Source organism: Scyliorhinus canicula, chromosome 21, assembly GCF_902713615.1.
Source record: "Scyliorhinus canicula chromosome 21, sScyCan1.1, whole genome shotgun sequence".
In the NCBI taxonomy this organism is placed as follows: domain Eukaryota; kingdom Metazoa; phylum Chordata; class Chondrichthyes; order Carcharhiniformes; family Scyliorhinidae; genus Scyliorhinus; species Scyliorhinus canicula.
The window spans coordinates 19,762,255-19,906,433 of NC_052166.1; the positions used below are offsets into that span (position 1 = coordinate 19,762,255).

General features: G+C 46.3%; 1 protein-coding gene and 1 pseudogene across 3 annotated transcripts; one reads left to right on the forward strand and one right to left on the reverse strand.

Moving 5' to 3' along the window:
* Positions 1–11,006: 11,006 nt before the first annotated feature.
* slc31a1 (solute carrier family 31 member 1) lies at positions 11,007–107,367 on the reverse strand. Of its 3 annotated transcripts, none has more exons than XM_038781484.1 (5): positions 107,248–107,367; positions 49,708–49,860; positions 30,054–30,126; positions 15,890–16,058; positions 11,007–15,127 (listed from the first exon to the last, which is right to left on the reverse strand). In XM_038781484.1, the coding sequence occupies exons 2-5, from the start codon at positions 49,822–49,824 to the stop codon at positions 14,926–14,928; spliced, it is 561 nt and encodes a 186-aa protein (XP_038637412.1). In that variant the 5' UTR covers positions 49,825–49,860; positions 107,248–107,367; the 3' UTR covers positions 11,007–14,925. The 3 variants fall into 3 exon arrangements, with proteins under 3 accessions (XP_038637412.1, XP_038637413.1, XP_038637411.1); XM_038781485.1 differs by lacking the exon at positions 107,248–107,367 and adding an exon at positions 95,318–95,514; XM_038781483.1 differs by lacking the exon at positions 107,248–107,367 and adding an exon at positions 66,129–66,206.
* LOC119955405 lies at positions 56,386–57,486 on the forward strand (annotated as a pseudogene).
* Positions 107,368–144,179: the final 36,812 nt, after the last annotated feature.

A 144,179-nucleotide genomic window follows, 5' to 3' on the forward strand; every position in this document is an offset into this window, starting at 1 on the left:
TCTGAGGATCGGGGGTCTGCCCGATGGGGTGGAAGGACCGAGGCCAACGGAGTATTTTGCCACGATATTGGCGAAGCTATTGGGGGAGGGGGACAATCCCTTTCGATATGAACTGGACCGGGCTCATCGGTCGTGGAGGCCTATAGAAAGACAGGTGAGCCACCAAGAGTAGTAACTGTGTTTCCGTAGGTATAGCGTGAAGGAGAAGGCCCTGTGCTGGACAAAGCAGAAGCAGGTGGTGCAGTGGGCTGTAGCTGGTATACGCATATACCAGGACTTCATGGTGGAGCTGGCCGCATATACCAGGACTTTACAGTGAAGCTGGCGAGGAGGCGGGCTGCCTTCAGCCGGGGTGAAGAAGGCACTGTACATCAGCAAGGTGCAGTGCGGCATAATATATCCAGCTAAGTTGAGGGTGATTGACAAATCTACGGACTTTTATTTTGGGACGGTGAAAGCGGCGGAGGAGTTTGCGAAGGCAGAAGGACTGTGGCAGAATTGAGAAATGGGATTGAGGCTACCGTGTAGCCTCATGTAACTTTATTTTTTCACTGTGTTGGTGTATGTACTAAATGAGTTGATGCTGTATATATTTGGACAAGGGAAGAGACTTTCATTTGCAATGAGGGTTCTTTGGAGCTTGGGTGCGTATATTGGGGTTGTGTGCTAAAGGGAATTTCTTGGATTTCCTGGGACTGGGCAAGGGGGAAGGAGATTCGGGCGGGGGCCTCCATGCTGGCCGGTTTAAGCCGGCCAGTGAAGGTGGGGGGGGGAGGGGCTGCGGCTATCGGAGCCTGGTAGAACAGGTTTCGGAGAGTCTAGCCGGGGTGAAAAGTTGGGGGAAGGAACAGAGGTTGGGGGGAAGAGTTTACAAGAGGAAGTGGAGGGGAGGAGTCTGGGAGGAGGGGGGGGGGGGGGGGGGGGGTGTCGTTCACGGTACTCTTTCGGGGATTGGATGGCGTTGACTTTTAGAGGGGGGGGTGGACTATACATGTCAATGGTGACCATAGGAGATTCATGATTCCATTTTCTTTTTTCCTCAGGAGGTTTGTCTTATTTGATGCTTATATTGTCATGTGGGCTGTGGTTTGGGGGATGGGATCGTTGGTAGGGGGATTGACATTGTATTTGTTACCGTTTACTGTTTGTTGGTGGGGTGTAAATTCTGAAGAAAATGTGAAAATGGAGAATAAAAATATTTTTAAAAACTCCATCTGCCACTTCCGGTAACGGCGGGCGGGAGGCAGCCGCGCAACGGAGGGCTCCCGTTTGGGAATGGCATTTTCGGGGCTCTTAAACCCGGTCCCAGGGTCCACGGAGGCGTCAAAGGCAGGGAGAAGGCACAGCAGAAGATGTCCAGAATCAGCAAGAAAACGGCCGTTAAAAAAACCGGCTGAGGTTGAGGGCCCCAAACGGTGCTGTTTCTACACATCCTAGTGGGGGAAGGTGCCTGGAAGAACTTGCCCCACATTATCTGGTGAAAAAGGCTGCAGAAACGCCCAAAAAAAAACGGGGGAAGAAAAACAAAATGGCGGCCGGCGCAACACCCGAGGACTGGTGGAAGTGGGCGCAGGAGCAACAGGCCTCGCTCCTACGTTGTTTTGCTGAGCTGAAGGCTGAGCTGCTGGACTCCATGAATGCAACTACGACCAAGCTGCTTGGGACCCAGGCGGCACAGGAGGAGTCTATTCGGGAGTTGCAGCGGCAGGCCGTTGAAAGAGAGGAGGAGGCCGTGGTCCTCGTTGGGAAAGTGGAGTTGCACGAGGCACTTCATAAAAAGTGGCAGGACCGCTTGGAGGAGCTGGACGTTCGCACGAGGCGAAAGAATCTGAGGATCCTGGGCCTGGCGGAGGGGCTGGAGGGGTCGGATCTCCCGGCGTATGTGACCACGTTGTTGAGCTCGTTGATGGGGGCAGGGTCCTTCCATTTGCCCCTGGAGCTCGAGGGAGCGCACAGAGTGATGGCCAGGAGGCCCAAGGCAGATGAGCCCCCGAGGGCGGTGCTGGTGCGGTTCCACCGATTCAGTGACCGGGAGTGTGTGCTGCGCTGGGCCAAGAAAGAGAGGAGCAGTAAATGGGAGAATTCGGTAGTGAGGATCTACCAGGACTGGAGTGCGGAAGTGGCTAAGCGGCGGGCCGGGTTCAACCGGACGAAGGCGGTGCTTCATGCTAAGCAGGTCAGGTTTGGAATGCTGCAGCCTGCGCGCCTGTGGGTGACATACAAGGACCGGCACCATTACTTCGAGTTCCCGGAGGAGGTTTGGGCCTTTGTACAGGCGGAGAAGCTGGACTTGAACTAGGGCCTGGGAACATACTATGGCCGGTGTTGTTTCCGCTGTGGCTGTTTTGTTCCAACTGTTTCAACTTCGACATGTGTGTTATGTATGCTGGTTTTCTTTTTGCTCTGTTTACGGGTGGGTTTGTCTGTTGGGTATGGTTGTGGGGTAGGTGGGGAGTGTTGGGGGTTTGTGTTCTATATGTTCTCTTCTGTACGGGGCTGGGGATTGAGGGGAAACTGGATTTTGGGGAACTGCGTCAGAAGGATGGGGTGTGGCATTGTGAAAGCGCGGGCTTTCCTCTGGTTTCCCGCGCTGCGGGGCAGGGGGGTGGAGCTTGCGATGGGGGAAGGGCCTCTACGGGTATTTTTTCCCGCGCTGCAGTAATGCCAAGGAGGTGTGGCAAGAGGGGGATGACCCCAAGGGGATAGGTTTTGGCGGGAGCTGCCGGGGTCAGCAGAAGTCAGCTGACTCACGGAAGTACCATGGAGGGTGCGTCGCGGCTAGGAGGGGTCCTAGCCTGGGGGGGGGGGGGGGGGGTGGGGGGGGATACCGGGTTGCTGCTGGAACGACTAGGAAGGAGCCGATGAGGGCCGGGGGGGAAGAGGAGAGGCGCTATCGCCATGGGGAACGGGTCGAGCGGGGTATGCTGGCCTGGGGCGAACATCTGCCAAGCTATGGCTAGTCGGCAGGGGAGGGGGGGCGGGTTGCCCTCTGATCCGGCTGATTACCTGGAACGTGAGGGGGCTGAACGGGCCGGTTAAGAGAACCAGGGTGGTCTCCCATCTAAGGGGGTTGAAGGCGGACGTGGCTATGCTCCAGGAGACCCACCTGAAGGTGGCGGACCAGGTCCGTCTGAGGAAGGGGTGGGTGGGGCAGGTTTATCATTCAGGATTGGACGCAAAGAACCGGGGGGTGGCGATTCTAGTGGGGAAGAGGGTGGCGTTTGAGGCGGCTGAGGTGGTGTCGGACAAGGAGGGCAGATATATCATGGTGAGGGGTAGGCTGCAGGGAGAGAAGGTGGTGCTGGTGAACGTATATGCCCCGAATTGGGATGATGCTGGCTTCATGAGGCGCTTGTTGGGCCGCATCCCGGACCTGGAGGCAGGGGGCCTGATCATGGGGGGAGATTTTAACACAGTGCTGGATCCCACACTGGACCGGTCCAGTTCAAGGACGGGTAGGAGACCGGCGGCGGCCAAAGTGCTGAGGGGATACATGGACCAGATGGGAGGGGTGGATCCCTGGAGGTTTGGGAGACCGAGAGCGCGGGAGTATTCCTTTTTCTCTCACGTCCATAGGGTTTATTCCCGGATAGACTTTTTTGTCCTGAGCAGGGGGTTGATCCCGAGGGTGCAGGATGCCGAGTATTTGGCCACAGCGATTTCGGACCATGCCCCGCACTGGATTGATCTGGAGATGGGGGAGGCACGGGACCAGCGCCCGCTCTGGCACCTGGATGTGGGGATGCTGGCGAAGGTGTGTAAGAGGGTTTGGAGAAGCATTGAGGGGTATCTGGATACCAATGATACGGGGGAGGTCCAGGTGGGGATGGTCTGGGAGGCTCTGAAAGCAGTGATCCGGGGGGAACTGATCTCCATCCGGGCCCACAGGGAAAGGAGGGAGAGGAAGGAGAGGGAGAGACTGGTGGGAGAGCTTCTGGAGGTGGACAGGAGATATGCGGAGGCACCGGAGGAAGGGTTGCTGGGAGAACGGCGCAGGTTGCAGGCCAATTTTGACTTGTTGACCACCAGAAAGGCGGAGGCACAGTGGAGGAGGGCGCAGGGTGCGGTATATGAGTATGGAGAGAAGGCGAGCAGGATGTTGGCGCATCAGCTCCGTAGGCGAGATGCGGCTAGGGAAATTGGGGGAGTGAAGGATGGGGGTGGAAATGTAGTGCAGAAGGGGACAGAAGTAAACGGGGTCTTTAGGGACTTTTACGAGGGATTGTACCGGTCGGAACCTCCGAGGGGGAGAGAGGGGATGGAGAGCTTCATGAACAGGCTATGTTTCCCAAGGGTTCAAGAGAGGCTGGTTGAGGGGCTGGGGGCGCCGATAGAGTTGGAGGAGCTAGTCAGGGGGATCGGGCAAATGCAGTCAGGTAAGGCCCCGGGGCCGGACGGGTTCCCGGCAGAATTTTACAAAAAATATGCGGACCTGGTGGGTCCCCTGCTGGTGCGAACTTTCAATGAGGTGTGGGAGGGGGGGGCTTTGCCCCCGACGATGTCGCGGGCACTGATCTCTTTGATCCTAAAACGGGATAAGGACCGCTTGCAGTGCGGATCATATAGGCCTATTTCACTCCTTAACGTAGACGCTAAGTTGCTGGCGAAGATCCTGGCTACCAGGATAGAGGATTGTGTGCCAGAGGTAATTCATGAAGATCAGACAGGGTTTGTCAAGGGGCGGCAGCTCAACACGAATGTGCGGAGACTGCTAAATGTTATCATGATGCCGGCAGTGGAGGGGGAGGCGGAGATAGTGGTGGCGCTGGATGCAGAGAAGGCGTTTGATAGAGTTGAGTGGGGGTACCTATGGGAGGTGCTGGAGAGGTTTGGATTTGGGGAGGGATTCATCAAATGGGTGAGGCTGCTTTACGCGGCGCCGATGGCGAGTGTAGTCACAAATGGAAGGAGATCGGAGTATTTTAGGCTTTATCGTGGGACCAGGCAGGGGTGTCCCCTGTCCCCCCTGCTCTTTGCACTGGCGATTGAACCGCTGGCCATGGCGTTGAGGGAGTCAGGAAAGTGGAGGGGTCTGGTGCGGGGGGGGGCGAGGAGCACCGGGTATCGCTGTATGCGGACGACCTGCTGTTATATGTGGCGGACCCAGAGGGGGGAATACCGGGGGTGATGGAACTGTTAGCGGAATTTGGGGGCTTCTCGGGCTATAAGCTGAACTTAGGAAAGAGCGAGGTATTTGTAGTGCACCCGGGAGATCAGGAGGAGGGAATTGGGAGGCTCCCCTTCAGGAGGGCAGTGAAGAGTTTCAGGTACCTGGAGGTGCAGGTGGCCAGGAGTTGGGGGGCTCTTCATAAGCTTAACTTCACCAGACTAGTGGAACAGATGGAGGAGGAATTTAAAAGGTGGGACATGGTGCCGCTATCGCTGGCGGGCAGAGTGCAATCCGTCAAAATGACGGTTCTCCCAGGTTCTTGTTCCTCTTCCAGTGCTTGCCCATCTTTATCCCTAGGGCCTTTTTTAAAAGGGTGACCAGCAGCATCATGGGATTTGTTTGGGCGCATGGCACCCCGAGGGTGAAGAGGGTCTTCTTGGAGCGGAGTAGGGATGGGGGGGGGCTGGCGTTGCCCAACCTCTCGGGGTACTACTGGGCGGCCAACGTGTCGATGGTGCGTAAGTGGGTGATGGAGGGGGAGGGGGCAGCATGGAAACGGATGGAGAGAGCGTCCTGTGGGGATACAAGCCTGGGGGCCCTGGTAACGGCGCCGTGGCCACTCCCTCCCACGAGGTATACCACGAGTCCGGTGGTGGCGGCTACCCTCAAGATTTGGGGGCAGTGGAGGCGACATAGGGGAGAAGTGGGGGGCTCGATGGAGGCTCCGTTAAGGGGGAACCATAGGTTCGTCCCGGGGAACATGGATGGGGGATTTCGGGGATGGTATAGAGCGGGCATTAGACAGCTGAAGGACCTGTTTATCGACAGAAGGTTTGCGAGCCTGGGGGAGTTAGAAGAGAAATTTGGGCTCCCGCCGGGAAACATGTTTAGATATCTGCAGGTAAAGGCATTTGCTAGACGGCAGGTGGAGGGATTCCCTGCGCTCCCCGCGAAGGGGGTGAGTGACAGGGTGCTCTCGGGGGTCTGGGTCGGGGAGGGGAAGATATCCGATATCTACAAGCTTATGCAGGAGAAGGAAGAGGCGTCAGTAGAGGACCTGAAAACGAAGTGGGAGGGGGAACTGGGGGAACAGATCGAAGACGGGACATGGGCTGATGCCCTGGAGAGGGTAAATTCTTCCTCCTCGTGTGCGCGGCTTAGCCTCATCCAATTCAAGGTGCTGCATAGGGCCCACATGACTGGGACGAGGATGAGTAGGTTCTTTGGGGGTGAAGATAGGTGTGCCAGGTGCTCGGGGAGTCCAGCGAACCATGCCCATATGTTCTGGGCATGCCCGGCATTGGAGGAGTTCTGGAAGGGGGTGGCGAGGACAGTGTCAAGGGTGGTGGGATCCAGGGTCAAGCCAGGATGGGGACTCGCGATCTTTGGGGTTGGGGTAGAGCCGGGAGTGCAGGAGGCGAAAGAGGCCGGTGTGTACTGGCCTTTGCGTCCCTAGTAGCCCGGCGAAGGATTTTGCTACAGTGGAAGGACGCGAGGCCCCCAAGCGTGGAGACCTGGATCAATGACATGGCGGGCTTCATTAAGCTTGAGAAGGTTAAATTCGCCCTGAGAGGATCGGTGCAAGGGTTCTTTAAACGGTGGCAACCTTTCCTCGACTTTCTGGCTCAACGATAGGGTACTGGGACAGTAGCAGCAGCAACCCGGGGGGGGGGGGGGGTGGGGGGGGGACGTTGATTATGTTAGCTTATTTTATTTAAATTTGATTTATCTAATTTTAATTTATGGTTAAGTTCTCTTGTTTGGGGGGGGGGGGTGGGGGAATGTGATACATGTGATGTTACGGTATGGGGGAATTGTGGGTGTTATGGGGCTGTTAGTTGCATATTACTGCTTTTTGCTATACTTGTTGTTATATTTTTATATTTTCTGTAAAAAATTCCAATAAAAATTATTTTAAAAAAAAACAGCTGAGGGCCCATCGGGGAGTGGAGAGGTCACCACGGGGTCACCAAGGAGAAAGGAGGCTGGAGCACCAGGGGAGGCCGCATTGCCTACGGCTGAAGAAATAACCACGGTGATGGCTGCAGAATTCGAAAGAAGGTTAACAAAACACTTGGAGACGATGAGGGAGGTTTTGAGATTACTGGTGGAGAATGAGTTGATGCTGTATATATTTGGACAAGGGAAGAGACTTTCATTTGCAATGAGTGTTCTCTGGAGCTTGGGTGCGTATATTGGGGTTGTGCGCTAAAGGGAATTTCTTGGTTTTCCTGGGACCGGGCAAGGGGGAAGGATATTCGGGCAGGGGCCTCCATGCTGGCCGGTTTAAGCCGGCCAGTGAACGCGAGTTAGGTGGGGGGAGGGGCTGCGGCCATCGGAGCCTGGCAGAACAGGGTCTAGCCGGGGTGGAAAGTTGGGGGGGGGGGAGGAGGAGTTGGAGGCGGGGGGTTACAACTCTTGGGTATCATGTACGGCACTCTTTCAGAGGTTGGACGGCGTTGAGTGTGTGTGTGTGTGGGGGGGGGGGGGTGGACTCTATGGTGCCCATGGGCAGTCTCGGACTCCTTTTTCTTTTTCTCCTTTGTTTTTTGTTTCCACCGTGGGAGGGTTTGTTTTATTGGATGCATATATTGCCAGGTGGGCCGTTGTTTGGGGTGGTGGGAGGATGGGATCATTGTTATTGTTAAGGGGATTGATTTTGTATTTGTTACCGTTTACTGTTTGTGGGTGGGGTGCAAATTTGAGGAAAATGTGAAAATGGAGAATAAAAACATTTTTTAAAAAACTCCATCTGCCACATTTTGGCCCACTCTCCTAACCTATCTATACCCATTTGTAAGATTCTTTTTGTCCCACTTATTTTTGTATCATCTGCAAATTTGGCTATAGAACCTTCTATCCCTGTATCCAAGTCGTTTATATGGATTGTAAATAGCTGGGGCCCCAAATACTGAACCCTGTGGCCCTGAAATAGTTACATCTCGCCAGAAAGACCTATTTATCCACACTGTCCATCAGCCAGACTTCTATCCAAGCTAATAAATTACCCCAAACCCCATGTGATCTAACCCTGTTAATTAACCTTCTGTACGGCACCTTATCAAATGCCTTCCAGAAGTCCAGATATACTACATCTACAGGATCCCAATTATCCACTTTGCTGTTTACATCTCTGAAGAACTCTCGCAAATTAGTTAAACATGATTTGCCCTTCAAATAACCATGCTGACTCTATTCATGATGGTTAAAGTTTCGACTTTCCAAATGTCCTGATATTACTTCCTTGATAATTGATTCTAACAATTTCCCACATTCTGCCTCCCTCCCTTTTCGAATAAGGATGTTACGATAGCATTTTTCCAATCTACTGTAACCTTCCTGTGTCCAGGGAATTTTGGAATATTATCATCAATGGATCCATTATCTCCACTGCCACTTCCTTTAACACCCTAGGATGTAGGCCTTCAGGCCTGGCGGGGGGTCTTGTCTGCCCTCAATCCCAATAGTTTGTTGAATACCATTTCCTTATTGATGTTGATTGTTCCAAGTTCCTCCCTTTCTATTGGCCCTTAATTGGGAAAAAAAAATTGGGTACTTTAAATTTAAGTTCCTATAGCAATGGTACTGGTGTCCTCCATCGTGAAAACTGAGGCAAAGTATTGATTGAGCATCTTCGCAATTTGTGTTCCCCATTATTTGCTCTCCACTATCATCCAAGGGACCAACATACATTTTAGTGACTCTCTTCCCTTATGCACTTTTAGAAGATTTTGCGGTAGTTTTCTTTTTTAGAATTAGAACAGTACAGCACAGAACAGGCCCTTCGGCCCTCGATGTTGTGCCGAGCAATGATCACCCTACTCTAGCCCACGTATCCACCCTATACCAGTAACCCAACAACCCCCATTAACCTTATTTTTTAGGACACTAAGGGCAATTTAGCCTGGCCAATCCACCTAACCCGCACATCTTTGGACTGTGGGAGGAAACCGGAGCACCCGGAGGAAACCCACGCACACACGGGGAGGACGTGCAGACTCCGCACAGACAGTGACCCAGCTGGGAATCGAACCTGGGACCCTGGAGCTGTGAAGCATTGATGCTAACCACCATGCTACCGTGCTGCCCTTTGTAATTTACCTTTGCTTATTTTTTTTAAGTATCCCTTTGTTTATGTTTGAAAGTTTCCCAATCTTCTGGCCTGCCACTGGCCTTTGCAATATACCTTGGCTTTTGCCCGAATATTGACCTTGTCCTCCTTGTTTACCCATGGATGTTTTTTTTAACCCCTTTTACCATCATTCTTCGTCACTGGGATATATTTTAGTTGTGAGGAACTGAACAACTGGCACTAATCATCATCTGTCCTGCCTTTTGGCCAAATCTGTCTTATGTAATTTCCTTGGTTTAATTTCAGAACGCAAGTGTGGGACTCCACTTTCTCGCCCCCAAACTTAATTTTGAATTCTACCATCCCATCCTACTCTCGAGAGGATTCTTAACTGTGAAGTCATTAATTAACCCCTCATTACACAATACCAAATCCAGAGTAGCCGGCTCACTGGTTGGTTCCCCAACAGACTGTTCCAAGATACAATCTCAAATACACTAAATGAACTCTGCCTCCAGGCTATTTGATTTTTCTTTATTTGTTCATGGGCCGTGGGCGTCACTGGCTGGGCCAGCATTTATTGTAGAGCCACGGGAATTTTTTTTCTTTTAATTTAAAAATACCCAATTTTTTTCCAATTAAGGGCCAATTTGGTGCGGCCTATCCACCTTTTTTTCTTTATTTGTTTATGGGACGTAGGCGTTGCTGGCTGGGCCAGCATTCATTGGACATTCCTGAAGGCATTTAAGAGTCAACCACATTGCTTTGGGTCTGGAATCATACATAGGCCAGGTAAGATCTTGAGCTATCTGACCGTCTCATTGAGCCAGCTGTTTGTACAAGGGACTTGCTAAGCCATTTTGGAAGGTACCAATGTGCTGGGGTTTCCGGCAACAGCTGGCAATGGTGCCAGGGGAGCATTGAGCAGGGTTACTGGTCGGCCCCTCCCTGCAGAGACAGATGTCATGAGGAGAGGGAGAAAGCAGCAAGTATAAGTCCAGGACTTGAGTTGTAGTGTGGTGTCAGACAAGGCCACAAGTAAGGCAGCTTTAAGGCTTGGACAGTGGCTAGGAAGGACAGTCAGATTGGCAGCACCCGAGACTGAGATAGATAGAGAGAGAGAGAGAGTGCAAGGTAGCAGAAAGGAGCTGGAGCATCGGCTGTGAATAGTCACTGCTTTCCTGTGAGACTTTCTCCAGCTTTGATGCCGATGGAATAAGGAAATCCTGTTTCATACCTGTTGTGTAGATATCACATGTTACATTATGCTGGGAATAAATCACAGTATGAATCAGAGTGTAGGCTAAGCCAGGTCCTTTGTGTGCAGAACATGAGTAAACTGGTCAGGCCTGCTCCCCATTTACTCTACCAAAACCTCTCATTGGATGTAAAATAACAGATGCCCTTGTACATATCTGAAGCAGTTTATTTACACCATCTCCTCATTGAGGATATTAATGATTATTCATATTGCTCACTGACACCTGCACGTGAAATGAATGTATTTCTGAATCTCAAGATCTGACAGCTAAGAGGGTGCAAATTGTTCCTTTTTGAAACATTTGTTTTTTTAAATTCCAATTAATAGGCAATTTGGCACGGCCAATTCACATACCCTGAACATCTTTGGGTTGTGGGGATGAGACCCACGCAGACACGGGGAAATGTGCAAACTCCACATGGACAGTTACCCAGGGCTGGGATCCGGGATCCTGGGTCCTCGGTGCCATAAGGCAGCAGTGCTAACCACTGCACCACCCTGGGTGCAATTGTTCCAATGGGGTAAATGTGCAAGGTGGTTTTTCAATAAAATAAAAGGCACAGTTTAAGATCATACAAACTAAAAAGTTTATTGAAAATAAGCATGATACAATATATTATGATTTTTCCAGTAAATTGTATTGTACAGTCTCTCAGAAAGAACTGATTATGACAGCTCACCAGCAAGGTAACATTGCAACACCGATGTGCTGGAAGTCATCAACACATCTGAGGACTAAAATAAAATCAAATTACAAGATAAGGGGGTGACAGTGGTGGCCATCACACTGTTTTGAGGAGATAACCAAAGGCACTGAACTTCAAATGAAAGTGGACGAACGAATTTACCAAATTCTGAAGGGGGGATTTAAAGGAAACAGCAAGAGTGTAAAACACCTTAAACAAGACGGACTAAAGAAAAATGGCACACTGCAAACACAGGTACAGTACTTTCAGATCTTACAATTTATATTCAATATAAAACTATGCCAACTTAATTTCAGAAGGAAAATACACATTTTATCTCTGCAAAGTAAAAGGTTTTGACATTCATAGCGATGCCAACTTCCCATCAAAAGCAGTTTTGGGAGCACAGCTGTATAACACTTGTCAGCTCCTAACCCAAGAGCCAAGTGCTCAAAAGCCGAGCAGTTTGAGACTCGGGGCACATGTCGAGTCAGGAGCCAAGTTTTGTTTTTAAAATGTCTCCAGTGGTTCATTCCACTGGTTGCCTTGTGGTCTTTAAAATCTTGTGTGGAATGTTTTGTTAAAAATGACTTGCTGATTTCAGTACAGAGCAGATGCTTCCTTCAAATCACTCAGTAATATAAAAGAACCAGAGGAACATTGCGCACTGCATGCGACATGGGTCTTCCAAGTGCACATCACAGATCCAGGTGCCAGGGTTAGGTACAAATGTAAACCAGTGTTTACTGACACCACTAAGTTAGGTAATGTATTGGAGGTAATGCAGGACTTATGGCTGGACTCACAGCAAGCAAGTCTGTTTTACAGCAGCAGAGAAATACTGTAAATCTGAAATAAAAATGCTGGAAATAGGGTGGGTAGGTCAGGCAACATCTATGGAGAGAGAAACGATTAACATTTCTGATCAATTACCTTTTTTTCAGTTGAGTCTCTGTAGCATTTTCAGTCCCTTCCAATGACAGCAAAGAGGCTATTTAAACTGTCTATACAAATTACAGCAAACTGAACTCACGACTGGAAGTTCCAATAAAAGCAGTAGGTAGGGCCTGCAGAATGCATTAAGTGGAGGATAGTCACATAATACAAACTGTGTTAAATCAAACCTAGCCGCTTATAGCAGTGTTGACAGCTTGGTTCATGTGACCAGGGCTTGTAGTGTCACCACTATATGCAGCTGAACAGGCTACTCTGCCGGATCAGGAAAAGGGATTCCACACCAAACCAGCCCTCAAAACAAATTACCTTTCAATGAAATAATAGTTCAAAACATGGTGTAATTCCCACCCCAATGTACCCATTAGCAAACTTCATGTGTACTACTAGATGGTAGCATAGTTTATAAAAAGGCTTTCACACTTTATAAATAGGATATAAGAGTGTCACCTCGTGTCATTCCCCAAAATTCTATCCTGGAGCACTCTCCCTAACAAGGCTGTTGGAATTCTAATCAGCATTAAATAGGTACAGTTATTGAGCAGAAGTACCATCTCATAATTCCTTGTTAATCATGATCAATACATCATTTCTTTGGGAAATACAGGCAAGCCTAAATGATACGCAAAGACTGGTGAGTAATCCTGACATTAGTGAACAAAAATTAAAAACCTATGAATCGAGATCTTCCTCCGCAACATCATCTCATGGGCTGCTTGAATCCAACATATCATGGTCACTGAGCAGGCTGCTACACACCGCGGTGTCAGGCATGGTGCACCCCACACAAAACAGAATTGGTCATTTAAACCCACTGAAGACTTTCAAGTCATCAGAGATTTGTCGTCATTTTTGGAGTAATCTGCAGCTCTGATCGGATAGTCAATCTCAAACCTTCTAGTTCTTTTGATGGTTAGTGTGTTCTTTCTTATAAACGGCTATGTAACTAGTGGCACAATGGGTAAATGCACCATCTGCCATCTTACTGGACTATAGAGTTCACTAATCTCAGTTGGGCAAGAGTGGACTTACAGTATACAACGATGTTGGACTAAAAGGCAGGAGGGTTATGGGACTGAGCCAAGCAGCCCAGTATCCCGGTGGAAGGTGGACGTACGACACCATTCAGACTCTACTGCGATGCTCTCCCTGATTGAGCAGCCTAGAAACTCAAACTGAATAAGCCACTTGAGAAAGGAGAGTAGACCAGTTTCTTCCTGTGTAACTTCAGCACATGACAGGCACCCATTTCGATCATGATAGAACAGGAGGTTTCACATGGAAGGGTGAGCTAGTGGAAGCCAAATAGCTTCCCGTACCTAACTTTTTTTATAATCCTTATGAATATTTGCTGGAGGAAAAGAGAAAAAAAATCTTTCTAGTCTTACAAACCTTCACGGCTGCAACTGAAACATGCTAAGTAATATTAAGGGTCTGACTGATCCCCTACCTTTGCATCCCCGCCCCATCCTCTCTTATGTCCCCCAAAGCAACTAAACCCACCAGGGTTTAAAAAAAAAAATCCCCTAATTATTTGAAATAATATAATTGGCTAAACCTATAGTTGGCTCATCATTAGGTTTCTCAGGCTTAAAACCACCAGCTGATTAAAATTGAATAATTTCTAAGCATAAATTCAGAAGGACCAGTGCATTCATTCCTATTGGTCCTGAGCAAATTTGTTTTACTAGTACTGCGTCTGTGCAGGCCCAGCAGCACCCATGAAATCATTAAAAGGAGTCCCCAGTCCTCCGACTGGCATTCGTAGAAATACCCCTAAGTAATAGCGAGGAAGATTCCTTCCAAAAACACCGGACGATTGCATACATCTACCTGGAATCAATACATAATTTTCTTTTTAAATTAGAATTCCATCAGCACAAATATAAAACACTTCATGAATTAAGAATAAAAGCTTCGATCTTGGGAATCAGGGAATTGAATGATGGGATAGATTGGGTGTAGAAGCACAAGATGAAGACAATACAGATGTGTTTCTGGGTAAAATAAGAGACAAATATTCTAGATGGTAACCAAACAAATAACATTTCTTGCCATTAGATTTCTGTCAGCTGCTCAATATTTTATGATGAAAGCAAAGAGGCAAGTAAAAAAAAAAAATCTAATTATGAAATGAATATCACTAATGGTGAGGTCTTGGTCCTGATAGTATTCGACTTCTCACAACTCCTTTGGAAATTCTATTTTCAAAAAAAGTCTTAATCCTTGCAACAAAAAAAAAGCTTAACTGTTAACCTCGACTGAGGGGGCAAAGAGGAGAGACAAATCGCAGATCGAGCTCACCTCCTCACAGACCTGCCGTTTATGGCTACTTACTGATCCACCGTATCAGTACAAAATATATGGTTTTGTCAAAACTATTTCTAATTTGTACTCATGGGGATCAGCGAAAGCTGCAATCAAAACGGGAATTCAATGTAGATGGTTTGATTGATGAGAGTTTTACTGGCTGCCATCTTAGTGAAGATGACATTGTAAAGTTTTCACGAACGACTCCAGGTAAAGCAATGGCTCATCGTTTAAAGATTCCTGGCACACTTCACTGTAAACAAAGTCCAAAGTGGCCTGCTCCAGTACCAATACCCAAGATTGTGCCTCAGGCTTCAATAGGAAAGTGGAAAACTGCTCCCTTGCAGCAATTAAGGCGTGAAGCAGAAAACGATTTGAGCTCTAATCCTTGAACTGGAGTCTGAACGGAATTAAGTATGTGTGGGTGTATATATATATATCTATATGTTTTTAACTGGCTCAATGGTCTTTTCCCACTTGGCAGATCATTGTGCAGGGGAGTGCGATCCATTCCGATTGGCCACTGCTGTTGTTAATGGCAGTGTTCGGTGATGTCCACCACTACGGCTTTCTTCCAGCTGAAGAGGAAGTATCCAGCGCCTGCACCCAATGCCACGGCAATGCAGAGGTAACCGTTGTAGGTCATAAAGACCAACATGAGGAAGTAGCTGGTAACCACTTGTACGATGTGTAATACAGTCTGGATGAGGTGGGGTATGCTGAACATCTGCTGGCTGCAAACAAAGGGATCAGAGTCAGTGAAAACTCCAGCTGTGTGCGGGAGCAAGTGGACAAGCGATACTGTTTTATTAGCACCTAGCACATTTATACAACACAGCAGTCAGTCCTTCCACATTATTTAACATTGCTTTTCCTCTTAACTCAATTTTTCAGTCACTGTGAAATGAGGGCATAGAATTAATTAGGAAGCCATTGGGGTTTGCACTGCAATATTCCACCTACATTGTATTTAACAATGGTCAACTCCTTCCACATAACATCCACTACCGTTATTCTCAGTTTGAAATCCAATTTTGGGCATCTCCCTGCAGCTGCAGAAGGTATTAATCACAGTCCCAATAATACTTTGCTTCAATTTACAAACAACCAAAAGTGGATACAGTTTATATTAGAAGTATTGCCCAATAGCTATGCCCCTTGGGTTCGTTCTCTTCCCTCTGCTGAAGGCATTGGCCTATACCTGGCCTCTACTGATATCAGCAACCTCTCAACACCTCGCCACAGAAGGTAGTGCTCATATGTGCATCTAGAAAGTGAGTCACAGCTAGCATTTTGACTGCAACATGTATATCTGGTGAGCCAAAGCTTCTCCTCAATTGATGGGTCATACATGCAGTTTCCAGTAAGTGCACTGAACCAGTGTCAGTGGGTGCAGTAGCTGTGGCCAATGGTAGGGTCAACATATCTCCCACCCCAAAATATTGTGGCCTGTCTAGCTCGATACCAAATCGCACAATGTGTTTCGCCTCACTCACCCAACAGTTTTGTGCGTTTCCATCAGGATTGTCCCATTTGGTCCAGGAACAGGCATGGAGTTATAGCGAACATTGACCTGCGATTTCCGAAGTAAACATTCTCGGCTGATTTTCAGCCCCTCATAAGCCAATGCACAAAGGAAGACAACCACACAGGCACCGACCATCCCTGCAGAAGAGAAACCATCAAAGGCAGGGTTATACAAAGACTAATCTAGAAATTAATCAAGACAATTAACTTGACCTATGACTGAGAGAGGCATAGGAGAAAGAGGAAGTAGGCATGGGGGGGGAAGAAAGGTAATCAGGAGTACTTCAGATCTAATTGTGACAAAACACCGATTCTTGCCTTCAATCTCAACTGTTGCTCCAAGACACGCTAAATGCAAAATTAGGTATTTTCTGAAACGGACAGGATGACAACAATGACAATTTGGTACGGGTGAAATGTTGTGGTCTTCAAAAAATGTCTCAGTCCCAGGATACATCAGGTCCGTGCAAATTTCAGCTTGCTTACATGGAGGGGCTCCAATCAATTCCAGCTGCAGCCAACTTACCACAAAGAACATTAAAAAACATTTTTCCATGCTTCCATCTTATGGTGCTTTCTAAAGTGCTGAAACACACACTGATTATAACTCGGTGAGTGGCAATGACCTTCTCTTCTCTTACTCATGGCTACTCTGCAGGTAATTTTAAAGTCAAAGAATCAGGATACAACCACCTGGTTCATGGGTTTGACTCCTCTGCTGCGGCTCATTTGGGAGTATTCTCTCATCTCAGAATCAGAAGGTTTTTGGATCCGTGCTCCAACTCCAAATACGTATGCACATACTCCAGTGCAGGACTGAGGGAGTGCTGCATTGGTAGTACTGCTCAGATGAGGCATAAGAACCAAAGAAATGGAAGGAATAGGCTGTGTGACCCATTAAGCCTGGTCCACTGTTCATTAAAATCATGGTGAACCGTTGCATCAATTCCACTTTATCACCCTATCCCCATATTGGTGGATTCCCGTAATTTTGAAAAATCTATTGACCACAGTCTTAAAGGAATACCCATTGATAGGCCATCCACAATACTTTGGGTTAAAGAATTTCAAAGATTCCCTTCCCTTCCCAGTTCAAAGTGGCTGATCACTTATCTCGAGACTATGCCAGAGACTCTAGCCAGGGGACACAGCGTCTCAGCAACTATCCCATCAAATCCTCCCCAAATTTTATACATTTTAGTGAGATCACCGTACAATCTTCTAAATGTCATTGAATATAGAGCCACTGTACTCAAATTCTTTTGGCAATATTAATTATTTTAATCTAATTTGAACCTTAACTTCTCTAATCAGCTTTGGTTGTACCACTTTTCCAGTAAAGTTTTTATTCAGGAGATTAATAGATGAGTGAATTATAAATTATTTATTTACATGGTTGCCATTGTTTATCTACCATCATATCTTTTAATCTAATTTCCCAATCTATTTCTGCCAAGTCACCCCTCCTCATACTCTGGCTTTGTTAAAATTGAAGATCCTAGTTTAAGATTTAACCACATCACTCTCAAACCTGATACATGAATCTACTCTTCCCAGAGGATGCCTTCCTACATGATTACTAATTAACTCTCTCATTGGACAATACTGTCCTCAAATGGCCTGTTCCCCAATTGGTTTCTTGTTGTTTGATTCCACAAGATACTTTCAAATGCCTTCTGTGAACTCATCATCAAAGCTCTTTTGACAATTTGGTTTGGCTAGTTTTTTTAATGCAGATTAAAGACCCCATAACTACTGTACCACCCGAGACTTCCGGTGGCGGCAATGCGGAGCTAAGCCGCACGTTCGGCAGCTCCCGCGAATAACGGACTTTGGGGCTCTTTTCAGGGCCCCCAATGGAACTTCATCGACGATTCCCGACGTGGGAAGGGGACTGGAGCCGATCCCTACAGTCCTATGGTCCGGACCAGGAGTGGGGCAAGAAGAAAAACGGTGGAAGCACCCCTGGAAAAGCGGGGGAAGAAAAACAAAATGGCGGCCGGCGGAGGCCCGGAGGAGTGGAGGCAGTGGGCGCAGGAGCAGCAGGAGACTCTGCTGCGCTGCTTCCAGGAGCTTAAGGTGGAGCTGATGGAGACTCAGACAGCCCAGGGGGCCGCGATCCGGGAGCTGCAGAAGCAGGCCTCCGAAAGGGAGGATGAGGCCGTGGCCGTCGCGGGGAAGGTGGAGATGTACGAGGCGCTCCATAAAAGGTGGCAGGAGCGGTTCGAGGAGCTGGACAACCGGTCGAGGCGGAAGAATTTGCGGATCCTGGGCCTCACGGAGGTGCTGGAGGGGTCGGACCTGGCGGCCTATGTGGTCGTTATGCTGAACTCGCTGATGGGAGCTGGGTCCTTCCAGGGGCCCCTGGAGTTGGAGGAGGCCTACAGAATTCTGGCTAGGAGGCCCAAGCCGAACGAGCTGCCGCGGGCGGTGTTGGTGCGGTTTCATCGGTTTGTGGATCATGAGTGCGTGCTCCGGTGGGCCAAGAAGGAGCGGAGTAGCAAGTGAGAGAACACCGAGGTGCGGATCAGATGGGGGGGGGGGGGGGGGGGGGGGGTGGATCCCTGGAGGTTTGCGAGGCCAAGGGCCAGGGAGTACTCATATTTCTCCCATGTGCATAAGGCCTATTCGAGGATTGATTTTTTTGTCCTGAGCAGGGGGCTGGTTTCGAGGGTGGAGGATGTTGAATACTCTGCCATTGCCATTTCAGATCATGCCCCGCACTGGGTGGACCTCGGGCTGGGGGAAGAGAGGGACCAACGTCTGCTCTGGCGCTTGGAGGTGGGGCTGCTGGCAGATGAGGATGTGGCCGCGAGGGTTCGGGGGTGTATTGAGAGGTACCTTGAGGCCAACGACAACGGGGAGGTCCGAGTGGGGACGGTCTGGGAGGCATTGAAGGCGGTGACTAGAGGGGAGTTGATTTCCATCCGAACCCATAGGGAGAGGGGGGAGCAGAGGGAGAGGGAGAGACTGATATGGGAGATGGTGAGGGTGGATAGGAGATATGCGGAGGCTCCGGAGGACGGATTGCTGGGGGAGAGGCGTAGCCTTCAGGCCAGGTTCGACCTATTGACTACCGGAAAGGCAGAAGCATAGTGGAGGAAAGCACAGGGGGCAGTGTATGAATATGGGGAGAAGGCGAGCAGGATGCTGGCACACCAGCTCTGAAAGCGGGACGCGGCCAGGGAGATTGGCGGAGTGACGGATAGAGGAAGGTGGTGCGGAGGGGGGTAATGTTAATGGGGTCTTCATAGACTTCTATAGGGAACTGTACCGGTCTGAACCCCCGGTTGGGGGGGGGGGGGGGGGGAGGGGGGGGGGGGAGAATGGGGCGGTTCTTGGACAAGCTGCGGTTTCCGAGGGTGGAGGAGGGGCAGGTGGAGGGACTGGGGGCGCCGATCGAGCTGGAGGAGTTGGTTAATGGGATAGGGAGCATGCAGTTGGGGACGGCGCCGGGGCCGGATGGGTTTCCGGCGAAATTTTATAAAAGGTATGCGGACCTGTTGGGCCCCCTGTTGGTCCGAACCTTTAATGAGGCAAGGGAGGGGGGGGCTTTGCCCCCAACTATGTCATGGGCACTGATTTCCTTGATCCTGAAGCGGAACAAGGACCCTCTGCAGTGTGAGTCATATAGGCCGATCTCGCTGCTAAACGTAGACGCCAGGCTGCTGGCAAAGATCCTAGCCACAAGAATAGAGGATTGTGTGCCGGGGGTCATTCATGAGGACCAGACGGGACTTGTGAAGGGAAGGCAGTTGAATACAAATGTACGAAGACTCCTCAACGTTATGATGCCGGCTGTGGAAGGGGAGGCGGAGATAGTGGTGGCATTAGATGCGGAGAAGGCCTTTGATAGGGTTGAATGGGGGTATCTGTGGGAGGTGTTGGAGAGGTTTGGGGAGGGGTTTGTCCGTTGGGCGAGGTTGCTCTATGAGGCCCCGATGGCGAGTGGCGCCACGAATAGGAGGGGAGGTCGGAGTACTTTTGGCTGTACCGGGGGACGAGACAGGGGTGTCCCCTGTCCCCCTTGCTCTTTGCGTTGGCAATTGAGCCCCTGGCCATGGCATTGAGGGAGTCAGGGAACTGGAGGGGCCTGGTGCGGGGTGGGGAGGAGCATCGAGTGTTGCTTTATGCGGACAACCTGTTGCTGTATGTGGCGGACCCGGTGGGGGGGATGCCGGAGGTGATGAGGATTCTTAGTGAATTCGGGGGCTTCTCTGGGTATAAGCTGAACCTGGGCAAGGGCAAGAGCGAGTTGTTCGTGGTGCATCCGGGGGATCAGGAGGAGGGGATTGGTAGGCTCCCACTGAAGCAGACAGGGAAGAGCTTCAGGTACCTAGGAGTCCAGGTGGCTGGGAGCTGGCTGCACAAGCTCAACCTCACAAGGTTGGTGGAGCAGATGGAGGAGGAGTTCAAAAGGTGGGATATGTTACCACTGTCACTGGTGGGGAGGGTGCAGTCCGTTAAGATGACGGTGCTCCCGAGGTTTTTGTTCCTGTTTCAGTGCCTCCCCATCCTTATCCCGAAGGCCTTTTTTAGGAGGGTCAACAGGAGTATTACGGGATTTGTGTGGGCGCATGGGACTCCGAGGGTGAGAAGAGTGTTCCTGGAACGGGGCAGGGATAGGGGGGGGGGGGGGGGGGGGGCTTGCATTACCCAACCTCTGTGGGTACTATTGGGCTGCCAACGCAGCGATGGTGCGTAAGTGGGTAATGGACGGGGAAGGGGCAGCATGGAAGAGGATGGGAGGTGGCGTCCTGTGTGGGCACGAGCCTGGAGGCTCTGGTAACGGCGCTGTTGCCGCTCCCTCCAACGAGGTATACCACGAGCCCGGTGGCGGCGGCTACCCTCAAAATTTGGGGGCAATGGAGACAGCATAGGGGAGAAGTGGGGGGCTCGATGGAGGCCCCGATACGGGGGTACCATCGGTTTGTCCCAGGGAGCATTGATGGCGGATTTCTGGGCTGGCACAGGGTAGGGGTTAGGAGGTTGAGGGACCCGTTTGTGGAGGGGAGGTTCGCGAGCTTGGGGGAGTTAGAGGAGAAGTTTGGGCTCCCCCCGGGGAACATGTTTAGGTACATGCAGGTTAGTGCGTTTGCCAGGCGGCAGGTGGAGGGGTTCTCCTTGCTGCCCCCACGTGGGGTACGGGACAGGGTGCTCTCGGGGGTGTGGGTTGGAGGAGGGAGGATTTCCGCCACATACCGGGTAATGCAGGAGGTAGACGAGGCCTCGGTGGAGGAACTAAAGGGGAAATGGGAAGATGAGCTGGGTAAGGAGATTGAGGAGGGGACGTGGGCAGACGCCCTGGAGAGAGTGAATTCCTCCTCTTCCTGTGCGAGGCTTAGCCTTATACAGTTCAAGGTGCTGCACAGGGCCCACATGACTGGGACGAGGATGAGTAGGTTTTTCGGGGGAGAAGACAGGTGTGCTAGGTGTTCGGGGAGCCCAGCGAATCACGCCCATATGTTTTGGGCATGCCCAGTTCTGGGGGAGTTGTGGACAGGGGTAGCAAGGACGGTGTCGAGGGTGGTGGGATCCAGGGTCAAACCAGGCTGGGGACTCGCAATTTTTGGGGTTGCAGTGGAGCCGGGAGTGCAGGAGGCGAAAGAGGCCGGTGTTCTGGCCTTTGCGTCCCTAGTAGCCCGGCGGAGGATCTTGCTTCAATGGAAGAATGCGAGGCCCCCAAGCATGGAGGCCTGGATCAATGACATGGTGGGGTTCATTAAATTGGAGAAGGTGAAATTTGCCCTGAGGGGATCAGTACAAGGGTTCTTTAGGCAGCCTTTCCTGGACTTCCTGGCGGAACGGTAGGGAAATAGGCCGGCAGCAGTAGCAACCCGGGGGGCGGGGGGTGGGGGGGGGGTTTGGTTCGGTGGGAGGGAGAACTGTGTACATGGGTTTGTGGGATGTGGCGGGTGTTATCTCTTTCCCTTTTGTTGTTTGGGTGTTTTTGTTTGTTTGTTTTTTGTTTGCAGTTGCTTTTGTAGTTGGGTGGGTGTTGTTCTTGGGTTTTTACCACGGTTGTTTTGTTAATATTGTTTTGTTGTTTATATTTTGTGAAAATCTTAATAAAAATTATTTTAAAAAAAACAAAAACTACTGTACCACCCTTGTTGCATTCTCCTCTAATCTCCTGAATTCCCCTGTTTGACCCTACACTATGATCACTGTCAAGGGGCCTATAAACACTAGTGTTTTCTGCCTTTGTTATTTCTCCATTTTTGCCATTTATCTCTATTTCTTCCATTAATTCATCTGTCTTGTTACAAATTATATAGCGCCTTTGAATTTAACTTTTTTCCGACTTCCGGTTGCGGCTATGCGGAGCTAAGCCGCACGTTCGGCAGCTCCCGCTTTAAAAGGACTTGTGGGCTCTTTTAAGGGCCCCAAACGGCACTGATTCGACGATTCCCGGTGGATAAAGGGGTCTGGAGAAAAACCCACCGGGATTTATGGTTCGGACTCGAAGTGGGGCGAGGAGAAAAACGGCAGCAGCTCCCCCGGAAAAGCGGGGGAAGGTGGACAAAATGGCGGCCGGTGGAGCCCCTGAGGGGTGGAGGCAGTGGGCTGAGGAGCAGCAGGCGGCCCTTCTGCGCTATTTCACGGAGCTGAAAGGGGAGTCGTTGGAATCCCTTAAGGTGACGACGAGTAAGCTGCTGGAGACCCACACAACCCAGGGTGCAGCGATATTCGAGTTGCAGCAGCAGGCCTCTAAGCGCGAGGAGGTGGTTTCGGCCCTCGTGGGGAAGGTGGAGATACACGAGGCACTTCATAAAAAGTGGCAAGATCGGTTTGAGGAGATGGAGCTTCGGTCACGGAGGAAGAACCTGCGGATCCTGGGCCTCGAGGAGGGGCTGGAGGGGTCGGACCTGCCGGCCTATGTGGTCGTGATGTTGAACTCGCTGGTGGGGGCAGTATCTTTACATCTGCCCCTGGAGCTGGAGGGGCCCATAGAGTGCTGGGCAGGCGGCCTAAGGCGAATGAACCCCCGCGGGCGGTGCTGGTGCGGTTCCATCGGTTCAGCGACCGGGAGTGTGTTCACCGATGGGCCAAGAAGGTGAGGAGCAGTAAGTGGGAGAATTCGGTAGTGCATATCTACCAGGACTGGAGTGCGGAGGTGGCCAAGCGGAGAGCCGGGTTTAACCGGGCGAAGGCGGTGCTCCATGGAAAGCAGGTGAAGTTCGGCATGTTGCCGCCTGCGCGCCTGTGGGTCACCTACAAGGACCGGCATCACTACTTTGAGTCCCCGGAGGAAGCATGGGCCTTTGTGCAGGCTGAAAATTTTGACTTGAACTAGAGATTGGGGGCTGTGGGAGATTTTCTATTCTATTCATGTATCATTGTTTATGCTGTAGCGGGTTATTCTGTTTGTTTTTGTTTTTTTTCTCGCTTTCGGACCATGTGGGTTATGGTTTCGTGTTCTAAGGGGGGTACTGGGGTTTGTGGTTGATCTGTGTCTTTGTTTGTATGGAGTTGGTGGTTGGGATGGGACTGCGGTTTGGGAGCTGCGTTGGTGGGGTGGGGTAGTGTGAAAGCGCGGGCTTTTCTCTGGTTTCCCGCGCTGCGGGACGAGGGGGTGGTGCTGGTGGCGAGGGGCGTGGCTATTAGACCGGGTTTCCCGTGCTGAAGCGGTGCCCAGGAGCTGATGCGGGGGGGACCTCATATCGGGAGGGGTCGGAGTTAGAGCGGGAGCTGCCGGGGTCAGCAGAAGTCAGCTGGCTCACGGGAATACAGTGGAGGGAGAGTCGCGGCTAGGAGGGGTCCTAGCCTTGGGGGGGGTTACCGGGTTGCTGCTGGATTGGCCAGGGAGGAGTTCGGGGGGGGTCGGGGTGAGGTTCTATCGCCGTGGGAAACGGGCCGAATGGGTGATGGCCAGGGGCGAGCAGTCAATGGGTTATGGCTAGTCGACGAAGGGAGGGGGGCGGGGTGCCCCCTGATCCGGCTGATTACGTGGAACGTGAGGGGGTTGAATGGGCCGGTTAAGCGGGCCCGGGTGTTTTCGCATCTGTAGGGGTTGAAGGCGGACGTGGTCATGCTTCAGGAGACCCACCTGAAGGTGGCGGACCAGGTCCGTCTGAGGAAGGGGTGGGTGGGGCAGGTTTTCCACTCAGGGCTCGACTCGAAGAACCGGGGGGTGGCGATCCTGGTGGGGAACAGGGTGGCGTTTGAGGCGTCTGAGGTTGTGGCTGATAGTGGCAGCAGATATGTGATGGTGAGCGGTAAGCTGCAGGGGGAGAGGGTGGTGTTGGTTAATGTGTACGCCCCAAATTGGGATGATGCTGGTTTCATGAGGCGCATGTTGGGCCGCATTCCTGGCCTGGAGGAGGGGGGGGTGGGGGACTTCAATACGGTGCTGGATCCCCTACTGGATCATTCTAGTTCAAGGACAGGCAGGAGGCCAGCGGCGGTCAAGGTATTGAGGGGGTTTATGGACCAGATGGGAGGAGTGGATCCCTGGAGGTTCGGGAGGCCGAGGGCTCGGGAGTACTCCTTTTTCTCCCATGTGCACAGGGTTTATTCCCACATCGATTTCTTTGTTCTGAGCAGGGGACTGGTCCCGAGGGTGGAGGAGGCCGAATATTCGGCTATCGCGATTTCGGACCATGCTCCGCATTGGGTGGATCTGGAGATGGGGGAGGCGCGGGACCAGAGCCCGCTTTGGCGTCTGGACGTGGGGTTGTTGGCTGATGAGGTGGTGTGTAGGAGGGTTCGGGGATGTATCGAGAGGTACCTCGAGGTCAATGATGGGGAGGTCCATGTGGGGATGGTGTGGGAGGCTCTGAAGGCAGTGATTAGGGGGGAGCTGATCTCCATCCGAGCCCATAGGGAGAGGGGGGAGAGGAGGGAGAGGGAGAGACTCGTGGAGGAGCTGTTGAGTGTGGATAGGAGGTACGCGGAGGCCCCGGAGGAGGGATTGCAGGGGGAATGGCGTAGCTTGCAGGCCAAGTTTGATTTATTGACCACCAGAAAGGCGGAGACACAGTGGAGGAAGGCGCAGGGAACGGTCTACGAGTATGGAGAGAAGGCGAGCAGGATGCTGGCGCACCAGCTGCGTAAGCGGGACGCGGCTAGAGAGATTGGTGGAGTGAAGGATAGAGATGGGAATGTGGTGCGGCAGGGGGCAGAGGTCAATGAGGTCTTTAGGGACTTCTATAGGGAACTGTACCGGTCGGAGCCGCCGGCAGTGGGAGGGGGAATGGAGAATTTTTTGGACAGGCTCCGATTTGGTGCAGGAGGAGCAGGTGGAGGGACTGGGGGCGCCGATCGAGTTGGAGGAGCTGGTCAGTGGGATTGGCCACATGCAGTCGGGGAAGGCGCCGGGACCGGATAGGTTCCCGGTTGAATTTTATAAGAAATATGCGGACCTGCTGGGCCCCCTGTTGGTCAGGACCTTTAACGAGTCATGGGAGGGGGGTGTTTTGCCCCCGACGATGTCTCGGGCGCTGATTTCCCTGATCCTGAAGCGTGATAAGGACCCCTTGCAGTGCGGTGCATACAGGCCGATTTCACTGCTGAATGTAGACCCCAAGTTGCTGGCGAAGATCTTGGCCACTAGAATAGAGGACTGTGTGCCGGGGGTGATACATGAAGATCAGACGGGTTTTGTGAAGGGGAGGCAGCTGAACACTAACGTGCGATGGCTGCTAAATGTGATAATGATGCCGGCAGCAGAAGGAGAGGCGGAGACTGTGGTGGCATTGGATGCGGAGAAGGCCTTTGACAGGGTTGAGTGGGGGTACTTGTGGGAGGTGTTGGAGTGACAAATGGGAGGAGGTCCGAGTACTTCAGGCTCCACCGTGGGACGAGGCATGGATGCCCCCTGTCCCCCTTGCCTTTTGCGCTGGCAATAGAGCCTCTTGCCATGACTCTCAGGGAGTCGAGGAGGTGGAGGGGTTTGGTACGAGGGGGGGGAGGAGCACCGAGTGTCGCTGTATGCGGACGACTTGCTGTTGTATGTAGCAGACCCGGTGGGGGGAATGCCGGAGGTGACGGAGATCCTTGCTGAGTTCGGGAGTTTCTCGGGATATAAATTGAACCTGGGCAAGAGTGAGCTGTTTGTCGTGCACCCGGGAGATCAGGAGGAGGGGATTGGTAGGCTCCCGCTAAAGAGGGCAGTGAGGAGTTTTAGGTACCTGGGGGTTCAGGTGGCTAGGAGCTGGGGGACTCTGCACAAGCTCAATTTTACTAGGTTGGTGGAGCAGATGGAGGAGGAATTTAAACGGTGGGATATGCCGCTGTTGTCGTTGGCGGGTAGAGTACAGTCCGTTAAAATGACGGTGCTCCCGAGGTTTTTGTTTTTGTTTCAGTGCCTCCCCATTTTTGTTCCGAGGGCCTTTTTTAGGAGGGTGAACAGCAGCATTCTGGGATTTGTTTGGGCGCATGGGATTCCGAGGGTAAGGAGGGTCTTTTTGGAGCGGGGCAGGGATAGAGGGGGGCTGGCGCTGCCCAACCTCTCTGGGTACTATTGGGCGGCTAATGTCTCGATGGCACGCAAGTGGGTAATGGAGGGGGAGGAGGCAGCATGGAAAAGGATGGAGATGGCGTCCTGCGGAGGCACGAGCCTGAAGGCGCTGGTAACAGCTCCGTTGCCGCTCCCTCCAACAAGGTACACCACGAGCCCGGTGGTGGCGGCCACACTAAAAATTTGGGGGCAGTGGAGGCGACACAGGGGGGAAGTGGGGGGTTCGGTGCAGGCCCCGCTGCGGGGGAACCACCGGTTTGTCCCAGGGAACATGGATGGCGGGTTCCTGGGGTGGCACAGGGAGGGCATTAGGAAGTTGGGAGACCTGTTTATTGACGGGAGGTTCGCGAGCCTTGGTGAACTGGAGGAGAAGTTTGAGCTCCCCCCGGGGAATATGTTCAGGTACCTTCAGGTCAAGGCGTTTGCTAGGCGACAGGTGGAGGGGTTCCCTTTGCTGCCCCCACGGGGGGGGTAAGGGACAGGGTGCTTTCGGGGGTGTGGGTCGGGGATGGGAAGGTGTCTGACATCTATCAGATAATGCAGGAGGTGGGGGAGGCGTCGGTAGAGGAGCTGAAGGCTAAGTGGGAGGTGGAGCTGGGGGAGCAGATTGAGGAGGGGACATGGGCGGACGCCCTGGAGAGGGTGAACTCCTCCTCTTCATGTGCGAGGCTTAGTCTCATCCAGTTCAAGGTGCTGCACCGGGCCCACATGTCCGGATCTAGGATCAGTAGGTTCTTTGGGGGCGAAGACAGGTGCGTCAGGTGTTCGGGGAGTCCAGCGAACCATGCCCATATGTTCTGGGCATGCCCGGCACTGGAGGAGTTCTGGAAGGGGGTGGCGGGGACGGTGTCGAGGGTGGTGGGATCCAGGGTCAAGCCAGGTTGGGGACTCGCGATATTTGGGGTTGGGGTGGAGCCGGGAGTGCAGGAGGCGAAAGAGGCCAATGTCTTGGCCTTTGCGTCCCTAGTAGCCCGGCGGAGGATCTTGCTGCAGTGGAAAGATGCGAGACCTCCAAGTGTGGAGACCTGGATTAATGACATGGCGGGATTCATTAAGTTGGAAAGGGTCAAGTTCGCCCTGAGGGGGTCGATACAAGGGTTCTTTAGGAGGTGGCAGCCTTTCCTCGACTTTCTGGCTCAACGATAAGGTACTAGGTCAGCAGCAGCAGCAGCAACCCGGGAGGGAGGGAGGGGGGGGGGGGGGGGGGGGGTTTTAGGGGGATAGTGTTTAAGTTAATTTGCTTATTGTTAATTTATTCTGTTGTTTATTGGGGTTGGGAGGGAGTGGGGATTTGTTATATGCGTTGTTACGGGTGCCGGGGGGTGTTCATTATTATTATTGTATTGTTTTGTTGATATATATTTTTCAAACAATTTCAATAAAAATTATTTTTTTTAAAAAAAGAATTAAACTTTTTTCCTAATGTAACCCGAGTCGCCAATGTCCTATTTGTTATTTTCTGACACAATCCGTTAATTTTACTCAAATCACGACTCTTCTCTACAACCTCATCACCAATGAGTACTTTTGAAATGGAGTCAGCTGCCTAATTGCAGATGACAATGTCCTACAAGCAGCAATTTAATAAAGACCAGATATTTTGTTTAGTAATTTTGTTGAAGAATCAGTGTTGTCTAGAATTCACGAAGAAATACGGGGCCTCAGTTTAACATATCTTCTGAAAGACGAAACCTCTGACTGTGCAACAATACAGCATCAGCCTAGATTTTGTGCTCCGGAATAGGATTTGAATCCCAAACCTCTCATCAAATATCACTGAACCACATCTGGCATGATTACATAGATTAATCCGGTCGGTGGGCTCAATCTTCAGATTGCAAAAATCTGTCCCAGTTTCTGAATTATTCACCAGCTGAAGAACTCAAAGTGACAAGAGTGCAAGGTTTTTCCAGTCTCCAAGATCGGTATAGAAGGAATTTTTATTACATTATGGAACCTAGAGGCTTCGCAGCCCCTCATGAATGAATCAAGTATGAGCCTGTATCTTTATTTTAAAACGTTTTTTAAAATTTCAGCCTTCAAATTTCTCCAACAGCTTCTGTCATGTGAGAGTACCTTTAAGAAATGGGTGTTTATAAATGGGTGTGTATATCAATATCTGTAGTGAGAGTACCCTTAAGAAATTGGTATTTACTACTGCGGTGACGTCAGAGAGTGGGTGGAGCTGGGCTGTCTGTCGGCTTTTTACTTTCATTTTAGGCTGTTTGCTGCAGGGTGTGTTTTAGTTTTGTTTTCAATGTTGGAGCTGAAGCCAGACAGAGCAGGTGTACTGCTGTTCTCTCTGCCATCAAAAGACTATCTCTTGATCATTTGGTGAATTTAGAATTATAAATTTTCTCAGTAGTGAATGTGAACCTATGTGCTTCTGGTAAAAGGTGTTTTAAGTCTTATGGATGTTAAAAGGAAAGCTTAAAGGATTACTTAGTGTTGTATTCTTTGGGGGTTGTATTTGAATTGATGCTTGCTAAGATGTTCACTGTATGTTTTAAAACGGTTAACTTGAGTTTATAGAATAAACATTGTTTTGCTTTAAAAAATACTTTTCCTTTTCTGCCGTACCACTCCTGTAGAGTGGGCCGTGTGCTCCCCATACCACAATCTATTAAAAGTTGTGGGTCAGGTGAACTCCTTTATACACTTTGGGGTTCTCTAAACTCTGGCCCATAACACTTCCTCCTTCCTGATCTCTGTAATCTCCTCCGATGCTAGGTTACAAGGTCTCCATGTTCCTCCAATTCTGGCCTTTCATAGATTTCCCCATTTTAATCACTGTAACAGCGGTCTCGAGCCGTGCCTCCAGCTGGCTGGCTCCCAGGTTCTAGAAGCCTCTCCCTAAACTTCTCCAACTCTTTCATCCTTTCAGATCCTCCTTCAACCCAATATCGTTGAATGAGCTTCCAGTCAGCTGTCCGAATACCTTTTTATATGGATTGGTGTCAAACCTTGTCCGCCAATTGCTCGAAGTGCCTTGGAATATTAAAGACTCTATATAAATGCAGGGAGTGTTGATCAAGTCCCAAGTTATAACAGAAGAACACAGGAACCAGAGGCACGAGTGGGCAATTCAGCCCCTCGACCCTGCTCCACTATTCAATACGATGATGACTGTCTCTTCTCAGTCTCAACTCCGCTTTCTTGCCTGTTCTCAGAAACCCTTCAACTCACTACTAATTAAAAATCTACCTCCTCCTCAAATTTACTCAATGTCCCGGCCTCCACCGCACTCTGTAGTAGAGAATTCCACAGATTCACAACCCTTTGAGTGAAGTAATTTCACATCTTCGTTTTAAACCTGCCACCCTTATCCTAAAACTGTAACCTTGCGTTCCAGATTGGCCCACAAGAGGAAACTTCTGCTCTACCTCTACTTTGTCAATGCCTTTTATCATCTTTTCTACCTCAATTGGATCTCCTCTCATTCTTTTAAACTCGAGAGAGTATCAGCCTAAACTGCTCAATTTCTCTCCAGAAGACAAACCGCTCATCTCTGGAATCAGTCTATCCTCTAAACTGCTTCGAATGCAACTGCATCCCCTCCTCAAAGACGGGGACCGAAATTATACACACTACTCCAGGCGCGGTCTTACCAGTGCCTTGTGCAGTTGCAGCTTCAGATCATTGACCTGAGCTGCTGAGACATCACTACTCACCTCCAACTGAGTTGATCACTAGCCCGGGGAAGAGTAGCTCCACATTCTTGTACCCAAAGTAGAATGACATTTGCTGAGGAATAAAGGAATTGCAGAGCAAGACTCAGATTAGATTATGACTGCAACTCCCAGCTAAACAAACAGTCCTATTGTATTTTCTTTTCACCTTACCTTGTTTGGATATTGTGGTACAATGTTACATTCAAACACCAGATGGTGAAAGATACAACTGGAGCCAATCATTATATACCTTCATAAGCATTTATTTACAGATATATTTACAAACATGCACCTCTGAACCAACAACTAATTGGGAGGAGCACAAATGAATCCCCTGCATGCAATTAAACATAATTAATACAGTACTAGGAAATTTCCCTCTCTTTTTAAATAAAAAACAATCCAACAGTTGATGAATTTCATGCAATGATTAAATTTCTGAGATTTTCCTCTACTCCAGTGTTTCTTTCAAGCCAGCAAGGTAAATCTGTAATACTTTTCCACTCTCATGTTTTTAAAGTTTACCACAGTGAATGATTAACAATGTTTTATGGCGAGGGGAGGGGGTGATGATGCTTTGCTGACAGGAGGTATCAATTGAGGGTCGGGGGCGGCGGCTCCCTGTGGGGGCGCTTGAGGAAGCGAAGGGCGGGGGCTCGAGGTTCGCCAAGAAAGGGTGATGGCTAGGCGGGGGGGGGGGGGGGGGGGGGGGGGCTAGCCCCCCGGTCCAGGCTGATCACGTGGAATGTGAGGGGTTTGAATGGGCCATTCAAAAGAGCACGCGTGTTCGCGCATCTAAAGGGGTTAAAGGCAGACATAGCAATGCTTCAGGAGACACATTTAAAGCTCTCGCAGATCACACGAGATTGAGAAAGGGACGGGTAGGCCAGGTGTTCCATTCAGGGCTGGATTCGAAGACCGGGAGGGTAGCAATTCTGATCCGTAAAGGTGTGGCATTCGAGGCTGGGAGAATTGTGGCAGATAAGGGGGGCAGGTATATAATGGTGAGTGGAAAGTGGGAGGGGGTCCGGTGGTGTTTGTGAACATCTATGCTCCGAATTGGGATGATGTGGAATTCATGAGATGCATGCTAGGCAAAATCCCGGACTTAGAGTCACACCACCTGATCATGGGGGGAGACTTTAACACAGTCATCGACCCCGAGCTGGACCGGTCGAAGTCCAGGACAGGGAAGCGAACAGCAGTGGCTAAGGAACTGAAGGGTTTTATGGAGCAGATGGCCGGGGGGGGGGGGGGGGGGGGGGGGGGGTGGATCCCTGGAGGTTCACGCGGCCGAGAGCGCAGGAGTTCTTTTTCTCCCACGTTCATAAGGTTTATTCCCGCATAGACTTCTTTGTCCATAAGACCATAAGACATAGGAGCGGAATAAGGCCATTCGGCCCATCGAGTCCACTCCACCACTCAATCATGGTTGATTTCAACTCCATTTACCCGCTCTCTCCCCATAGCCCTTAATTCCTCGAGAAATCAAGAATTTATCAATTTCTGTCTTAAAGACACTCAACGTCCCGGCCTCCACCGCCCTCTGTGGCAATGAATTCCACAGACCTACCACTCTCTGGCTGAAGAAATTTCTCCTCATCTCTGTTCTAAAGTGACTCCCTTTTATTCTAAGGCTGTGCCCCCGCGTCCTAGTCTCCCCTGCTAATGGAAACAACTTCCCTACGTCCATCCTATCCAAGCCATTCATTATCTTGTAAGTTTCTATTAGATCTCCCCTCAACCTCCTAAACTCCAATGAATATAATCCCACGATCCTCAGACGTTCATCGTATGTTAGGCCTACCATTCCTGGGATCATCCGTGTGAATCTCCGCTGGACCCGCTCCAGTGCCAGTATGCCCTTCCTGAGGTGTGGGGTCCAAAATTGCTCACAGTATTCTAAGTGGGGCCTAACTAGTGCTTTATAAAGCCTCAGAAGTACATCCCTGCTTTTATATTCCAAGCCTCTTGAGATAAATGACAACATTATATTTGCTTTCTTAATTACGGACTCAACCTGCAAGTTTACCTTTAGAGAATCCTGGACTAGGACTCCCAAGTCCCTTTGCACTTTAGCATTATGAATTTTGTCACCGTTTAGAAAATAGTCCATGCCTCTATTCTTTTTTCCCCAAAGTGCAAGACCTCGCACTTGCCCACGTTGAATTTCATCAGCCACTTCTTGGACCATTCTCCTAAACTGTCTAAATCTTTCTGCAGCCTCCCCACCTCCTCAATACTACCTGCCCCTCCACCTATCTTTGTATCATCGGCAAACTTGGCCAGAATGCCCCCAGTCCCGTCATCTAGATCGTTAATATATAAAGAGAACAGCTGTGGCCCCAACACTGAACCCTGCGGGACACCACTTGTCACCGGTTGCCATTCCGAAAAAGAACCTTTTATCCCAACTCTCTGCCTTCTGTCTGACAGCCAATCGTCAATCCATGTTAGTACCTTGCCTTGAATACCATGGGCCCTTATTTTACTCAGCAGTCTCCCGTGGGGCACCTTGTCAAAGGCCTTTTGGAAGTCAAGATAGATAACATCCATTGGCTCTCCTTGGTCTAACCTATTTGTTATCTCTTCAAAGAACTCTAACAGGTTTGACAGGCACGACCTCCCCTTACTAAATCCATGCTGACTTGTCCTAATCCGACCCTGCACTTCCAAGAATTTAGAAATCTCAGCCTTAACAATGGATTCTAGAATTTTGCCAACAACCGAGGTTAGGCTAATTGGCCTATAATTTTCCATCTTTTTTCTTGTTCCCTTCTTGAACAGGGGGGTTACAACAGCGATTTTCCAATCCTCTGGGACTTTCCCTGATTCCAGTGACTTTTGAAAGATCATAACTAACGCCTCCACTATTTCTTCAGCTATCTCCTTTAGAACTCTAGGATGTAGCCCATCTGGGCCCGGAGATTTATCAATTTTCAGACCTTTTAGTTTCTCTAGCACTTTCTCCTTTGTGATGGCAACCATATTCAACTCTGCCCCCTGACTTTCCTGAATTGTTGGGATATTACTCATGTCTTCTACTGTGAAGACTGACGCAAAGTACTTATTAAGTTCCTCAGCTATTTCCTTGTCTCCCATCACTAGATTACCAGCGTCATTTTGGAGCGGCCCAATGTCTACTTTTGCCTCCCGTTTGTTTTTAATGTATTTAAAGAAACTTTTACTATCATTCCTAATTCTTGAGCAGGGAGTTAATCCCAAAGGTGGTGGGTACAGAATACTCAGCAATCACAGTCTCGGACTATGCCCCGCACTGGATGGACCTGCGGCTTACTGAGGAGAGAGGGCAGCGCCCACTCTGGAGACTGGATGTGGGGCTGCTGGCGGACGAAGAGGTTTTGCGGGCGGATTAGCAGGAACATTCAGGATCACCTGGAAACAAATGATATGGGTGAGGTAGCATCGGCAATGGTCTGGGAGTCTCTGAAGGTAGTTGTCAGAGAGGAACTCATCTCAATTCGATCCCATAGGGAAAAGAGAGAAAGAGCCAAGAGGGAGAGACTGGTGGAGGAGTTACTCTGAGTGGACAGGAGATACGCGGAGGCCCCCGAGGCTGGACTACTGAGGGAACGGCGGAGTCTGCAGGCGGAGTTTGAACTGCTGACCACAGGGAAAGAGGTAGCACAGCTGAGGAAGGCAAGGGGGGCAGTCTATGAGTATGGGGAGAAAGTGAGTAGAATGCTGGCACACCAACTGCGAAAGAGGGAGGCGGCCAGGGAAATCGGGGGAGTAAAGAATAAGGAGGGTAACACAGTCTTGGATCCAGACGGGGTGAACCGAATCTTTAAGGAATTCTATAGTAAACTATACGAGTCGGAGCCCCCAACGGGAGCGGAAGGGATGAGGCAATTTTTGGACCAGTTGAGGTTTCCAAAGGTGGAAGAGGACCTGGTGGAGGGGCTGGGGGCCCTGATTGAATTGGAGGAGATTGTCAAGTGTATAGAGGGCATGCAATCGGGTAAAGCCCCGGGGCCAAACGGTTACCAGGTTGAATACTATCAGAAATTTTCGGAAGTATTGAGCCCACTCCTGATGAGAACCTTCAATGAGGCTAGAGAGAAAGGAACCCTCACCCCAACAATGTCACAGGCTTTGATATCACTTACTCTTAAACAAGGGAAGGACCCAGAACATTGCGGGTCATACAGGCCGATTTTGCTTTTAAACGTGGATGCCAAATTGCTAGCTTAGATTCTGGCCACAAGAATTGAGGATTGCGTCCCAGGGGTGATAGAGGAAGAACAGACTGGGTTTGTTAAAGGCAGACAACTCAATACCAATATCCGGAGACTTTTGAATATTATTATGATGCCCTCAGAGGGAGGGGAGGTGGAGGTGGTAACAGCGATGGACGCAGAGAAAGCCTTTGACCGGGTGGAGTGGGAGTACCTCTGGGAAACGCTGGGGAGGTTCGGGTTTGGCGAGGCCTTTATTGGCTGGATGAAATTGCTGTACCAGGTGCCTGTAGCAAGTGTATGTACAAACCGGCTGAGGTCGGGGTACTTCGAGCTTCACTGGGGAACGAGGCAGGGGTGTCCCCTCTCCCAGTTACTATTTGCTCTAGCTATAGAACCACTAGCCATGGCGCTGAGAGCCTCGAGGAACTGGCGGGGACTGGTTTGGGGGGGGGGGGGGGGGGGGGGGGGGAGAAGAGAATCATCGGGGCTCGCTATACGCCGATGATTTGCTCCTGTACATTTTGGACCCTGTGGAGGGGATGGGGGAGGTTCTGCGGATCCTGAGGGATGTTGGTAGTTTTTCAGGGTACAAGCTGAACATGGGAAAGAGCGAGTTGTTTGTAATCCAGGCCAAGGGGCAGGAGGAGAGACTGAAAGAGCTGCCGCTCAGGATGGTAGAGAAAAGTTTTCGTTACCTGGGTATACAGGTGGCCAGGAAATGGGATGCCCTGCACAGGCTCAACCTGACCCGGTTGGTGGAGCAAATGGAAGGGAACTTCAACTGGCAGGGAGGGTGCAGACCATTAAAATGACTGTCCTCCCCAGATTTTTGTTTGTCTTTCAGTGCCTCCCCATCTTCGTCCCCAAGGCCTTTTTTAAGCGGGTGAGGAGGATCATTATGGGCTTTGTATGGGCGAATAAGACCCCGCGAGTAAGGAGATCGCTGTTGGAGCGCAGTCGGGGCAGGGGCGGGGGTTGGCGCTGCCGAACTTTCCCAACTACTACTGGTCGGCCAATATAGCTATGATTAGGAAGTGGGCGATTGGGGGGGGGGGGGGGGGGGGGGGGCGTGGGGGCAGCTGCAAGCGGAGTCATGTAAAGGTACTAGTCTGGGAGCTTTGATAACAGCTCCTTTGCCGTTCTCGCCGACCCGTTACTCCACAAGTCAGGTGGCGACACTGCGGATCTGGGGACAGTGGAGGAGATACAAGAGGGTGGTGGGAGCGTCGGTCTGGACCCCGATATGCAACATCACAGGTTTGTTCCGGGTAGGATGGACGGTGGGTTCCAGAGCTGGCAGAGGGACAGGCATCAGAAGGATGGGAGATCTGTTCATAGACAGAAGCTTTCCCAGTTTGAAGGCGCTAGAGGACAAATTTAATCTGCCACCAGGAAACGCCTTTAAATATCTGCAAGTATGAGCCTTCCTGAAAAAAACAGGTAGTGGCCTTTCCGACGCTGCCGCCACTGAGGATACAGGACAGGGTGGCCTCCGGCACCTGGGTGGGGGAGGGGAGGGTGTCGGATATCTACCAGGAACTACAGGAGGCGGAGGAACCCCCGTGGAGGAGTTCAAGGGCAAGTGGGAGGAGAAGCTAGGTGAGGAGTAGGAAGCGGGTCTGTGGGCAGAGGTCCTGGGCAGGGTTAATTCCTCATGTGCCAGGCTCAGTCTAATTCAATTTAAGATGGTCCACCGGGCACACATGACGGCAGCGAGAATGAGCAAGTGTTTTGGGGTAGAAGACAGTTGTATGAGGTGCAGGGGCAGCCCTGTCCACATGTTTTGGGCATGCCCGGAGCTTAGTGTGTTCTGGCAAGGGTTCGCGAGGGCAATGTCCAAGGTGCTTAACGCACGGGTGGTGCCGACTCCAGAGATAGCAATCTTTGGAGTGTCAGAAAACCCGGGAGTTCAGGGGACGAAAGAGGCCACCGTCTTGGCCTTTGCCTCTGTACTAGCCCGGAGACGGATTTTATTAACGTGGAGGGACTCGAAGCCCCCGAGTGTAGAGACTTGGGTTACCGACATGGCTGGGTTTCTCAGCCTCAAGAAAATAAAGTTTGCCTTAAGAGGGTCTACACTAGGGTTCTCTCGGATGTGGCAGCCGTTCGTCGACTTTCTCGGGGAAAATTAAATGTCAGCAGCAGCAATCCGTGGCGGGAGGGGGTGAGTGCTTCATTGGGATGGTGTGGGAAGACTGGGTCGCGTGGGGTAATGTCTATTTAATTGTTATTGTATATTCTCTTTTTGCACTATGTTAATGTTCACTCTAGTTTGTTTTGTTATTAAGGTTACTACTGTTTTATTATGAAAAATTCTGCAAAACCTTAAAAAAATACTTTAAAAAAAAACAATATTTTATGGCACATTGTATTCAGTACGCCTATTGTGCAGATTTTAAAAGCGTTTGATAAACAGAATCCTATATCCACTGCCTCCACAAGAGCCAGTGTTTCACCAGCCAGAGTACCTTTAAGAGTCTTTTTAAAAGTTTGTTAGCCTGCCTAACTAAAGGACATTTCCTATTCTCAAATTTTCTATTCTCACCCATCAGAAATATTATGAAATCAGTTGCCCTAGAATACCCATCCAGAAGATCAGGGTGTGAAACAATGCTAAAAATGACTCGAACCATCGAATCAAAGAATGATTGCAGCACAGGATGAGGCCATTCAACCCTTCATGTCTGTGCTGGCTCTGTACAAGAGGAGCTCACCAGCCATTTCCCTACAGTCTGCATTTTTTCTCTTCAGATAATTCCCTTTTCCAATGCTATGATTGAATCTGCCCTCGCCACTCTCAGGCAGTGCATTTAGCTTCTAACTACACACCGCAGAGAAATGTTTTCCCTCTTGTCGCCTTTCATTCTTTTGTCATTCACCTCATACTGGTGTCCTCTGGTTCTCAACCCTTCTGCCAGTGGAAACAGTTTCTCCCATTTACTCTGTCTAGATTCCTCAGGATTTGAGCATCTCTATCAAACTCCTCTGAAATTTCTCCAAAGGGAACAGCCCAAGTTGTTCCAATCTATCCACATAATTGAAGTTCTTCATCCCATTGTTGAGAACCTTTTCTGCACCTTCTCTATTGCTTTCACATCATAGAATCATAGAATTTGCAATGTTGAAGGAGGCCATTTGGCCCATCGAGTCTGCACCGGCCCTTGGAAAGAGCACCCTGCCCAAGCCCACACCTCCACCCTATCCCCATAACCCCACTTAATCTTTTTGGACACCAAGGACAATTTAGCATGGCCAATCCACCTAACCCGCACATCTTTGGACTGTGGGAGGAAACAGGAGTACCTGGAGGAAACCCACGCATAAACGGGGAGAACGTGCAGACAGTGAATCAAACCTAGGACCCTGGAGCTGTGAATCAACTGTGCTAACCACTATGCTACCGTGCTGCCACATCTTTCTTAAAGTGCGGTATCCAGAACTGGACACCATGCTTCGCATTCTTTGGATGGCCGAAGGATGGGAAGTTAAGTACACATTCATCAGGGATAAATCAACCATGATTAACTAACGAAGCGAAGGATAGTATTAAACTGAAAGAAAAAATATACAATATAGCAAAGGTTAATGGTAAGTCAGAGGATCGGGAAAGATTTACAAACCAACAAAAGATGACTAAAAAATAAATAAATAGGGAGAACATGATCTATGAAAACTATGAAAGTAAATTAGCCAGTAATATTAAAACAGACAGCAAGATCTTCTTTACATCTAAAAAATGAAGCGAGAGGCCAATGTGAAAATAGGCCCCTTGAGACTCGGGAAATAATAATGTAGAACCAGGAAATGAGTTAAATAAATACTTTGCATCAGTCTTCATAGTGAAAGACAGTAATAACATTCCAAAGAGGTAAAAGGGGGAGAAGTGGAAATAGCTATCACTAGAGTAAAAGTACTAGAGAAAATTAATGGGGTTAAAGACCACTAAGTCCCCATAACCTGATATTTTGCATCCTCGGATATTAAAGGATGTAGCTACAGAAATAGTGGGATGCACTGGTAGTAATCTGCAAGAATCCTTAAATTTGGGAAAAGGATCACTTCTCGGCCTTTTGGCTAAGATCAAGTCTCAGCCTTTTGGCTAAGATTGTGCGTAGATTGAGCCTTTTGGCTCAGATCTGGTATGTCTCCTTTATGGGGACCATGAATTGGATTCAATTTGAATTGTTTTTTGGAGCAGGCAAGGAGCTGGATTAGGGGTTCGCCTCTGTCCACACTCTGAGCCCTGGCTTTGTAACTAAGATAAAGTAATTTAAAAAAATAAAAAATAATAAAAAAAATTTAAAAAAATTTGGGAAAAGGCCCAGAGGATTGGAAAACTGCCAATTTAACACCTTTATTCAAAAAGGGAGGGAGACAAAAAACTGGTAACTATAGGCTAGGTCAATAAGATGTGCAGGCTGGGTGGATTGCCCATGCTAAACTGCCCCTTAATTGAAAAAGAATTAGATACACTAAATATATTTTAAACACTATAGGCTAGTTAGCTTAACATCTGTCATTGGGAAAATATTAGAGTCCATTATAAAGGATGTAATAGCAGAGCATTTAGAAACACAATATATAATCAAGAGAGTCAGCATGGCTTCATGAAGGGGAAATCATACCTGACAAATGTATTAGAATGCTTTGAAGTGGTAACAAGCAGGATAGATAAAGGGGAACCAAACCAGTGGATGCAATATACTTGGATTTTGAGATGACGTTCGACAAGGTACCGCCCAAAAGGCTACTTAATAAGAGCCCATGGTGTTGGGGTAATATATTAACATGGAGAGAAAATTGGCTAACTGATAAAAGACAGGGGGCTGGCACAAGAGGGATATTTTCAGGATGGCAACCGATAAGTAGTGGAGTACCTCATAGATCAGTGCTAGGGCCACAATTATTTACCATATTAATGACGTGGATAAGGGACGTGAATGGACTGTTGTCAAATTTGCGGATGTCAAAAAATAGGTGGGAAGGCAAGTGATGAGGATGACACAGAATCTACAGAGTGATAAAGACAGGTTAAGTGAACGGGCAAAAACTTGGTAGATGGGATACAATTTTCTTGATAACACGTGAACAGGCAGGGAATGGAAGGATACAGATCATCTGGGCAATAAGTAGTAGGTCTAAGTAAGGAACCTGGATTGGCGCAGGATTGGTGGGCCGATGGGTCTGTTGCTCTGTTGTAATGTCCTTTGCTCTGTAGGAAAATGTGAAGCTATGCACTGTGGTAGGAAGATAAAGGAGCCGAATATCATTTAATGGAGAAAGACTGCAGAAAGCTGCAGCACAGAGGGATTTGAGAGTCCTCGTGCATAAATCATAAAAAGCTAGCATGCAAATTTCAACAGGTAATAGGGAAGGCAAATGGAATGTTGGTTTTTATTTCAATGGGAACAGAGTATAAAAATAGGGAAGATCTTGCTAAAACTATACAAGGCATCAGTTCGGCCGCACCTGGAATATTGTGAGCTGTTTTGGTCCCCTTATCTAAGGAAAGATATACTGGCATTGGAGGCAGTCCAGAGAGGGTTCACTAGGTTGATTCTGGGTATGGAGGAATTTTCTTCGGAGGAAAGGACAAGTAGGTTGGGCCTGTATGAGAGGCAACCTTATTGAGACATAAAGGATTCTCAGGGGTCTTTGACAGGGTAGATGCTAAGAGGTTGTTTCCCCTTGTGGGAAGGCCTAGGGCCAGTGGGCATAATCTCAGTTACGGGTCGCCCATTTAAGACAGAGGAGGAATTTCTTCTCTCAGAGTAACAAATCTGTGGAATTCTTTACCGCAGTGAGAGTAGAGGTTGGTTTGTTAAGTATGTTTTATGCTGAGATAGACAGATTTTTTAATCATTACGGGGACCAAGGATAAGGCAAGAAAGTGGAGTTGAGGATTATATCAGATCAGCCATGAACTCATGGAATGGCAGAGTAGACTCGATGGGCCAAATGGTCTACTTCTGCTCCTGCCTCTTATGGTCTTAGTCAACATTCTCAATGTTTTAATTGGCCTTAATGCCTTCTCTACCTTAGGGTGTTTCATCATAATACTTAACCCCAAAACATGAAAACTTGCATCAGGTCTAGTCTGACTGCACAACCAGTCACGTTTCATAATTGTTCTTTCTCTTCTTTAGATATACAGTCGTGGACTCGCCAACACTAAACGCATTCAAATGGTCATTGGATAGGCATATGGACGATAAGAGAATAGCGTAGATGGGCTTTAGAGGGGTTTCACAGGTCAGCACAACATCGAGAGCCGAAGGGCCTGTACTGCGCTGTAATGTTCTATGTTCTATCTGTGATGACATAGCACAATTGGTCAAGATGGGACTAACACTCCCTAAATAGGATTGTTGATTTAGTTATTCCAGGCCTACTTTACTCAATAATTAAAACCAATATACTTAAACGCCTTACTCCCAATTTTATTTTCTACTTATTCACAACATACTTTGCAAATTCAACATGCATCATAAAGATGCCAGAGACTTTGCAAATTCAACATGCACCATAAAGATGCCAGAGACTTTTCCTTTATGATATATTTGTTCTTTTTGCTGAACAATGCCTATTTTCAACAGATCTCACTGAAAAATATCATATCCTCAACACATCATTCATTTCATAGATGCATTTGTTTAGGTGACTTAATTTAATTATCTTTCTGCATCTTCCACTTCTTTCGAGTGGTTTCAGGAATACTTCTCTCTGAAAAGTACTGTCCTGCAGAAATGCGGTTTTTATGCTAATTGACCTATGCTTTTATGAATCTGAGGCCAAAAGCGGTCAAAAGATTTTAGGATTCCTTCTCTGGCTGTGGGAAAATCCCCTCTAACATCTGTATCATGCAATCACTATTCCAATCCCTGAGCAACTAGTCTCACTTTAGCCTTCCAGTTGCAAAGGATTTTACAGTACAAATCCAACAATTTGACAAAGCTGGTTGGCCTTATCTGGTACCTTAGTAAACTCCATACTCTCTCCAACCACGGAACTGCCTTTCTCTTTGGCTCCCCTTATTACTTATCCTCAAGTTTATTAGCAGGCACCAAAACTTCATGATCAAGGCAACTTTTATTTCAAGTTCTGTTCCAAGACTGTCCTTTATTTCATCTCAACTATATGTTCTCTACCTCTACTTTAATGTTTGTCAGAACCATTATAGCAAAAATTCCCTCTTGCACTAGAGACTCTTTTTCCAGTTTATGATGTTAATATGAGAGGAGTCACTCAGACCCACTATCAGTACGTGCAATGGGCTTTCTCACTGTCCACTCTTTCGCCCCATTCTGCTTGTTCATGGACCTCAATTCTTGGATTATCCTGAACCCTGGAAAACACTGCAATCAAATTGCGAAGTACTGTTGTGCCATCGCAACGTATTATACGTGGGCGGCACGGTGGCACAGTGGTTAGCACTGCTGTCTCACAGCTCCAGGGTCGCAGGTTCAATTTCCACCTCGGATGACTGTCCGAGTGCAGTTTGCACGTTCTCCCCGGATTTGCATGGCTTTTCTCCGGGTGCTCCGGTTTCCTCCCACTGTCCAAGGATGTGCAGGTTAGGTGGATTGCCATGCTAAATTGCCCCTTCGTGTCCAAAAGGTTAGGTGGTGTTACGGGGATAGGGTGGAGTCATGGGCTTAGAGAGGGTGCTCTTTCCAAGGGCCAGTGCAGAATCCATGGGCCGAATGATCTCCTTCAGCACAGTAAATTCTATGATCCTTTCTTTTATAGTATACTAAATCTGAATAGGTCAGATAAGTGACTGAAAAGGGCTCAAGGAATGAGGGAACAGGGTGGGCACAGGGAATTAGGATAAACACCAACATGAACAGGGTGACCCATGCAGCCTGCTCCCATTTCTACTTAATTCTCTGCTGCTACCACAACAACCTATATTCTTATTGAAGCTTTAACATAATAAAATGTTCCAGGACACTCAACAGTGGAGCATTATCAAACATATTTGACAATGAGCCACATAAGGTGACATTAGAACAGATGAACAAAAGCTTAGTCAAAAGGCTGGGTTTTAAGGATGAAAAGGTTCAGAACTAAAATTCCACTTCCGGTTGTGACCATGGAGTGAATTGTCACATACAGAGCAGCTCCTGCTTAAAGTCACAGAAAACAGCTCTTTTTAAAGATCCGGGTGGAATTTTGATGAAAAGGCATAGGTGAGTGTTAGAGGGGTAGTTTACCCCTTGAATGGTATGTCTTCTGATCACCAGACCCGGCAGAAAACAGCGAGAGATTTGGTTGGAAAGTTGGAACAGTCTTGTGCTGCACAGACGGAACTAAAATTCCAGAGGTTAAGGCCTTGACAGCTGATGGAACTGCCAGAAATGGAGAAATTATTAAAATCAGGAATATGCAATAGGCCAGAATGGCAGATGTGCAGGTATCAGAGGACTGTAAGGCTGGAGGAGATTAGCAAGAGAGGTAGGGGGATGAGGCCATGTGAAAACAACAGGGTGAAAAATTCAAGAAGTTGCTTAACGTGGAGCCAATATAGCTCTGTGAGCACAGGGATGATGAGCGAATGGGGCTTGATTCAAGTTAATGTATGGGCAACAGTGATTCACTTGAACCCTAGGTTACGGAGGGTGGAATTTGGGCGGTTGACCAGGAGAACAATTGAGTAACTGTGTTTGCAAAGATCTTGGTGTTGTGAATGGCACTCTCCTCCACACATCAAAGTCATTAAGACGTGGTTGTGTTCTCCATATCTGACATCTATAGTACCAGTCTCTGCTTCAACAAAGACCAGAAGAAAATTAATAGAAACAAAATGTGTTAGAATCGCTGAAGGAGTTCACACCTGAAACTCCGTTCCCTCCCGAAGGTTTCAAGTATTTCCAGTTTCTGTCAGATATACCAGCATCTACACTTTTGACTCTTACCTCTGACTTACTGCTATTCACCTTTCATGATATTTTTGAGAACTCACCAATAAAAAGCCACCTTTTATCCTTTTAGTCTTCCTCGTTTTAAACATTTCTTTGTGAAGTGATGACAAGTAATCTGTTCCTAGATTACTCCAACCATTCCCAGAGGAGCAGGACTATTTGAGGTGGGTGGTTTTGGGATCACTTGTCCTCAAATAAGCTCCACCTGGCCACAGGGAAACCACCTCCTTATAGTCCTGGAGAAACAAGGGTACAAACTGCACAACCACCCACCTGGATAGATGTTGTGCATCTAAGAAGGGTAATTTTCAACTCACTGCTAGAAAGCTTTAATCTGGCATTGCAGGTCAGACTTCATTCTAGACATCATGCAATTTTACTTTCTTAATAGTTAATTTCTATAATGGCCACTGCCCATGGAACCAATTTGACACTTAAGAGTGCAAGTCAAAAATTACACACAAGAATTTCAATGCAAATGGGTTGAATGACTGCCCATGACCATAAACAACAGGAAAGGCCAACAATGAACAAGGATAACAAAATATAATTTGCACACAAAAAAAGGTGAAAATTTGATTTTCCTCAAAGTGTGACTTACAGCAATCTGCGGAAACGCCCGAATGTTAATGTTCAAACCTAGAAGACAAATGGTATGTTGCCCTTCATAGTGAGAGGGTTTGAGCATAGGAATAGGACTGTTTTTCTACAATTGTATAGAGCAATGGTGAGGCCACACCTGGAATATTGTGCACAGTTTTGGGGTCCTTATCTGAGGAAGGGGACCATGACATGGAGATGCCGGCGTTGGACTCGGGTGAGCACAGTAAGAAGTCTTACAACACCAGGTTAAAGTCAAACAGGTTTGTTTCAAACACTAGCTTTCGGAGCACTGCTGATTCACCTGAGCAAGGAGCAGTGCTCCGAAAGCTAGTGTTTGTAACACACCTGTTGGACTTTAACCTGGTGTTGTAAGACTTCTTACTGAGGAAGGGGAGGGAGTGCAGCAAAGATTTACCAGGCCGATTCTTGGGATGGCAGGACTGTCAAATGAGGAGAGATTAAGTCAGTTAGGATTATACTCATTGGAGTTTAGAAGGGTGAATGAGGATCTCAGAGAAGCTTCTGAAATTGTAACAGGATTAGACAGGGTAGGTTCAGAAAGAACGTTTCCAATGATGAGGCGTCCTGAACTAGGGGTCATTGTTTGAGGAGAAGGGGGCAAACCTTTAAGGACAAAGGTGTGGGGAATTTCATCACCCAGAGAGTGATGAATCTGTGGAATTCACTACCACAGAAAGTAGTTGAGGCCAAAACATTGTGCGATTGCAAGCACGTTCTGTGATTTCAAGAAGGATTTAGATATAGTCTCTTGGGTCGAAAGGGATCAAGGGATATTTGGGGGGAAGGATCAGAGTATTGAATTTGATGATCAGCCGTGATCACAATGAATGGCGAAGCAGGCTCAAAAGGACCGAATGGCCTACTCCTGCTTCTATTTTCTATGTAACTTGAGAGGAATTACTGCAGCAGTGAAGCCAGTCAGCAGTACCCAGATAGTACTCATTATGCTACACTCAGTGGCGGACTGGGTCTAAAAATATTGGTTGCTAGGAGACAAAAGGGACCCAACCACAACTACAATGCTATCATTTAATTTTCATAACAAATAAATAAAATTTTCAAAAAATTCATATGGAAAAAAGGGTCAATTAAGATTTTTGCGGGGAAAATGTGTATTTCTTAGTAATTACAGTGTACATGTACTGTACATATTACTGGCAGTAGATACCAAATGTAAATACAGAATGTTATAATTGAATTTTTTATTTATTGTTTTTAATATTAAGTAATTGGTTGATATTTTTAAATAGTTTACTGCACAATTTACACATTAACAGATAGTTCAAAAGCACAATAGAGCATTGCATGCAGTCCACTATATTAAGAGCAATCGTTTGTGTTTGCTAGATGATTGTGCGAATCTGCCAATAATTGCTTCTGCATCCAATTCATCGAACAATTCCTTTTCAATGGATAGCAACATGTATGATTCTCCTCAGACAGCGAATTTCTTAACCTTGTCTTTTTGATCTTTAGCTTTGAAAATGTCCTCTCACATTGGACTTGAGTAACTGATAGTGTGCAGATGACTTTATAAAGTTCATAAAGGTTATCATATGCCTCGTCATGAAGTCTGTTGGATGCCAGAATTATTAGTACACACAATGGGCAAGTACTGCAAATTTTACAATTGTTGCAACTGTAATCCATATTCTCACCATCATTAAGCAATAGCTTTAATACATCAAGGGTTGAAGCAAAAGAAAACAATTCCAATATTACTTGATCTTTGCTGATTTGTGGAAACAGCTTAATAATACCTTCCAATGCTTCATCTTCAAGGCCCTTCTCTGCAATAGTTTTAAACTTTGCTGGGTCCAAGCAGGATAAATCTTTATACAACTGTTTGTGTTGTACAAAGCGTGATTCTAGTGACTGGACAATGCGATCCATTATTAGGTTAAACACATTTACTCGAAAATCAGCTAGAGAATCTGAGGAATTTCTTTCATCATCAATAAGCTCATCTGCCATTCTTTTCTTCTTCCTCCGCCTCTTAACTGGCAATGCTGTTTCCAAAGCATTAATTTCCAATGTTTGATTTTCATCCATATTCATCTGTGAAATCCTGTCATTACATTTATTTACAAATTCCAAAGCCTTGCTGTGAACGTTATCAAATGTTCTTGTCTGTTCCTTCAACTTTGTTGTAGCTGAATCTACCAAACTCCATGCAGTAAACATATCTAAACCACTTGTCTGTAGATAACTTGATAACGGGGTTGTAGTTTCAAATATATACAAGTAAGTAAATGCTGTCAATATGGTTTCAAACTTTAGATGACTTTGAAGTAAAACATTTGCTTCATGTTTTGTTTTTGCATCAAACTTTTCTGAATCTTGTATCATTGATAAGCATGTCAATAGATTTACGAAAGTACTGGCAGCGGCATCATCAAAACGTCCAAATATAGTTGTTGCTGCATTGGATTTTCCTGACCATCTGGTCTTGCCAATTAGCTTTAATAGTTTCATTTTTTCTTGTCCTAGATGTTTTCCAATAACTTCTATCCATACAGCCATTCTCTTGTATGATGCTTTCACAAAAGTTGCTATATTCTGGAGCAAATTGAAAAAAGAAACTGCAGACACACAACATTTTGTTGTTTCAGTTATCACCAAATTCAAGACATGGGCATAGCACCATATATGAACATGTTGATCAGCCACATCAGCAATTTTACTTTGTAAACCATTATACTGGCCATGGTAGCTTGCAGCACCATCTGTGCTATCAGATAAACATTTTTGGGGGTCAATTTTAAGATGCTGTAATGTTTCAACAATAGATAAAAAAGTCCCTGTCCTATACCATCATTACTTGGCACAACTGAAAGTAGTCGCTCACAGATAATACCTTTAAGCACATACCGAATAATAATGCTAAACTGATCGATGGATGAATTATCTTGTGTTGAATCAACCTGAATAGAATAATATTTTGCTTGAGAAACTTCATGACTAATTCTTTCTTGTATCATATTCTTCATAATTTTGATTAACATGTTTATAGTTGTTTTACTCAGGTATGTAACAAGTCCACCACGGCCTTTACTTTGAGCCTTTCCTTGTTGCTCTAATCGTTTGATTCTTTGTTTAGACTTGTTTTGCACTGCAGAAACGTGAGCTGCCATAATGGGGTCATATTTTGCCATCAACTGCACTGTAGCTAAAACATTGCCATGATTCAGAACCTCATTATCTAGAGTGTAGGCCGATTCATTTCTGTGACCTCGAAAAGGAAGTACTTGCTTGCCTAACATCTTTATGATGTCTATAATCCTCATGACAATAGTTCTCTGCTTCAAAACTTCTTCTTTCCTTTTAATTAGTGATGCTGCAAAAAAATTTATCTAAGGTGCCATCATTAACCACACTGATATATTGCTGAGCATTTCTGACATGTGTTGTTGTCGATTCATGTAAAGGCAAGCTCTGGCTAATACGCCTGTAGTCACTAAAGCCACGTACAAAGGGTGATGGATTATAAGTGTTGGGAAACTCAAAGGCTAAGCAGTATGAACAATATAAGCATCTATTTTCTTTGTTATATGTTAGCCATTTTCTTGGGACTGAGTCATTCATAATTTTCCTCTCATACAAACGAGCATCAAATGGCAGATCATCAAGTGGCTGAAGTGGATGTTCAGCAAAAAACTGTTTTAGCTTTGCTCGTGATGGATATTGGAAGATTCCAGTAATTGATCTTTCATTTTCTTGCGTAGGTTCATTTACAGGATGTGCTTCAGAAACCAAGTCATTTATGCTTGAAGGAATATCTGATTCCCTGTCAGTAGTTGAAGCTATGTTTTCAGATGTTGCAACTACAGGCAGTACAGATACCGGAACAAGGAAGCCAGAATAAATATTGGGCCTGGGTTGATTAGTAATGGATGCACTTGTATTTGTCTCTACATTCAAAGTAGCTCTTCACTGTTCTTGTAACTCGCATGTCATTGCATCATCACCATGAGCATTATTTCTTGCTTCTTGATTATTTGTTGCAGAACTGGATATTGATGTGGATTGTGCTTGTGGTATTATCAACTCTGTAATAGGCCTACATCGCTTGGCTGATTCCTTCCTTTCTGCTTCTTTTTGTTCTTTGCGTTTTAGTGACCCAGATTTATGCTTTTTCTTTTCCATGCTGGTAGGGGTAATATTCCTGAAATAAAAACTTAATTAAAAATAGCCCACATTGGGAAAAATGAATATTGATGATTGCAAGAATAACTTGAAGGAACGCCAGATAAACCCCTACTTGATAAAAAATATAAAATAACTTACTTACACTTCAATAGGCTATGTTCATTAGTCAATACTACTGTGGCCTATGCAGCTTCAGAAGAGGAGACAATCCACTGTCCAGTGTTCACACCAGCAAGCAACTGAGACAACTGTTGAAACTTAGAAGTTTGGTCCGACTATAGTAAGACATTAAGTATGGTCCCACGACCAAAGTTAACATGTCCAGTTTGATACTAGTGTAGTGTTACAAGTCGCAACCCTTTGAGTTTACCGATCATGGCTTATCACTTCAATGTCTTTGACCTCATGATTCACGGTCAAAGGTACCACTTCTCCTTTTCGGTGACCTCACGGCCCTATGTACTGCTTGATATCCTTTCAAGTTGCCGACCATCTCAAATCACGAACTGTAACTTTATCTTTAAATTCACACACTCTTACTATGTCCGACCTGGGTGAACCAGCCCCCCCCCCCCCCCCCCTTCCTCCTCCTCCTCTCCTTTTCACATACGTTTAAAACTGCTTCGTTCCTTCATACACTGAGTGATTATTTTTTTGGTTCTTTATTGCATTTCTATTTGGTATTGCTCTTTTTAAAAACAATTATATTTTATCAAGTTAGAATACAAATCTCAGGAAAGAAGTTGGAGATTTATTTATCTAATTAAGTATAATTTTTAAGGGCCCTTCAGAGATTCACGGGCCCCTTCTTGGTTCTCCATGCCCCGGACCGATGTACCAGCTGAACCAAGACTATTGCTTGATATCCTTTGAAGTTGCCGACCCTCTCAAATCACGAATTGTAACTTTATCTTTAAATTCACACACACTTGCTAAAAACATGGAATTTCCTTAATTATGCACGACCCGGGGCCCCCTATTCCACATCCTTCCACTACCTTCCCTGCTTCGTTCCTTTTCATGCACTGCTTATTTGTGTCTTGTTCTCTTTTTTTTCTTATTCATTTTTATTACTAAAACAGTTGTCTGTGTTTGTTTCTTTATTGCATTTTTATTTGATATAGGGGGCCCACTTCATCAGGGGCCCACTTGTCATCGGGCAAGCTGACACCCTGGCCAGTCCGCCACTGGCTACTCTACTACATGGCACGCGGAATAGCTCTCCTCCTAGTCCCATTTCTTACCCTTTCCCCTTACCTTTTTGCTATATTTTTATTAGCCTGAGCAAGACAGAAAACATTTGTTCAGGTAGGGTCAGCGAGACAGGCACTTATTAGCACTTCAAACAAACTCTTAAATTTTAAAACACTTTAAGTAACTTATTCAGGTGTGGACTAAGGGATACATCAAACCATTCTGAAATTATTAAAAGCAGCCGTGAGGAGAAAAAGTGGCTACAACGGTAAGCAATCTGAATCTCGCACAAAATGCTACTTAATGGCTCACTATGTGCAGGTTTCCTGCCTTAATGGTATGGAGGATCCAACTAGAAATACATTAGTGCCTAAACTGAGCATTTGAGAGCTGCAATATTCCACACAGCTTCCCTTCCACACTCCATTATCAATCAAAATCAGTTTCCTCCATTTAGGTAGAATCGCACATGGAATTCTAAATCCCACCAACTTGGTGGTTTTATTCAAGGGGCAGATTAAGTGTAGACATTAAAATACTGGGATGAAAGAGAGCCCTTACCATCATCCCACCAGAGCTGTGGTCATGCCGTGTTTCAGATGTTGGGGAGTGGTGAGCGTGGTCATCAGGACCCATTGTCATATGGTGGTGGTTGCCGTCACCCATCGACATATTCATTGTAGCGGTGGAGAAAACGAGTCCCTCCAATAATGTCTGCAAATAGAAGCAAGCATGATTAGGTCGCTGGGGTTTGCTATAAAGCAAAGTGCTAATCCGTTCACAATAGCGGACAAGTCATTAATGCTCCAGATTGACTTCAGAGATGGACTACACCTGATGATGGTATTGAATAAAATTCACATCTTAAAAAGTTAATCATATAGATTGCGGGTTCAATATAAGCCTACAGAAATTCTGCTAGTGTTCGAAAAGGTCAGGTCACACTTTTGAGCCTGGCATATCTCTTGTTTACAATGCACAAATAAAAAATGTTCATTAGAAAGCAAATGAAAGAAAGCATCTAGCCTTTTAACAGAAAAATGGCAAGCAAATGAAAGAGGCAGAAAAAGAGCAAGAGAAAGGACACAATTGGAGAGACAGCGAGTCGATAGGGTGATAAGTTAGGGGTCCGAAAGAGAGTAGAGCAGACAAGATAGGTCACAAGTTCAGTCCTACTGGGCAGAGGGAGGGAACATCATGGGGAGAAGATTCCAGGAAGGGTTGCGGGATGGAAAGTGGGCCATGGAGGAGGAGAGAGAGAGAGAGAGAGAGAGACAATGCAACGATAACATATAAAAGGAATAAAATTTAAAATTCAAGGTAAATTTATTGGAAAGAACTGCTTACTGATGAGTGCTTCAACTTGTGGGGAAGAGCAAATGCAGAGGTCATTAATATAAAGTAATAAGGGAATTCAGAAGAACATCCTGACCTAGAGAGTGGTGGGAATGTGCAACTTGCCACAAGGAAGTTGTGGTCATGGGGAAAATAGTATAGATATGTTTATGGGGAAGCTAAGAAAGTAATATAGGGAAAAAGGAATTGAGGGTTATATAGACAGAGTTAGATCTGAAAGAATGGGAGGACACTAGGGTGGAGAATTCATAAAGTTCTATGCATTTGTTTCTCTTGTATTTTTTGTAATAAATTTAGAGTACCCAATTCATTTTTCCAATTAAGGGGCAATTTAGCGTGGCCAATCCACCTACCCTGCACATCTTTGGGTTGTGGGGGCGAAACCCACTCAAACAAGGGGAGAATGTGCAAACTCCACACGGACAGTGACCCAGAGCCGTTGATCGAACTGGGGCCTCGGCGCTGAGGCAGCAGTGCTACCCACTGTGCCACCGTGCTGCCCTTGTTTCTCTTGTATCAGGTGTGTTAAATTATTACTGATTGATTGGTTTGGGTGATGTGATGGGAAGCAGAATGCTAGAGGGGTGGGCTTTAAATGGGACCAATGGCTTTTCTGATCCCTAACTTTTGTTCAGTTTAATACACTCTGCAACACACACAAGAATGGAAAATGCAAGCAGGCTGCCATCCACGAGGGAAAAGAGTGTGTCAATGCATAAAGAAGAAGAAATATGAAAAAAAACAATAGCATTTTGTGCAGACACCATCCCGGGGTGAGAAAACGTAGCTGGCTAAGTTATGTTTTGGACCAGGTTTCTCACAACTTATTCCATACACGTTTACATTGCAGTGATATATGTGGCAATCCAATCACAAGGCTTACAACCTCAAAAGGCAGTTGATAAGCATCAAACTCTGCTCCAGAGTCTGAAAAAGATTGAACTTTGTCCCAGGTCTCATGGCTTCTGAGGATTTCAGTGCTGTTCAGTCTCATTGACCCAAACTGACATTGAAAGCAAGAACCCCTTTCACCATAGAATTTACAGTACAGAAGGAGGCCATTCAGCCCATCGAGTCTTCACCAGCCCTTGGAAAGAGCACCCTACTGTAGCCCACGCCTCCACTATATCCCCGTAAACCCAACCTAACTTTTTGGACACTCAGGGACAATTTAGCATGACCAATCCACCTAACCTGCACATCTTTGGACTGTGGGAGAAAACCAGAGCACCCGGAGGAAACCCGCACAGACACAGGGAGAAAGTCCAAACTCCACACAGTCACCGGAGGCCGGAATCGAACCCTAGTTCCTGGAGCTATGAGACAGCAGTGCTAACCATTGTGCCACCCCACCTCTCAGATAATGCGGACTCGGTTAACTTTAAAGACATAATTTCACTTAATTAGTTGTCTGTTTTGTAAACTTTTTCCATCAATTTGTATGAAATGTAAGAAAATGTACGAGTGGTAAAATTTAGAATAAAGACATCAGTGAGCTTTATTTGGAGATTCCGTAGATGATTGAATGAAAACTTGCATTTATATAGCCCATATCAACATCAAGATGTTCCAAACTGCTTTACAGCCATGGCCAATTAAGTACTTCTGAAGTGTAGTCATTGCTGGTAATATAGGAATCAAGCAGCCAGGCCAAGCATCTATCCACAACAAGCTGTCAAACCAGTAATGTGATAATGACCACATATTCCGTGCAAGTTATGTTGTTGTTGGATAACTATCCAGAGAGGCAGCTCATACCCTTCTATCTATTCCAACCTCTCCCTCCCTGGGTCCCAGGAATCCATGGGCAAACCACCATTATATGAGAGTTGCAAAATGCAATCAAACGGGCAAAAAAAAACCTGCAACCCTAGTGTTATTCCAACAGAGGGATCCAAACCTGGCGGACCTTTGCTCACATCAAGATTCCATGCACTCAATCTGCAGATCTGGGTAGAAAAAGATGAATCCAAAATCTGGATTGGGGCAAAGCAAGGCTACATATAGCACCCAGATTGTTCACAATTTACCTGATTGATGGTGGATATTCACCTCATTGAAAGAACTCTAGAAATGGGAGAAATATGATCGCGGCTGGCCTTGGGCTTCACTTTCCTGCCAGTTCCCCGTATCGAGATCAAAACCCTGACTATCCCAGTCTTGAAGGTACTCAACCTGATCAATGTACTCACAACCCATCAAAGATCAACTGTCCTCTGGTGTTAGTGTTCAATAACATCTCAGTGGAAAAAAAAATCTAATCTCAGTCGCCTCCTTGCCAAAAATAAACTGGCCACCATAAAGTTAACTAATTTACAGTTTGCGCGTGTGACTGCAGTGTCATTGTCTACTCCCTACTGTTGCTCGTTTTGGGTGAGTGTGCTTAACACTCACTTGGCTCTGTTTCTCGTTCTAAGCTCTGGAGTCGCCAGGTGCCGTAAAGACACCGTCACAAGTATCAAGGTCAAGTTCAAAGCAATAAAGCTCTACACCAATTAGTAAGTCCAAAACAATTAGAGTTTATTATAACACAATTATAATAATACTCATGCACACGCTAAAGATTAAACTTACTTCTACCACTAAACAACTAATACTTAGCTAAGAAGGAACTGCGAGGTCAGGGAACAAGGCCTTTGTTCTGGTCTGGTCTGCAGGCTTCGGGTTACTATCAGTCGGCAAGGGTGTAAGTAATGCCGGTATCAGGTAGCGGTCGTTGTTAGGCACTTACTTATTGGCGGCTGCTGCTCAACGGCTGATGTAGAAGACAGGGGTCTGGAGGCTGGAGTCGGAGGCCGGAGACAGGAGTCTGAACCATGTGTGGGACCTTTCTTTTATAGGTCCCAGGGGGTCCGCGCCCCTTTGGGCGGGCTCCCTCACCTGCTGGGGATCGATTGGGCCTCTTCCCAATCGATATGGTTTGAACCCCCCAATCCTAGGGCCGTTCCTTGATCGCTGGGGCGGTTCTTAGGACTTATTGTCCTGGGCTTCTCTGGTTCCACCATGTCTGGTCTGCTATTGAATGTATCGATTGATACTTAATTTGTGTCCATTGTACCTGGGACTGGCCCGGTATCACCTCATTAATATGCTAACGGCTTCTCATTTACAGCGCTGCCTGATCTCTGCAGCTGTCAGGAAACCGGTTTCTGCAATTGTCTCAATACATAATTGCTCTGCAAGCTGTTTGCTCTTTAACATGTCCGTTTTCCCTGCACTCTTTGCAGTCTTCCATTTTGTGTTCGTTAGTGGCCATCTTAGGTGGCTGCACTACCAAATTTTCCAGCCACTTTCGATCTCTTCCAATTCTGCACAAAACATAGAACATACAGTGCAGAAGGAGGCCATTCAGCCCATTGAGTCTGCACCGACCCCACTTAAGCCCTCATTTCCACCCTATCCCCGTAACACAATAATCCCTCCTCACGTTTTTTTTTGGTCAGGGCAATTTATCATGGCCAATCCACCTAACCTGCAGTTCTTTGGACTGTGTGAGCACCCGGAGGAAACTCACGCAGACACGGGGAGAAGGTGCAGACTCTGCACAGACAGTGACCCAGCAGGGAATCAAACTTGGGACCCTGGCACTGTGAAGCCGCAGTGCTATCACTTGTGCTACCATGCTGCCCAAAAGGACTTGGCTTGTCAAACAAGAATCAAATCAACCCACACCTGGTCAACCAAACATTCTCCCTCCCATAAATAAGAATTGAGACTCTGGAATATGTTGAGCACGTCCCATATCTCTCTCAAAAGGCTGCCATTGATGAGGAGACCCAACATTGGATCCAAAGTGCCAGTTAGCTTTCTACGAACTACTGAGAACAAAGCCCTCTGTTAGTTAACAAACGGCTTCATGTTGCCATCACCACATTCCTGTACTGCAATGCGACCTAGAGAAATCCAAAGCAATGCCTCCGCTGCATCCTTTGGATTCAATGGAAGGACTGTATATCAAATGGTAGTGTTGTTCTTGAAGCAAGACTCCTACAAAATCAACTTTGATCTACTGGCCATTAAGTCCGCGTGGTTGGAAATGATCCTTCCCCACCTGGTCTTGTTCTCTCGGCTCTCAAATGGCTAACATTCCAGGGGAGGACAAAAAAATCTCTCCAAGGTCACTCTGAAGCTCTCCTTAAAAGCACGGCAGCTTGAACATTGATGACTGGGTGGAATTTCTACTAATCACTCAGAATGGCATCAACTTGCTCATTAAGCTGCATTACATTTCCAATACCTTAAGCGCAAGGCAAAGTAGCAGGAGAGAAGAAAAATAAGCACATTTTTCACTCTGGATCCCTCATGAGACTCCTGGCCCAGTCCACCTCAGGAGGGCTCGCAAAGGCCCCCTCCCCCACCACAGTCCTGAACATCTCTGCCACATACTCTGTGCCATAATTGCCTTCAATGTCCCCCAGTAGCCAAACAATCCTCAGGTTCTGCCGCTTGATTCGGTTCTCCTAGTCATACACCTTGGCCTTCAATACCTTTTGCGCCTCTGCCAGTAACACCACCTCTGCCTCCAAAGAGGCAATTCGGTCACTGTGGTCTGTGACCGCCTCCTCCACCTCCCAAACCGTCAAGCTCCACGTGTCTAAACACTGTTCCACCCTATCCAGAGGCACTCGAATGGGTGCTACCGGAACCTCAATCGCCCTGGACAGGACCCACAACATCGCAGTCTTTGCTTCTTCAATTCTTTCTTGTGGAATTTCACTAACTTCTCCCTTGTCCATTGGGAGGGCAATGACGACACGGTGGACTCCACCATTTTCTCCTCCAATGCACCATGAGGGCTTTCTAAGTCTGATGAGGAGGCCTTTATTCTACTTCAGTCTCATATTGTATCCTCCAGACATCCCCTGCCGGAGGAAGAAACTAACAAACATAAATTACCCCACTTTTCTTCCAAAATTAACCTGGTAAAATGGGTCCAAAGCCAAGTCTCCAAAGCAACTGCTCACATCACAGTCGCCACCAGAAGTTCCCGAATGTGATTTTGTTGCTGGAGTTAAGAACACGGTATAATCTCTTAATTTGATTCAAAATAGATTTTCTATCCTCCTAAAACAGTTAATTGGCAATGATTCACCTAGACAAGAATAGCCGCTGGGCCACAATGCTCTTCCTAAAATTTTAAGGTAAATCAGGTTTCAGGAGACAGCGGAGCACAAATTAAGTTTAGGGCAATGTTATGATCAGATTTGATTGTGGCATCAGCCATTTAATGCAGTCAGAGGCTGTAAACAGGACTGTTTCCTGGAAATACAAAATTAGCAAAACAAGGAGCCAGCAAGCATCGTTTGTTTTAGCCCAAAACTGTTTGCCATCACCTGTGTGCGCAGCTCACTTGAATCACAATTTTATTCCCGACTATCAGATTTTGATGCTATTTCAGAAGAACAGCCGCTGTCCCACTTTTTACACTCCACACCAGGAGCCTGTCTTCATCATGTTACTGGGCCAACTTCATAATACAACAGGGCCCAGCTCCTCACGCTTACTTTATTGAAGTGGGTGGCCTTCACCCAATGACACATTCACAGTTCGGTACTTTTGCAGACTAATCGTCCCATCGTTTCCCTGTAGGTTTGGTTTTCTTTATAGCAATGTTGTTCAATAATACAGCTGACGAACCATAGATATAGTCATGGCAACAACAGTTTCGCCACAACACAACTGTTAGTACAAAACACCTCATAATCAATGGTGTATATTTAGTGTATACCAGTATTCAGGTAAAGTCGGCATTGTCCCAGATGACCATTGGCTGCTTTCCCCTTTGAGGGGGAGAGCTGACTGGTGGTGATTTAACCTGAGGATCACCACACTTCAGGTGAAGGTCAGGTTTGAGAAGGGAGCAGCTCGGTCAGCCGCAGCAACATGGACTCGCAGAAACTCCACGATCTTGCCGCCTTTGTGCAGCTTTGCAAAGGGAACCCGGCAGTGCTGCACATGCCCGACCTGCGTTTCTTCAGAGACTGGCTGGAAAGTATGGGAGCAACCATCCCAACGCCAGCAGAACACCCAAAATTTCCAGAGTCACCGAAGAAAGCAAACACAGAAGAGAAGACAGAGGTTCCAATTCCCGAGCCAGCCGTCGAGAGTGCAGAGAGTGAACTGGAGATTGATAATGAGGGTGTGATTGAGCCAGATACTGAAGAACCTCAGGAAATGGGAGATGAAAGCCTTGAGGTTTCTGAGGAATTGATGGATCAGGCCAATGAGAAGAAAATGGAAGCCATGAATGCATTGAGTGAAGGGAATTTTAAAATGGCAGTTGAACACTTTACAGAGGCCATTAAGTTGAATCCACACCTGGCTCTATGCAAAGCGAGCCAGCGTCTATGTGAAAATGCAGAAACTCAATGCAGCCATTCGGGATTGTGACAAAGCCATCAGCATCAACCCGGACTCGGCACAGCCTTACAAGTAGAGGGGGAAAGCACACAGGTTGCTTGGTCACTGGGAGGAAGCAGCAGTGGACCTGGTTACAGCCTGTAAACTGGATTACGATGGCGATACCAGCTCCACACTGAAGGAGGTACAACCTCGAGCTCAAAAGATTATAGAACACAGAAGAAAATATGAAAGAAACGCGAGGAGAAAGCAATCCAAGAGCGAATAGAACATGCCAAAAAAGCAAAAGAGGAACACGAGAAATCCCGCAAGGAGGAAGAGGCTCGGCGTCCAGGCGCTGCAGGATTCGGTGGTTTCCCAGGAGGTGCTGGGGGGTTTCCAGGAGGAATGCCCGGGATGGCAGGAATGCCCAGTCTGAATGATCTACTTGGTGACCCGGAGGTGCTTGCGGCTATGCAGGATCCTGAAATAATGGCAGCATTCCAGGATGTGGCCCAGCTAACATCTCCAAATACCAGAACAACCCTAAGGTGATGAACTTTGTGGGAAAACTGTCATCGAAATTTGAAGCCAAGCCATAAAGAGGCAGATCATTGAATGTTTGAAATAAAAATCCCAATTCGAGCTCCTTCCCCACCCCATGCAGTACTCTGTACCTATACCTCCCATGTTCAGAGTAGCCTGCTGCATTTTTGAATCTTTTTGTTTTCTTTAAAAAAAAATTGATTTTTCTTTTGGAATTAAACAGTAAAAATTGTTGCCCTCCCACAGAACCTCTTGATTGCTGCAGTGAGGTGGTCCGGAAATGGTTTTTTGTCACTGACACTCTCAAAAATAAGTTTTGAATTTTCACTAACAAACACTTTTTGGGCTGTTTTAGCAAACCAAGTAATGCCAAAATACCGTATATACTCGCGTATCATGCGACCCCTAAATTTTCGTCCCCAAAACATGATTTTATGCTATATCTCATGTATATTGCGAGTCACTTTTTTGGAAATTAATGCCCAAACTAAAACTTCCAAATGGTATCATTGTCTGTGGATTCTGCAGAGTGGATTCTGTTGTGAAAGCTGTTCGCGAATCGAACAGCTTTCCAACTGGCTTGACTAGCGTCGTTCAGCCACTTGACGTATCCATTCATAAAAACAGCAAGTAAAACACCCGCAAATTGTCTGTTAATTCACATGTACCTCACATTAACCTGGAATATTAGATATAGGATAGATATTGGAATCCTTGCAGCTTTATTCTCTCAGCAACTTTTGAGAAGTTCCACTTACCATTTGAAATTAAACAGGAAGAAGAATCTCCGCATGAATGTTTTCATCATACATTGACCTCACCAGCACGAGGAGAGTACACTTAGGGACATTTCACGCAGAGGCAAATACTATGCTCAGCTAAATAATATGCGGCAATGTATATCAGAGTTGAGGTCTTCTGATTATAGGCCTTTCCTGTTTTCGATACAGTGTCCTTGACTCATTGTCCATTGCAGAGTGTCAGATTCACACCTTCCACACTCCAGGAAATATACAAGGGCAGATACTTTGCTGGCGTATTGGTCATTTTAACTGTGCCATAATGCTTAATATATTCAGAGAGGGAATGTAAGACACATCCTGCTGATCAGGACGACGCGGGATCTAGCAGCTCCTCAGCAGAGCAGAGCTAGACGCGGACCTTAAAGGACAGGGCACTGGATGTTAGGTGCATCACTTAAGGATTGACAGCAGTTGCGATCTTTTCAGTCGGGGCAGGAGGAACACGCACGCCCATTGAGCCCTAACAATAATCACTGCATTTGTTTGTACGTTTTGCAAGCAGCCTTCAACTGTCCCTTTTAAGGACCATGCGATTGATCATTCAATGCTCAGCATCACACTTCATGGACAAAGTTTACATCTGACTTGATTGGCTCAAATTTCATTTTCATAATACAACTGAAGAGGAGGGAAATATATGAACCATGCATAAGGAAAGTGGGTAAATTAACCTCTTAACATCCAACCAACAAAAAAAACTAATAAGCACATATCATGGGACAACAACGCGAAGATAAGCAGTCTGCCAAATCTATCCGTTAAAGAAAGTCTTTTCCCTAGCCATCTTGATATTCATTCATAAAAACAGCAAGTAAAACACCCGCGAATTTTGTATCGGAAAATGACGGCCATGTATTGAATAAACTACCCACATGATCAGGAAGACAACCTAAACAAAGAACCAATAGTCGGTAATGATTTGGATACTACTCTACAGATTTTGACCACAGCATTCTAATGGGAAGATGTTCAGCCACTTGACGTATCCATTCATAAAAACAGCAAGTAAAACACCCGCGAATTTTGTATCTCGCGTATCATGCGACCCCCCCAAATTTAGGTTACAATTTAGGTCTTCAATAGTCGCATGATACGTGAGTATATACGGTAAATGGTTTAAAATGGCAGAGCGGAGAATTTGATGCAAATACATTGGTTTTGAAAACGGAAAAACACAAATAAAATCTGCGCATGTGCATCAGTGTTCATGTGTGTGTGTTGTTTGAGAAGGCGGGGGCCTTCATGAATAACCTCAGCTGGTTCAGGAATTGAACCCACGCTGCTGGTCTTGCTCTGCATCACAAACCAGCCGTCTAGCCAAGTGAGCTAAACCGGCCAGTAAATTTGGTCAGGTTCCGGTGGGTACGTCGGTGATTGCCAAGACCGATCTGCACTCGGAAGGTTCTGCTGCAAACAGGGCAGGATACTGCAGGTGGATGAGCGCCTGGTTCAGAATTTGCTCTCTCTACATTTTCTCTCTGCCACTGAAATGTACATGCTTGCCTTTGAAGGCGGCTACGCTGTCTTTTTATTTGGTTGTAGAAATCCTGGACAAGCTTCTCCAAGGACTCAAAAGTCAATATCAAACCTCCTAAGTGAAGTCATCAGGGTGTTTATGTTCTGTGTATGCACATGGTCCACAGTGCATGAGACAAATATTTTCACAAATTGGTCACCATGCAAAATTATTCACATGAATAAAAACAGCCCTGAAGTAACCTGTGGTGGAGTGTTTGTTCGGACACCGGATGAGAACTCCAAACAATTTTTCAATTTGTAAAACTGGGAAGAAACACCCCAGAGTGATGACTTTGACCAATAGGCACCTTTTATATTAAAACAAACTTAAATTTAAACACACAGAATTAACCACAGTAACATCAAAGAAATAGTTTTACAATTAACAGTTACACAGTTCTTTTAAAAAAGTTAAAACTTTAACCAGCCACTAATTGCCTTTAAACAACCCAATACATTTCAAATGCCACTTATAAATAAAGTTAACAAAACAGATTACTGCTTATCTAGTCAGGCCTTTGGAGAGAGAGAGAGACCCTTTTGAGAGCAGATTCAGTACGTTTGTGTCTTGTCAGACTCTTCTGCTCAACATAACAGCATTTGACAAAACTGCTGGCTCCTTCCATTAATTACATCATCTGTATCCGTGACCTCCTCAACTTGGACTAAATGCAATCCTTCAATTATCTACACTCCAGGGAATCTCCAGCAACCAAAACAATATCCCATTAGCCAGCTCTCTGTAGCAGGCAAATGGCTAAATTACCTCACCTTTAGTGATTCATTAATTATAGCTTTAGCATCCACACTGCCTATATGTATTTTAAACCATCCCGGCCCTTGATGTAAAAGATTGTACATCCTTGGACTTTCATAAGGCTTTTGATAAAGCCTGCCATGGGAGGTTAGTTCACAAAATTAAAGCACTGGGATAGGGTGTAAATATGGTCATGGATTCAGGTTTGATTAACAGGCAGAAAACAGCAAGTCGGAATTAACAGGTCATTCTCACGTTGGCAGGCTGTTACTAGTGGGGTAATGCAAAGGTCAGTACTTGGTCACCAGTAATTTACAATATATATTAATGATTTGGATGTGGGGACCAAATATAATATTTCCAAGTTCATTGATGACACAAAGATTGGTGGGAACATGTGTTGTGAGGAAGATGAAAAGTGCCTCAAGGGGATTTGAACAGACTTGAGTGGGCGATGGAGTATAATGTGGGAAATATGGGATTATCCACTGTGGTTGGAGGAACAAATGTGCAGAGTATTTCTTAAATGGAAAGTGTCGATGTACAAAAGGACCTGGGTGCCTTCATCAATAATTAATTCAAGCTAACATACAAGTTAGCATGCAACTAGGAAGACTAAGAAGACTAATGGTACGTAAGTTTTTAAAATCGCAAAAGTATTTGAATATAGGAGTAGCGAAGTCCTGCTTCAATTGTATAGAACCTTGGTCGACCATACTGGAATACTGTGTGCAGTTTTGGTCCCCATACCTCAGGATGGATATTATTGCCTAGAGGAAATGCAACAAAGGTTCACCAGACTCACTCCTGGATGGTGGGATGTTGTGTGGAGAGAGATTGGGGAAATTGGGCCTGTATTCTCTAGAGCTTTAAATGAGAGATAATCTCATTGAAATACTTGCAGGGATAGTTAGCACAGATGCAGGCAAGATGTTTCTCCTGGCTGGGGAGCCTAGAACCAGGGACACTGTTCTAAAATAAGGGTAAGCCCCTTGGTACTGAGATGATACGGAAATGCATTTTAACTCAAAGGGTTGTCAATTGGAATTATCAACCCAAAGGGCTGTGGAAACTCAGTCATTAAGTTTGTTTAAAGCAGAGATTGAGATTTCTAAATACCAATGACAAAGTGATATGGGGATAGTGTGGGGAAAAGGCATTGTAGTGGATCATCAGCTATGATTGCATTGAATGGTAGATCAGGCTCAATGGGCAGAATGGCCTCCTCCTATGTTCATTCTTAGGAGTTTGAAGAATAGTAGGGGAGTAATCCCAGGCACAGTAGCACAGTGGTTAGCACTGTTGCTTCACAGCACCTGGGTCACTGTGCAGAGTCTGCACGTTCTCCCCGTGTCTGCATGGGCTTCCTCCGGGTGCTCCGGTTTCGTCCCACAAGTCCCGAAAGGCGGGCTTGTTAGGTAAATTGGACATTTCGAATTCTCCCTCTGAACAGGTGCCAGAGTTTGGCGACTCAGGGCTTTTCACAGTAACTTCATATGAAGCCTTGTGACAATAAGCGATTTTCATTTCATTTCATTTCAATACAATGTAGAAAAGTGTACGGTTATGCATTTTGGAAGGAGGAATGGAGGCATAGACTATTTTCTAAATGGGGAAATGCTTAGGAAATCAGAAGTACAAAAGGACTTGCGAGTCCTTGTTCAACATTCTCTTAAGGTTAACGTGCAATGTGGCGCAGCAGTTGGCACTGGGATTGCAGCGCTGAGGACCCGGATTTGAATCCTGGCCCTGGGTAACTGTCTCTGTAGGGTTTGCACATTCTTCCTGTGTCTGTGTGGGTTTCACCCCCACAATCCAAAGGTGGATTGGCCACGCTAAATTGCCCCTTAATTGGAAAAAAAAATAATTAGGTACTCTTAAAAAACAAAATTTTTTTATTTTTGTTTTAATTTTTAAAAGGTTAACGTGCAGTTTCAGTCGGCAGTTAGGAAGGCAAATGCAATGTCAGCATTCATATCGAGGAGGCTGCTGTACAAAGCCAGGGATGTATTCTGAGGGAAAGCTCTCGTCAGACCCCATTTGGAGTATTGCGAGCAGTTTTGGGCCCCGTATCGAAGCAAGGATGTGCTGGCCTTGGAAAGGGTCCAGAGGAGGTTCACAAGAATAATCCCTGGTATGAAGAGCTTGTCATATGAGGAACGATGAGGAGTCTGGGTCTGTACTCGTTCGGAGTATGGAAGAATGAGGAGGGGAACCTTACTGAAATTTACAGGATACTGCGAGGCCTGGATAGAGTGGACGTGGAGAGAATGTTTCCACTTGTCGGAAAAACTAGAACCAGAGGACACAATCTCAGTATAAAGGGACGATCCTTTAAAATGGAAATGACGAGGAATTTCTTCAGCTGGAGGGTGCTGAAGCTGTGGAACTCTTTGCCGCAGAAGGCTGTGGAAGCCAAATCACCTAAGAATAGAACATTACGGGCAGCACGGTGGCCTAGTGGTTAGCACAACCGCCTCACGGCGCTGAGGTCCCAGGTTCGATCCCGGCTCTGGGTCACTGTCCGTGTGGAGTTTGCACATTCTCCCCGTGTCTGTGTGGGTTTCGCCCCCACAACCCAAAAATGTGCAGAGTAGGTTGATTGGCCATGCTAAATTACCCCTTAATAGAAAAAATAATTGGGTAATCTAAATTTATAAAAAAAAGAACATTACAGCGCAGTGCAGGCCCTCGATGCTGCGCAGACCTGTGAAACCAATCTAAAGCCCATATACACTATTCTATTATCACCCATATGATTATCCATTTCAATGCCCTTAATGTTGGCGAGTCCACGACTGTTGCAGGCAGGGCATTCCAGACCCCAACTACTGAGTAAAGAACCTACCTCTGACATCTGTCCTATATCCATCTCCCCTCAATTTAAAGCTATGTCCCCTCGTGCTAGCCATCACCATCCAAGGAAAAAGGCTCTCCCTGTCCACCCTATCTAATCCTCTGATCATCTTGTATGCCTCTATTAAGTCACCTCTTAACCATCTTCTCTCCAACAAAAACAGTCTCATGTCCCTCAGCCTCCGTCACAAGATCTTCCCTCCATACCAGGCAACATCCTGGTAAATCTCCTCTGCACCCTTTCCAATGCTTCCACATCCTTCCTATAATGCGGCGACCAGAACTGCACGCAATACTCCAAATGTGGCTGCGCTAGAGTTTTGTACAGCTGCAACATGACCTCATGGCTGCAAAACGCAATCCCTCTACCAATAAAAGCTAATACACCGTACGCCTTCTTAACAACCCTATCAACCTGCGTGGCAACTGAGTGTCTTTAATATAGAGATAGATAGATTCTTGATTAATAAGGGGATCAGGGGTTATGGGGAGAAGGCAGGAGAATGGGGATGAGAAAAATATCAGCCACGATTGAATGGCGGAGCAGATTCGATGGGTCGAGTGGCCTAATTCTGCTCCCGTGGCTTATGGAGCACATTAAGTGAGATCCAGAATGTATTTTTTGCTTCACACCAAGTTTCAATAGGAGCACATCTGAAATCCATCTGAGCCAAACCATGGAAGAATAGAACCATATAATTCCTCCAGTGCAGGAGGCCACTTGGCCCATTGAGTCTGTACTGACCCTCTGAAAGGGTATCCTACTGACGTCCACTCCCCACCCTATCCCCGTAACCCCACCAAGCCAGCCTAACCCAGACACCATGGGGCAATGTAGGATAACCAATCCAGATAGCCTGCAATTCTTTGGACTAAGGGAGGAAGTTGGAGCACCTGGAGGAAATCCACACAGAACAGGGAGAAAGTGCAAACGCCACACAGTCACCTACGGCTGTTATTGAACCTGGGTACCTGGCGCTGTGAAGCAGCAGTGTTAAAAGTGTTGCATTGGACAAATGCTGGCTGAGCTGCTCAAATCCAAAGCAGCTCAAGCATAATCTTCAAGGAAGGTGTTGCTTCACATTAGCTGTGGATATATCTTTCCATGCACACATATGCAACTGAACTTTGGAAGCGTGAAAATGAAAGTCAATCTTCGTCGTCCAAAAAGATGTTGCAAATTATCAGACTGTATCTTGGAACTATTGAAAAATAACTTTTATCCACATTTTATCTTTGTCTTTGGCAGCCAGTCTGCTTTACAGCGTCTGGTAATTCGTGTGGTTGCAGTGTCGCAACAAGAGTAATTGCTCGTGATCTCTGTAGCTGCCCAGCTTAAAAATGAATCTTAGCCACCCTGAGGCACTGTTCCAGAGGTAATCAGCAGGAAATCAGCAGGAAATTAAATTGCAGAGCTTGGTACTGGCAACCAGATGTATAAAACAGATTTGCAGTGTAGGCTTGTTTGTACTTCCACGTACACAGACAGCCTGGGGCAGTAATCAGAATGATCATAAAATTTACAGTGCAGAAGGAGGCCACTCGGCCCATCGAGTCTGCATCGGCTCTTGGAAAGAGCACCCTACCCGAGGTCAACACCTCCACCCTATCCCCATAACCCAGTAACCCCACCCAACATTATGGGCAATTTTGGACACGAAGGGCAATTTATCATGGCCAATCTACCTAACCTGCACATCTTTGGACTGTGGGAGGAAACCGGAGCATCCGGAGGAAACCCACACACACACGAGGAGGACGTGCAGACTCCGCACAGACAGTGACCCAAGCCGGAATCGAACCTGGGACCCTGGAGCTGTGAAGCAATTGTGCTATCCACAATGCTACCGTGCTGCCCTATAAAGAAATTAGTGATCAGTTTGCAACCTTCGCTGACCAGCATTTACGACAGCAGGAAGAAAACTAAATCAACCACTCTGAAAGTGATGCTGTGACTTGTATAACTTTTAGTGTGCAGAACGTGTTTACTCCCAAGCATATCTGCCCCATGGGTTATTACCCACCTTCAAGTCAACAGCAGCAAGGCTGTGGCCATCCAGTTCGATTCGCACCAATACCTCCACGCCTGCTCACTCAGGTGTGACCGGTGTTCCTGTTTAACCCTATTCAAATCCCACATCATACTCAACCAACATTTTATAACAGTAACCCCTCCCTCCCACATCCATTGGCACTCCCCACCACCTCCCTCACTCCTACTGTTGCTGACACCCTTGAAGTTTTGCATTTAGTCCCATACATTTGTTCCCTGGTTCCCTGTATTACACAACAGAGAACAGCTGTTGTAAAAGGAGAAGAAATTGGCAACAAAAGTTTCAAAGCTCGTGACCAGAAGTAGGAGACACAAAACTGGTGAAGATGGAACAGCAGGCTGAAGGTTAACAGATATAAAAAGGCTTATTTTAGCAGTTTAAGATTAGCATCAGCGTCTTCTTTTGCATGGCTTCTCAAAATCAGTCAGCCTACCATCGGGCTGAGGATAAAGAAATTAAGACAATTGTCAGAAAAATTAGCCTTTCCCCGAGCAAATATTGCACTCGAAAACTACTCTACTGATAATTGTCTGTTAAATTTCTACGGCACCACTCTATCTTGCGCAGAGAGTTACACAAATTCAAAAACTGTAACAAAACGAACAGTGTCACAGGAGGGTGGGAGGGGAAAGGGGCATAGATATTTGCACACTGACATACGGATAGCTCAAGAGTTTTTACATTGCAGCACTAATGTTGATAAATAGATTCCTGTTGCACTAGCCTCCCGCATGCGATGCTCTCTTTTGTTATCATTTCCAGGCTAATGATCCTCCTCAGGTACTCAGGAATCCAGCTGTAGCTTTGTAACAGCCTCACCGCATATTGTCTATAGATAATGCAGGCAGGCTGAGCAGCTTATATTTTTAAACTGCAGCCAACAGCAAGCCAGCCATGGAATCAAGCCTGATGCCAACAGTGAGGATGCGGAGGAAAAATGATCGCAAAGCACGCTCTGCCACCTACTTACGGTTGTAAATCACAACATGCAATTTTTCCACTGAACAGAAAGTATCCCATGAATTGTGTGAGAAGAGGTTAATTCTGGATAACACACCTTTGAACACCTGTAGCCCTGCCTTATTGGGCTTGGCTCACTCCCCCTTCAGCAACACCTTTGTCATTATAATATCTATGGCAGTGTTCTTCAAAGTCGGGGGCCCGACCCGCGGGTGGGTCGTGGGCGGGTGTCGGGAGGGTTGCGGAGCCGTTGTCCGAACGCTCAAATCCCCACGCAGCAGCCACCTTTTCATAACGCCGGCTGCAAGCGGCCACGAACATCCTTTTTTTTTAAAATTTGGCCGCATTGCACCCAAAATTTTTTTTTTTTTTAAACATGTTCGCGGAATGCGCATACGCGCACGATGATCGGTGCGCATGCGCATTCCGCGAACATGTTAAAAAAATTTGGCCGCATTGCACACGATGATCGCCGATTATCGGGCACACATGCGCAGTGCGGCCACTATTCTTTTAAACGGTTGCAGCTTTTTGTTTTACAAGTTCTGCAGTGGTTTTTATTCATTTATTTTATATTTATTACAAGTTCGGGGGGGGGGGGGGGTTACTCATTTTTTTCATTTATTTTATTCATTTTTTTTAAACAAGTTCAGGGGGGGTTTATTTGATAACATTTTACAGGAAAAAATTCAGAACTTTGGACAGATGGAGACTCCATACTTTCCGACACCGGAAGGCTTCACCTTCATCCAACAGGTTCCATTGGAGGAGCGTGTACGAGGGCCAAAGGGACCCAAAACCATTTCCTTCAATTTTGTCAGCAGCAAACAAGGTAAGAGAAAATGGTGGGTCGTGCAGGTCGGCCGGCGTGGGTCGCGAAAGTCGGCTGGGTTGGGTCCCGAAGACTGGACGGTTGGTAAAAATGGGTCCCCGGAAAAAAGTTTGAAGAACACTGATCTCTGGGCCTTGGCTCCAACTCCAACCCCCACCCCATGCACCTCAGCCCTGTGGGCCTTGATCTACCACATTGTTTTCTCAAAAATAAAACAGAGCACGGAGAGAGCAGATCTGAGTTGAAGACTGATAAGAAAACAACATATCACTATACAAATCACTTCCATCAATGGAAACTTGACAGTGGGAGGTTTCAGAGTAATTACATTAATTGGTTTTTTAAAAAAAATTTTTTTAGAGTACCCAATTATTTTTTTCCAATTAAGGGGCAATTTAGCATGGCCAATCCACCTAACCTGCACAACTTTGGATTGTGGGGGTGAAACCCACGCAGACACGGGAGAATGTGCAAACTCCACACGGACATGACCTAAATTACATGAATCGTTACAGGGTTAACTATTCATGGAGGCAAATATTGACGCTAAAGCTTAGTCGCATTCCGTCAACGTGTCCACTTTGAAAGTCAAACAAAATGCACACCTGCAGGTAGACAGCAAAATACAGTAGATATTCCTGAAGAATCGGTACTTGACTACGTTGGTACTCTTCCTCCGACAGTTACAGGGAGCTGGTCCTCACAGAAATAATGAATCCTTCTCATTAACTCTTAGATCTCAAAGAGTTTTACCTCCTTAAAAATCACTGGATCATGCAGAAACTTTCTTGTTCAAAGAGACTGTCAATCGAGAAGGATTCCAGTTGGAGGAAAAATGGACTCTATTGTTGTACCTGTTTGCGTGTGTTGTTTTTTTTTAAACAAAAAAGTATATTTACTGTGTGCATTTCTTTTTTTTTTGAAGAATAATTACATAGTTTATTTGAAGAGGTAATTGGTGATTTGCACGAGAGATACAAGATAAAACCGAACAATACAGAGGTTTTACCAGGCTGTGATTATTTTTCTTCAATAAACATTTTATTGAGGCATTTCTTTGGCATTGTAACAGCAACAAAATCAAGAATGTACATACCAAGGAAAATATTAACATAGTGCAAATACCACCTCCCTATTCCATAGGTCCCACCATTACTTACCCTCCTAATCTACACTAGCCTTTAAACCCCCCCCCCCCCCCTGCTGACGATTAATTCTCTGCAAAGAAGTCGACGAATGGTTGCCACCTCCGGGCGAACCCGAACAGAATGATATATCGAACTCCCACATCTGAGACTATTCTTCCCACCTCAAATGTCACCCGCTTGTTAATCAGGATCGCGTCGCCTCTAGTCTTTGTGTCCACCCAGAGTGGAAGACCTGACTGACCCAGCCCTTCCTCAAGCTTACCTGGTCCACTACTCTAAGCTGTGGCTCCTGCAATATTACCACGCCCACCTTCAGTACCCTCAGGTGCGCTAATACCCGTGCCCTCTTTACCGGCCCATTTAGCCCTCGAACATTCCAGGTGATCAGCCTAGTTTTGGGGGGAGGGGGGGGGGGGGAAGTCTCCCCCCCCCCCCCCCCCCCCCCTCAACCATTCGCTTGCTTGGGCCCGCTTCCAGCCCCTGTGCCACACCTTATCTGGCCTGCCCCACAGCGGCCCCCACCCCTGACCTCCTCGGTATCCCACCACCGAAGTCCCTCCCTCGTCAGCAGAACCCCCCCTCCCCCCACCAGCAACACTACTCTAAAACCTAACCCATCTAATAAACTAAACGTATGCACAACCCCCACTATGCTTCCGTGAGCTAGCTCACCCAGCTAGCTTGGTGGCCCCCTGGCACCAAGAAGTCTCCCACCTATTGTTCCCTCGCTACCCTGCCCCCGCTCATGCAAACAAACTCCCTCATCTAACAATCCCCAAACAAATACCCAACAGCAAGAAAACACAAAAACAAAAGCACCACCCACTGAAACTCAAACAGGCACGTCTACATCCCACAAAGTGCACATCAATTAAAACAAAGGGACATTGCCAACATCCACCGTGAAAAAGTCCAAAAACAAAACGTCGACTCTTCCCTCCCCCACCTCTATCTCTTAAACGTAACCCCAAAAACAGACACAAAACAATAAGAGAAGGCATAGTCAATTTTTTTAAAACAGGAAAACAAAACCCAAAAATAACCAAGCGGAGAAAACTGGGGAAAAAAAGGGCCCAAAATAGGCCAATAAGTTGTCTCAAAGTTTGAGAGTTCTCAGACCCCCATTAGTCCTTTTCGTTTAGCAAAGTCCAGTGCCTCATCGGAGGATTCAAAATAGTAGTGCTGGTCCTCATGCGATACCCAAAGATGCGCCAGAAACAGCAGATCGAACTTCACCTGCTTCTTGAGTAAAATAGACTTGACTTGGTTAAAGCCTGCCCTCTTCCTCACCACCTCCACACTCAGGTCCTGTTGTCCCACTTACAGCTCCGCGTTCGCTTGGCCCACCGAAGAATGCATTCCTTGTCCAGGAGCCTGTGAAATCTCACTACCATCGCCCTCGGAGGGTCCCCCGCTCGCGGCTTCCTTGCAAGCGCCCGGTATGCCCTGTCCACCTCCAATGGTCGGGGGAATGCCTCCTCCCCCAGCAGCTTTTCGAACATACCCGCTATGCCCCAGCGTCTGCTCCCTCAGCCCCCTCCGGGAGCTCGTCAATTCTGAAGTTCTGCCGGCGGGACAGGTTCTCAAGGTCCTCCACCTTCTCCAAGAGCCTTTTCTGCTGTTCCCGAAGCATCCCCAGCTCCATCGCTGTTTGATGCGCCTCCTGCAACGCCAGCGCCTTCTCGGCCTCTGAATCGCCCGATCCTGGGTGTCTGGTCTACGCTCTAGCCGATCGATTGATTCTTTAATCGGTTCCGAACATTCCCGCTTCTGCCTGACGAAACCATCCTGAATTGTCTGCATCACCGGGTCCATTGGTCACTGCACTGCCGCCCCAGAGGTCCGGTCCTCGGCAATACTGTCTCCCACTGCAGCTTCAACACACCTCGTGGCTAACTTCTTAATTCTGCCCTTTCTTGTGCTTCTGGTCCTTTGCTCCATACATGGAAACAGTGCCCAATTGCCTCGGCTTTAGAGTCCACCGTTCCAAACCAAAGAAATGTCCAGGGAAAAGGTCCAAAAATCCGACCAGAGCAGGAGCCACCAAACGTGCGACATACTCCTCCATAGCCATCACCAGAAGTGACTGTGTGCCTCACCGGAAGTGACTTAAAAGGATAGTGAAACGGTGAAAAATGAAACCACCTTGAAATTGATGGGTTTTTTTTTACTTGGGGGGAAGGTGTCATTTGAGAGTACCTTTAAGAAATGGGTATTTACAAATGGGTGTGTATATAAATATCTGTAGTGAGAGTACCTTTAAGAAATGGGTGTTTACTACTGCAGTGATGTCAAAGAGTGGGTGGAGCAGGGCTGTCTGTCAGCTTTTTACTTTCGTTTTAGGCTGTTTGCTGCAGGGTGTGTTTTAGTTTCGTTTTCAGTGTGGGACCTGAAGCCAGACAGAGCAGCTGTACTGTTGATCTCTCTGCCATGAAAAGACTATCTGGTTTTTTTTGTTAATTTAGAGTACCCAATTCATTTATTCCAATTAAGGGGCAATTTAGCGTGGCCAATCCACCTAGCCTGCACATCTTTGGGTGGTGGGGGCAAAACCCACGCAGACATGGGAGAATGTGCAAACTCCACACGGACAGTGACCCTGAGCCGGGATCGAACCTGGGACCTCGGCGCCATGAGGCCGTAGTGCTAACCCACTGCGCCACCGTGCTACCCTGAAAAGACTATCCCTTGGTCATTTGGTGAATTCAGAATTATAAATGTTTTCAGTAGTGACTTTAACCTGATGTGCTTCTGTTACAAGGTGTTTCTTTTGTAAGTCTTCTGGATGTTAAAAGGAAAGCTTAAAGGATTACTTAGTGTTGTATTGTTTGGCAATTGTATTTGAATTAATGGTTGCTAAGATGTTCACTGTATCTTTTAAAAAGGTTAACTTGAGTTCATAGAATAAACATAGTTTTGCTTTAAAAAATACTTCTCTATTTCTGCTGTACCACTCCTGTAGAGTGGACCGTGTGCTCCCCATACCACAATCTATTAAAAGTTGTGGGTCAGGTGAACTCCATGGTACACTTTGGGGTTCTCTAAACCCTGGCCTACAACACTATCCCTGTGTCAGTCCATCTATGCTATGCTGAAATAGTTATCCATGCTTTCCCAGCTTCAGAGGTCAACGATTCCAATGCTCTAACCAAGTTCATGGGAGTTCTGACAATACCCTAATCGACACCAAGCTCTGCTTACCTTGCAATACTGGTTTACAGTCCCCCAATGTCTCAATTTAACATTTGAAAAACAGCACACTAAGCAAAAAAGGATCTTAAGAGTTTTTCCCAGAACCAATGTCTGGCCTTTTTCATTGCTAAGTTCCTGCCTTTTACAAGTTTAGGCCACTGTAAAGTGTGAGCCAACTGAATAAAGGATTTTTCACACACGTATTGATTTCCTTTTCTGCGTTTGTCATTTGAATCTGATGTTTTTGACATGGACTGCAATTATTGGCACATTGCGTTACAAAGAGACTTATTCAGGCGGGAATGGGACATATTCGGCATTCATGAAGCTCAACTCAAATTTGCGGGCAGATTGCTTGGGATTCTACATATCTATATTTTATTGCAAACCTAACAACATCCCCTTAAATGTGCAAGTTATTTTTGCCTCTACTACTCCTGGTGGTTGACTACCATATATTACCCATTCTCCGCTTAAAAAATGTCCTCCTGAATTCCCTTTTGGGATTTACTGGTGATCATTTTGTATTCATGGTCCTCAGTTTTTACTCCCCTACGTCCTCTTTGCATCTGCCCTATCTAACACATCCATGATTTTAGAGGTCACCCTGTAATCTTATATTTTCTAGTTTAAAAAAAATTTAAAGTACCCAATTTTTTTTCCAATTAAGGAGCTAAATGGTTAGCGTGGCCAATCCATCTACCATGCAGACCTCTAGGTTGTCGGGGTGAGACGCACGCAGACACGGGGAGAATGTGCAAGCTCCAGACAGGCTGTGACCCAGGGCCGGTATCAAACCCGGGTCCTCGGCACCGTGAGGCAGCAGTGCTCGAGTTAACAGAGCCCTAGCCTGTTCAATCTTTACTGGAGGTTAGAACCTCAGTTCTGGCATCACCTTCAATTGGTTTTGTATCTTCCCAGCGCCTCTTTTTCCGCTTTATGATATGGAGACGAGAGCTGTGCAAAGTATTGTCTTTCAAACGTGGTTGAACCAAGGTTCTGTGAAAGTACAAACAATTTCTCAGCTTCTCAATTCTAACCCCGGGGAATTGAGCCCCAGTGCTTCGCTTGCGGTTTTTAAAAAATGGTTTTAATCTGTGCCATTACTATGTGATTTGTGTATCGGTGGCTGAAGGTCTATTTGTCCCTCTATCCAGACTCTTTAACGGAGAAGATTTAAAAAAAGCGGAATTCTTTGTTCAATTTTCTAAAAATTCTTTCATGGGATGGGAGGGTTACTGGCAAGGCCATCATTTGCTGCCCATCGCTAACTGCTCTTGAACAGAGCGACTTGCCGACTTCCGGTGGCAGCCATGGAGGAGTAGGTCGCACATTTGATAGCTCCCGCCTGTAACGGACCTTATTCCCCCTGTTTTTATGGGATAAATCGGTGAAGAGTGAGACAGTAAGGAGAAATCCCCCTCCGGTGTATGGCGAATTGGACCAGAAGTGGCCGTGTGAGACGACAAAGTCCTATAAGGGAGACGCAAGCAGAGCTGGTAACATGCAACAGCATGGCGGGGCAGCAGGGCCGTGGGGAGATGACACAGTGGTCGATGGATCAACTGGTGAAGTTTTTCAAGGATTGCTTCGCCAAGCTGAAGGAGGACATGCTAGACCCGATTAAGGCTTCAATTGATCAAGTGGTTCAGAATCAAGAAACCCACAGGAGAGCGATCCAGGAGGTGGAGCAAAATTTGTCCAAGCACAAGGAGCACATAACCATGTTGGAAAGCAAGGTGGGGATGATAAACGACCGCCAGAAAAGAATGGAGAAGCTGGAGGACCTGGAGAATAGGTCAAGGAGGAGGGGGAACTGGGGGAACAGATCGAAGACGGGACATGGGCTGATGCCCTGGAGAGGGTAAATTCTTCCTCCTCGTGTGCGCGGCTTAGCCTCATCCAATTCAAGGTGCTGCATAGGGCCCACATGACTGGGACGAGGATGAATAGGTTCTTTGGGGGTGAAGATAGGTGTGCCAGGTGCTCGGGGAGTCCAGCGAACCATGCCCATATGTTCTGGGCATGCCCGGCATTGGAGGAGTTCTGGAAGGGGGTGGCGAGGACGGTGTCAAGGGTGGTGGGATCCAGGGTCAAGCCAGGATGGGGACTCGCGATCTTTGGGGTTGGGGTAGAGCCGGGAGTGCAGGAGGCGAAAGAGGCCGGTGTGCTGGCCTTTGCGTCCCTAGTAGCCCGGCGAAGGATTTTGCTACAGTGGAAGGACGCGAGGCCCCCAAGCGTGGAGACCTGGATCAATGACATGGCGGGCTTTATTAAGCTTGAGAAGGTTAAATTCGCCCTGAGAGGATCGGTGCAAGGGTTCTTTAAACGGTGGCAACCTTTCCTCGACTTTCTGGCTCAACGATAGGGTACTGGGACAGTAGCAGCAGCAACCCGGGGGGGGGGGGGGGGGGGGGGGTGGGTGGGGGGGGGGGGGGGGGGCGTTGATTATGTTAGCTTATTTTATTTAAATTTGATTTATCTAATTTTAATTTATGGTTAAGTTCTCTTGTTTGGGGGGGGGGGGGTGGGGGAATGTGATACATGTGATGTTACGGTATGGGGGGAAGTGTGGGTGTTATGGGGCTGTTAGTTGCATATTACTGCTTTTTGCTATACTTTTTGTTATATTTTCTGCAAAAAATTCCAATAAAAAAATTTAAAAAAAAAAAAAAAAAAAAAAAAAAAAAAAAGAATAGGTCAAGGAGGCAGAATCTCAGAATTGTTGGTCTCCCTGCAGGCAGTGAGGGATCGGATGCGAAGGCTTATGTGACGGACATGTTGGAGAAGTTGATGATGGCTGGGGCATTCCCTCAGCCCCTGGAACTAGACAGAGCGCACAGAGCCCGCACGAGGAAGCCCCGAGTGAACGAGCCACCGAGGGCCATGGTGATACTTTCCCACCGTTTGATGGACAAGGTACATGTTTTGCGGTGGGCCAAGAAAGAACGGAGCAGCAAGTGGGAGGACTGTGAGTTGCGCATCTATCAGGAAAGGGAGCGGATTTGGCCAAGAGGTGAGCTGGGTTCAATCGGGCAAAAACGACCCACTTTAAGAAGGGGGTGAAGTTCGGGATGTTCGGGATGCTGTACCCAGACCCGCATGTGGGTCACACATGAGGAACAGGACTTCTACTTTGAAACAACAGACGAATTTTGAAACTTTATTAAAGAAATGAACTGGAGGCGAATTATAAGACACTGAAGCCTTGTAGAAGTACTGTGGTGGCGATTTGTTGTGCTGGATTGTATAAATTTAAGTAGCTCTATGTGAAGTAAGGGGCTGTGCGGATGGTTAACGGTTGCTCTGTCTTACAGGGACCTTGTTAGAGGGGAGATGGGCTTTGAATTGGGTTCGGCTTTTTGGGTCACTATTTTTCTAAAGTTACTGTCATTTCACTGTTCTTTTCTGATGTTTGTTTACTGGGGAATGTGATGCTTTTAAAATGTTTATTCATGTGGGGGGGGAGGGGAGACAACAAGAGGGAGACAGACTGCTTGGTGTCGGGGCAGGCGCTATCAAGTCAGCATGGGTCTGCTGACTCTCGGAAGCGCAGTGGGGGCTGAGCAGGTGTTAAACTGGAGCTTAACTTAGGGGGTTGGGATTCTCGTGTTATTGCTGGCGGGGGTGGGAAGAATGAGAGAGAGCTGCTTTGCTGACAGGGGAGGCACTGTTACTAGGGGACAAATGGGAGGTCGGGAACGGCGACTGTCCAAGCAGGGACTCAAGCTCGAGGCTGGCATAAAAAGGGTGATGGCTAGTCGGCAGTGGGCACGGAACGTTAGAGGACTCAAAGGGCCGGTCAAGAGGGCTTGCGTGTTCACACATTTGAGGCGGCTGAAGGCAATGCTACAAGAGACACAACTAAAGCTTACAGACCAGATGTGATTGAGGAAAGGGTGGGTCAGCCAAGTATTCCACTCAGGACTGGACTCAAAGACCAGGGGGGTAGCGATCTTAATCAGCAAACGAGTGGCATTCGAGGCAGGGACAATCGTGTCAGACAAGGGGGGTTGGTACATGATGGTGAGTGGGAAGCTGGAGTGGGTGCGGGTGGTACTTGTGAACAGATATGCTCCGAATTGGGACGGCGTGGAATTTATGAGGCAGGTTTTAGGTGAGATCCCAGACTTAAAAGAGTCACATAACTTGATCATGGGAGGGGACTTCAATACAGTCATTGATTCGGATTTGGACTGGTCAAAATCCAGGACAGAGAGGCCGGCTGTGGCAAAGGAATTGAAGGGTTTTCTGGAACAGATGGGGGGAGTAGACCCATGGAGGTTTCCACAGCCGAGGGCGAAGGAGTTTTCCTTTTTCTCACATGTCTACAAGGTATACTCTCGCATCGACTTTTTTGTTCTGAGCAGGGCGCTAATACCGAAGGTGGTGGATACTGAGTACTCGGCAATCGCAGTGTCGGATCATGCCCCGCATTGGGTGGATCTACGGGTTAGTGTGGAGAGAGGGCAATGCCCACTTTGGAGAATGGATGTGGGGTTGTTGGCGGAAGGGGCTGCTTTAACACAGTGGGCTAAATCGCTGACTTGTAATGCAGAACAATGCCAGCAGCGTGGGTTCAATTCCTGTACCAGCCTCCCCGAGCAGGCGCTGGAATGTGGCGACTAGGGGCTTTTCACAGTAACTTCATTGAAGCAGACTCGTGTCAGTAAGCGATTATTATACTATTGTTATTGTTATTATTAAGAAGCGAGCTGTGGGCAGGTTAACAAGTCCATCCAGAACTACTTGAAAACAAATGATACGGTGGAGATCTCTACAGCAACGGTTTGGGAAGTAGTCAGAGGGGAATTAATCTCGATATGTGCCCAAGGAGAAAAGGTGGAATGGGCCGAGAAGGATAAATTAGTGGAGGAGATACTCCAGGTGACAGGAGATACTCGGAGGCCCCGGACACGGGGCTACTGAGGGAGCGGCGTAGGTTACAGGTGGAGTTTGGGCTGTTGACACAGGGAAAATGGTGGAACAGTTAAGGAAGGCAAGGGGGGCGATCTACGAGTACAGGGAAACGGCAAGCAGAATGTTGGCGCACCAACTCAGGAAAAGAGAAGCGGCCAGGGAGATAGATAAAGTAAAGAGTAGGGGCGGTAATACTGTACTTGACCCAGAGAAGGGAGTCCTCTCCCCAACAATGCTGCAGACCTTGATTTCATTGATCCTGAAACGGGAGAAGGATGCGGAGCAATGCTGGTCATACAGGCCAATTTCTCTACTGAATGCGGACGCCAAACTGCTGACTGAGATACTGGCCACAAGAATAGAGGACTGTGTCCAGGGGGTGAGAGGGGAAGACAAGACGGGATTTGTTAAGGGCAGGCAACTCAAGGTCAAGTTCAAAGGCTTCTAAATGCTATTATGATGCCCTCAGAAGGAGCGGAGGCGGAAGTGTTGGTAGCAATGGATGCGGAAAAGGCTTTTAATTGGGAGGAGTGCAATTACCTATGGGAGGCGCTGGGAAGGTTTGGGTTTGGTGAGGGCTTTATTGACTGGGTGCTGTTGCTCGATCAGGTACCAGTAGCGAGTGCTCGTACAAACCAGCCGAGGTCAGGGTATTTTAAACTACACAAAGGAACGAGGCAAGGATGCGCCCTCTCCCCGTTGCTGTTTGCTCTGGCCATAGAGCCATTGGCCATGGCATTAAGAGCCTTTAGGAACTGGAAAGGGCTGGTTCGGGAGGGGGGGGGGGGGGGGGGGGGGGCGCGCACCGTGTATCGCTCTACGCAGACTACCTGTATTTTGTACCCGTTTGAGGAGATGGGGGAAGTAATGCGAATCTTGGGGGAATTTGGCAATTTGGCAGGATACAAATTGAAAAGCGAGATGTTTGCGATCCAGGCAAGAGAACAGGAGAAGAGACTGGGAGAGCTACCGCTTCGAAGGTAGGGAAGAGCTGTTGATATCTGGGAATCCAGGTGGCCCAGGAATATGAGGAACTGCACAAGTTAAACCTAGACCAGTTGGTAGAACAAATTGAAGAGGACTTTAAGAGATGGGACTTGCTCCCACTATCACTGGCGGGGAGGGTACAGACCGTGAAAATGACAGTCCTCCCCAGATTTCTGTTTGTCTTTCAGTGCCTCCCCATCTTCATCCCTCAGGTCTTTTTCAAGTGGGTGAATAAGATAATTTTGGGCTTTGTGTGGGCGAGTAAAAACCCGCGAGTGAAGAAAGTGTTGCTGGAGCGCAGTCGGGGGGAGGGTGGGTTGGCGTTGCCGACCTTCTGCAATTACTACTGGGCGGCTAATATAGCCATGATTAGGAAGTGGGTAATGGGGGAGGGGTCAGCATGGGAGCGGATGGAGGCGGCTTCATGCAAAGACACCAGTTTGGTAGCATCTGCCATTCTCACTGGCCCGATACTCCACAAGTCTGGTGGTAGTGGCAGCTCTGAGGATCTGGGGGTAATGGAGGAGATATAAGAGAGTGGAGGGAGCATCGATTTGGACCCCGATTTATAATAACCACAGGCTTCTACCGGCTAAGCTACATGGCAGGTTCCGGAGTTGGCAGAGGGCAGGAATTGGAAGGATGGGGGATCTATTTATAGACGGGAGCTTTCCAAGCTTGAAAGCCTTGGAGGATAAATTTAAATTGCCAGCAGGGAATGGTTTTAGGTATTTGCAGGTGCGCGACTTCCTGAGAAAACAGGTGCCGGCCTTTCCGCTGCTGCCACCACAGGGGATACAGGATAGAGGAGTTTCCAGTACCTGGGTGGGAGAGGGGAAGGTATCGGATATTTACCAGGAGCTTTCGGAGGCGGAAGAAACCCCGGAGGAGGAGCTCCAGGGCAAGTGGGAGGACGAGCTAGGAGGAGAGATAGAGGCGGGGCTATGGGCAGATGCCCTAAGCAGGGTTCATACCTCCTTATCATGTGCCAGGCTTAGCCTGATACAATTTAACACATGACAGCGGCTCGGATGAGCAGGTTTTTCGGGGTTGAGGATAGGTGTGCGAGGTGTGCGGGAAGCCCAGAAAATCATGTCCACACGTTTTGGGCATGCCCGAAGCTTAGAGGGTTTTGGCAGGGTTTTGCTAAGGCAATGTCCACAGTGCTAAAAACACGGGTGGTGCCGAGTCCGGAGGTAGCCGGAACAGCCGGGAGACATTTTGGCCTTTGCCTCCCTGGCAGCCCAGAGACGGATCTTGTTCATGTAGAGGGACTCGAAGCCCCCGAGTGTAGAGACCTGTGTTAGTGACATGGCTGGGTTGCTCAGTCTCGAGAAATTAAAGTTCGCCTTAAGAAGGTCAACGTTAGGTTCACCCAGAGGGGAAATTAAAATGTGAGCAGATGCAGTATTCCAAGGTTTGGGGGGGGAGAGGGGGGAGGGAGGAGGAGAGAAAGAGATTGTTGTTGTATGCTTCTGGTGCGTGAAGATTGAGCTGGGGGGGGATTTATTTTACCATGTTGATGTCATTGTTTATGTTACTGTTATAAAAAATTTCAAATACCTCAGTAAAATTTTTTTTTTTTTTAAAGTGTGACTTGCCACACCATTTCAGAGGACAGTGGGTCTGGACAGGTTGGCCATACCAAGTGAGGACGACAGGTTTTCTTCCCTAAAAGACTTTCATGAGTCAGATGGATATTTACAAATCGACAATGGTTTGTTGTAAATGGTCACCATTACTGAGACTAACTTTCCAATTCCATGTTTTCATTTAATTTAAATTCCATCAGTTGCCATGGTGGGATTGGAAACCTGGTCCCAAAACATTTGCCTGGGTTTCTGACATTACCACCAACTCCTAAACTTTTTAAAACAATAATCAGATAGTTACTTAAGACGGACATTAATGAAGATAAGGCTAGATGACTTGCAACAGCACTGCAGCAGATTTAATGGACCAAAATAAATTTCTGATATCTGCAAATAAAGCTCATTGCACAAGATTAATGGTGTGGATCAATGCCAGTGGCCCACAGTCAATTTTCTGCTTAAAAGTAATCTTAAAATCTACAGGTAAGAACTGGGGGGGGGGGTACCAATTTAGAAAACACCAAACCCCATTATATTACATGAATTTCACTGTTAGCACTTAATAGAAAATTTGTAGGTGATTTGTATTTATCCACACTTTTTTTAATATTACAGTTATTCAGGCGAGATAAATTCATTCTTCTTCCTCCTCTAATTCCAGATTAACGCCTTTACAGTCCATTTTTGCTGAACTTTACACGTGGAGCCAATCTAAAGTATAATTTACAAGTTCTCTTCATTATTTTTATCTGAAATCACAGGGTAATTTTATCCTGGACTTTCAACCCACAGGTCAGCTTGACATAATGGTTAAACTCTCATATCGCGAACCAGAAAGTTGCGGGTTGACACCTACTCCAGGATTGAGCACACTTTTCTTTTTATAATCTTTATTGTCACAAGTAGGCTTACATTAACAACTGCAATGAAGTTACTGTGAAAAGCCGCACCTGTTCGGGTACACAGGGAGAATTCAGAATGTCCAAATTACCTAACAGCACATCTTTCGGGACTTGTGGGAGCAAACCAGAGCACCCGGAGGAAACCCACAGACACAGGGAGAACGTGCAGACTCCGCATGGGGAGTGACCCAAGCTGGGAATCGAACCTAGGACCCTGGCGCTGTGAGGCAACAATGCTAACCACTGTGCTGCACATCACCAATGCCAACACTTCAGTACAATGCTGAGGCAGTGCTATAGTGTCAGAGATAAATTACTAAGGCGAGCTGCTGCCTGCCCTGTCTACACAAGCAGGGTCCCATGGCGTTGAGAAGTCTCTTGGTGTCCTAGTCACACTTCTCCCTCAACCAAAGCAACAAGTGACGCTCTAAATAATTTGCTATTTTTGGGATCTTGCCACATGCACATTAGCTGCACACTTGCCCTACATAATAAATGGTGACAGTTCAAAAGTGAAACATTTGGAGATACAAGCAATTTCTTTCTTACAAGGGGCAGCATGGTGACGCAGTGGTTAGCGCTGAGGATCCGTGTTCGATCCCGGCCCGTGTGGAGTTTGTACATTCTCCCCGTGTCTGCGTGGGCCTCACCCTCATAACACAAAAAGATTTGCGGAGTAGGTGAATTGGCCGCACTAAATTACCCCTTAATTGGGAACAAAAATAAATTGGGTACTCTAAATTCAGGGAATAGATCAGGGGTGGGCAAACTACGGCCCGTGGGCCGGTCTTTATGCGGCCCACCAAGTCATTTAAAAAAAATATTTATTTTTTTTTTAGTTTTTTTTTAAATTTTACATTTTTTTTCAAGGTTAATGGGGGGGGCTGTTGGGTTACTTACTGGTATAGGGTGGATACGTTGACTTGAGTAGGGTGATCATTGCTCGGCACAACGTCGAGAGCCGAAGGGCCTGTTCTGTGCTGTACTGTTCTATGTTCTATATGAGGCGCCCAGAATCATAACCGGGTGAAGTAATTATTTTTCTTAATATACTATGCGGCCCTTTAAAATTGTGAATTTCTGAATGTGGCCCTTGCACGGAAAAGTTTGCCCACCCCTGGAATAGATAAAGTGCACTAGAGAGAAAGAGAGAGAGCCAGCAAGCGGAAAAGTGCTACATTCCAGTCTTTTTTTGCTGAACTTTCCAAGTGGAGCCTGTCTAAAATATAATTTACAAGTTCCCTTCATCATTTTATCTAAACTCACAGGATTGGTTCATCCTGGACTTTGAGCTCTCAGGTCAGCTTGACATAGTGATTAAACTCTTATCGCAAGTCAGAAAGTTGTGGTTTGAGACATATTAGTCTGAACCCACGCTCACCTTTTCAGAAGGATATAACTGAAGGGATGCTCCTCTGGTGCCCTGAACAACGGTCAGCCTACAACCAATACCGCAAACACAGACTAGTTGTTTCTAATTTAATTTCTTGGGTACTTCTGGTAATGAAATTTGCTGCCACATTTGCTTAAGTAAATAGTCCATGATAAAAACTCTGCCTTGTTTTCTCTCCAGACTTTAATGTTTCGGTGTCTCTAATGCTTCAGATCAGCGCCGCCTTTACATACACCCCTCTTGAAATTCAGCAACCAGAGGTGGAGGATTCCTTCTCACAGCAGGAGAATACATGAGCACACTGCAATTAACAAAAGACACAGAGCAGAAGGCAAGGGCTGACCCACAAGCCTACCTAATCCAAGAGATTACAATTCAACAGTTTGTTTGCTTAATATGACACAATGATCAGGACAGAACCCCAGATTTCTCCCTTAGCCGCTAACATCAAATGTCCGTGGAAGCTAAAAGCCAACTCATGTAGGAATAAATCAAACTTGCAAACAAAGATACACAATTCACAATTCTCAATTGAGGAACAACGAGGAGTTCTGCTGCTAAAACATTCATTTTCACATACTTGAGTCGAATTCGGCTTCCTCCCCTCAATACAGATAAGACACTGAGACATGAACACATGCAACTCCCTCCCAGGCTTGTATGCAGCATCTATACAAACAGTCAACTGCACACAATCGCTGCCACATATAACGCAGTTCCAGTTTGAAGATATATTGCTCCCACAGACGCCATCCAATATCTCAAGAGTCCAGTGTCGCTGAACAGCAAACAGTTCTTTGGCATCCTACTCACCCCGGTGCTGCTATTCATGGCTGCCTGTTATGTACCAGAAAATGTCAGTATTGCTGCATCCACTCTTGTCAGCTGCTGACACACCAATGAAGAAACTGGTTAATGTTTACTAAAAGCATACAAGTCAGGACCAGTCGACATTGCTGAACTCACTCCTGTTTATGAACACATCACTGTTCAGGTGACGCAAATAGAATTGCAACCAGTGACTCAGGTTGATTACTTACTTTGCACTGAGTGGCACAGGCCAGGAAAATCTCAGATTTGGTCTGCAATCTGTGCTCAGTAATTCATAGGATTGTTAACTCTGGGTGGACATATGCCTGGGAGGTTTGTCACATGACTCTGACCTATGCCGTTCCCAGGCTTCAGCCATTGGTCAGCTAACATGGTTCTCCTCAGTGTCGAGCCACCCACGTCAGCAAAACCAGCAGAAACTGTTACTCAGTCGGATGATTCTTCACCGTCATTCAACTGCTTTTCTCATCCAGCTTCAATATTTTTGTAATGTTGAAAGAAATCAAAAAATCTAAAATGATCAGATAAATATTCTGCCTAATTGCTTGCTGCAATGGCTAGGAAACTGATCGTTAATTGCGAACCTTCAGGGCAATGTTAGGATAGTGGCAACTCTCCTGACTGTACCAGGGTGATGGCAGATAGGTACATGGCAAGCAGTCTCTGGCTCGGGGGGTAACAATCAGGCAAGCTTCCAAATCATTGCGGGATAGTGTAACCCAGCAATGCCACCTAACCTTTGGACACTACGTGGCGATTTAGCGTGACCAATCCACCTAACCCATCTTTGGACTGTGGGAGGAAACCCATGGAGACACGGGGAGAACATGCAGACTCCACGCACGTAGACAGTCACCCAAGCCAGGAATCGGACCCAGGTCCCTGGCGCTGTAAAGCAACAGTGCTAATCACCGTGCCGCCCCCTATTCTCTCTATGATCATGAAGGAGGACTAGAATCAGGATTAATTTAGGATGTCTACCAATGCTGGTCAAGTGGTCTCAAGTTGTGGATCAGCGGGTGGGACCCTTGCCTCGGAGTTAGAAGGTTGTAGGTTCAGGTCCCATTCCATTTTCACATTTCTGTTTGAGACGTTGTTGCGCACAAATTGGCTGCCACGATTCCGGCATTGCAAAAGTGACCACAGTAGCTGGAAAGAACTTTGGGAGATCCTGAGATTCTGAAAGGTGCAATATAAATGCAAGTCTTTCATTCCATTCCTGCTGGTCAGGTACCCAAAGTGTGGCATTTACACATGGGATAATAACCCAATAGCCATCGAAGTCGTCGAAGAATGGGGTTAAAACTAAAATGACATTTTTAAAAAGTAGTTAGCACTGCTGCCTCACAGCGCCAGTGGCCCTGTTCAATTCCAGCCTTGGGTGATTGTGTGGAGTCTGCACATTCTCCCCATGTCTACGTGGGTTTCCTCTGGATGCTCCAGTTTCCTCCCACAGTCCAAAGATGTGTAGGTTAGGTAGATCAGCCGTGTTACGTTACCCCTTAGTGCCCAGGGATGTGCAGATTAGGTGGGGTTATGGAGATAGGTGGGGGAGTGGGCCCGAGATAGGGTGCCCTTTAAGAGGATCGGTGCAGACTCAATGGGCCGAATTACCTCCTTCTGCACCGTAGGAATTCTATGGTTCTAAAGAAACGCAACCTCTATGCTGATTGAAAGTTAAATCTTCAAACTCCTAAGCAATTTTTTTTATTCTGTGAGACTGATCAGCGTTCATTGCCAAATAAATATCAGATTTTAATAGAGGAGCTGGAACCTGGTTAGCACATTGGGTATTCACGTTGTGAACCTAGTTGCAACCCACCCAAATGGAAGTATGAATGCCTCCTTTCTTCAGATGATTGATTTGATACAAAGCCCAAGTTATAAGTTAAGTACGGTCAGGTCCAAAGCACATTGATAAAGTACAAATCACAGATGCGTGACGACACCTGGATTTGGACCATGTGCATTCTCCATAGTTTTGCTTTGTAGCACTTGCCAAACATGATACGGAAACGCCCAATATCCATTAACAGAAAAACGCACAGGTCTAATCAATGTAAGGATAATTCACACACAGCGCAGAGCATGGATCCAATGTTCCATGTAAGGCGGACAGGTAGATGGACGTTACTTACATTGTTCAGGTTAAATTACCAGATTATATTTCAAGAATTATACATGGAAGCAACACCAAACCAGGTGACAAACAATAATGTAATGCGATCAACAATATAATGACATACATAGACACTTTAATCTGATATTCAAATGCAACATGAAATCTTTGTGCTTTGCAAGATGAAAAGCTTTGGCTGTGCCTCTCTATTTGTTCAGCAATACAAATGATTGAGCAAGTATTAAATCCATTCTCCAGTCATTTAATAACCACTCTCCATAGTTCTTTAGATGCCATCTGTGGTTGGAAACTCAATGAAATGTAATCTAAACCATCCTGAAGAGCTCGACAGATGTCAAGAAAAGTTGAACGTAATCTAACTTAGCACAGCACTTCCATTAATTCTCTCAACCTCTCCTTGGTCTCTGTGGTAAACCAATGTTACTGTATTTTTTATAATTTTGGCACATCAGTCTCCTTAATCACTGCCAGAGGCCGAACAAAACTGTTTGGAATGTCTTAGCACCCCTTTTGATCGCAAGACGAGCGTCTGATCACGTAGCTGCCGGTCACCAAAACCACTTACTCTTCTTTCGTGGGATATGGGTCGGCACTTATTGCCCATCCCTAATTGCCCTTGAAAAGGTGGCACAAATGGCTGGGGGAGCAGGGGGGGCGATCGGGTGGTGAAGATCAAGGAGAAATAGAAAGTGGAGTTGGGAGGGGAGATCAATTAGCGAGTATGGAGTGAGGCACTGTGTAGGGTAAACAGGGCTTCTCTTGTGCAAGGATGAGCCTGATACAGTTTAAGGTGGCGCACAGGGTGCATATGACTCAGGCGAGAATGTGTGGGTTCTTTCAGGGGGTAGCAGATGAGGGAGAGGTGTAGGCGGGGCCAGCAAATCATGCGCACATGTTTTGGGGTTACGAAAAATTGGGAAGATTCTGGGTGGGAGTGTTTGCGATCTTAACCAGGGTAGTGGAAGAGGAGGACCTTTGGTGGCCATATTTGGGGTTTTGGAAAAGCCGGAGCTCATGGAGAAAGGCCGATGCCTCTGATTGCACGGCGGCGAATCGTGTTGGGAGTGGCAGTCGGCATTGCTGCCGGGGGCTTGGTTGGGTGACCTGTACAACTTCCTGCGGTTAGAGAAGATAAAGTATGAATTATGAGGCTCACCAGGGGGGTTTGAGAAAAGGTTGGGGTGTTTGTGATGGTGGCTGATTCTTGGGAAGTACGTTTCCCAGGGTGTTTATTTGCTGTAACCTGTTTTGATGCATGCTTGTAATAAAATACATTTAAAACAAAAAAAAGGTGGTGGTGAGAAAGTCGATGTGGTGTACATACACTCAGTGTTGTTAGCGAAGGAGTTCCACAATTGTGACCCAGCAGCAGTGAAGGAATGGCAATATAGTTCTAAGTTGGAATGGTGCACGTCTGATGCCCTTATCCTTCTAGGTTGTAGAAGCCACGGATTTGAAAGATGCTGTTGAGCAGCCGCGTTGCTGCAGTGCATCTTGTAGAATGTGCACACCGCTGCCATAATGCTTCGGTGATGGAGCAAGTGAATGTTTAAGGTGGAAGATGGGGTGCCAATTAAGCAGACCATTTCATCCTGGATGTGTTCAGCTTCTTGAGCTACACTTACCCAGGCAAGTGGAGTATATTCAATCACACTCCTGACTTGGACAAGATTTGGGCTCATTATTCCCAGCCTCTGATCTGCTCTTGTAGCAACAATGTGTGTACGGCTAGCCCAGTTCAGTTTCTGGTCAAATGGTAATCTGCAGGATGTTGAGAGTAGGGGAATCAGCCATGGTAATGCCATTGAATGTCAAGATAGATGTTTAATAGATTTTTGTAGGTGATAATTGCCTGGCTCATTTATTTTCTGGGACTTGACTGGCTCTTGATGTTGATTGGTGTTGGTGTTCCAGAATGTTCTGCCAAACTCAGGCAGGCTCCATTTTACACACTGAGGTTCACTAAACATTGTGCAAAGCGCAAACAAACCAAATGCCTTTGCTCATTTGAAGCTTCAAACGCCACATCGCAGATAGGATTATCTATTAGAAATTACCATGCAAGGGAATACTCTGAAAGTGCCCTTGTAAAGAATCACTCTCCGTATGGAGTTTGCACATTCTCCCCGTGTCTGCGTGGGTCTCATCCCCACAAGCCAAAGATGTGCAGGTTAGGTGGATTGGCCACACTAAATTGCCCCTTGATTGGAAAAAGAAATTGGGTACTTAAATTTATTTTTTAAAAAGGGAGACACTATTTTTCAACTGTGTCCCCCTAGGTCTAGTCTCTCCCACACCGGGAAACATCCTTTCAGCATCTGCTGGTCAAGACTCACCAGAATCTTGCCTCTCATTCTTCTAACTCCAATGGATACAAACCCAACCTGTCAAACCTTTTCTCATAGAATAATCCCCTCATATCAGGAATTAGTTGAGTGAAGCTTCTCTGAACAGCTTCTAATTAAGGTTTAGGCAGGTAGGTCGAGGGTTTTTCACATGTCAGTACAGATTCGATGGGCCTCTTCTGCACTGTATTTTTCTGTGATTCTGTAATGCAATTATATCCTTTCTTAAACAAAGAATCCTATCCGTACACTGCTCCAAATCATCACTCACAAATACCCTATACAATTGTAGCAAAACATCTCTATTTTCATGTTCCATTCCCCTGACAATAAACACTAAAATACCCATTTACCATCCTCATTACTTGCTATCCCTGCATACTAACTTGTGATTCATGTATCAGGACACCAGAACCCTCTGGATCTAATTTTCCCCCCCATTTAAACAACATGCTGCTTTCTATTATTCCTGCCAAAGTCAGGCAAGTTTACATTTTACATTCCATTCCATCTGCCAAATGCTTGCCTACTCACTTAACCTACCTGTATTTCTTTCCAGACTCCTTACGTTCTCCTCACAACTTACTTTCCTACTTTTCTTTGTGCCATCAACAATTCTAGCATCCTCGGGCCCATATGTCTGTGACTCGGATGAGTAGGTTCTTTGGGGGTGAGGACAGGTGCACCAGGTGTTCGGGGAGTCCAGCGAATCATGCCCATATGTTCTGGGCATGTCCGGCACTGGAAGAATTCTGGAAGGGGGTGGCGGGGACGGTGTCGAGGTTGGTTGGATCCAGGGTCAAACCAGGGTGGGGATTCGCGATTTTTGGAGTTGCGGCGGAGCCGGGAGTGCAGGAGGCGAAAGAGGCCGGTGTTCTGGCCTTTGCATCCCTAGTAGCCCGGCGGAGGATCTTGATGCAGTGGAAAGATGCAAGGCCCCCCAAGTGTGGAGACCTGGATCAGTGACATGGCGGGATTTATAAAATTGGAGAGGGTCAAATTTGCCCTGAGAGGATCAGTACAAGGGTTCTATAAACGGTGGCAGCCTTTTCTGGACTTTCTGGCTCTAAGATAGGTATCTTGGTCAATAGCAGCAGCAACCTTGGGGGGGGGGGTGTTCTTTACTGTTTCTTTTTTTTCTCCTATGGTTATTTCACTTAATATTGTGTTAACTTAAGTTGTTGTTAATATGTTTTGTTGTTCATTAGGGATGGGCGAATGTTTATGACTGGTACAGTATCATTATTGTTATTGTTGGTATTTTAGTGCGGTTTGTTGTTATATAAATACAAAATTTTTCAATAAAAATTATTTTTTTTTTAAAAATTCTGGCATCCATACATTTGATCCCATCCTCCAAGTCATGAATATAGATTGTCAATAGTGGAGGTCCCGGCACTGATCATTGTGGCACTCCACTTGTTACAGCTTGCCAATTCAAAAATGATCCATTCATGCCTACTCTCCATTTCCTGTTCGTTAACCAACCTGCTATCCATGCTAATGTTACCACATACATCATGAACTATGCATTAATCTTTGTTATCAAATGCCTTCAAATATAATAAGTACACCACATTCACAGGTATCCCAAATTGCTTTTATAGATATGCATTTTTGGAAGTGACTTTGGGAAATTACTATTAAATAAATGGTTGCATAAATAAACGTAATTATAGAATAAAGGGGGTCTAGATGTAGGAATAATAAGATGATGTGAGGACAGAAAGCAGAGTAGGGTTATAGGGTTAGTTTTAACAAGATTGGCCAAGTGTGATAATAATGTTCTCCAATGTATTGTGCTGGGGCATAGACACAGACAAAATCATATTGAAGTTTTCCAATGACATCAAATCAGAGAGAAAGAATACAAGAGATTTTATGAAAATACACAGATCAGCTGAGTGGGTTGATCGACAGCTGATGTAGTTCAAATGTGAATGTGTGTTTTTGGGGAAATAAACAATGAAAAAGTTAGATGTTTAACATGAACAGCAATCTAGGTGTACCAATATCACATGGACTGCAGGGGTTCAAGACGACAGCTCACCATTCAAGGGTAATTGTGGATGGGCAATAAATGCTGGCCTAGCCAGCAGCGCTCGCATCCCTTGAACGAATAAAAAATAGTCAGTGGGGCGGTGTGTGTGTGGAGGAGAGATCTCGAACCAATACATGTATCTTTGAAGTTAGGAGGGAAAGGAGAAAAGGCCATAAAAAGGAAAATAGGATTTTGGACATCAAACTGAAACAAAAAAAAGGTGCGTTGTCAATTTTATATGACAGAGGTTTGGCCACAGCTGACGTTTAGTGTTCAGTTCGGAGCTTATTATATTCAGCTGAATAATATTAGCGATAAGGAAAGCATTTGGCATCAATACCAGGAAGGAGAGGCTATAGTGATCTGGGAATTCTGGGGGGGGGGGGGGGGGGTTCCCCACTAGGATAAGATTGTTAATATCACAGGTTTTGAGATTATGACAGGTGATTAACAGAAGTTAGGACATTTAGATGTAACACCAGGACATGGAACACTTTACAAGGACTGGCAAAAACTGAATAATTTAAAAGGAATTAGAGGAACATAATAATCTTTATTATTGTCACAAGTAGGCTTACATTAACACTGCAATGAAATTACTGTGAAAATCCCCTAATAGCCACACACTGGCGCCTGTTCAGGTACACAGAGGTAGAATTCAGAATGTCCAATTCACCTAACGAGCACATCTTTCAGGACTTGTGGGAGGAAATTGGTGCACCCGGAGGAAACCCACTCCGATACGGGGAAAACGTGCAGAGTCCACACAGACAGTGACATAAGTCGGAATCTAACCTGGGACCCTGGCGTTGTGTAGCATCAGTGCTAACCACTGTGCTACTGTGCCGCCCTAAAACAACCGGGGAATGAGAAAGCAGAAAGAGGATTAGAATAAATTACTGAACTAACCAATCAAGAAGTTGGTAAAGAGCTTTGGGACTTCCTGAAATTATAGAACTTAGTTCTATTCTCTATGGAATACTGAATTCTTAAATTACAGCTAAACAAATCAGGATTTAAGAAAGTAATGTCATTTATTCAATTGAGGCTGTCCATCGTTCCTGATTCAAGCACATCACAGGCACTCAACCAACAAAGAGAGGCTCTCTTTTAATCATTTATATTCCAAATTAATCAATTAAGAGACCCTTGAGATTTCACTTAAAACCACTGCTCTAACTTGAATGAAAGTCAGCACTAACTCATTAGCCAAGATGGAAAGTCTCTGGGTTCAAATGCATTATTCAACCTCAAACTAAGAAATCCCGGGTAACCTTTCACTTCAGAACAGCATCGTTGTTCCCTTATTTAATATTTTTAATGTTGGAAAATAGTTCAAAGGCAATTCACAAAATCAAATCAGAAAAAAAGATACTAAGCCAGAGAAATAAATATGAGCAACAGTTTAGAAAAAGAGGTGGGTTTATTGGAGTGCCTTAGAGGTTGAGAGGACTGTAGAGAGGCAGAAAGATTTAAGGAATGAATTTCAGAATGTAGAGACTAGACGCCCGAATGCATGCGGCACACAATAGGGTGGGTGCAAAACAGAAGGATTATGGGCTTCGTCCAGGAAAATGGGGGAGTGAAATAGGATTGTAGGGAAAATTATAGAGGAAATGATGGGCAAGATCATGCAGCAATATAAACAATGGTTAAATTCCCTCGTTGGAAATGGTTATTTATACGACTGTTACTTGCCAGTTTGATACTGCCTGTGATATTGTGGACTGCTGGAGGAGGCAGAGATGGATCATCCACTTGGCACTTCTGGCTGAAGATAGTAGCAAATAAAATGCTTCAGCCTTATCTTTTACACTGTTGTACTGGGCTTCTGTCATTGAGGATGGGGATATTTGTTCAACCGCCTCTTCCAGTGAGTTATTTAATTGTCCATCAGTGATGCCAGTCTAAGCTAATTTGATTCACTCCACATAATATCAAGAAATGGTTGAAGGCATTGAATACCACAAAAGCTACGGACACCTGACAATGTACCGAAGACATGTGCTCCAGAACTTGCTGTGCCGCAAGCCAAGCTGTAGTATATTTGTGATAAATTGTGATACTGGTAAAACAACAGAGTTAGCTTCAGCTACCTCAAGATGTATCACTGATGTTCTATATTAGAGCAAGATATTACATCCATCCCAGTGTCTGACATCAAATATGACCTGTTCCACACCCTCACTCTCAATAAATACACAAATGACTACTGGAAAACTCACCAGAATTTCTCATTGGAATTCTTCCCATTACGCATTGAAAATACAAGGAATACAATACCCACCACATTTTTATAAAATAGAAGACATTTGATCAACAACAGGATGATTAATCATCCCAGTTTCAGAACAGTTGCTATTAAAATGCAATTTAAGCTCCTGATTCTGGTTTCTGTTCAAACAGTACAGAACAGGAACAGGCCCTTCGGCCCTCCAAACCTGCGCCGATCACGTGTCCCATCGTGACCAACCGCCTGTATCCTTCTATACCCAGTCCGTTCATGTGTCTATCCAGATAAGTCTTAAAGGTCGCTAACCTATCTGCCTCAACCACCTCACTTGGCAGTGCATTCCAGGCCACCACCACCTTTTGTATAAAAACTTTGCCCGGGCATCGCCACTGAACCTATTCCTCCTCACCTTGAACTTGTGCTGCCTTGTAATTGTCATTTCTGCCCTGGGAAAAACCCTCCAACTTTCATCCTATCTATATTCCTCATAATTTTAGAAACTTATCAGTTTGCCCCTCAGCCTCCGTCTCCCCTTCCACAATTTCTCTAGTCCTACAGCCTTCGTCTGCTGCTCCCAAACCACCCCTTTACCTGAATGTAGTGGCTCACACTTGCTGCAGTTCCTTAACCATGTACGCCTAAACAGTAAGTAGTTGCAGACTATTTCACGATTTACTGCACTCATTCTGAACACTTCGTGGCAACAGGTAGCTGTCAGGGACAGGATTCCAGGTGGCTTTTCTCCACCCTCCCTTGTGCTGGGACATGGTGGCTAACTATCATGCCCCCAGACTGCCCTTCGATTGACTAACTGAGCAAACACCAACTGTTGTTTGTTTCAACACAAATATTTCACTGGCCAAAAATCTCAAACACTGTTCACATTGGGCAGCACTTGAATGAGCAATAACGTGAACACCATGTCCCATGTGGCTGTTTTTAAATTCCTCACATAGTACAACAAAGAGTTCTCTGTAAAAGCCAATTATTTAAATATAAAGAGCTGGTATTGAACGTGGGCGGCTTTAAAAGATCAAGCGACAGATCAAGCCCAAGATGAGGCGCTGTGTCTCGTCAGTTTGGATCTTGTATGTCTCCCTTGTGGGATTTAATTTGAATTTGATTTTGGAGAAAGCAATGAGATGAATTAAGGGTTTGCCCTGTCCACTCTGTGCATTGGCTTGGTAACTTTAAGGATGGGATAAAAAAACATTTAAACTGCACCTGGAGATAGGAATAAGGATCAGAATTAGACAATTCAGCCCTTCAAGCCTGCTCCACCATTCAATCAGATCATAGAACATACAGTGCAGGAGGCCATTTGGCCCATCGAGTCTGCACCGACCCACTTAAGCTCTCATTTCCACCTTATCCCCGTAACCCAATAACCCCTCCTCACCTTTTTGGTCACGAAGGGCAATTTATCATGGTCAATCCACCTAACCTGCACGTCTTTGGACTGTGGGAGGAAACCGGAGCACCCAGAGGAAACCTACGCAGACACGGGGAGAACGTTCAGACTCTGTACAGACAGTGACCCTGACCGTACCTCCTCCAGTTGATGGAGTTGGGAGAGGAGGAGCTCAGTGGGAATAAAAGGCGGGACATTAAAAGGAATACCTCTCTGCATTGGCCTCAAGCAGGTCTACCACCAGGTAGATCTGCCCACCGTGAGCCCTTTTTCCAGGGCGAGGTGGACCGCCCACTCGGCACTTGAAAAGAAGACAGCTTTGCCATACACCTTCGAGGCTGCAACTATGGCCGAAGGGCTAAACTTCGGCCATAGCACAGACGCAGGCCTTGATTGACATGGTGGGGTGGGCGTAGCACTTCACCTCAAGTTTTTGGGTCATGAGACGATACGGTGACCTAGCTCGGGGAATAGTGGGGAGGGTGGAGGTCACCACTCCCGCGTAGGTGGCTGTAGAGGGCCCCACCACCGGCGCAGGCGGCTTTTTTGCCATCCCGGTCAGTGATGGACGATAGGGGAGAAAGGGGAGGGAGAAGAGAGTAACTGAAGGGGAGGAGGGAGTGGTTGGGAAAGCACAGGAGGATGGGGCACAGGGGGACAGACTGCAGTGCCCAATTACAATGGAAGAAATGGGAGGGAAGAACAGGACGGCAAGGCAAAAAAACGACAGGCTGGTGCAGAAGAAAGTCTTGCGGGCTGGTCCCCCAATACATCTTCAATCCAGCAGGGGGTGGGTGGGGGACAGGATCTTCGCCCCAGCAAAACATCCATGGATATTATAATCCCATCTCGGCGTAATCGACAGATGAAAACAAAATAATGTCCAGTTGCACCAACCTTCTCCTCTTCATCCCCTTCCAAGTGTTGCAGCAACCTCCTGTTTGCTGGATGGCCTTGGGACCTAGGGCTCTGCAGATCAAACAGTCAGCAAACTGCAAATAGTCCCAGCTCAAAGGGCCCTATAGATGGAACAGACAGCAAATAGTCCCGGCATCTCCTCTCCTTCTGCTGCAGGCTATGGAAATGCAGGGAGGCGGGTAGGCAGTGTATAAATCCAGTCCCAGGCTGGAACTCTGTCCAATCCAGGCCAAACCTTCACCTATGAAGACTTTGTTCCCTCTCTTACAGCTCCCTGTAACATCTGGTGAGCTTCAGATAAACTAGGCAGCAGCAAATATCATTCTCCCTCTCTCTTCTCCTTCATCCAAGCAATTCAGCAGCCACAAGCCCTGGAAACAGCAGCAAACTGAACAACAGAGAGTAGCTGCAGCCACTCAAGGTGGAGTAGCCACCCTAAATTGCCCCTTAAATGAAAAAAAAATTGGGTACTCTAAATTTATTTATTTAAAAAAAAAGAGGGTTGGAAAGCCGCAGTTCTGAACTCTCTCTCCTGATGTGGAGATGCCGGCGTTGCACTGGGGTGAGCACGGTAAGAAGTCTTACAACACCAGGTTAAAGTCCAACAGCTTTGTTTCGAATCACTAGAGCATTCACCTGAGGAAGGAGCAGTGCTTCAAAAGCTAGTGATGAGAGACTTCTCTCTCCCGATGACCGCTGTAAGGCCCTGAAGAAAAGGGCTTTCTCCCTCTCTCCACAGCCAGTTAAACTGCATGAAGATCCAGGCCAGCACCAGGCAGGCAAAAACCTCCTTTAAAATCTGATAACAGGAAAACTCTAATTTTACCTCAGTCAGGCTGATTATTGAGAGTTCTGACTGAATGCACATATCAGACGATTCAACTGCTGTGTCTGGCAGTACTGCAGTGAATCTCTTATAATATGTGAGATGTCTGCGAGGTACATTCATCCAAGATTTCTCCATGTTGCCAGTTTACTGTTGCTCGGTTATAGTACACAAGAGGTAAACGTCATCCAGTCTCTCTGACAAATGGCCATTGCATGAAAATGTCGACAGTGAATTCTGAGCTGATATTTAACGGTGTGGGCCACAGCAGCTAACTCAACCTCTTCACTCCACGTACACAGACAAGAGAGATCACATGACTGTTATTTATGGTGGTGGGTGGGAAATAAAAACGGTTCAGACAATTCTACAGCCATTGTGGTGTTGAGAAGCTTTGAGGGCCAGCTGGTCTTTTCCTGCCATCAGTCCTGCATAGTCACAAGACTCCTTTTGCCACTTTAACTGGGATCAATTAACTCAGCACAGATTAGAAATCAAAATTGGAACCACCTGGCCTCACTTACATGCTAACTTTGCCAGCCTTTTTCATTGCTCACTCACAATTCCACATCACACTGATCACTTCCGAAAAATGAGGTGCACATATCTCACAAGCCCAAAAGTCCACTGAATGAGGTTGCATCACATTTAGAAAAAGGTCACTGACCAAATACGGGAATAAGTCATTCCCCAATAGCATGGCCGTGAAGGCCTTGAAAGCAGGAGTCCATTAACCTTCACAAGTATTGCAACAAAGTCAGACAGAAAAAGTTGGTGGAACACAATCACCCATGCATAATTACATTTATAGGATGTTTCAGTTCAACTAAATTTACAACACATTCAGTGACAAGGCAATAGGTCAATCTACAGCACAGAAACAGAACATTCAGTCGCATGGACCTGTAGTGGTGCTTATGCTCCGCATGGACCTCTTTTCACCTTATTTCAACAAACTATATCCGAATATCCTTCTATTCCTTTCCCTCTCGTGTAGCATCCCCTCAAATATACTATTTTGCTCTGCTACTCCGTGTGGTAGAGTTCCACATTCTAACCACTCTTGAATAAAGAAGTTGCCCCTGAATTTCTTATTCTATTTACTGGTGTGTCACATGAGGGAGATATTAGGAAATTGGGTCCAGAAATGAGACACCAATGTAGCAGGCAATTTAGGGGTTAAACAGACACAGAAAAAAATACCTGCTAGCACAAAGTAAGAGGGATATGCCTACACCTGGCATGAGTTACATTGTCCCATTTAAACTCACCAGTGGGTTTACACAGGATGGCCCGGTTCAGCAAGGGTGAGTCACTCGAGATCCATTGTCTTTCAGGACCCTCCTGTCTGACCAACTTTTAGCTCATTACAGAGTCTGATGGCCTCTTTGTCTGTCAATGAGAGGTAGTTGCATATCAATAGCATAGCTCTTCTTTTGTATCAATCAAACAGCCAAGAAGAACGATGGTGGGTTCAAATCTGGAAACCTGAAAGAACCTTTGTTTGAAGGGCTGGGTGGAGCTGAGAGAGAGAAAAAAAAGAAAGAATGCTGCTTTGAAAAGATGCAAGAGAAAGCTTTGGAAATCAATCGAGAAAGTCATGAAAGTTGCCACCGAGGCAGGTTTTGGAGAAAGTGTTCAGAATGCATGTCCCTCCCAGAAGAAAAATTGCATCATAAATGCAAGTATTGCCTTTGTCTACCTGTGAAAGTGGCATGAGAGCTGCATGTTCTGTTACTCTGTTTTTTAATGGGGTCTAGTGTGTTAAGATTAAGAAACATGTAATCTTGTATTGTTAAGGTTGCAGTTTAAAATTTGTTTTCTTTTAACAAAGTTTGTTTTATAAAATAACCAAGCCCTATTTCTGATATTATCACTGCTGAAATGAATGAATCTTTTTGCACCATCTTAAAACTTAAAAATGTTACTAGTCCTGGTCCACGAGTGCTGACCAGGCGTCCAAAACAGGTCACTGTCTTACAGTTATGTTCCGTAGTCTTGCTCTCTCCCACAAGTACCAGGTCCGATTCCCGGCTTAGGTCACTGTCTGTGCGGAGTCTGCACGTTATCTCTGCGATTGCGTAGGTTTTCTTCCACAAGTCCCGAAAGATGTGCTGTTTGGTGAATTGGATATTCTGAATTCTCCCTCAATGTGCTCGTACAGGCGCCGGAATGTGGCGACTAGAGGCTTTTCACAGTAACTTCATTGCAGTGTTAATGTAAGCCTACTTGTGACAATAAAGATTATTATTATTATTATTAAGTGGAAACATCTTCTCTACATCTACCCTTTGAATTCAGTATTTTAAAATTCGCTATCAGGTCACCCCTCAGCCTTTTCTTTTGTAGACAGACGTTCTAATCTGTCCAGTCTTTTCTGATAAGATTAGATAACACCCGAATATTGGACTCAGTAAGGCCTTCAACCCAAGAATTCAAACATTTGGTTTGTTCAGAGGAAGTGGACGCAGCTGGCAACTTTCCAATTGCAATATTGGAATAACCTTTGTATGCCAAAGCCCTTTCCATCTCTTTCCCATGTTTAGAAAGCTATTTAATTCATCAACAGCTTCTATATGAGAATATTTAGGCTAACATATTTCAAGATTTTGTCACCTTTGGCTTTTAACATGCGGATTATGGGCTCTTTTGGGCCCTGTAAGAAGTTTAAAATCGATAATTTGTGGAGATGAATAGTTTTCCATTGCGAATAATCCCACCAGAAAGGACTTGCAGACTTCTGAATATAAACCAGAGAACCAGCAATTAAGAAATATAAATGCAAGCAAGTCTGAGTTGTCTTGGGTTATAGGCTGTGACCAGGTCGCCCCAAGGCAAAACTCAGCCTTCAGCTGTTTCCCTTTCCCATCTTTGTTCTGATCTCACTGTCATTACCACATAAGAGGCCATTCAGCCCATCAAGTCAACGCCGAGTCTCTGTAGAGTGCTCTAATCAGTACCACTCTCCTCGAAACTCTGCACTTTTATTTCCTGCAAGTGCCCATCCAATTTCCTTTTGAAATTATCTGTCTCGACTTCTACCACCCTCAGACAGCGAGTTCCAGATCGTTACCACTTTCTGCATAAAAGGTTCTTCCTCTCGTCCCTCCTGCATCTCTTGCCCCAAATCTTAAATCTGTGGCCACTAATGTTCCATCAGCTAATGGGATAAATGTTTATTTTTCTGCCTCATCTAAAACTGTTGAGCCTCCCAGCTTCTCTAACCTCACCTTGTAGCCAAAATTCCTCATGCCTGGAACCATTCTGGCAAATCTCCTCCGCACCTTCACGAGGACGCTTACATCCTCCCTATAGTGTGGTGACCAGAACTGGATCCCAGTTGTGGCCTAACCAGAGCAGTTCTATAAAACTGTAGGAACACAGCCAAAATTTCACTCTGACCTCTCCCTTTCATTGACCAAGAACATACTGCAAACAATTTATCTTTTTAAAACGTTGTGTCTAAACAGGTGGTGGCACAACAAAGACAGTGAACAAGACACTGCTCAGCTTCTGTGGTGCACGGAGTGAAGACAATTACAGCAGTTTCCTTACTTTATAATATGCCTCGATTACGTCAGCGGGCAATACAGTGCAATTCAGTTGCTGTAAATTGCACGCAGTTCTTAAATTACGTAGTGTAACTCCATACCCTTTTGTTTAGTTACAGTTATAACTTCACACCAGAAACCCTGTAATTATTACTGCAGCTCCAGGATTTACTTGCACTTGAAAACAATTACATCATGTCTATCATTACAGGTGCCAATTATTGTCATCTCCATACACATCGGCACGCCGAAATGCAGTTGCTGACTAAATGAATTGAAAGATACCAACTATGGTTCAGTGTAATCTAGTGATCAGAAGAGCCTGTTTTACAAAGTACTTATTAAACAAATTTTAAGTATACACCAGTAACGCCTAGAGCTATCACTTTATGCTGTGTCTCAGGAGACCATAACACAACATTGAACAAGTCACTGAAAGTCGTGCACAACTTAGGAATCTTTGTCGACCACAAACTTGCGTTACATCAATTAAACTCACTGAATGCTGCGCTGGCAGGATTAAATTACGCTCAACTCAACCAATTCTGCAACATCCTCAGAACTTGTCTTTCAGGACAAGTGTTTGGAAAGTGCAGGTGAGCTATTCTCCAGGAGACTTCCTTGTCCATGCTACAACTGTGACGGGCAAGATTATTCACCATTTTGTCCTCAAATATTTTAAACTAAGACTTTTAAAACACAGCATCAACGTTCTTTAAAAGGGAGGCATCACCTGCAGAAAAAGAAGTCAATGATTAAGTGTACAAAATCCAAAAGAGACAAACTTGTCTGTGTTCAAGCTGTGCTTTGTCTGCAACTAGACAATGTCACACTGTAATTTTATCTCAATTTCCTGAATCAGGCCGACAGTGATTAACTCCCGAACAAAGATTCAATTGTCTATTTCCGCCGGGTGATTGGTCAGTTCATTCCACGATTCAACCTGGTTCAGTACTATGATTGGGTACAACCCTCAAATGCCATCATCTCACAAAGCCATGCAGTTTTGCCAACACACATTCAATAAAAGCATTACAAGCCTAAACCAAAAAAATTCAATCAAAACTGCAGCTCAACCAGCGAGCTATTAATAGGAATTGAGCAATTCAAATCAGTCACAAGCGACTCCAGTTCAAGGTGAGGGGCAGGAGGTTTAGGGTGGATGTGAGGGGGAACCTTTTTACCCAGAGGGTAGTGACGATAGCATGGTGGTTAGCACTGTTGCTTCACAGCTCCAGAGCTGAAGGTTCGATTCCCGGCTTGGGTCACTGTCTGTGCGGAGTCTGCACGTTCTCCCCGTGTCTGCATGGGTTTCCTCCAGGTGCTCCGGTTTCCACCCACAGTCCAAAGATGTGCAAGTTAGGTGGATTGGCCACTATAAATTGCCCTAAGTGTCCAAAAAAGATTAGCTGGGGTTACTGGGATAGGGTGGATGCGTGGGCTGCAGTAGGGTGCTCTTTCCAAGAGCTGGTGCAGACTCGATGGGCTGAATGGCCTCCTCCTGCACTGTAAATTCTATGATCACAATGCGGTAGAGACGGGTTGCCTCACATCCTTTAAACGGTACCTGGACGAGCAGTTGGTATGTCATAACGGGCAGCACGGTAGCATCGTGGATAGCACAATCGCTTAACAGCTCCAGGGTCCCAGGTTCGATTCCGGCTTGGGTCACTGCCTGTGCGGAGTCTGCACATCCTCCCCGTGTGCGTGGGTTTCCTCCGGGTGCTCCGGTTTCCTCCCACAGTCCAAAGATGTGCAGGTTAGGTGGATTGGACATGATAAATTGCCCTTAGTGACCAAAATTGCCCTTAGTGTTGGGTGGGTTTACTGGATTATGGGGATAGGGTGGAGGTGTTGACCTTGGGTAGGGTGCTCTTTCCAGGAGCCGGTGCAGACTCGATGGGCCGAATGGCCTCCTTCTGCACTGTAAATTCTATGATGATAACATTCAAGGCTGTAAGTCAAGTGCTGGTAAATGGGATTAGGTAGGTAGGTCAGGTGTTTTTCATGTGTCAGTGCAGACTCGAGGGGCTGTAGAGCCTCTTCTGCACTGTATTTGTGATTCTGTGAAATGACCACCTCTTCAGAAACAATCCAGTTTTCCCAAACACAAAAGCCATGTGCATGTTGATGTTGCTAGCAAGTGCAACTTGACGTTTGTCTGAATCGTCACACAAACCCCATCAGCTGAAGCCTGTACCTTTATATTGCAGACTGTAAAATAAAGTAGGTACAAATGTAGCCACAACCTCCTCAGTAGATTTGTTTACTGCCTATTGTGCAACTCAAAGTCACACTGAAGGGATCCAGTGTCGACTCGTGGCCTGAGCGGAGTAGCCAGTGGGAGAAAGAGTTAGGGATGTTTGAATTTATCCACAGAATCCCTACAGTGCAGGAGGACATTTGACCCATCAAGTCTGCACTGACCTGCCAAAAGACCACCGCCGAATGGCCTGATACTGCTCCTATATCTTGTGGTCAATTTAACATGGCCAATCCACCTAACCTGCACATCTTTGGACTGTGGGAGCAAATTGGAGGAAACCCACGCAGATACCGAGAGAACGTACAAACTTTACATAGTCACACAAGGTCAGAATCGAACTCGGGTCCCTGGGGCTGAGGCAGCAGAACTAACCACTGTGTCAACCTGTCATCTTGGCCGAGGAGGTAAAAAGCAAGACGTTTATGATCCTCATGTGCCATTATCCAGTCACCTCACTGTCCCATATACCAACCAGAAAGCTGGATGTTTCCCCCACTGGTAGCCTGGTTATTACTTTGTAGACACTCCCACATGAAGAATACCCACTTGAGGGGTGCTGGAGAGCAAAGTTTCCTCCACTCAGCCCTAACCTCAAAACATGCCTGCTTCACCAATGTGACATTTGCATTTTCAGCTTTCTTTATGGCTGAAGCGAGGCTGACAGTGATGGCAACTCTTTAGCACGTCTTGTGCTCAAAGTTGTGTTATAATAGCCCCAGTCTCATCTTACACGGCTACATCCGTAAGGCAGTCTGTGCTTGATTCCAAAGAATAAGGTGAAAATCCACTGCATCACTCAGTCCCATAGTCATAATATTTATCAAAGTGAAGAGAGAGACAGAGTAAGTAGCATTTAAGAGCGACTTTTTTGGAAAACGTAAATATCTAATTATGATCCAAGCTTCAACTCTAAACTCCATCGAGCACTCTGTTCACAGGCACTGGGTATGCTCTGGTATCACATTAAAACGCTCTACTCACGGACACTGGGTATTCATGCTAAATATCACATTTTGAAACACTCTACCGAAAATAGAAGACAATTTAGCAGACAGCAGTTACAAGTACACATTCATCTAGATACTGAATGCTTTATGTAACAAGGACAAAGCATCAGTTGTATAACCAACAAAGCTCCTTAAATGCTTCACTCAGAAAGTCGTGTGTTCCACAAACCAAATTCAGGTAACTCATCAACTGTAGCAAAATATCATAGACTGTACTTATCAGTGAAGATGCAGCCTCAGTTTAGTGTGATTCTATAAACTGAGTATTCTGGCAGGGACTTCTCTCCCACGCCCATTTAGCTGCTAGATCTCATATTTCATTTCAATTTTCCAAAAGCTAATTTGTCTGAAATGATCACCTTCAATGTTTTTTTAAAAATATCTGCGAAGAAGAAGTCGACGAATGGTTCTGCAATTAGCCGGGTGAACCAGAACAGAGACCCTCTCATGGCGAACTTAATTTTCACCAGGCAGAGGAAGCTAGACATGTGAGATAGCCAGCTCTTCGATTTCGGGGCTTTGAGTCCCTCCATGCTAATAGCATCCGTCTCCGGGCTACCAGGGAAGCAAAGGCCAGAACATCTGCCTCTTTCTCCTCCTGGATTCCCGGATCCTGCGACACCCCGAAAATCGCCACCTCTGGACACCACCATCGTATTTAATACCTTGGACATGGCATTGGCAAACCCCTGCCAAAATCCTCTCCGTTTCGGGCACAACCCATCCTCCACCTCAAAGAATCTGTTCATCCGGGCCACTGTCATGTGAGCCTGGTGAACAACCTTAAATTGGATCAGGCTGAGTCTAGCACATGTTGCAGTCGTGTTGACCCTACCCTACGCATCCGCCCAAAGGCCCTTCTCTATCTCTCCCCCCAGCTCCTCCTCCCACTTTTGCTACAGCTCCTCGGTCTGCATCTCCTCCGAACCCATAAGCTCTTTATACATGCCCGAGACATTCCCCTCTCCTATCCATCCTCTAGAAACCACCCTATCCTGAATCCCCCTTTGCGGCAGGAGTGGGAAGGTTGGTACCTGCCGCGGCAGAATGTCCCTCACCTGCAGATATCGAAATTAATTTTCCCCACCAATGCAAACTTCTCCTCCAGCGCCCTCACACTCACGAAGCTTCATTCTATAAATAAGTTTCCCCCCATCCTCTCAATCCCCGCTCTCCACCAAATTCAGAATCCCCCCCCCATCCTCCCCAGGGCAAACCGGTGATTATCGCAGATTGGGGAACATACTGATACCCCTCTGCTCCCACGTCTCCTTCACTGCCCCCAGACTCTTAGGGCCGCCACCATCACTGGACTGATGGAGTATCTCGCCAGTGGGAACGGCAGAGGCGCTGTTACCAACTCTCCCAGACTTGTGCCCTTACAAGAAGCCACCTCCATGTGCACCCAAGCAACCTCCTCACCATGGCTACATTAGCCGCCCAGTAATAACTGCTGAAGATTGGCAGCGCCATCCCACCATCCCCCTGACTCCGCTCAAGCATTGCCCTCTTCACTCGCGGAGACTTGCCCCCGCCCCACACAAAGCCCGCAATAACTTTATTAATCCACTTAAAAAAGGACCACAGGGTGAAGATGGGGAGGCATTGGAAAATGAATAGGAATCCCGGGAAGACCGTCATTTTTACCGATTGGACTCTGCCCGCCAGAGACAACGGGAGCGCATCCCATCTCCAGAAATCCTCCTTCATCTGCTCCACCAGCTGGGCCAAGTTCAATTTATGCAGTCTGTCCCAATCGCGAGCCACTTGGATACCCAGGTACCTGAAACTGTCCCCTACCACTCTGAACGGCAGTTCGCCCAGTCGCCTCTCCTGACCTTTCGCCTGGATCACAAACATCTCACTCTTTCCCATATTCAGCTTATATCCTGGAAACTGGCTGTGTTCACCTAAAATTCCCATAATTTCTTCCATCCCCTCCATTGGGTCTGAGACATACAACAGTAGGTCAACCGCATACAGCAAGACCCTGTGCTTCCCCCCCCCCCACCTTCGGAACAACCCTTTGAGGCCCTCAGAGCAATTGCCAGTGGCTCTATTGCCAGCGCAAACAGCAGTGGGGAGGGGGGGCATCCCCATCTCGTCCCCCGGTGCAGTCTGAAATAGTCCGTCATCATCCTGTTTGTCCGTACACTTGCAACTGGAGCCTGGTACAGCAACCTAACCCAGTCAATAAAGCCCCTCCCAAAACCGAACCGCTCCAGCACCTCCCATAAATAATCCCACTCAACACGGTCAAATGCTTTCTCCGCATCCATCGTGACCACTACCTCAACCTCCCTACCTTCCAGGGGCATCATGATCACGTTTAACAGCCTTCTTACATTGGCCACCAGCTGCCTACCCTTAACGAACCCCGTCTGATCCTCCACAATAACGTCCGGTACACGGTCCTCAATCCTGGAGGACAAAGTTTTGGCCAGAAGTTTGGCATCTACGTTCAACAAGTAAGTCAGCCTGTAAGACTCACATAGCTCCAGGTCCTTGTCCCGTTTCAGGACGAGCGAGTTCATGGCCTGTGACATCGTCTGGGGCAGGACCCCTCTTTCCTTAGCCTCGTTAAAGACCTCCATCAGCACCGGCCCCAATATTTCGGAGAACTTTATATAGAACTCGACTGGGTACCAGTCCGGTCCCAGGGCCTTACCAGACTGCATGGTCTTCAAACCCTCCACTATCTCCTCCAGCCCGATCGGGGCACCCAGCCCTTCTACCAGCTCCCCATCCACCTTCGGGAAAGTTAGCCCCTCCAGGAAGTGCCTCATCCCCTCCGGCCCCACAGGGGGTTCCGACCTGTACAACCTGCTATAAAAGTCCCGAAAGGCCTTGCCACCCCTGCCAAGTCCTCAACTAAGTTCCCATCTCCGTCAATAACTTTCCCTATTTCTCTAGCTGCCTCCCTCTTTCTGAGCTCCTGTGCAAGCATCCTGCTGGCCATCTCACCATGCTGGTAGATCGCCCCCCTCGCCTTTCTGAGCTGTTCCACTGCCCTCCCTGTGGTTAACAAACCAAATTCCACCTGTAGCCTCCAGCATTCCCTTCTGGAGCCTCCGCATACCTCCTATCAACTCGTACAATCTCTTCTACCTGTCGGTCAGTTTCTGCCCTATCCGTCCTGTCCCGGTGGGTCTGGATCGAGATCAACTCTCCTCTCACCACTGCCTTCAGCGCTTCCCAGACCACCGCTGCTGAGACCTCCCCCGTATCATTTACCTGCAAGTAATTCAGCATGCACTTCCTCAGCCTCTCGCACACCGCTTCATCCGCCAATAGCCCTACATCCAGCCTCCACTGCGGGTGCTGCTTGCTATCCATACTCACCTGTAGGTCCATCCGAGATCGTGATTGCCGAGTACCCCATATCCACCACTCCAGCCAGTAGAGCCCTACCCAAAACAAAGAAATCGTTCCGGGAGTAGACCTTATGCAGATCACCTTCAAAGTTAACATCTGTCTTCTCAACAAACGCTGACAAGCCTGTTGAAAGTTTCAATCAATGCAGACACAGAACTGATTCCTTTGCATACTACAAATTATTGGAATACAGCATTTGACACAAAATGCTTCATACAATTCTGACTGGGAGAATACTATGTATATCAGAGATACTCATAGGCAGTACTTCAAACAATTCATCTCATGCTAGCAGCGGACCAAACAGATAATAAATAATTGGATCAGTTTTGACAAAGAGTCATCCAAACCCAAAACATTAGCTTTCTTCTCTCTCCACAGATGAAGTCAGGCCTGCTGATATTTTCCAGTATTTTCTGTTTTTGTTTCAAGACATAGGAGTTCAGCTCCCATTTCAAAATTAAACTTCTGCCTTTATTTCGATTTGACCATTTTGAACTTATAATAGGATTGCTTACTTAAACTGGTCACACTGTAGTTACAACCTTGTTCCTAATAGCTTTATTCCGTTTTGTAGTTTTCAACTCCCCATTACGAGTAGATACCCAGCCTGGCCATCAATCAGATCAACATTCATGTACTGTGATATGATGTGGAGATGCCGGCGTTGGACTGGGGTGAGCACAGTAAGAAGTCTTACAACACCAGGTTAAAGTCCAACAGGTTTGTTTCAAACACGAGCTTTCGGAGCACGGCTCCTTCTTCAGGTGAATGGAAAGGCTTGTTCCAGAAATGTTTATATAGACACAGTCAGAGATGCCCCGGAATGCGAGCACCTGCAGGCAATCAAATCATCAAAGATGCAGAGAGAGAGGTAACTCCAGGTTAAAGAGGTGTGAATTGTCCCAAGCCAGTTCAGTCGGTAGGCCTCTGCAAGTCCAGGCTTGTTGGTGGGGGCCGAATGTAATGCGACATGAATCCCAGATCCCGGTTGAGTCCGCATTCATGCGTGCGGAACTTAGCTATAAGTTTTTGCTCAGCAATTTTGCGTTGTCGCGTCTCCTGAAGGCCTCCTTGTAGAATGCTGACCCGGAGATCAGAGGCTGAATGTCCTTGACTGCTGAAGTGTTCCCCAACTGGAAGGGAACAGTCCTGCCTGTTGATAGTCGCACGATGCCCGTTTATTCGTTGTCGCAGTGTCTGCATGGTCTCGCCAATGTACCACGCTTCGGGACATCCTTTCCTGCAGCGTATGAGGTAGACTACATTGGTCGAGTCGCACGAGTATGCGCCGCGTACCTGGTGGGTGGTGTTTCCACGTGTAATGGTGGTGTCCATGTCGATGATCTGGCATGTCTGGCAAGACATGGACACCACCATTACACGTGGAAACACCACCCACCAGGTACGCGGCGCATACTCGTGCGACTCGACCAATGTAGTCTACCTCATACGCTGCAGGAAAGGATGTCCCGAAGCGTGGTACATTGGCGAGACCATGCAGACACTGCGACAACGAATAAACGGGCATCGTGCGACTATCAACAGGCAGGACTGTTCCCTTCCAGTTGGGGAACACTTCAGCAGTCAAGGACATTCAGCCTCTGATCTCCGGGTCAGCATTCTACAAGGAGGCCTTCAGGAGACGCGACAACGCAAAATTGCTGAGCAAAAACTTATAGCTAAGTTCCGCACGCATGAATGCGGACTCAACCGGGATCTGGGATTCATGTCGCATTACATTCGGCCCCCACCAACAAGCCTGGACTTGCAGAGGCCTACCGACTGAACTGGCTTGGGACAATTCACACCTCTTTAACCTGGAGTTACCTCTCTCTCTGCATCTTTGATGATTTGATTGCCTGCAGGTGCTCGCATTCCGGGGCATCTCTGACTGTGTCTATATAAACATTTCTGGAACAAGCCTTTCCATTCACCTGAAGAAGGAGCCGTGCTCCAAAAGCTCGTGTTTGAAACAAACCTGTTGGACTTTAACCTGGTGTTGTAAGACTTCTTACTGTACTGTGATATGCCCGCTGTAAGCTTTTTGTGAAACACTGTAAACCATGGGATCTGCACATGACAGAGGTTGCGTCATGGAAACCGTATGCTCACATTGTAGGCACAAGTTACCGTATGTGACTACAACACAAGAAAATGTCCCTGCACCATTATTCAGAAATAATTGGAGATTAGGTCAGTTGGCAGCACACTCGCTTCTGAGTCAGAAATTTGTCAGTTCAAGACCCACTCCTGAGACTAGTGCACACAATCCATGCCGACACTTCAGCGCAGTGCTGAGCGCGTCCCACTGATGGGGTGCTATCTTTGGATGAGATGTTCAACCAAGCTTCCATTTGCCTTCTCAGATGCAAGTAAAATTAGGGAAGCACTCAACTTGTCTCCCAGCCAATATTTTTCATTCAACCAGCATCATAAGAACAGTTTATCTGACTGCAATCTCTGTATAAGACTGGCTTCTCCTTTTATAGTTACAATATTATTTGCAAACATTCACAGTTTATATTTACAGTGTAAATCAAGTGTGGACTGTTAAAGAGGTCTGGGACAACCCCAAAGGTCCTGTATAGATACGAATTCTAATGACATTGCTGCCCAAGGGTTAACAATTTCAAAATTAAGAAAAGGGGAGTCAGAGTGGTGCCATTCGTTTGCAGCCGATCAACTACAGATTGCACAACTGCCAGCAGCAGAACCAGCAACTGAAACGTGGGAAGCGGTCAAAACTACACCTGATCCGTTTCCAAACGGTGCAATTCTCCAAAGGGCAATCAAGGGCGCTTCATTCTGCAAGCGACCCGGTGTAAAGATGGCTCACTGAGGGGCCGAGCACAACTACTTGGCCGTCCTCCCCAGGTGCAAGCACCTTCCACACAGCCAGAGACTGGCTCGTCCACTCCAGGGTCACCTCTGTGATCTTGGCCGAACCTTCCCGTCCCGGGGTGACCGGCCTGCACCTCCCCCCCGAGTCTTTCCCTTACCCCTTTTTCTGCTCCCCTCAGGCCAGCGCTCCCGCTCACAGCACACTGTCCACGTCCTCCAGCCCGACACCAGCAGCAGGCTCCGCCCACCGCATGCACGTTGTTGGGGCGGCCGGCGTGATGGCGCCACGTCGAATGGCGCGCTGACGTCACCAGCCTGGCGCACTGCCGGAGACAGGGCGGTGGTCGCGTTAAAGTGACGTCATTACACGTGTCGTTTTCGATAGCGGGGCCTCAGACTGAATAAAAGACTTGCATTATAGTGTGACAAATGTGGGATTTTTTAAAATATAGAATATTATATATCCGTTGCAGTCATGTTATTAAAAAGCTAGATTTGGCAGCGTTTTTTAAAATCCTGGTTTAAAATACAGGCTGCAAAAATGCAATTAAGATGTCTTAAAAGTGAGAATATCATTCATTGTAACACGTTAATTGTTCACTTATATAAGGCTAATTTGCCTTTGTTTATAGAAAGAAAGTTTCCCTGGGGGGTTTCGATAATTGGCCTCCCGTGCTCGATGGATACCGTAAGGGTTGGTCTGCTTTATCGACCCCGATTTTCACATTTTCATTTGATATTTTTTAACTTCCGTTCCTCTTTGTTCTTTTTGGGCTGTGCTCCAGTTGTTCTCTGTAGAAGCGCCCCCTTTTAGTTTATCTCTTAATTAGTTTCAGTTCTTCTAATTAGTTGATTGGCCCTATAATAGAGGTTTAGATAATTGGCCTTCAGTGCTTGGTGGGCACCGCAGGGGTTGGACTGTTTTATTAACCCGGATTTTCACATTTTGATTTGATGTTTTCAAGTTTCCGTTTCTCTTTGTTCTTTTTGGGCTGTGCTCCAGTTGTTCTTTGTAGTAGCGGCCTGTTTCATCCCTTAATTAGTTTCAGTTCTTCTAATTAGTTGATTGGCCCTATAACAGAACATAGAACATACAGTGCAGAGAGGAGTCCATTCGGCCCATCGAGTCTGCACCGACCCACTTAAGCCCTCACTTCCACCCTATCCCCGTAACCCAATAACTCCACCTAACCTTTTTGGTCACTTAAGGGCAATTTAGCATAGCCAATCCACCTAAACAGCCCGTCTCCGGAGCACCCAGAGGAAACAGACACGGGGAGAATGTGTAGACTCCGCACAGACAGTCACCCAGCAGGGAATCGAACCTGGGACCCTGGCACTGTGAAGCCACAGTGCTACTCACTTGTGCTACCGTGCTGCCCTAATACAGGTTTAGATAATTGAGAGGTTCTGTTTAGCCTTAGTAAGATGGTCGTAAGACATTTAGTGTGGTAGTGATGATGTAATTAATGGGAGGAACCAGGTCTGTAGCAGGCAGTTAGTTTTTAGCCAAAGACAGAAGGACTTGCAGCTTGTGTCTGAAATGGTGTCTCTCCTTTGCAGAAAGCAACTCTCGACAAAGAGAACAGCAAGTATCTCTATTTACCAACTTTATTTGCAAGTGGATTTTGACCTCTAATGGTCATTGCTTCATTGAAGATAGAGAAGATACAAGTTAGTAGTTAAAGTGTTTTCTTTATTGTTAAGAATGGTTCAACTGTTAATTGTAAGCTATTTTCTGTGATGTTAATGTAGTTGGTCCTGTGTTAAGAATAAAGTCTGTTTTATTAAAATATCCCTATTTGTCTGTGGAATTACTCCTGGTGATGAAGTGACTTTCTTCACAGTTTATAAATTGTAAAATTTGTTTCATCTAGTTTCCTAACATGCATTGGGGTCTGGTCCGGTACCGCAACGATAGTACCTTTCACGACCACAAAATTTGCATTCTCTTTAGAATTCTAACATTCGTTTACATTGTTTCATCTCAATCTTCCTTCCGAATGACATAATTTCCCATTTCTGCTTGAAATTGCATCGATTTGCTCAGTAAAATGTATTAAACAATAATAGAACAGGCAATTAAAACAGTTGTTGACATATGACCTTAATTCTCACACATAGAAAGAATAAATAGTTTGTGACTGTAATACTAAAACTGTGATATTCCCTCCTTGGTTAATTAGCATGACACAACTATTTTGAGCTGCCACCATGTGTTGGGTTTGTTGCCATTCACTTGTGTTGACTTTGATCTTGATGAGATTTCACTTCATCAGGGAGTGATTTTGACACAGCCGATATTTATTTTCCTTAAACTATTTATTTTGCACAATCTACATTAAAGACCATGGACTTGTGAGTACATTGTTCTATGGGCACAGTGCATTTTCAGCATGCTCCCTTGGACCTTCTTGGCCATCTCTTCCAGATTTGATTTGATTTTATTTAATTTGGACAGCTGGCTTGTAATGCAGAACAAGGCCAGCAGCGCGGGTTCAATTCCTGTACCGGCTGAGAATTCTGAATTCTCCCTCTGTGTACCCGAACAGGCACCGGAATGTGGTGACTCGGGGCTTTTCACATCAACTTCAGTGAAGCCTACTTGTGACAATAAAAGATTATTATTGTTATTTATGGTCATGTGCAGAGGTACAGTGAAAAGTATTGTTCTGCGTACAGTCCAGACAGACAATTCCCTACATTAAAAAACATAGGACATACGATAAATACACAATGTAAATACATAGACACAGTCATCGGGTGAAGCATACAGAGGGTAGCATAACTCTGTGGAGAAAATGCATGGAGAGATCAGTTCAGTCCATAAGAAGGTGATTTAGAAGTCTGGTAACAGCGGGGAAGAAGCTGTTTTTGAACCAGTTAGTGCGTGTTCTCAGACTTTTGTATCCCTTGCCCGATGGAAGATAGTGATCAATAACATAATTGCTAATTAGCATAACTGTTAATCTTGACAACAACTTCAGAGGAGGTGGTCCTGGTGCAGTGGGTAGCATCCCATGGGGCTGGTTTAGCACAGTGTGTTAAACAGCTGGCTTGTAATGCAAAACAAGGCCAGCAGCGCGGGTTCAATTCCTGTACCAACCTCCCCGAACAGGTAACGGAATGTGGCGACTAGGGGCTTTTCACAGTAACTTCATGGAAGCCTACTTGTGACAATAAGTGATTATTATTATCCTCTTAGCCAGAAGCCCCAGGATCAAGTCCAATTCCAGGACTTGACAACCAATGCTAACAAGACAAAACAGGTTGAGTACCAACTTGTTGAATCCTTCCAACATCACAAATGGTAGGCCATAGGAGTGGGAGAGATTCCTGGGTAGAAGACTCTATCACTACTCATAGTCCTACAACATGCATGTCAAAGTGCATTCTGCCACAGCAACTTGTGGGGGCAGGGGCGGTGATCAGATTGACACCACAGCCTGATTCCTTTGTCTGTCTGGGGTGGATTTGGGACCTAGCTCCTTGCTCTACCTGTGGTGGAGGTTGAAGTACTGTGGGTCAGACCTGTCTTCCATGCAACCTCTTCTCAAAGACTCTCAAAATGCATTGATTTTATATTTGTGGGCTGATAAATACCTTGAAATGGTGACTGGAGAAGCTCGGTTTCTCTCCCAAACAAACTACCAGGAGACAAATCATCAAAATATTGTTGCAACATTGTACAAAGATAAGATGGAATGCGATTTATTTTTGAAGGAGATTGTGTTTTAATTCTTTATGTGAATTAAAGAAACCAAACATCGCTCTCGCACAACCAAGTGGGAGCTGCAAGAAATTGAGTGAAATTATTAATAATATCACGGCATTATTGTTAAGGTTGATTTAGTTTTGTGGGTACTTTGTTGCTTTATTTTTAAAATAAATTTAGAGTACCCAATTCATTTTTCCAATTGCGCAATTTAGCGTGGCCAATCCACCTACCCTGCACATCTGAAATGAAATGAAATGAAACCGCTTATTGTCACGAGTAGGCTTCAATGAAGTTACTGGGAAAAGCCCCTAGTCGCCACATTCCGGCACCTGTCCGGGGAGGCTGGTACGGGAATCGAACCATGCTGCTGGCCTGCTTTAAAAGCCAGCGATTTAGCCCAGTGAGCTAAACCAGCCCCTAGTGAGCTAAACCAGCCCCTATCTTTGGGTTGCAGGGGCAAAACCCACGCAAACACGGGGAGAATGTGCAAACTCAGTGAACGTACTCAATGATAGTGACCCAGGGCCGGGATCGAACCTGGGACCTCGGCACCATGAGGCAAAAATGCTAACCACTTCCCCACCGTGCTGCCCCCGTTGTTTTATTTTCAAGCATCTTTAGTTTGATTGGGCCACGTTTGTTTGTTATATTGTGCCCTTAAAGGAACACTTTATGCTGCTGACTCCTATAACATATTGGTGAATTCCTGTGAGATTTCACTGAAGATCATTTTGCAACATGTGGTGAATTACAGTCACAGCCTCTTTTGTAAATCTTAGTTCTGCAAAAAACACTCCTCATTTGTAAGAAGTCTTACAACACCAGGTTAAAGTCCAACAGGTTTGTTTCAAACACGAGCTTTCGGAGCACGGCTCCTTCTTCAGGTGAATGTTCAGGCATTCACCTGAAGAAGGAGCCGTGCTCCGAAAGCTCGTGTTTGAAACAAACCTGTTGGACTTTAACCTGGTGTTGTAAGACTTCTTACTGTGCTCACCCCAGTCCAACGCCGGCATCTCCACATCATGGTCCTCATTTGTAAGCAGACTTGCTAACACAAGAGTAAGAGTACTGGCAGATGGGTGTATCGTGTCTCCGTTGACTGCTTCCCTTTCTCCCCTTGATCTTTTTGTTTCAGCAATCAAATGCTGACGGTGGTGGTGGGGTGTGATACACATTATAGAACCATGTGCAAGTACGTTCAAATAGAATATTCTGGCTGAACGGTCGCTGCAAAGGTACCTGACAAGAAGCAGGAAATAAGTAAATGAGGCAAGGTGCATACGTATAAATTATCTCTGCAGTTTTCTAGCTGGGCTCCTTGGAAGTGCTGTACTGAACAAATGGTGTCCTAGTCACCATGGATATTAATTTTAAAGATGCAGGTTGATGAAACCATATAAACTTGTGTTTATATAGTGTCTAATGTAGTAAAACTACTTTATTTTATATTTTGCATCTATGAGGGTTAAAGCTGGTTGAAACTATTTTCAGTCATTGGGTACGTTCAAGACGTATCAATGGATTTTGTGGGTATACTGTACTGAGAGAATTAAGGGATATTGGGACATGATAGAAGATGGAGTCCAGGTAGAAGATCAGTCATGATCTTACTGAACAGAGAAGCTGGCTCGAAGAGCAACTCTTGCTCCCATTTATTAAATTTTGATCATCTCTTACATTCTCTTGTGAATTCCTGTGAAATGAAGGTTAACCGGAGACTGAACAACTTACATTTGTACAGCACCTTTTAAGCATCGTAAACTATCCCAAGGGCTTTCACTAGAGCATTAACAAACAAAATTCTACAGCTTAGGGTTCAGCCAAACAAAGGCATGGCTGTCAATGGTCAGAGCAATTAAAATCAAGGCCGTACAAGAAGCCAGAATTGGAGCAACAGAGATATCTCCAGAGGGAGATTGAGAGGGGAAAGGCCAAGAAAGGATTTGAACAGTAAAAGTTCATTGCTGGATTGGGAGCCAATGTAGGTCAGAGAACACGGGTGATACAGGACTTGATCCATGCAGATTTTTGGATGAATTTCAATTGATGGTGGAAGTCAGAAGACCAGCCAAGAGACCATGTGATTAGTCTATTTAATAGAGCTGTTCAAAATTATGTGGGTGTTTTGTAGAGTAAATAAAGAGAACCTGTTCCACCTGGAAGGAATGTTGTAATCCGTTTTGTACAATTCTCTAATTCTAGAACTCTAGTAGCTACATCTCATTTTATTTATTTAGTGAATGCAAAGTCCTTAACGGCAATCCGTTATTCCGGTCCTGCTATGTTGAGTGCAGATATGCCTCCGCTCAATCTGTGGGTTGGTCATTCTCCTAAGATATGGTGCATAGTCTGCTCTTTCTCAAAGGCAAATAGGGAGCTGACACTAATACCACATCTGTGAAGGTTGGCCAAGCAAGGGCCATGGCCAGTCTTGAGTCTGTTAAGGATGGACGACTCTTTCCTTGGAAGGTTAAAACCAGGCGGGTGTTGTTTGGGTGCGAGACCAGGTACCTGCTTGTCATGTCCAATGATTCCCATTCATTTGTCCAGGTAGAATATGCATTGCAGTCCTGTAGTCCTGTCAGGTTGGGTTTTTCCAGATCGGCCTTCTTCTTGGGTGGGCTGAAAAGATCAGCATTTGAGTGGCAGGTGGGGGCATTGCAAGCCTTTCCCTAAATTGCTTTTCTACCAATGACTAGAATAGAATAACTATACTTTCACAAATATTGCTTATCATGAATTAAGTTGAATAAATCCTTACAGCAGAGGAGATATCCAATAGATGTACTTAAAGTTACGAGAGGTTTTAAGAGAGCAAGTAGGGGAAAATGTTTCCACTGGCAAATTGGCTGGTAACCAGATGTCATAGATCTATAATAATTGGCAGAAGAGGGAAAGTTTCACATGGAGGGTTGTTAAGTCCTGGAATGCACTGCCTGACATTGGAACAAGACTCAATAGGAACTTTCAAAAGGGAATTGGACATGTACTAAAAGATGAATAATTTGCAGGGTTGCGTGTAAATGGCCTGGGTTTAAACTAGATGGCTCTTTCAGAAAGCTGACACAGGTAGGGCAGGCCATATGGCTGCTTTCACTGCTGTAAGATTCTAAGCTCCAAATGATTTAAAGGAACAGCCATCAAACCAAAATTGTATGGCCTGCTTAACAAAACATGCACCATTGGCAAAAGACAAAATAATCTCTTCTGCGTCAAAAGGTTCAAGTTCCACTCAAGAAACTTGAGCACAAAATCTAGGCTGACACTTCACTGCATCACTGAGAGAGTGTTGCATTGTTAGTGGTGATGTATTTCAGACTGAGATGTTAAATTGAGGCATTGTCTGCCCTCTCAGGTGAAAGTAAAAGATATCATGGCATTATTGAAAGAACAACAGGGAAGTTCTCCCTCGTGTCCTCCCCAATATTTATCCCTCAGCCATGATAAAAAACCTGGTCATTATCACATTGCTGTTTGTTGGAACTCACTGTTTCCCACTTGGCTGCCACATTTCCCTCCGTGACAACGATTGGCTTTAGTGTTTGGAATGTTGTGAAAGACTTAAATGCAGATTTTTATTACTTCAGCCAGAGTTTCAATCGTTTTTGTCAGTGTAATGCCTGTTGGAAAATATTTTTTTTTAAATTTAGAGTACCCAATTATTATTTTTCCAATTAAGGGGTAATTTAGCACGGCCAATCCGTGCACATAGGCACAACTTTGGGTTGTGGACGTGAAACCCATGCAGACATGGCAAGAATATGCAAACTCCACATGGACAGTGACCCAGGGCCGGGATCAACCCCGGGTCCTCAGCGCCGTAGATAGCAGTGCTAACCACTTGACCACCGTGCCTCTCCATTGTTGGAAAATCAAGGTTTCTGCTTAAAGTTTAAGGACAGCTGTGCTTCTTCAGTGCTGTTAGAGAGGGAGTTCCATCTTTATTGAACTGGTCTCAAGGTAGCATCTTCCAGAGACTACTCACAGCATAGTTGCATGACTATGGCAAGTGTAGGAATGGATCCCCTGCAACTGCACTTTAGGGTAGCATAATAGTTATGACTGTCGCTTCTGAGCTCCAGGGTCCCAGGTTCGATTCCCAGCTTGGGTCACTGTCTGTGCGGAGTCTGCACGTTCTCGCCGTGTCTGCATGGGTTTCCTCCGGGTGCTCTGATTTCCTCCCACAGTCAAAAGTTGTGCAGGTTATGTGGATTGGCCATGCTAAATTGCCCTTAGTGTCCAAAAAGGTTAGGCGGGGTCACGGCGATAGGGTGGAGGAGTGGGCTTGGATGGGGTGCTCTTTCTAAGGGCCTGTGCAGACTTGATGGTCAAATAGCCTCCTTCTGCACAGTAACTTATATGATTCTATGAAATATAAAACCCCAAAACCCATGGACACAAGTACTGCAAATAAAACGGGCAAAATTCAGCAGAGGCAGGCTATACGGTAAGGGGTTAATTTTGAACAGTGGCAGCCATGCGAACTATCTGCAAGATGCACTGCAGTAACTCCCCAAGGCTCCTAAGGCAGCATCTTCCAAACCCACGACTGAAGTGTTGGCTAGTGTAGACTTGAGAGATGAACAGACACTTCCAACACTGATGAAGGTTCAACTCAATTTTATTAACTACTTCTAACTAACTAACACACGATGACTGTGGGTCTAAATGATGCTAACTTAAACTAGAGACCTAAGCCTTGTCCAAACTAGTTGATTCTCTCAGCACGTGTTGTAAGTCTGTGCTGGGCTAGATGAGTTCTTGTTACACTCAGAGGCAGCACCCAGAATGAGCGGGAACCGTGGTGCCCTCTGCCTTTATAGTGCGTGTATTCTAACTGGTGATTGGCTGCGGTGTTTGTACATGTTGATTGGTCCCTGTGTGTGTCCATCAGTGTGTGTCTGCACCATGATATACTGGTGTATATTATGACATCCCCCTTTTATAAAAACATTTTGATATAGGCATGTGATAATAAATAGTGTGAGTGTGTGGAGAATGTACCTAGCTACGTGTGAGGTGCAAAAACATATGTACAAACCTATATACAGGGAACAAGACTATTTACAGAGGAAGGTGCCTGGTGCAGATGACTACCATGAACTGGAACAACCAACGAATCTATTTACAAATCAGTGGATAACGAATGCAACAATAAAGGATATAGGAAAAAAAAACATTTCAGAGAGTCCACATGTATACAGTTCATAAGTTCAGTCTCTGAGGTGGGCGACGAACTCTGGTTGACCGTAAGGGTGGCACACCACTCATTATCCTGGCTGACGCTGTGGACGTGGACGGGTTCAGTGCCACACTTGGGGGACATCCTGTTCGTAGTAACGACGCCGATTTGGAACGGGACCTATGGGTCATTGCAGGCACAGTCGGAAGCAAGGTCTGGAGCAGGTACATTGATGGCAGGCTGGATAGCCCTGATGTCTCTGGGTGGACCTCCTAAAAACAGCAGGCAGGGAGGATCTGCACATTGCAGCGTAGTGGCCTTGTTTGCCACACTGCAGGCAGCGTCGGGACTTTGCGGGACATTGCCCCTTTAAGTGGGTGGAGCCGCAGTTGCCGCACTCCGGGACGTTCATAGCGCCACCGCGCATGCGTGGGGCGATCCAGCGTAGTGCGCACCTGCGCAAAGCGGTCGGTGATGTCAGCACGTTCACTGCGTGTAAGCGCGGGACTCCGCGAAAAACGCGCAAAATGGCCGCCATCATTCAGATCCAGAGCCTGAAAAAATTTAATCATTTGGACCTGTTCTGCCTCGTAAGGGGCTTGCCATGCCGTTTCAGCAGCCTGGATGCAGGAGTAGCGCGTGGAGGCAGGTTCATGAAGTACACAGGTATCGATGTCCATAGAGAGAGTGAGCTGCTTTACGTTTAGTAGCTGCTGGCGCAGGGGCTCAGATTGAACACCAAAAACAATCTGGTCACGTAGCATGGAGTCACAGGTGGACCCGTAGTTGCAGGACTGCGCAAGGACGCGGAGGTGGGTAATAAAGGACTGGAAAGGCTCGTCTTTACCCTGAATTCGCTGCTGAAACATGTATCTCTCAAAGCTCTCGTGGTGGAAGGCAAATCGCTGAAAGGTAGGTTTCAGAAGTGCGGGCATCCCTCAACTTCTGGTACCATGAAGCGTTGGCTAGTGTAGACTTGAGAGATGAACAGACACTTCCAACACTGATGAAGGTTCAACTCAATTTTATTAACTACTTCTAACTAACTAACACACGATGACTGTGGGTCTAAATGATGCTAACTTAAACTAGAGACCTAAGCCTTGTCCGAACCAGTTGATTCTCTCAGCACGTGTTGTAAGTCTGTGCTGGGCTGGATGAGTTCTTATTACACTCAGAGGCAGCACCCAGAATGAACGGGAACCGTGGTGCCCTCTGCCTTTATAGTGCGTGTATTCTAACTGGTGATTGGCTGCGGTGTTTGTGCATGTTGATTGGTCCCTGTGTTTGTCCATCAGTTTGTGTCTGCACCATGATATACTGGTGTATATTATGACAACGACCACTACTATCTAGAAGGACAAGAGCAACAGACACCTGGGAATCCGACCACCCGAATGTTCCCAACCCAAGTCACTCACCACCCTGTCTTTGAAATATATTGCCGTTCCTTCACTGACGCTGGGTCAAAATCCTGGAACTCCCTCTCTAACAGCACTGTGGATGTACTTACACTGCTGGGACTGCAGTGCTTCAAGAAGGCAGCTCACCACCGCCTTCTGATGGGCAATAAATACTGGCCTAACCAGCGACGTCCACATCCCGTAAATTAATTTAAAGAAATATTCCAACATTGAAGCAGAACTACTGCTTTTAAAGAATGGACATAATCACAATAGTGGCACAAGGTGGCTGCCATCAGAGAAGTGGAGGAGGCCACTGTTACAAATGGTCCCAGCCAAGAGCTTTCATACAAACAGCATTCATAATCACCAACGTTTACATGAGTATCAATTGGGGAGCAACAGATAGCTCCTTTAAAGGAGCCCATTTTTTTTGGTTATGAAAATAACATCAGCACTGAATGAGTCTGTCTGGACCAGGGCACGTATTAGACTGAAAAGATTAAAAGGTGTTAAGCACTGACCGTCTGGCAGGATGGCTTCAGAAAACATCCTCACCATTTAGCAGAATTTTAGCAGGATATCTTCAGGAAATGTGTTTGTTATTTTGATAGGAATCATAATAAAGCCAAGATCAAAGGGTCTGACACTACATACAATCAAGAATGTGGGCCAGGAATAGTCAACCTGGCTGCAGACCTACAATTCTTGCCAGGAGGTCAAACCTTGTGTGTGGGGAGGGGGGGGGGTTTGATCCGAGGGGTATTGGGGCTGAGGTTTTAAAGTAGCTTAAGGGTAACAACCAAATCCTGAGGGGTTTGGGGTTTGAATTGAGGAAGGTTTGGGGCAGGAATGTGAGGTTTTTAGTAGAGGCTTTTTAATAAGTCGTGGTCATTTTATGTGTTTAAGTAGAAGCCAAGGTTTAATTGTGGAGGGATTTAAATCGGATCATGAAGGTAAGTGTTGTGCAGTGTCATTTACACTCCTTTGAAGGGGTTCGTGGCTGACCCAAACCCAGTGTGTGCAATTTTGTCCTTTATAAAATCCTAACGTCAAGAACCATCAATCAGTAAGTGGGAACAGGAACTTCCGACACAAGTCAGGTATGACCTGTAGAACTGCTTGCATTTTAAACCCGAACAGTGTCTGGGTGAAAGACCCTGAATAAAGAATACTCTTGCGCCCTAAATCACCAACAGAAGAACAGAAAAGAAAAGATTATTGCTTGTGAAATTGAAGTGGAATCTTCAGATAATTATCCCTTGTCCAGTTTGGCAGCAAGGAGCCTTACCCTCTTGGTGGGACCTACTGGAAATCGCCCTCGACATCCCCCCCCCCCCCCCTCCCCCGGCCCAACCTCCACCCAACCTTCTGCCCCAGCTTCTAATCTATCACAGTCCTGAGCAAGGCTGTCTGCCACTACAGTAAATTAGGAAAATCAGCCGTGACATGCATCTTTTGCATTGCTCAAAAAGTCCATCCAGGACCGTGTGATATTAATCTGATATTTTAAAAATATGGCCAGTTATGAGAATGTAATTTTTTTAAAATGTTCAGATTCCTTCAAACTCAAATAATATTTTGTCCATGTAGTTTTCTTCCTTTTTCTACTTCTAAGAGTCCCACTTCCCTCATTGGTACATTAGACATTTACTTTTAATGACATGCCTAGTATTTCTCAGTTCTCAGCTGTCTAACTCAGCCCTTTTCTGTTTCATGTTTGGGGTTCTGAATCTTGATTATTCAGATTATAGCATTCAGTCTGACAGTCTATTATGGTGTGTGTCATTGCACAAAAATGTAGAAAGGGTTTGAAAGCAGACACCTCTTCTATAATTATATTCACCCTCTGGTGCCACAATCAACATTTTCCAACCACTCCCACTGGCACTTTTCCTTTCAATTTTAAAGCACAATTATTTATTCAAAAGTAGAGAAACAATTTCATCATTGAATGAGGACGCAATTGGACGAACATTCTGTTAAACCCTTCTGTCTAAATTCTCTGTCCCGTCATCGTCCATTTAGTGCGATGAATTTGAAGGTCCCAGAAGGAAATCACTAAAGCTCATTTTAAAGAAAAGTGTGAACTCCATTATCATGAGGAATTGTGGGCCCATAAACTTAGAGCTCTTTGGGAGGAGGGCTAAGAAATATAATCTCGGTTGAGAGAAGCAGATTGCATTGAAAGGGAGAACTGTACTTGGGAGGCGAGCAGACAGGTGAACTTTCCATTATGTGAGTGATGTCAAATAAATGAAAGCCCTCTAGTCTATCTGCTCACCATCAGTGAGGAATACAGCCATACAGATTGGTACTGAAGAACTAGGACAAGTTTGAGACAAGACCGTTAAGATTCTTAATTCACAAAGACAAGATCAGTGGTTCTTTAGTCAAGGAACATTCAGATCATTATTTTCCTTTACTATGTTATTGAAATAAAAGTTGGTACTTAAGATTTAGATTCCCGGCTGGGGTCACTGTCTGTGCGGAGTCTGCAGGTTCTCCCTGTGTCTGCGTGCGTTTCCTCCAGGTGCTCCGGTTTCCAACCACATTCCAAAGGTTAGATGGATTGGCCATGCTAAATTGCCCTTAGTATCCAAAAAAGGTTAGATGGGATTACTGGTTACAGGGATAGGCTGCAGGTGTGGGCTTAAGTAGGGTGCTCTTTCCAAGGGCTGGGGCAGACTTGATGGGCCGAATGGCCACCTTCTGCACTGTAAAATCTATGAAAAACTTCCTAAGGGCAAAAAGCAGCTCATTATTACACAGTAACGCCTCAGGAAGGAGATGTTGCAGTGCAGATTCATCAACGAGGGGTAAATTATGAAGACAGGTTGATTAAACTTGTATTCCTTTTAGTTTAGAAGATTGTGGGATGACCTCAACAGAATTTGATTGGATAGATTTGGAGAAACTATTTCCTCTGGAAATCAAGAATTCAGGCACATAATCTTAACATTAGAGATAGACTGTTTTGTTTAGCAGGGAAATCAGGAAGCACCTTTTCATGGAAAGGGTATTGGGAATCTGGAATTCTCTTGTCCAAAAAATTGTGACTTACGGTTCTTATTTAGAACAGTACAGCAGCACAGAACAGGCTCTTCGGCCCTCGATGTTGTACCGAGCATTGTCCGAAACCAAGATCAAGCTATTTCACTCCCTGTCATTCTGGTGTGCTCCATGTGTCTTTCCAATAACCACTTGAAAGTTCCTAAAGTGTCCGACTCCACTATCACAGCAGGCAGTCCATTCCACACTCTAACCACTCTCTGAGTAAAGGACATTCCTCCTAAGGCAGCACGGTAGCATTGTGGATAGCACAATAGCTTCACAGCTCCAGGGTCCCAGGTTCGATTCCGGCTTGGGTCACTGTCTGTGCGGAGTCTGCACATCCTCCCTGTGTGTGGGTGGGGTTCCCTCCGGGTGCTCCGGTTTCCTCCCACAGTCACAAAGATGTGCAGGTTAGGTGGATTGGCCATGATAAATTGCCCTTAGTGTCCAAAATTGCCCTTAGTGGTGGGTGCGGTTACTGGGTTATGGGGATAGGGTGGAGGTGTTGACCTTGGGTAGGGTGCTCTTTCCAAGAGCCGGTGCAGACTCGATGGGCCGAATGGCCTCCTTCTGCACTGCAAATTCTATGATTCTATATCTCCCACCCAGAATGGTATCCAAATATGATTTTAAACCCAGTGTTACATTTGTGGAAGTTACTCTTGAGAGCACGAACATTTTATCTTGGAATGACTGGAGATATCTGGAATCAAGGTTCCATATCCTGAGTGCTGCCACCAGCAGTGCAGGAGATGAGTGATTTAAATTCGAACCAGTGCGCCCACATTAATGACGGACATTTATCTGAGATATCATAAATAACAACTGTTAGCCTGCCTTTGGCATTCAGAATTAGGTCAATCTTATTTATTTTATTCGTTTATGCAATGCGGGTGTCACTGGTTCGGCCAGCATTTATTGCCCATTCCTAACTTCCCTTGTGAAGATGGAGGTGATCTGTCTTTGAAACTGCTGCAGTCCATTTTTTGTAAGAACCCCCACAGCGCTGTTGGGAGGGGGGGGGGGGGGGGGGGGGGGGGAGGGGGAGAGAATTTGACCGCGTAACAGTGCAAATGGCTTAACTTCTCACTTTTTCCACACAGTCCAACATGAGAAACTAGTCCAAGCTGTCACCTGCAGAGAATCGCAGCCAGCTGGGGATATTCGGAAATCTGGTAGAGTTGGGGGGTCCGTCAAATCCATAAAATCAGGGACACGTGCCTCTGAACTCCAGAGGCTTGAGAGTGCCAGGTGGGGTGTGAAAGAAAGGCACAGTAAGGAATGGCAGCTCAGGATAAGATAGAGAATGGGAAATGGGGGAATCACAGGAGAAAGAGATACAGGAATTGGCGGCAGTAACTATGGAGACAAAAAAAAATGAGGTAATGTTTCGGGTCAATTCCAGCATTTCCTATTTCTAGCATTTGCAGTATTTTGCTTTCGCATATATCTTACATGTATACAAAGGAAATCATATTGTCTATCCCATACGATTTCCAAACTATGGCAAAAAGGCAGATTGTTATTCCTAGGCGAGGGAGGAGTGGTATTGTTACAGGACTAGCAATCTAGAGATCCAAGGTAATGCTCTGTGGGCCCCGGTTCGAATTAAAAGTCTAATGGTGACCATAGAATCCTCGTTGATTGTCTTAAAAATCTATCTGGTTCACTAATTTCAGAGCCCTTTGTGATTCCAGACCCACATTCAATGTGGTTGACTCTTAAATGGCCTAACAAGCCACTCAGTTGCATCAAAATAATAAAACCGGACTGACCACCCAGCACTGACCTCGGCATCAGAAACAGCCACGGCAAAGCCAGCCCCGAAGACCCTGCAAAGTCCTTCTTACAAACATCTGGGGGCTTGTGCCAAAATTGGGAGAGCTGTCTCACAGACTAGTAAAACAACAGCCTTACACAGCCATACTCACAGAATACTACATTATAGATAATGTATAAAAGCAAATTACTGCAGATGCTGGAATCTGAAACCAAAAAAGAAAATGTGGAAAATCTCAGCAAGTCTGGCAGCATATGTAGGGAGAGAAAAGAGCTAACGTTGCGAGTCCAGATGACCCTTTGTCAAGGGTTATTACAGATAATGTGCCAGATACCACCATCAACATCCCAGGAGAGGTGGCGGACGGCACAGTGGTGTACAGTCAGGAAGGAGTTGTCCTGAGAATCCTGAACATTGGCTCCTGACCCCGTGAAGTCTCATGGCTTCAGGTCAAAGATGGGCAAAGAAACCTCTTTTAAAAAAAATAAATTTAGAGTACCCAATTATTTTTTTTCCAATTAAAGGGCAGTATGGCATGGCCAATCCACCTAGCCTGAACATCTTTAGGCTGTGGGGGTGAAACCCGCACCACGGGGAGAATGTGCTAACTCCATACGGACAGTGACACAGAGCCGGGATCGAAGCTGGGACCTCGGCACCATGAGGCAGCAGGGCTAACCCATTGCGCCACCAGAACATTCTCTGGTTGGGGGGACTTCAATATCCATCACCTAGAGTGGCTAGATAGCCTCACTACTAATCAAACTGCTTGAGTCCAAAAAGTCATTACTGCTGGACTGTGTCTGCGGCAGGTAGTGAGGGAACCAACAAGAGGGAAAGATATACTAGACCTTATCCTTAACCACCTGCTTGCCTGTTGCAGAAGCATCTGTCCATGACAGTATTGGTAAGAGTAACCACTGCACCGTCCTTGTGGTAACAAAGTCCCATCTTCACATTGAGGATACCTTCCATCATGTGATGTGGCACTACCACCGTACTAAATGGGATTGATTTTGAACAGATCGAAAACCTCAAGACTGGGCATCCATGAGGTGCTGTCAGCCATCAGCAGCAGCAGAATTGTATTCATCCTCGTGACCCTGCATATCCCGCACTCTACCCTTACCACCAAGCCAGGGGATCAACCCTGGTTCAATTGAGAGTGCAGGCGAGCATGCTAGGAGCAACACCAGGAATACCTAAAATTGACATGTAAATCTGGTTAATGTAAAACACATTAATACTTACATGCCAAACAGCAGCAGCTAAACAATTCCACAACCAACAGATCAGATCTAAACTCTACAGTCCTGTCACATCCACCCAATAATGGTGGTGGACAAGTAAACAACTCAATGGAGGAGGAGGCTCCACAAATATCCCAATTGTCTATGATGGGGAAGCCCAACACATCGGTACAAAAGCAAGGCTGCAGAATTTGCTACAATCTTCAGCCAGAAGTGCTGAGTGGATGATCCATCTCAACCTCGTCCGGAGCTCCCCAGCATCAGAGATGTCAGTGTTCAGCCAATCTGAATCACCCACTTGATATCAAGATGAAGGCATTGGATATTGCACGAGCTAAGAGCCCTGACAATATTCTGCCAACGGTACTGTGCTCCAGAGCTTGCCATGCCCCTAGCCAAGCTGTTCCAGAACAGCTTATTGTACCTGTAAAACCTCAGATACTTTAGAGCAGTTTACTTATTAAAAGGTTTTACTTAGGATGTCTTTATTTATGAGGAAACAAACCACAAACACAAGTTCAAAATTCAACAATGTTTATTAACACAAAATACTAGGAGGTACCCAAGATCAGTCTATACTACCCGTAAAGATGGTAGGCTCTGGATCTGATCGCTGGAATTCATCGGGCCAGTGGTTCTCGCTGGCGGTCTTTTCCTTCTTTCTGGTCATGATTAGGTCTAGTCTTCACTTCTCCGATCTGGTCAAGGTCACCTCGCACGCCGAGTCTTCGCTCCCGAGGGTGTTTTTATCTCCCTTCCTTCACGCTCTTTTTGCCATTTCCTCTGGCTTTCTGCCAATGATGCCTCAGGAGGGGGTCTCAGTAGCCAATGGTCCGGTTGATGACCATTTGACAGGCCACCTGAGCCCGTCCCAAGTGTCCATCTCTGGTGGTGTGGACTGCACATAACCATATAAGGTAACAGTAGAAACTCTGGGTGACAGAAAGTCTGGCTCGATCTGGGCTACTGAGAATAGACCTGTGCGTAGCAGTAGGGTGCAATGGCTCCTTGATGGGTGATTTACGGGGCAGGTCCAGACATGTTCAGGCAGTTTATGTATTGGTTGTGGTATTTGACTTTGGTCAAGTCTGAATTCCAACAGCCTGTCTGAGGTTTGACTGCAGTATGATTTTAAAACGCTGAATTCTTTAATTTAGGATATCCAATTTAATCGCCCTAAAGCTAGACCCAGGGAGATCACCACAAGCTACAGCACTCGTATCGACCTGAAATGTGGAAAATTGCTTAGGTGTGTCCTGTACAGGACAAATCCAACCTGGACAATTACTGCCCATCAGTCTACTTTTGATCATCAGTAAGGCGATGGAAAGGGTCATCAATTCTATTCAAGTGGCACCTGCTTAGCAATAATCTTCTCACTGACGCTCCATTTGGGTTCCGCCAGAGCCACTCAGCTCCTGACCTCATTACTGTCTTGGTTCAAACATGGACAAAAGAGCTGAATTCCAGAGGCAAAGTGAGAGTGATTGCTCTTGACATCAAGGCAACATTTGACGAAGTCTTGCATCAAGAAGCCCGAGAAAACCTGAAGTCAATGGGATTCGGGGGAAGACTCCCCAGTGGTTGGAGTCATACCTAGCTCAAAGGAAGATGGTTGCGGTTGTTGGAAGTCAGTAATCTTAACTCCAGGACATCACTGCAGGAGTTCCTTAGGATAATGTCCTAGGCCTAACCATTGTCTGCTGCTTAATCAGGGACCTTCCTTTCATCAAGTCAAAATTCGGATGTTCGCCGATGATAATCATATTCAGCACCATTCGTATCTCGGGAGATACTAAAGCCATCCATGTCCAAATGCAATAAAACCTGGAAAGTATAACGGCTTGAACTGACAAAACATTCGTGCCAGGCAATGACCATCTCCAAAGGGAGGGAATTTAACCATCGCGACATGACATTCATTGGCATTATCATAATTTTATCCCCACTATCAAAATCCTGGATTTCCATTCACCAGAAACCGCAAGGATCTGTTTTGGGGCCACTGCTGTTTGTCATTTTTATAAATGACCTGGAAGAGGGTGTAGAAGGATGGGTTAGTAAATTTGCAGATGACACGAAGGTCGGTGGAGTTGTGGATAGTGCTGAAGGATGTTATAGGATACAGAGGGACATAGATAAGCTGCAGAGCTGGGCTGAGAGGTGGCAGATGGAGTTTAATGCGGAAAAGTGTGAGGTGGTTCACTTTGGAAGGAGTAACAGGAATGCAGAGTACTGGGCTAATGGCAAGATTCTTGGTAGTGTAGATGAACAGAGAGATCTCGGCATCCAGGTACATAAATCCCTGAAAGTTGCCACCCAGGTTAATAGGGCTGTTAAGAAGGCATATGGTGTGCTAGCCTTTATAAGCAGGGGGATTGAGTTTCGGAACCACAAGGTCATGCTGCAGCTGTACATAACTCTGGTGCGGCCGCACCTGGAGTACTGCGTGCAGTTCTGGTCACCACATTATAGGAAGGATGTGGAAGCTTTGGAAAGGGTTCAGAGGAGATTTACTAGGATGTTGCCTGGTATGGAGGGAAGGTCTTACAAGGAAAGGCTCAGGGAATTGAGGTTGTTTTCGTTAGAGAGGAGAAGGCTGAGAGGTGACTTAATAGAGACATATAAGATAGTCAGAGGGTTAGATAGGGTGGACAGTGAGAGTCTTTTTCCTCGGATGGTGATGACCAACACGAGGGGACATAGCTTTAAATTGAGGGGTGATAGATATAGGACAGATGTCAGAGGCAGTTTCTTTACTCAGAGAGTAGTAGGGGTGTGGAACACCCTGCCTGCAACAGTAGTAGACTCACCAACTTTAAGGGCATTTAAGTGGTCACTGGATAGACATATGGATGAAAATGGAATAGTGTAGGTCAGATAGGCTTCAGATGGTTTCACAGGTCGGCACAACATCGAGGGCCGAAGGGCCCGTACTGCGCTGTAGTGTTCTATGTTCTATGTTCTATACCAGAAATGTAATTGGACATGCCCAATAAATACTGTGCCTACAACAGCAGATCACATGCTAGGAATCCTGTGGCGAGTAACTCACCTCCTGACTCTCCAAAGCCTGTCCACCATCATTCAAGAAGGGTTTTAGGGATAAATCAGGAAATAACAGGCCAGTGATTCTAATTTCAGTGGTAGTAAAATTATTGGGAAAAATCCTGAGGGGCAGAATTAATCTCCACTCGGAGAGACAAGGATTAATCAAGGATAGCCCTTGTCAAAGGCAGATCATGTCTAACAAGTTTGACTGAATTTTTTGAGGATGTGACGAGGTGTGTAGAGGAAGGTACATATAGAACATAGAACAGTACAACACAGAACAGGCCCTTCAGCCCTCGATGTTGTGCCGAGCATTGTCCAAAACCAAGATCAAGCTATCCCACTCCCTCTCATTCTGGTGTGCTCCATGTGCCTATCCAATAACCGCTTGAAAGTTCCTAAAGTGTCCGGCTCCACTATCACAGCAGGCAGTCCATTCCACACCCTAACCACTCTCTGAATAAAAAAACCTACCTCGGACATCCCTCCTATATCTCCCACCCTGAATCTTATAGTTATGCCCCCTTGTAACAGCTACATCCACCCAAGGAAATAGTCTCTGAACGTCCACTCTATCTATCCCCCTCATCATCTTATAAACCTCTATTAAATCGCCTCTCATCCTCCTCCGCTCCAAAGAGAAAAGCCCTAGCTCCCCCAACCTTTCCTCATAAGATCTATCCTGCAAACCAGTCAGCATCCTGGTAAATCTCCTTTGCACCCTTTCCAATGCTTCCACATCCTTCCTATAATGAGGTGACCAGAACTGCACACTATAAGCCTTCTTCACAGCTCTATCCACTTCAGTGGCAACCTACTGAGATCTGTGGACAAGAACCCCAAGATCTCTCTGTTCCTCCACATTCCTCAGAACCCTACCGTTGACCCTGTAATCCGCATTCAAATTTTTTCTACCAAAATGAATCACTTTGCACTTATCAGGGTTAAACTCCCTCTGCCATTTTCCGGCCCAGCTCTGCGTTCTATCAATGTCTCTTTGCAGCCTACAACAGCCCTCCACCTCATCCACTGCTCCACCAATCTTGGTGTTATCAGCAAATTTACTGGCCCACCCTTCAGTCCCCTCCTCCAAGTCATTGATAAAAATCACAAATAGCAGAGGACCCAGCACTGATCCCTGTGGTGCACCGCTGGTAACTGGTCTCCAGTCTGAAAATTTTCCATCCACCACCACCCTCTGTCTTCTATGTGATAGTCAGTTTCTTATCCAATTGGCGAAATTTCCTTCTATCCCACATCTCCTTACTTTCGTCATGAGCCGATCATGGGGAACCTTATCAAACACCTTACTAAAATCCATGTATAGAACATCAACTGCTCTACCTTCATCTACACACTTAGTTACCTCCTCAAAGAATTCAATCAAATTTGTGAGGCAAGACTTGCCCTTCAAGAATCCGTGTTGACTATCCCAGATTAAGCTGCATCTTTTCAAATCGTCATAAATCCTATCCTTCAGGACCTTTTCCATTAACTTACCGACCACCGAAGTAAGACTAACTGGCCTATAATTACCAGGGTCATTCCTATTCCCTTTCTTAAACAGAGGAACAACATTCACCACTCTCCAGTCCTCTGGTTGTAATTGATAATATGGAAAGATGTGTCATTTGAAACATGGAAGTCTGGCAATATCTGGTCTGAGAGAAACATGAGAGAATACAGGGCAAGATCCCACAAAGGGTTAACAGCAGCTGCAAAGAGCAGGATTATAAAATGCAGATTCTTTCTCCCAAACAGGCTTAGCAAACAAGATTTTTGTATGAAGCTAAAAACAATGGCTCACACCTTCATTGAAATTAACTATCTTAGTAAGCATCTGGAAAAGCATGGATGAGGGTTTCAGTTGAGCTAGGTGATAAATGTAAACCTTTCAAGTTATAACCAAGTGGATTTTAGCATATAGCTAAAAGCAATGTTTCATACCTTCATTGAAATTAACTATCTTAGTAAGCAGCTGGAAAGGAAAGGATGAGGTTCAGTTGAATTTGGTGACAATTCTAGGTGTGAAGTTCACCGATATCAGGTAAATTAAATAAAATTGGAGACTATCAGTATACGAGAAACATAATTTAAAGCCAACATCAAAGTCAAAATTATGAGCTGGGGACACAATTGGAAAATAAAACTATAGAAATGACAGGAATTAAAAGTAACACCTATTGAAACCAAAGCATTTTTGAATATCACAAAGGAACTTTGAACATCACAAAGGAAACAATGTAATCAGAGACCTGAGAGGTGAGGTCATGTCAAAATGAATACTTAGTTGTATTAGAATGTTTAGATCAAAGATACTTTTTACAATCAAAGTGAAATAAAAGTTATTTTACAATAAAGTCATAAAAACTTAATAACTGTTAGAATGAGAATATAAACCCAGAGATCAGAGCAGGAACTACCAGAACCAGAGGGAGAGAGAGAAGCAGTGAAGGAACAAGAGAAGCAAGCAGAGTCAGCTTATAGTCAGCTCGGTCATGGGAAAGATAAGACATAGCAGCCAAGCTAAAACAGCTAATACATCTAAGGAAGACTAGAATTTAAAGAGGAGGCAGAGTCAGCTCAGAGATAGCCAGCAGAGTCAGCTCTCACAGCTCGGTACATGGGAAAGATAGGACATAGCAACCGAGCTCACCAGCGAATACATTTAAAGAAGACTAGATTTTAAAAGCAGATTGATTGTCAAGTTGGGCCTGAAGATCCCTTCAACCAACCAGAAGGATCCAGAAGCAAGATCTTTTTACTTTTCTGTAAAGACAGTGATTGCATCTTTTAAAATAAAAAATATATAATATTAAAATAACTTTAAAGTTTTAACCTGAAACAGTGGTTATTAGCCTACTTTACTTACTTAGCAACGCAAGACCCATGATACCAATGCTACTAAGGGGTATGTAGGTAAAATTCCTCGGTGAAGGTATGGGTTATAACGGGGGATAACTTGAAAATATAGTTTGACCTGAATAGCACCCACCGAAGCCTGCACCGGAGTCAGGGAGTGAGAATCCCTGTTCACCATTTAGAATATCGACCCTTTTTGGTATCGGGGGAATTCTAAGAATAGTGGTGAGTTTTCAACAACACCGTGGACAGTGAGGCCCCAAAGATCAAAGCCAAAGCCTCTGCACGCTCATCCCTTGCCTCCCAAAGAATCCTTGGATATATCCCATCTGGCCCAGGGGACTTGTCGACCCTCAGGTTTTTCAAAATTGCTAATACATCCTTCCTCAGAACATCTACCTCCTCCAGCCTACCCGCCTGTATCACACTCTTATCCTCAAAAACGTGGCCCCTCTCCTTGGTAAAAACTGAAGAAAGGTATTCATTCAACGCCTCTCCTATTTCTTCTGATTCCATGCACAAGTTCCCACTACTGTCCTTGACCGGCCCTACCCTCACACTGGTCATTCTTTTATTTCTCACATAAGAGTAAAAAGCCTTGGGGTTTTCCTTGATCCGACCTGCCAAGGACTTCTCATGCCCCCTCCTAGCCCTCCTCAGCCCTTTTTTTTAGCTCATTCCTTGCTACCTTGTAACCCTCAAGCGACCCAACGGAACCTTGTTTTCTCATCCTTACATACTCTTCCTTTTTCCTCTTGACAAGACAGTCAACCACTTTTGTGAACCATGGTTCCCTCACTCGGCTATTTCCTCCCTGTCTGACAGGGACATACCTATCAAGGACATGCAGTATTTGTTCCTTGAACAAGCACCACTTTTCATTTGTGCCTTTCTCTGACAGTTTCTGTTCCCATCTTATGCTCCCTAATTCTTGCCTAATCGCATCATTATTACCCCTCCCCCAATTATAAACCTTGCCCTGCCGTATGGCCTTATCCCTCTCCATTGCAGTAGTGAAAGACACTGAATTGTGGTCACTATCTCCAAAGTGCTCTCCCACAAACAAATCTAACACTTGGCTCGGTTCATTATTCAGTACCAAATCCAATGTGGCCCCCCCTCTTGTCGGCCTATCCACATATTGTGTCAGGAAACCCACTTGCACACACTGTACAAAAACTGCCCCATCCGAACTGTTCAACCTATAGAGGTTCCAATCAATATTTGGAAAGTTAAAGTCACTCATGACAACTACCTTGAGACCTCCACACCTACCCATAATCTGTTTTGCAATTTCTTCCTTCACATCTCTATTACTATTTGGGGGCCTATAGAAAACTCCTAAGAATGTGATCGCTTCTTTCCTATTTCTAACTTCGGCCCATATTACCTCAGTAGGCAGATCCCCTTTGAACTGCCTTTCTGCAGCCGTTAAACTATCCTTGATTAACAATGCTACTCCTCCACCTCTTTTACCACCTTCCCTAGTCTTACTGAAACATCTATACCCCGGAACTATCAAGAACCATTCCTGTCCCTGTTCTAACCATGTCTCCGTAATGGCCACAACATCGTAGTCCCAAGTACCAATCCACGCTCCAAGTTCACCTACCTAATTCCGGATACTCCTTGCATTAAAGTGGACACACTTCAACCCACCTTTCTGTCTGCCGGTACACTCCTGCGACCTTGATACCCTCCTCAGTACCTCACTGCTCTCAACACAGGCTCCTGGACTACAGCTCGTTTTCCCAGCCCCCTGACAAATTAGTTTAAACCCCCACCGAAGAGCCGCAGCAAATGTCCCTCCCAGGATATTGGTGCCCCTCTGGTTCAGATGCAAACCGCCCTGTCTGTGCAGGTCCCACCTTCCCCAGAATGTGCTCCAATTATCCACATACCTGAAACCCTCCCTCCTACACCATTCCTGCAGCCACGTATTTATCTGCACTTTCTCCCTCTTCCTCACCTCACTAGCACGTGGCACCGGCAACAAACCAGAGATGACAACATGGTTTGTCCTGGCTCTCAGTTTCCACCCTAGCTCCCTAAATCCTGTTTTAAATCCCCGTCCCTTCTCTTACCTATGTCGTTGGTACCGATGTGTACCCGGCTTGTGACTGTTCCCCCTCCCTCTTAAGGATTCTGAAAACACGGTCCGAGACATCACGGACGCTGGCACCCGGGAGGCAACATACCATCCATGAATCTCTTTCGCTGCCACAGAACCGTCTATCTGTCCCTCTAACTATTGAGTCTCCAATAACTATTGCTCTCCTGCTCTCCCTCCTTCCCTTCTGAGCCACAGGGACGGACTCAGTGCTGGAGATCTGTTCACCATGGCTTACCCCTGGTAGGTCGTTCCCCTCAACAGTATCCAAAGCGGTATACTTGTTACTGAGGGGAACGACCACAGAGGATCCCTGCACTGACTGCTTCCTCCCAGCCCCTCTCACCGCCACCCATCTATCTTGATTCTTCGGAGTAACTACATCCCTGAAGCTACTATCTATGACCACCTCTGCCTCCCGAATGATCCAAAGTTCATCCAGCTCCAGCTCTAGTTCCCTAACACGGTTTCTGAGGAGCTGGAGATGGGTGCACTTCGCACAGGTGAAATCAGCAGGGACACTGACGGCGTCCCTCACCTCAAACATTCTGCAGGAGGAACATTGCACTGCCTTCTCTGCCATCCCCTCTAGATAAAAAAAGAAAAAGAAAGAGCTTACCTGTTATTCACTCTACCCCTTAGGTTAAAGGAGGTGGAAGGGTGGGGGACACTACAAGTGTAGTGTCTAGCGTTTAGGAACTGCCCAACTTAAATACAGGTAAAAATAAAACACTTAACCAGCAACCACTGCGCCCCACACGAGGTCAGCAATCAGCTGTTATGGGCCTGCGCAAACAATTTAAATCTTTATTACTTACCCAGCAATCACTCTGTCCTCACTCCAACCGGATTCAGCTCGAAACTCCCAACACTACGTTTTTTAAATATTTACTCCCCTTCTCAGCAAGCACTCACTCAGCAACCACTGCACCCCGCACGATAACACCTCAAGAAAAAGAAAAACTACTTACCAGTCACCAGCCAATCACTTACCTGCAGGCTGTGACGTCATGGTTCAACTTCTTTCTACTTCTACCTGCCCTCAACTCTCCCTCTTTATCTTTTCTCGGCTGGGCTCCTTGCAATGATTTTTTTTTTGGTTAGAGGAGGAGGTAGGGAGGGAAACACTGAAGAAGTGTTTTGAAGAAGGTCGTGCAGTTGATATAGTCTACATGGACTTCAAAAGGCTTTTGAAAAGATCCTTCATGGGAGACTGATAAAGGAAGGAAGAGACTATGGGATCCAGGGCAATTTGACAAACTAGATCCAAATTGGCTTAGTGGTAGGAGAGAGGGCAATGGTCGGTGGTTGTTTCTGTGATTGGAAGTCCGTGTCCAGTGGTGTAATGCAGGAATCAGTGCTGCATCCTTTGCGGTTTGTACATTAATGTGCACATTAATGATCTATACCGGTGTTTTCAAACTTTTTTGCCCATGATCCATTTTTACCAACCGGCTGTCCTTCACGACCCACCACTTTCACTTACGTTTAAGGTGACAGATGAGCCTGCTTGGTCCTCATGGTGTCACTTGCTTTGTTATTCGATGTTACATTTTGATAATGACTTCCACTGATGATTTAAGATTTCACTGCATCCATTGAAAAAAATAAAGAGGTTTGTCCATGAACTTGCCATGTTTAGTCTTCAAATGTCTTTGAAGTTTTGAGAGTTTTAAACTTTCATTTGCCAGTGTTTTCCTGCATATAATACACATTAACTTTGAATTCTGATTTCCAGTTGGAGCAATTAATAACCCATATGCCAAGTAGTTATCTTTATGCTGTTTTTTTCCTGTTTTCAGCTTCTTCTTCATGGGTTGTTCACCAGATGCCCTGGAGTTCACGCACCAGCACTGCTGGCAGCTACAAAATGGAGGAATCTCTCTCACTCCCAGAACACGTGAAATCAGCGAACCCGCACGTGAGCTGCTCTCTGCTGCCGTTCCCGGTGGCACGCACACTGCTTGATCTGGCACGCATGCGTAGGAAGGCCGACAATCTCAAAAGTCCGTTGCGGCCGGCATTTTTAAAATCGGGCTGAAGCCGTTGGGCGTTCCTCCCACATCGCCCGAGCGCTACGACCCTCCCGAAACCTGCCCCGCGACCCACCCGTGGGTCATGACCCCGAGTTTGAAACCCTGATCTAGACATGAATGTGGGGAGTATGATCATTAAATTCGCAGATCACACAAAAATTGTTGATGCGGCAAATAGTGAGGAAAGGCTTAGATTACAGGACGATATAGATAGGCTGGTTACGCGGGCAGAACAGTGGCAAATGGAATTTAACCCTGTACAGTGTGATAAGGGGCATTCTGGGAGGACTGTTACGAATTTCAGATATATATTGTATTTGGTGCACTAACGATTAAAAGTTAGTGTGCGTATGACTAATAATTTTAAAAAAAATTTTGTACCCAATTATTTTTTCCAATTAAGGGGCAATTTAGTGTGGTCAATCCACCTATCCTGCACATCTTTGGGTTGTAGGGGTAAACCCCATGCAGACACGGGGAGAATGTGCAAACTCCAGACAGACAGTGACCCAGGGCCGGGTTTCGAACCCGGGTCCTCAGCGCCGTAGGCAGCAATGCTAACCACTGTGTCACCGTGCTGCCCATGTATGACTAATGATAATAATAATCTTTATCGTCACAAGCAAGCTTACATTATCACTGCAATGAAGTTTCTGTGAAAAGTCCCCAGTCGCAACATTCCGGCGCCTGTTCGTGTACTCAGAGGGAGAATTCAGAATGTCCAAAGTACCTAACAGCAAGTCTTTCAGGACTTGTGGGAGGAAACCCACGCAGACACGGGGAGAACATGCAGACTCCGCACAGATAGTGACCCAAGTTAGGAATTGAACCGGGGACTCTGGCGCTGTGAAGTCACAGTGCTAACCACAATGCTACTGTAATGCTTGTTTAAAAATCCGGGTTTACAAGACAAGCAGCCAGTTTGGCTACAAAGTATAACTCGAGCATCGTAAAAATTCAGCTAATGGAACTTTGTTTATGGAAAGAAGGTTTCCTGGTGACTAGTTAATTAGAGACACTGGATGGGATTCTCTGGTCGCCGAAATCGCGTTTGGCGATCTGCCGGAGAATCCCCGTTGGCGCTGAAATTGGGGGCGGTGCCGCATTCACAATGCGCCGCCCCCTCAAGAACGACATCACCGGAGGCCCTCTCCCAATGCTCTGCCCCCGATGGGCTGAGTTCCCGACTGAGTGGAACACCGTGTCCTTTTTTAAAATCGTGAACCCGGTGTGGCAGCTGCGGATTGAGTCCAGCGCCGCCACAGTCCGGGGGGTGGGGGGGGGGCTTTGGCAGGGGGTGATCCAGGGCTGCAGTCTTTGGCAGGTCGGTGCACGACGCGGCCGCTGCTGGCCGCCCCGTTAAAGGCCGGGGGCTTAAAGCCGGGGGCTTTACGCTGCTTGCCCCCCCACCAGACGGAGCATCGGTGCAGCTTTTGAGTCGCTTTTCCGGGCGTAAAACGGCACTGTTCCCACATCGGCGTCAGCACTTAGTCTGCAAATCGGAAAATCCAGCCCATTGTGTTTAGCTTTCGTAAGATGATGTAGTTAATGGGAAGAGCCAGAGGCTGAAGCAGTGAGGTGTTGAGTTTTGGAGTTCAATTTTGATCTGTCTGTGAACAGACAAGCAGTTTCTCTCAAAGTAGTTTAGTTATTTTGCCTGTGAACAGAACAGCAGTTTCTGAAAAGGCTGGCAGGTTAAACAGTAGTTTGACACAGTTGGTTGACACAGGCAAGAATCTGCAAGTTGGTTCCTTAAAGGATCTCTCTTTCTCAAAGTGGTTTATCCAACACAGCGCTTTACAGCAAGTATTCCTGGGTTGGCTAACTAATAGTAATAATAGTAATTGTTTATGTCACAAGTAGGCTTCAATGAAGCTACTGTGAAAAGCCCCTTGTCGCCACATTCCGGCGCCTGTTTGGGGAGGCTGGAACAGGAATTGAATCCGCATTAAAACAAGCTTAACTACTCACAGTATTCAGGGTCCTTCTGTTCTGCATTACAAGCCAGCTGCTCAGCCCACTGTGCTAAACTAGCCCCTATGTAAAACTCTATGTAAAAGTCGATTTTGACCTGAGTTGGTTTGAGTGGAGAGAAAAGGCGGCAGTTAGGAGTTAGTGTTTAATTGTCATTGCTAAGCATTGTTCAATTGGTAATTGTAGCTATTTTCTTTATGATGTTCACGTGTTAAGACACCTTGGACAAGTGTGCGGTCAATTCCAGCCTCACATGCCCTGGAGACACAACACAAGTGAATTAACAAACAACCTTATACAAATACCCAAAACCTTTTGCCCGTAGCTGCCCAATAATTCAAGTCACCAGCTTTGTAAGTTGAAACATAATTACTGTTTATTTATAACATGATTATTAGTGAAATATGCAACAGATACAGTTGGTTAAGTCCCTAACTCCTGCCGTAACTTGCCTTCTCCATGCACGCACATTTGTGTAAGTGAAAGCAAAACGAGTCTTTGCTTCAGATGATGGGTCCTTCCAGGCCTTTCCCACAGTAGATTTTGAATCACAGTCCTTGCTTTACAGCCTGTACTCACTGAGACAGAGTCCCAGTTTCATCAGGCTTTGTCCTCAGGCCATGGCCTGTCCTCAGGCCCTGGTTTCAGAAATCCAACATTCGCAGGCTTATTGGAGAGAGTTAACTGGATCTTTTATTTGGAGAGGCTTATCAGCAATTTTCTGGAGAGAATTCTGCTTAATCTTTCCCTCCACTACCAGAACCAAAAGTGAAAGTAAAATGGAACCTCGTGGCTCTGAGAAATATTCAAGTGGGCGAATATTTAAATCACCACTTTTCATCAGGCAGAGCACAGCCTTTTGTTCCAATTCACTGACCACCAGCCACATCAATCAAACTGAGTTATCATGGAGGGCAGCCAGTCTCCAATCAATAGACTAAAACAACATAACTTTCTGGAATTTGCTTGTTTGAATTAAAGGCTGCTTTGCCTTAATATAAACCTATGGATCAAAATTGTAACGGCAACAATAAAAGAAAGAGGGAAACCAGGGAATAAACAAGAAGTAACAGGAAGGACCCTGAATACTGTGAGTAGTAAAGCTTGTTTTAATATATCATAGACCTATTTGTGTGTGGAATTACTGCTGGGGCAAAGTATCCTCCTCCTCAGAGTCTTACAAATTAAATTAAATATTAAGGTTTCGGTCCGGTATCTCAGCAACTGTTGGGGTCTGATCCAGGATCTTAATAGAATTAACAAAAAAGAGAATATACAATGAATGGTAGGGCCCAGGGAAGTAGACTAACCTTAGTGTGCACGTCCATAGATCCCTGGAGACAGCAGGACAGGTAGATAAGGTAATTAACAAGGTATATGGTTTACTTGCCTTTATTAGCCGAGGCATAAAATGTAAGAGCAGGGAGGTTATGATGGGGCTATGTAAAACACTGGTTAGACCACAAGTGGAATACTGTGTGCAGTTCTTGTCGCCACACTATAGAATGTGATTGCACTCGAGAGTGTGCAAAGGACGTTCACCAGGTATTTCAGCTATCAAGAGAGGTTTATTTTTCTTGGAGCAGAGAAGGCTGAGGGGGAACTTGATTGAGATGTATAAGATTGAGGGGGCATACGGCAGATAGGAAGGACATTTTACCCTTAGCAAAGAGACAAATAAACAGGAGTATGGTGAATGTACAAATTGTTTTATGTTTTGTTTACTAGTAATGTGACTAAAAACGCTGGTTTAAAATACATACAGGTAGTGTGTCTACCAAAGTTGCAATTAGGAAGCTGTAAAAGGTTAGGTAATTATTGGTTTTAACCATATTCATTTTTATAGAGAGAGAGCTAATGGGATATTGTTTTGATTGCTGGAGATTCCCTGGAGAGTAGATAATATTTGAGGGATTGTAGTTAGTCCTAGTTAAGCAGGTGATAGGACATCTTAGTGGGATACAGATGATGCAATTAATGAAATGAAAAAAGAAAATCGCTTATTGTCATGAGTAGGCTTCAATGAAGTTACTGTGAAAAGCCCCTAGTCGCCACATTCCGGCGCCTGTCCGGGGAGGCTGGTACGGGAATCGAACCGTGCTGCTGGCCTGCTTTAAAAGCAAGCGATTTAGCCCAGTGAGCAATGGGAGGATCCATTTCAGTGGGATCAGATCCAATCACAAAGTGTTACTGGGCAGAGCACAGCCTTTTTGCCTCATTCATTGTGGCACGGTAGGACAATGGGAGGGTCTGCTGTTTGCAGTTTTGCAAAATATTGTTAGGCTGAACCGAAGAGTCTGACATGACAGAAGCATTTTTCAGTTTGCTCCTGAAAAGGTATCTCTCGCCAAAGGTTTGCACAGATAAGCAATTTATAAGTAAGTTACGCCACCCTGGGCATGTGCCTCGTGAATTCGAGCCCCAAGTGACCCGGAAACACAACACAATTGACATAACCAATAATTCTTAAATAAATTCCTGAAATCTTTGGCATTTGCCTGCCCAATAATTACAGTCACCTGGTTTGTAAGTTGAAACTCAATTACTTTTTATTCATAACAAGGATAATGATTAAATATACAGTGAATGAAGAGGGCAGAAAACGGGACCTGGAAGCACCACTAGCACTGGGAAAGATCATGGACAGCATTAGCTCCATGCAGACGGGGAAGGCGCCGGGACCGGACGGATTCCCGGCGGACTTCTACAAAAAATTCGCGACAGCGCTGGCCCCGCACCTGCGGGAGATTTTCACAGACTCGCTAGCTAGGGGCACACTGCCACCCACGTTAGCACAGGCCTCAATCTCGCTGACACCTAAGAAAGACAAAGACCCAAAGGAATGTGGGTCATACAGACCCATATCTCTGCTGAACGCAGACGCCAAAATACTGGCCAAACCCCTAGCCAAAAGGCTAGAAGACTGTGTACCTGAGGTGGTCACAGAGGACCAGACGGGCTTCGTCAAAGGTAGACAGCTTACCTCGAACATCAGGCGCCTGCTGGACGTGATAATGACCCCCTCCGGGGAGAGAACACAAGAGGTGATCGTCTCCCTGGATGCAGAAAAGGCCTTCGACAGAGTCGAATGGAAATACCTCATAGAGGTACTGGAGCGGTTCGGGCTTGGAGCAGGGTTCACCGCTTGGGTAAAGCTCCTATACAACGCTCCCATGGCGAGTGTACGGACCAACAATACCAACTCCGAATACTTCCAGCTGCACAGGGGCACCAGACAAGGATGCCCAATGTCCCCGCTGCTGTTCGCACTAGCAATCGAACCGCTAGCAATCGCGCTCAGGGCAGCAAGAAATTGGAGGGGGATCCAGAGAGCACAGAGTCTCACTCTATGCAGATGATCTGCTTCTCTACATCTCGGACCCACAAAGCAGCATGGACGGAATCATCGCACTCCTGAAAGAGTTTGGAGCCTTCTCGGACTACAAACTCAATATGAGCAAAAGCGAGATCTTCCCAGTACACCTGCAAGGGGGGGGGGGGGGGGGGGGGGCAGCACTAAAGGGGCTGCCGTTCAAACAAGCCTGACATAAATTCCGCTACCTGGGGATCCAAATAGCCCATGACTGGAAAGGGATCCACAAATGGAACCTCACCAGCCTGACGGAGGAAGATGGAACACACTCCCACTCTCCCTCGCGGGGAAAGTCCAGATGATCAAACTGAACGTACTGCCCAGGTTCCTCTTCCTGTTTAGATCCATTCCGATCTACATTCTCAAGGCCTTTAGGCCTTTTTCAAAGTGCTGGACAAACTTGTCATGGCGTTCGTATGGGGGGGGGGGGGGGGGGGGGGCGGGGGGGGGGGGGCGGGGGGGGGATAAAAATGCTAGGATCCCAAAGAAGGTCCTACAAAAAACAAAATCCAGGGGGGGGGCTAGCCCTCCCGAATCTACAATACTACCACTGGGCGGCAACAGCCGAGCGAGTAAGGGGATGGATCCAGGAGCCAGAAGCCGAGTGGGTGCGTGCGGAGGAGGCCTCCTGCATGGGGACCTCCCTCCGGGCCCTTGCCACGGCAGCACTCCCATCCCCACCCAAAAAATACTCCAGCAGCCCAGTGGTGACAGCCATCCTCCAATCCTGAAACCAACTGCGGCAGCAATTTGGCCTGACCAAAATGTCGGACAAGGCTCCCATCTGCAACAACCATAGGTTCACACCAGCACTGACTGACGCCACCTTCAAAAGGTGGAGGCAGGACGGGGGGACACTGACAGTCAGGGACCTATACACGGACGACAGGATCGCAACACTGGACGAACTGACAGAGAAATTTCGGCTAGCCGGGGGGGAACGAGCTACAGTACCTGCAGCTCAAAAACTTCTTACGAAAGGAGACAAGGACATACCCACAACCACCAGGACAGCCACTACTGGAAGACCTACTGGACGCAAGTATCCCAGAGAAAGGGAACTGTAGCAACATGTATGACTGACTGGTAGAAAGGGACGACACCGTACTGGACGCAACAAGAATGAAATGGGAGGACGACCTGGGGATTGAGATAGGGTGGGGATTCTGGAGCGAAGCACTGCATAGGGTCAACTCCACCTCCACGTGCGCAAGGCTCAGCCTGACGCAACTAAAAGTGGTATATAGAGCCCACTTAACAAGGAACCGTATGAGTAGGTTCTTCCCGGAGGTGGAGGACAGATGTGAACGGTGCCAAAGAGGCCCGGCCAACCACACCCACATGTTCTGGTCTTGCCCCAGACTTGTGGAGTACTGGACAGCCTTCTTCGAGGCTATGTCCAAAGTGGTGGGGGTGAGGGTGGAGCCATGCCCGATAGTGGCGGTCTTTGGGGTTTCAGACCAGCCAGATCTATTCCTGGGGAGGAGGGCGGACGCCCTTGCCTTTGCCTCCCTGATCGCCCGCCATAGAATCCTGTTTGGCTGGCGGTCAGCAGCACCGCCCAGAGCTGCAGACTGGCTGTCCGACCTCTCGGAATCTCTCCAAACGGAGAAAATCAAATTCGCCATCCGAGGGTCAGACGACGGCTTCCACAGAACGTGGGAGCCATTCGTGCAATTGTTCCGGGACCTGTTTGTGGCCAACGAACAAGAAGAAGAATAGTCGGGTGGTCAAGAATCAGGGGAAAATGGACGGGAATCGGGGGAAGGTAGCCGGGGCGGGGGGCTACGGGTTCGTTATGGGGGTTTGATGGCAAGCTAAGGCGCAAAACCAAACTGTAAATAAATGCCTATAAACATGTGCCTCGGCCATATTGGGGAATGTAAAATATGTATGCCGGCTAAAGGGGGCGGCCACAGTTGTTATTATAAAGATGCTTACCTGTAAATATACATGTTAATTTTTGCGTGTTTTGTTTTCTAATAATTTGTAATTTGTTGGATATAAAATATGAAAAGGCAGCACGGTAGCATTGTGGATAGCACAATCGCTTCACAGCTCCAGGGTCCCAGGTTTGATTCCGGCTTGGGTCACTGTCTGTGCGGAGTCTGCACATCCTCCCCGTGTGTGCGTGGGTTTCCTCCGGGTGCTCCGGTTTCCTCCCACAGTCCAAAGATGTGCAAGTTAGGTGGATTGGACATGATAAATTGCCCTTAGTGTTCAAAATTGCCCTTAGTGTTGGGTGGGGTTACTGGGTTATGGGGATAGGGTAGAGGTGTTAACCTTGGGTAGGGTGCTCTTTCCAGGAGCCGGTGCAGACTCGATGGGCCGAATGGCCTCCTTCTGCACTGTACATTCTATGATAAATTCTATGATAAAAACTCAATAAAAAACATTTCAAAAAAAAAATATGCAGTGAATGCAACTGAAGGGGCAGCACGGTGGCACAGTGGTTAGCATTGCTGCCTCACGACACTGAGGTCCCAGGTTCGATCCCGGCTCTGGATCACTGTCCGCGTGGAGTTTGCACATTCTCCCCGTGTTTGTGTGGGTTTCGCTCCCACAACCCAAATTTGTTCAGGTAGGTCAATTGGCCTCGCTAAATTGTCCCTTAATTGGAAAAAATTAATTGGGTACTCAATGTTTTTTTTAGAAAGTAAATGAAACTGAATAACAACAAACTAACCTACACCCTCTTTAACTGTACCACCCTCTACTCACAGACACATGCCAGACAAACACAGAGGGGGTGGAAAGGGATGAGAATATTAAGGATAAAGGTCAAAAGCGTCTTTACTTCAAATGGTGGTCTGCAGCCAGTTTTTTTCCACAGTATGCTTGTGGATTAAAGTCTCTGACTTACAGCCTTGATTGATTTTCCTTGCAGTTTAGCAATATTACTCTCTGCTTCTCTTGGAGAGGCATCTTGACTTCACATCAGCTTTTAGTTTGCGGTTTATTTCCAGGTCTCTTTCTTTCTTTAGATACTTTATCTATTATTAAACCTTGCCTTCAGCTTGTGGTTTGACCTCAAGCCTGTGCAGCACCAAGAGAATGGCACCCAAACCTACTGGAGAGTGTCCTCAGAGTGGCGTTATGGAGAGAGTTTAGCTGGATCTTTTGGGAGAGAAATAATCAGGACCCTCCATCCCAGCTGCAGAATCAAAAGTGAAACTAAAATGGGACCTCGTGGCTCTGAGAACATTTCAGTGGGATCAGATCCAATCACGAAGTGTTACTGGGCAGAGCACAGCCTTTTTGCCTCATTCATTGTGGCACGGTAGGACAGTGGTTCGCACTGTTGCTTCAGAGCGCCAGGTTCGATTCCTGCTTGGTTCACTGTCTGTGTGGAGTCTGCTCGTTCTCCCTGTGTCTGTGTGGGTTTTCCTCCTGGTGCTCCGGTTTCCTCCCATAAATCCCGAACGACATGCTTGTTAGGTGAATTGGACCTTCTGAATTCTCCGTCTGTGTATCCGAACAGGCGCCGGAGTGTGGCGATTAGGGGCTTTTCACATTAACTTCATTGCAGTGTTGATTTAAGCCTACTTGTGACAATAAAGATTATTATTACTAGCGTGTGTCTGATGGTGGAATTGAACTTATTGATGTCATTGTGTAGTCATTTCAGTGATTCTTCACCGTGGGTCCAAAGGAAAAAAATGTCATCGATGTATCTGAGAAAGCTTCTGTTGAAGGTGCTGTGCATGAAGAAGTCTTGTTGTGCTTGAAAATGTTGGCGAATTGAGGTGTGAATTTTGTCCACATGGCTGTTCCATGTGTCTGGAGGAAGAACTTGTTGTCGAAGGTGAAGACGTTGTGATCCAGGATAAAGCGATGAGTTGTAGAATTGCTTCTGAAGATTGGCAGTTGTTGGTGTTGAGTACGTGCATCACCATCAAGGACGGTCACCTCAGCTTTACCGCAAGCCCAGGCATAACCTCATGATGCTCCACTTCTCCAGCTTCCACCCTAAACATAGAACGCAGAATCGCCGAGCAGAAACTGATAGCCAGGTTCCACATACATAAGTATGGCCTCAACCAGTACCTTGGATTCATGTCTCATTACATTCACCCCTTGTCACCATGGCCTGGGCTTACAAAATCCTACCAAATGTCCTGGTTTGAGACAATTCACACTTCTTTAACATGGGATTATTCCTCTCTCCTGTCGCACTGTCTGGACCTGTAAAGACTTAATTACCTGCAAGGACTGGCATTCAAAGTATCATCTTACATCATTGACTTTGTCTATATATATGTTTGTGGAACCCACCTTTTCACTCATCAATGCTGGTTAGGGGAGGCTTAGCATGGTGGGGCGAAATCGCTAGCTTGTAATGCAGAACACAGCCAGCAACGCGGGTTCAATTCCTGTACCGGCCTCCCCGAACAGGCGCGGACTGTGGCGACTAGGGGCTTTTCACAGTCACTTCATTGAAGCCGACTTGTGACAATAAGTGATTATTATTATTATGAAGGAGCTGTACTCCAAAAGCTAGTGATTCCAAATCTATTGGACTTTAACCTGGTGTTGTATGACATCTACATGTGAAATAAAGTAAGGGACAGTTTGACCATATGACTCGTCACCATGAATGTGGGGTGGTGGGGGGGTTCAACAATCTGTCGAGATCCTAATAGGGAGGGAGTTGTGTGTCAAATCAACTAAAACTTCAAGCTTATTGTGCAGAATCGCAGCTTTACCATGTCGAGAGGATGTTGGAAAAACTCAGCCGGTCTGGCAACAACTGTCGGGTTGAGAGAAAAAGCAAAGTCAACGAGTCCTTTCTGCTCTTCATCAGAACAGTTTTTCCAACATCCTCAGTCCTTCTTGCAGATTCCAACACCCGCAGTGTTTTCCTGATAACTGTCTCCATCCTGGCCAACCAACTCGCTTGCAGAATACTGTGGATCTGAAATAAAAACAAAAGTGCTGGGCGGGGAGCTCAACAGGTAGCTCAGGGGCTGATTTAGCACACTGCGCTAAATCGCTGGCTTTTAAAGCAGACCAAGGCAGGCCAGCAGCACGGTTCCATTCCCTGTACAGGTGCCGGAATATGGCAACTAGGGGCTTTTCACAGTAACTTAATTGAAGCATACTCATGACAATAAATGACTTTCATTCATTTTCAGGTATGGCGGCACCTGTGAGCCAAGATGTGGAGGTGCCGGCGTTGGACTGGGGTGAGCACAGTAAGAAGTCTTGCAACACCAGGTTAAAGTCCAACAGGTTTGTTTCAAACACTCGCTTTCGGAGCACTGCTCCTTCTTCAGGTGAATGTGAGGAGGGGGAAA

What these genes read in the sequence shown, in the direction of transcription:
- slc31a1 (XM_038781483.1), bottom strand. An exon ending in ACAGCTCTGGTGGGATGATG is followed by an intron (nt 30,127 to 49,707) that starts GTAAGGGCTCTC and finishes TTTATTCCTCAG; the next exon opens with CAAATGTCATTCTACTTTGG. An exon ending in GAAACGCACAAAACTGTTGG is followed by an intron (nt 15,128 to 15,889) that starts GTGAGTGAGGCG and finishes CTTTGTTTGCAG; the next exon opens with CCAGCAGATGTTCAGCATAC.